The 126,187-nt window shown below is 40.1% G+C and overlaps 2 protein-coding genes, 2 long non-coding RNA genes and 1 pseudogene across 5 annotated transcripts; 2 read left to right on the top strand and 3 right to left on the bottom strand.

Moving 5' to 3' along the window:
• The first annotated feature begins 24,492 nt into the window (after nt 1-24,492).
• LOC145867089 (uncharacterized) lies at nt 24,493-55,689 on the top strand (annotated as a pseudogene).
• Nucleotides 31,432-44,929, bottom strand: LOC145867109 (uncharacterized). Its single transcript, XR_014383219.1, has 2 exons — nt 44,323-44,929; nt 31,432-33,819 (listed from the first exon to the last, which is right to left on the bottom strand). It is a non-coding gene; the product is annotated as an uncharacterized LOC145867109 (long non-coding RNA).
• On the bottom strand, nt 47,822-53,314 carry LOC123732914 (uncharacterized). The gene is made up of 2 exons (XM_082971155.1): nt 52,441-53,314; nt 47,822-49,053 (listed from the first exon to the last, which is right to left on the bottom strand). Exons 1-2 carry the CDS (start codon nt 52,727-52,729, stop codon nt 48,167-48,169), a joined length of 1,176 nt encoding a protein of 391 aa, XP_082827281.1. The 5' UTR covers nt 52,730-53,314; the 3' UTR covers nt 47,822-48,166.
• Nucleotides 55,690-75,864: 20,175 nt separating the features above from the next.
• LOC145867101 (uncharacterized) lies at nt 75,865-85,093 on the top strand. Of its 2 annotated transcripts, XR_014383216.1 has the most exons (4): nt 75,865-76,337; nt 84,403-84,521; nt 84,691-84,832; nt 84,969-85,093. It is a non-coding gene; the product is annotated as an uncharacterized LOC145867101 (long non-coding RNA). The 2 variants fall into 2 exon arrangements; XR_014383215.1 differs by having other exon boundaries at nt 84,403-84,832.
• A 7,044-nt stretch (nt 85,094-92,137) lies between these two features.
• Nucleotides 92,138-109,129, bottom strand: LOC145867088 (NLR family CARD domain-containing protein 3-like). The gene is made up of 3 exons (XM_082971134.1): nt 107,378-109,129; nt 94,495-94,591; nt 92,138-92,682 (listed from the first exon to the last, which is right to left on the bottom strand). Exons 1-3 carry the CDS (start codon nt 108,725-108,727, stop codon nt 92,159-92,161), a joined length of 1,971 nt encoding a protein of 656 aa, XP_082827260.1. The 5' UTR covers nt 108,728-109,129; the 3' UTR covers nt 92,138-92,158.
• Nucleotides 109,130-126,187: the final 17,058 nt, after the last annotated feature.

Here is a 126,187-nt window from a genome sequence, read left to right as displayed (position 1 = left end):
CTGGTGTAGTCTATAGCTGAGCTGGTTAAACTGTAGTAGGGTCCACATAGATACTAGTCATGCTGGTGTAGTCTATAGCTGAGCTGGTTAAACTGTAGTAGGGTCCACATAGATACTAGTCATGCTGGTGTAGTCTATAGCTGAGCTGGTTAAACTGTAGTAGGGTCCACATAGATACTAGTCATGCTGGTGTAGTCTATAGCTGAGCTGGTTAAACTGTAGTAGGGTCCACATAGATACTAGTCATGCTGGTGTAGTCTATATCTGAGCTGGTTAAACTGTAGTAGGGTCCACATAGATACTAGTCATGCTGGTGTAGTCTATAGCTGAGCTGGTTAAACTGTAGTAGGGTCCACATAGATACTAGTCATGCTGGTGTAGTCTATAGCTGAGCTGGTTAAACTGTAGTAGGGTCCACATAGATACTAGTCATGCTGGTGTAGTCTATAGCTGAGCTGGTTAAACTGTAGTAGGGTCCACATAGATACTAGTCATGCTGGTGTAGTCTATAGCTGAGCTGGTTAAACTGTAGTAGGGTCCACATAGATACTAGTCATGCTGGTGTAGTCTATAGCTGAGCTGGTTAAACTGTAGTAGGGTCCACATAGATACTAGTCATGCTGGTGTAGTCTATAGCTGAGCTGGTTAAACTGTAGTAGGGTCCACATAGATACTAGTCATGCTGGTGTAGTCTATAGCTGAGCTGGTTAAACTGTAGTAGGGTCCACATAGATACTAGTCATGCTGGTGTAGTCTATAGCTGAGCTGGTTAAACTGTAGTAGGGTCCACATAGATACTAGTCATGCTGGTGTAGTCTATAGCTGAGCTGGTTAAACTGTAGTAGGGTCCACATAGATACTAGTCATGCTGGTGTAGTCTATAGCTGAGCTGGTTAAACTGTAGTAGGGTCCACATAGATACTAGTCATGCTGGTGTAGTCTATAGCTGAGCTGGTTAAACTGTAGTAGGGTCCACATAGATACTAGTCATGCTGGTGTAGTCTATAGCTGAGCTGGTTAAACTGTAGTAGGGCCCACATAGATACTAGTCACGCCGGTGTAGTCTATAGCTGAGCTGGTTATACTGTAGTAGGGTCAGCATAGATACTAGTCACGCCGGTGTAGTCTATAGCTGAGCTGGTTAAACTGTAGTAGGGTCCGCATAGATACTAGTCACGCTGGTGTAGTCTATAGCTGAGCTGGTTAAACTGTAGTAGGGTCCACATAGATACTAGTCACGCTGGTGTAGTCTATAGCTGAGCTGGTTAAACTGTAGTAGGGTCCACATAGATACTAGTCATGCTGGTGTAGTCTATAGCTGAGCTGGTTAAACTGTAGTAGGGTCCACATAGATACTAGTCACGCTGGTGTAGTCTATAGCTGAGCTGGTTAAACTGTAGTAGGGTCCACATAGATACTAGTCACGCTGGTGTAGTCTATAGCTGAGCTGGTTAAACTGTAGTAGGGTCCACATAGATACTAGTCACGCTGGTCTAGTCTATAGCTGAGCTGGTTAAACTGTAGTAGGGTCCGCATAGATACTAGTCGTGCTGGTGTAGTCTATAGCTGAGCTGGTTAAACTGTAGTAGGGTCCACATAGATACTAGTCGTGCTGGTGTAGTCTATAGCTGAGCTGGTTAAACTGTCGTAGGGTCCACATAGATACTAGTCGTGCTGGTGTAGTCTATAGCTGAGCTGGTTAAACTGTAGTAGGGTCCACATAGATATTAGTCGTGCTGGTGTAGTCTATAGCTGAGCTGGTTAAACTGTAGTAGGGTCCACATAGATATTAGTCATGCTGGTGTAGTCTATAGCTGAGCTGGTTAAACTGTAGTAGGGTCCACATAGATACTAGTCATGCTGGTGTAGTCTATAGCTGAGCTGGTTAAACTGTAGTAGGGTCCACATAGATACTAGTCACGCTGGTGTAGTCTATAGCTGAGCTGGTTAAACTGTAGTAGGGTCCACATAGATACTAGTCATGCTGGTGTAGTCTATAGCTGAGCTGGTTAAACTGTAGTAGGGTCCACATAGATACTAGTCATGCTGGTGTAGTCTATAGCTGAGCTGGTTAAACTGTAGTAGTAGGGTCCACATAGATACTAGTCATGCTGGTGTAGTCTATAGCTGAGCTGGTTAAACTGTAGTAGGGTCCACATAGATACTAGTCATGCTGGTGTAGTCTATAGCTGAGCTGGTTAAACTGTAGTAGGGTCCACATAGATACTAGTCATGCTGGTGTAGTCTATAGCTGAGCTGGTTAAACTGTAGTAGGGTCCACATAGATACTAGTCATGCTGGTGTAGTCTATAGCTGAGCTGGTTAAACTGTAGTAGGGTCCACATAGATACTAGTCATGCTGGTGTAGTCTATAGCTGAGCTGGTTAAACTGTAGTAGGGTCCACATAGATACTAGTCGTACTGGTGTAGTCTATAGCTGAGCTGGTTAAACTGTAGTAGGGTCCACATAGATACTAGTCGTGCTGGTGTAGTCTATAGCTGAGCTGGTTAAACTGTAGTAGGGTCCACATAGATACTAGTCCTGCTGGTGTAGTCTATAGCTGAGCTGGTTAAACTGTAGTAGGGTCCACATAGATACTAGTCGTGCTGGTGTAGTCTATAGCTGAGCTGGTTAAACTGTAGTAGGGTCCACATAGATACTAGTCGTGCTGGTGTAGTCTATAGCTGAGCTGGTTAAACTGTAGTAGGGTCCACATAGATACTAGTCGTGCTGGTGTAGTCTATAGCTGAGCTGGTTAAACTGTAGTAGGGTCCACATAGATACTAGTCATGCTGGTGTAGTCTATAGCTGAGCTGGTTAAACTGTAGTAGTGTCCACATAGATACTAGTCCTGCTGGTGTAGTCTATAGCTGAGCTGGTTAAACTGTAGTAGGGTCCACATAGATACTAGTCATGCTGGTGTAGTCTATAGCTGAGCTGGTTAAACTGTAGTAGGGTCCACATAGATACTAGTCATGCTGGTGTAGTCTATAGCTGAGCTGGTTAAACTGTAGTAGGGTCCACATAGATACTAGTCACGCTGGTGTAGTCTATAGCTGAGCTGGTTAAACTGTAGTAGGGTCCACATAGATACTAGTCATGCTGGTGTAGTCTATAGCTGAGCTGGTTAAACTGTAGTAGGGTCCACATAGATACTAGTCATGCTGGTGTAGTCTATAGCTGAGCTGGTTAAACTGTAGTAGGGTCCACATAGATACTAGTCACGCTGGTGTAGTCTATAGCTGAGCTGGTTAAACTGTAGTAGGGTCCACATAGATACTAGTCATGCTGGTGTAGTCTATAGCTGAGCTGGTTAAACTGTAGTAGGGTCCACATAGATACTAGTCATGCTGGTGTAGTCTATAGCTGAGCTGGTTAAACTGTAGTAGGGTCCACATAGATACTAGTCATGCTGGTGTAGTCTATAGCTGAGCTGGTTAAACTGTAGTAGGGTCCACATAGATACTAGTCATGAAGTTAGGTCTGCTACTGTTCAGTGATTAAATATATATACTTCTGTGAATATATGAACCATTTCCTTCAAAAAATAAACTGCTCACATTCTGGAGATAAACTTTGTAAGGACAGTGTGTGTTTTTATGTAAATAGTTTCTGAAAAATGTGTGTCCAGCTCAAATGCTGATTGTTGTTGTAAATGAGCGTTCTAAATGAGGGTTCTAAAGGAACGTTCTAAATGAGGGTTCTAAATGAGCATTCTAAATGAGGGTTCTAAATGTGTGTTCTAAATTGAGAGGTAGCCTGACTGCCATTAGGTTCCGAGATGAGATCCTCAGACCCCTTGTGAGACCATATGCTGGTGCGGTTGGCCCTGGGTTCCTCCTAATGCAAGACAATGCTAGACCTCATGTGGCTGGAGTGTGTCAGCAGTTCCTGCAAGAGGAAGGCATTGATGCTATGGACTGGCCCGCCCGTTCCCCAGACCTGAATCCAATTGAGCACATCTGGGACATCATGTCTCGCTCCATCCACCAACGCCACGTTGCACCACAGACTGTCCAGGAGTTGGCGGATGCTTTAGTCCAGGTCTGGGAGGAGATCCCTCAGGAGACCATCTGCCACCTCATCAGGAGCATGCTCAGGCGTTGTAGGGAGGTCATTCAGGCACGTGGAGGCCACACACACTGCTGAGCCTCATTTTGACTTGTTTTAAGGACATTACATCAAAGTTGGATCCGCCTGTAGTGTGGTTTTCCACTTTAATTTTGAGTGTGACTCCAAATCCAGACCTCCATGGGTTGATAAATTGGATTTCCATTGATTATTTTTGTGTGATTTTGTTGTCAGCACATTCAACTATGTAAAGAAAAAAGTATTTAATAAGATTATTTCTTTCATTCAGATCTAGGATGTGTTGTTTAAGTGTTCCCTTTATTTTTTTGAGCAGTATATATACTACTTTATTCATCTCAATACCAGAACAATATAAATACTACTTTATTCATCTCAATACCAGTACAATATAAATACTACTTTATTCATCTCAATGCCAGTACAATATAAATACTACTTTATTCATCTCAATGCCAGTACAATATAAATACTACTTTATTCATCTCAATAACAGAACAATATAAATACTACTTTATTCATCTCAATACCAGTACAATATAAATACTACTTTATTCATCTCAATACCAGTACAATATAAATACTACTTTATTCATCTCAATAACAGAACAATATAAATACTACTTTATTCATCTCAATACCAGTACAATATAAATACTACTTTATTCATCTCAATAACAGAACAATATAAATACTACTTTATTCATCTCAATAACAGTAGCCCACCAAGTACAATATAAATACCGATTGTAAATATGGTATTGGAACTGACCCCGTATAAATTACACAGTGTCCTACACATTGTAAATATGGTATTGGAACTGACCCCGTATAAATACTGAACAAAAATATTAAATGCAACATGCTACAATTTCAAAGATTTTACTGAGTTACAGTTCATAGAAGGAAATCAGTCATTTAAATAAATAAATTAGGCCCTAATCTATGGATTAGACATGACTGGGAATACAGATATGCATCTGTTGGTCACAGATACCGTTAAAAGTTAGGGGTGTGGATCAGAACCAGTCAGTATCTGGTGTGACCACCATTTGCCTCATGCAGCGCGACACGTCTCCTTCACATAGAGTTGATCAGGCTGCTGATTGTGGCCTGTGGAATGTTGTCCGACTTCCTCTTCAATGGCTGTGTGAAGTTGCTGGATATTGGCGAGAACTGGAACACGCTGTCGTACACGTCTATCCAGAGCATCCCAAACATGCTCAATGAGTGACATGTCTGGTGAGTATGCAGGCCATGGAAGAACTGGGACATTTTCAGCTTCCAGGAATTGTGTACAGATCCTTGTTGACATTATCGTGCTGAAACATGAGGTGATGGAGGAGGAAGAACGGCACGACAACGGGGCCCCAGGATCTCGTCACGGTATCTCTGTGCATTCAAATTGCCATTGATAAAATGCAATTGTGTTCGTTGTCCGTATCTTACCATACGCAGCAGGTTAGGAGAAAAAAACGTATCAGGTTGTGATAATTAAGTTAAGGTTAGGAAAATGGTTAGGGTTAGCTAAAATGCCCCCCCAAAAATATTATATATACTTTTATGTTTCCACACCTCACAAGCTACAGACAACATGGAAAGCGGTAATATGTCTAGATGGGATACAGCTTTTGTCAAATTGACATCTAAGTATATTATATATTTTTGGTGTATTTTAGCTAAACTTAACCATTTTCCTAACCTTAACCTAATTATCATAACCTTTTTCTCCTAACCTGCTACGTACGTTCTCCTAAACTTACTGCGAAAAGTTTTTTTTTTGTTTGTTTGTTGACAAAAGCTGTATCCCATCTAGACTCAAAATCACAGTCCTCCCACAATCCTCTCCTTCCATTTTTAATCCCGACATCCACTGCGGTCTCCACCGGACAAGATGGCGGACAGAATAGGTACGTCGGTTGTCTGTAAAAAAATAAAATAAACGTTTACAGGTTTTAATTAATTTTTTTATTAATTAAACTGACATTTTCACTTCAGCATTTACATGCGAAACATTGTATTTTATTACATTTTAAAAAAGCAAGTTAGTTAATAATGTTTCTATGTTGTGTTTTTGAAGGCCGCGGTAAATCCATGGTTACGAGTCAAGTCAAGGAATTTACTGTCATGGTCATTAAAACGGACAAAATACAACTTTAAAAACAGCTTGGGTATATTACAAGGAGGAGAATAAGGGAAAAAAAACAAATAGAAATATATATATATTCCCTGACAGTTTCTCTAAACGGTTGTAAAAATATTCAACTAATTTTACAGCGTTTTGCGTCCAGACGATATGCTAGGTGGCTAGGTATTTAGCCAGGTAAGTTAGTTAGCTATATGTCTGTATTTGATTTGATATAATGTGGAATAGGTTCTGTTTTTTGTTTTCTCATTTCTTTGGGAATAACCTCTGGCTGTTATGTTTTATATGTTACTGTTAAAATAAAAAGTTAGCTAAGCTAAGCTAGTTAGCCTGCAGGACTAGCCTCTTGCAATGCAGTCGGAGTTAGCAACGTTATGTAGCTTGCTGGCTAATGACAGGCTAACTGGTTATGACAAACAGCCTTGTCTCAACATAACTCCCGTGACTTTGAACTAGCTAACTTTAGCTAACTATCATATATATTTCGATATGCTAGGTGGCTAGGTATGTAGCCATGTTGGAGGCGCTGGAAGATGGCGGCGAGTGTAGACGAGATTTCAGCTTGCTCCGAGTAACCTTAACTTTTATCCCTCTCAAACTTACTTAAATGTAACGGAACTTGGCTTATAGTAAACACAATAGAGAACAACACTTATTTGACCGATAATTTGATTCATAACTTTGAGAAATGGAAGGAAAAAATGTGCGAAAGAGCAAAGGGAGGAGAAGGCAGTTGCTAGCTGAGCACTCATACGTTGGAGAAAAACCGCCACCTGTCTCCTCTGGAGAAGAAATGGAGGATTCTGGACATTCGGTTGATTCTGAAAATGCAGTCAATAGTCCTGCACCCAAAAAGTCACAGAAAGAATTGTCTTTGCGCGAACTACAGATCAACATAATCGATGCTGTCTCTGCAAAGATAAACGAAAGAGCCGATGGTCTGGAGAAAATGATACGCGAAAACACATAAAAAATAGTTGACCTCGAGACCTCTCTGAATCATGCTTACAAGAGTATCGAAGAGCTTAAACTTGCAAACACTGCTACGTCTGAGAAATGCATTGCTCAGGGGAAGACCATCGCAGACATGCAAGAGCGCTTATCGGAAGCAGAGCGATACCAGAGAAGGTGGGGGCTACGGCTTTACGGTGTCCCCGAGGACCAGGATGAGAATGTGAAGCGCTTAGTAAGAGACATCTGTAACCGTGTGGCACCGGACTTTCCCGATGGATATATGGATATGGCTGTGGATGTCGCTCATCGTACTGGGAGAAACAAGATGCCATCGTCAGCCGATCGATCATCATCCAGTTTGCTTTTCGCACAGCGAGAGATGCAGTTTGGAAGAAAGCAAAGGAAAGCGCCTTTCTGAAAGAGAGAGAACTTAGATTCGGTGAGGACTTGACTGCAGCAGACAAGGCAGCAAAGGCAAAATTGTGGCCTCTCGTACAACAGGCCCGAAATCAAGGAAACGGTGGATACTACAGGGGAATCAGAGCTTTTTTCGCAAACGGTAAAGAAATACGACCGGGGTGATTTGATTTGTTCTGTCGGTAGGTTTACAAGGTAGTTCCTTCCCCACTGCAAACTGAACGTTCTACTTTTGAAACATGGTGTTACTATTTTACAAATTAAGAATTCTGTTAATACATATATGAAGCAACTTTTTATAGAGAGGGTAAAGTTGAGATTGCATAGGATTTTTCTTTCTATTCTATAGATATGGACTTGAAGTTTATGTCAATCAATGCCAGGGGGATACGTAACCTGTTGAAGAGAAAAGCTTTTTTTTTGTTTTGTAAGGACTGCAACGCAGATGTTCTATTCGTTCAAGAAACACATTCATGCAAAGAGGACTATAATTATTGGAAAAATCAGTGGGGCAGTGACATTTTTTTGGTCCACGGGACAAATCATTCAGCTGGGGTTGCAATTTTAGCACACAATTTCAAAGGGAAATTTTGTTTACTCAAATGGACTCCAATGGACATTGGCTAGTAGCGGTCATCAACCACATGGACAGATTATTTGTGTTGTGTAATGTATATGGATACTGTTCTAGTCCTCCAAATAACTTACTTCTAGAGGAAATTGAAGAAATTCTTAAAAATCTTCTGAGAAAATACCCATCCAGTCAGATAATAGTTGGTGGAGATTTTAATATGGTTTATTCTAATGAGACTGATAGATTGCCTCATAGGCCTAACATTGGTGTGAACAAGTTGGTGAATTTCTGCCTAAGCCTGGACTTAATTGACATATGGAGAGTAAAAAACCCTGGAGAGATACAATACACATGGAGTAATAGAGATCGTTTCTTACAATCAAGAATTGATTTGTGGGTGATAACCTCTAGTCTTGTGCCCAACACTGTAGAGGTAAAAATACTGCCTGCAGTCCTGACGGATCATAAAGTCATATGGTTGACTGTAAGAATATGCAGTAATGATGGTAAGAAATACTCTGGTGGTTACTGGAAACTAAATAACTCATTGTTATTGCATGATGATTTAAAAAATGTGATTAAGAATCTAATTTCTGTTTACTGGAGTTTAGCTACATCTAATGCAGAATATGGGAAATATTGGGAACTGCTGAAATTTAAAATCCGCTCAGCCTGTATTACTTATGGAAAACGGCTTGCATTAAGAAGGAGATGTGAGGTAGCTGAACTCTCTAAGACAATTGCCGTTATCACAGAGATTGAGCATCTTGATCTTAATGAGAAAGCTAAATTGAATGATTTACAGAATCAACTAGATACATTGTATGAGGAAAAGTCTAGAGGAGCTTTCATAAGATCTAGAAAACAATGGCTTGAAAAAGGTGAAAAGAACAGTAGATACTTTTTTAATTTGGACAAGAGGAGAGGGGAACTCAACACACTTCGGAAACTTAAAATTAATGGGGTTACCACTGAGGATAGAGAGTTGTTATCAGAATTTACCACTAAATTTTATGAGAATCTTTACTCCTTAGATAACAATTTGTGTGACTCTAAGGATCTCCTTGATTCTATAGAGAATGTTAATTCGATTAGTGAAGAACTCAATCAGTCTTGTTGCCAAGATTTATCCATTATGGACATCCAGTACGGGGTTGCTCAGTTAAAAAAGAACAAATCTCCAGGTTGTGATGGATTAACCTCTGAATTTTACAAAACCTTCTTTGAAGAAATAGCACCTTTTTTACTTGAAACCTTTAAGGAGGCTATAAAGAAGGGAGAACTACCTGCCTCTCTGAAGCAAGGGGTTATTACTCTTATACCTAAATCACACAAGGATCTCCTAAGTATTGATAATTGGCGTCCAATCACACTCCTAAATAACGACTACAAAATTATAGCCTTAATCTTTGCAAAAAGGTTAAAGTCTTGCTTAAATGATCTGATTGATGAATGTCAATCAGGGTTTATGAAAGGGCGCCATATATCTAATAATCTGAGGCTGATATTAGACTTGGTTGAGTATCGTGATCTATTAGATGACTTCCCTGTTATCCTATTTCTGGATTTTCAGAAAGCATTTGATACAGTAAGTCACAATTTTATCTTTGATTGTCTTAAGCATTTGAAATTTGGTTGTTTCTTTGTTGATGCTATTAGAACTCTGTATAATGGTGGCAATAGCTGTATCAAACACTGTCATGGAACATCCTCAAGATTTAACATTGACAAGGTTGTCCAATTTCACCTTTTTTATTTTTGTTAGTTTCTCAAATGTTATGCTCATTAGTTCATAAAAGTCCATTTGAAGGCATTACATTCCAGTCCAGAGAGATCAAGATATCCCAACTGGCGGATGACACCTCACTTTTTTTGAAAAATGTATCTCAAGCTAGATTAGCATTGGATATCGTGAAGCAGTTCTCCAAAATCTCAGGCTTGACTTTAAATCTTTCCAAATGTGAGTTGTTTGTTGTGAAAGGAGCTGTCAACCCAGCAGATTGTAACATCTCTGAAAAAGATACTGTAACCTACCTCGGTGTAAAGATCACCAAAAATCTTAAGGCTATGAATGATCTTAATTTGAACCCTGTAACTGAATCTGTCCAAAAAAAATTATCCTCAAGGTTAGGGAGGGATTTAAGTCTTCAAGGAAGGGTGCTTTTATCCAAAGCTGAGGGGCTATCTCGTGCATCCTATCTTTTTTCATCTATTGACATTCCCAAATCCACTTGCTGTACCTTAGATAGGCTTTTGTACAACTTCATATGGAAAAACAAGCCACATAAGATAAAAAGAGATGTTATCACCAACAGGGTTTGTGATGGCGGTCTAAATGTCTTAGATTTCACTCTCTTCAATCAGATATCAAAGGTCAACTGGATTAAAAGGTACATAAAAAATCCTCAGCTTCTGGAATATTATACCTCATTTTGTTTTTCAGAAGTTCGGCGGGCTTAATTTTTTACTACAATGTCCATATATTGTGGGTAAAATTCCTGAGAAACTGGCGGTTTTTCACAAGCAGGCTTTAATGTGCTGGGCTTTGTTGTATAAACACAACTTTTCACCTCATAAATGTTTTATTTGGAACAATGGGTCAATATTACATAGAAAAAAGATGTTATTTAACCATAAATGGTTCTCGAAAAACATTGTTCTTGTCAGCCAATTGGTTAATAACAGTGGGAATCTATTTACACGGAGAGAATTTATGGAAATATACAACTTTGAGGTTTCAAGCAAGGAATATGACACTGTTATTAAAGCTATACCTAGTGGGATAAAAACTTTACTTCAGAATAATGCATATTTTGGAATATCTCCGATTGTAAGCGATATTCAGTTGAATGGCATTGGTCTACTAGATACGAAATTCAACAATCGTTTAATAAGGGATATTTTCTACAGGAAGTCTATTCCCTCTGCGATATTTTGTTGGGCTTCATCGTTTGATGTAAACTGGCGCCGTGCTTGGCTCACTCCACACAGATTTATGGTGACCAATAAAGTAAAGGAGATCTCCTTTAAGATAATCCATAGATGCTATCCGTGTAATAGCTTGATTTCTAAATATATATTTGACGTTACCAGTGAATGCAATTTTTGTGAACTAGAAACTGAATCTATTGAACACTTATTCTGTAATTGTTTATATAGTGAAGTATTTTGGACTGATGTAAAACTATATCTTAGCCGCAAATTGCATACAACCATTGATATTACTAAGTTTGACATATTATTTTACTACACTGATTCCACAATTGAACGTGAGTATGTCATAAATCTCTTTATTTTATTAGGAAAATCTTTCATCCACAAATCAAAATTTATGAAGAAAAAGCCCCTTTTCTTAATTTTTTTATCTGATTTGGAACAGTACTTAGAATCTTTAAAACGTATACAAAACAATATGTCAAAAAAATTTATTCGATATATGTCTGTATTTGATTTGATATAATAGTTTTTTTTATTTTTCTCTAATTTCTTTGGATTCCCTCAGGCTGTTATGTTATGTTTATGTTTTGCATGTTACTGTTATTTACAACAAGTTAAATAAAGATCTGTGCAAAAAAAAAAGTGAATAACGCTAAAACACAACTGTTTGTACTTATAGATAACCAGATCGTGGCTACAACTAACTTACTAAGTCTTTAACCACACTGTATTGTTACACTGGTGGGTAAAAACGCATGCTTCCTACCCTTTAACTTGTTGTCTGACAATAAAATGTACATTTTACTGAACTGTGTCCAGTCAGCAGATGGACTAGATGCCTCTTAGGCCGCCCATTGTGACTCCGTCAAGAATTCAGCAGAGCAAGTTTGTATGAAGGTCTGGTTATTAAATGGGTACATAGTTCAATAGTAATATCCTCTAAAACGCTCTGGTGACAAACTTTGCTACCCTGTTTCCAATTGTCCACATGGCTGGGAGAACCTATTCAAGTAAGTAAGTAAATAGATTTTGAAAATGTAAAAAAACCGATGTATTATTAGATAACTAGCTACAGTGCAGGCTAACTCAAATGAGCTGCTAAAAGTGCTAGCTAGTTGGCTAGCTAGCTATCTAGCCAACTTCACACACTGTATAGATAGATAGCTAGCTGGTGATATTTAATTCACTTAGCTAGGTAGCTGGTGATATTTAATTCACTTAGCTGGCTAACTTCATATTAGCTAGCTAGCTATCTACTTATCACTGTAAAAAAACAAACTCCAAATGCATTTGTAGGTAGCTAGCTAACAGCCATGGAAGAGGATGAAAGGATAGCAGCCCCAACTGTCAGTGAGAGAGGAGGCTATTCTGGATAGGGCAGGTACTTTTGTGTAGTTCCTGTCCCTAGAAGTGAGGACGGAGATAATAGTAACAATATTCAGTGTGGTGTAATTTGACTATAATGAAGTCTGTTTCTTGTGAGGTTTTCTGTCCTCAGATAAAGAGCTCTATGAAAGCCAGTCTACATATGAAGAGGTCCCAATGAAGAGCAGTGGTTCTCAGTCCTGGGGACTCAAAGAGGGGCACATTTTTGTTTTTGCCTTAGCACTGCACAGCTGATTCAAATGATCAATTCATTATCAAGCTTCAAGTGGTATTTATGTATTCATTTGTGATGATGTCCTTGATATGATCCTGTTATTGTCACATGCTAAACATGTACATATGTGTGCCCATGCATCTATCAATCCAATGTTATCATGATTTGTTATCAGGGATATTATACTTTAGTAATCCACAATGACCTGGTGATGTAACAGTCTAATAATTACATTGTCTTCCATATTCTACATTGTCTTCCATATTCGTACAGAGACCTTGTAACTGGAGATTCCTTCAAAACGATTGCCTACAGTTAGTGTAGAGCACTGCAAGGTTGGGTGACCAGGGTCATCTGGGACTGCCTCCTGGAGGAATTTGGGTATGTGAAGGCTACCTGTGTCCTGCATAACTTCATGAGGATGGACACGAGGACCAGGAGGGGATCTGCAGCTCGCCGCCATGTCCCAGAGGAGAAGTCTGCTGCTCTGCAGGATGTTTCAAGGATGGGGTCCAACAACGCCGCAAGAGAGGCAATCCGTGTGCAGGAGATCACCTCCTACTTCTTCAAAGAGGGTGCTGTTCCCTGGCAACACCATAGACTACACTATGCACAACCAAAGGCTCTTTTAAGAGCCATTCACATTGCAATAAGAGTATTCTTCCATTTACTGAGCTATGTCAACTGCAGTTATTCAATTCAGTTTCTTTCCCTTTGATTTCTACTTCTCAGGTGAGGGTGCTGTTTAGGTAAGGGTGTGACGTCTGTGCAAAAACAAAACAGGCTATTTTAAATCACCCATATTGAAAAAATGTAGAACAATTAGACACCCTATAACCCACACCTACACACTCATGTATCTATCTGATTGATGGATTGTGTTGTGCAGTAAGAAGGCTCAGGTGTATAACTGTGGCTCCTTCCACCTTCAAAGAATAGGCAAGAGGGCCAACCATGGAGAATAGTAAGACACTTCATTATTTCTATAACTACGCTATATTGTTTGTCCTCGTGTGTCCGTTCATGTTTTTCAGCATAAAGTACTCTGCAGCCACTTAGTGTGGTGTGGACACCAGGTGAGGCCACACACAGATTCCTGTTGAACACTGTCGCTTTAACTACCTTATTTTCCCAATAACAGTCTCTCTCCTTCACTTCATCACTCTCTCCCCTTCTCCCTAAATCCTCTAGGTTATATCAGCTGTGTCGGTGAACCCCTCCTGCATCTGAACTGGCTACATAGAGGGCACAGCATGATCAGAGGTGAGAGGTCACTTGGTCAGGTCAACAGGAAGTATTATTAAAGAGATGCTTTACATTGAAATACAGATAGAGATGCAGTAGTCCCAGAGTTATTGATCCAAGGTCAGTTTTGCATTTCACCTCCTGATTGATGACTAACAATGTTAGAATAAAAACACAAGGTTTAAACATGCTCTCTCTATCCATCTGTCTCTCGTCTGCAGGTATGTTTTGATGTGAGAGGATGCCAACCCCCAGTCCCGTCATCGCCACCTCACCTGCTTTTAAGAACCTTTGGGCCGACGAGAGACATTATTATGTAATTGTGATGAACTGAGAGAATGTTTAGGTAGCACTGTGATTCATTAATCATGTGCTGCCTTCCCTGCTCCTATGTGCTTACCTCTTTCCCTTTCTGTCTTTTACACCTCTCCCGCCACCTCTTTCTTCCTCTGTTTTTATAATGCACAACAGATGTGCATTGAAGTACAGATTGAACTTGTATTTATAACACTTGGATAATGAGCTTTTCACTAAAGCGTTTCACATTCTCTACTGGTTGAAATGAAGTGTAATGTGATGAAATACTCCACCTATCCTGTGTTTACCAGATCAATGCAGATGAAGGGCATTAGATGTTGAGATGAACCAGTGTTAGAGTATTTACATGATGCATAGGAAGTGTAGTGTACTGTTTTTTAAAATCTATTTCAGTATATATGAATTAACTAGTTAAATCCTGTTTCTAGTCTATTAGTTACAATGTGTAACCATTGATGTCCCTGGACCAAGATTGGTTAACACTGTTGAAGTGTATAATTGTAATACATACATGCAGACACAGAGTCATTCAAAGATGGGAATTTGATACTCCTGGTATTGGATATGACTGAAAAATAATCTCAAAGACATTCATACCTAAACTGCACCTTTATTTGCCAAGGTAGAGTACATGATCAGTGAATATATTAAATGTACAGGCTACAATGTGGGGATCTCATGCATGGTAATAACTACATGTATATACGACTTGCATCCTTGGCACAAAGTGATATTATATTCTACTCGATCCATAGGCTTCATTAATGTCATTCAGACTGTTTTGAAGTTGATACAACTGGCAATGATAGCTGAGGTTCATAGCTAGGTTCTGAACTAATATGTATACCAAACGTTTGGATCCATACACAGATTGGCTAGATAGCTAGCTACACATCCATAGGCATACATGTATTTTAACCATCCACTGCACAATAAGCAAGAGTCCCTAAAACAACCAGAATTACAATTTCGTACTCATGTCACAACACCCATAAAGCTAGCCAGCTAGCTGGCTAATGTTAGCTAGTCAGCTAGCTGGCTAATGTTAGCTAGTCAGCTAGCTGGCTAATGTTAGCTAGTCAGCTAGCTGGCTAATGTTAGCTAGTCAGCTAGCCGGCTAATGTTAGCTAGTGAGCTAGCAGGCTAATGTTAGCTAGTCAGCTAGCCGGCTAATGTTAGCTAGTCAGCTAGCCGGTTAATGTTAGCTAGTCAGCTAGCCGGTTAATGTTAGCTAGTCAGCTAGCTTGCTAAATCAAGATAAAAAATGCATAATCGTTTGTATCTACATTAACTAACATTACTGTCAACTGTAAATGTTTTTGCATGATTCGTTATGATGTTATAATCCCTTACATTTGCTTCCATCCTAGTATTTCTGTCCGCCATCTTTGATCCAGTTCAGTTCTGTGTAGGGGTACCCCTCTCTCCTGGTATTTCTGTCCGCCATCTTTGATCCAGTTCAGTTCTGTGTAGGGGTACCCCTCTCTCCTAGTATTTCTGTCCGCCATCTTTGATTCAGTTCTGTGTAGGGGTACCCCTCTCTCCTAGTATTTCTGTCCGCCATCTTTGATCCAGTTCAGTTCTGTGTAGGGCTACCCCTCTCTGCTAGTATTTCTGTCCGCCATCTTTGATCCAGTTCAGTTCTCTGTAGGGGTACCCCTCTCTCCTAGTATTTCTGTCCGCCATCTTTGATCCAGTTCAGTTCTCTGTAGGGGTACCCCTCTCTCCTAGTATTTCTGTCCGCCATCTTTGATCCAGTTCAGTTCTGTGTAGGGGTACCCCTCTTTCCGAGTATTTCTGTCCGCCATCTTTAGATCCAGATCAGTTCTGTGTAGGGGTACCCCTCTCTCCTAGTATTTCTGTCCACCATCTTTGATCCAGATCAGTTCTGTGTAGGGGTACCCCTCTCTCCTAGTATTTCTGTCCGCCATCTTTGATCCAGTTCAGTTCTGTGTAGGGGTACCCCTCTCTCCTAGTATTTCTGTCCGCCATCTTTGATCCAGTTCAGTTCTGTGTAGGGGTATCCCTCTCTCCTAGTATTTCTGTCCGCCATCTTTAGATCCAGATCAGTTCTGTGTAGTGGTTCCCCTCTCTCCTGGGGAGGGCGCTGGAAGATGGCGGTGAGTGTAGACGAGATTTCAGCTTGCTCCGAGTAACCTTAACTTTTATCCCTCTCAAACTTACTTAAATGTAACGGAACTTGGCTTATAGTAAACACAATAGAGAACAACACTTAGTTGACCGATAATTTGATTCATAACTTTGAGAAATGGAAGGAAAAAATGTGCGAAAGAGCAAAGGGAGGAGAAGGCAGTTGCTAGCTGAGCACTCATACGTTGGAGAAAAACCGCCACCTGACTCCTCAGGAGAAGAAATGGAGGATTCTGGACATTCGGTTGATTCTGACAATGCAGTCAATAGTCCTGCACCCAAAAAGACACATAAAGAATTATCTTTGCGCGAACTACAGATCAACATAATCGATGCTGTAAACGAAAGAGCCGACGGTCTGGAGAAAATGATACGCGAAAACACATCAAAAATAGTTGACCTCGAGACCTCTCTGAATCATGCATACAAGAGTATCGAAGAGCTTAAACTTGCAAACACTGCTACGTCTGAGAAATGCATTGCTCAGGAGAAGACCATCGCAGACATGCAAGAGCGCTTATCGGAAGCAGAGCGATACCGGAGAAGGTGGGGGCTACGGCTTTACGGTGTCCCCGAGAACCAGGATGAGAATGTGAAGCGCTTAGTAAGAGACATCTGTAACCGTGTGGCACCGGACTTTCCCGATGGATATATGGATATGGCTGTGGATGTCGCTCATCGGATTGGGAAGAAACAAGATGCCATCGTCAGCCGATCGATCATCATCCAGTTTGCTTTTCGCACAGCGAGAGATGCAGTTTGGAAGAAAGCAAAGGAAAGCGCCTTTCTGAAAGAAAGAAAACTTAGATTCGGTGAGGACTTGACTGCAGCAGACAAGGCAGCAAAGGCAAAATTGTGGCCTCTCGTACAACAGGCCCGAAATCAAGGAAACGGTGGATACTACAGGGGAATCAGAGCTTTTTTCGCCAACGGTAAAGAAATACGACCGGGGTGATTTGATTTGTTCTGTCGGTAGGTTTACAAGGTAGTTCCTTCCCCACTGCAAACTGAACGTTCTACTTTTGAAACATGGTGTTACTATTTTACAAGTTAAGAATTCTGTTAATACATATATGAAGCAACTTTTTATAGAGAGGGTAAAGTTGAGATTGCATAGGATTTTTCTTTCTATTCTATAGATATGGACTTGAAGTTTATGTCAATCAATGCCAGGGGGATACGTAACCTGTTGAAGAGAAAAGCTTTTTTTTAGTTTTGTAAGGACTGCAACGCAGATCTTGTATTCGTTCAAGAAACACATTCATGCAAAGAGGACTATAATTATTGGAAAAATCAGTGGGGCAGTGACATTTTTTTGGCCCACGGGACAAATCATTCAGCTGGGGTTGCAATTTTAGCACACAATTTCAAAGGGACATTTTTGTTTACTCAAATGGACTCCAATGGACATTGGCTAGTAGCGGTCATCAACCACATGGACAGATTATTTGTGTTGTGTAATGTATATGGATACTGTTCTAGTCCTCCAAATAACTTACTTCTAGAGGAAATTGAAGAAATTGTTAAAAATCTTCTGAGAAAATATCCATCCAGTCAGATAATAGTTGTTGGAGATTTTAATATGGTTTATTCTAATGAGACTGATAGATTGCCTCATAGGCCTAACATTGGTGTGAACAAGTTGGTGAATTTCTGCCAAAGCCTGGACTTAATTGACATATGGAGAGTAAAAAACCCTGGAGAGATACAATACACATGGAGTAATAGAGATCGTTCCTTACAATCAAGAATTGATTTGTGGGTGATAACCTCTAGTCTTGTGCCCAACACTGTAGAGGTGAAAATACTGCCTGCAGTCCTGACGGATCATAAAGTCATATGGTTGACTGTAAGAATATGCAGTAATGATGCTAAGAAATACTCTGGTGGTTACTGGAAACTAAATAACTCATTGTTATTGCATGATGATTTAAAAAATGTGATTAAGAATCTAATCTCTGTTTACTGGAGTTTAGCTACATCTAATGCAGAATATGGGAAATATTGGGAACTGCTGAAATTTAAAATCCGCTCAGCCTGTATTACTTATGGAAAACGGCTTGCTTTAAGAAGGAGATGTGAGGTAGCTGAACTCTCTAAGACAATTGCCGATATCACAGAGATTGAGCATCTTCATCTTAATGAGAAAGCTAAATTGAATGATTTACAGAATCAACTAGATACATTGTATGAGGAAAAGGCTAGAGGAGCTTTCATAAGATCTAGAAAACAATGGCTTGAAAAAGGTGAAAAGAACAGTAGATACTTTTTTAATTTGGAGAAGAGGAGAGGGGAACTCAACACACTTCGGAAACTTAAAATTAATGGGGTTACCACTGAGGATAGAGAGTTGTTATCAGAATTTACCACTAAATTTTATGAGAATCTTTACTCCTTAGATAACAATTTGAGTGACTAAGGATCTCCTTGATTCTATAGAGAATGTTAATTCGATTAGTGAAGAACTCAATCAGTCTTGTTGCCAAGATTTATCCATTATGGACATCCAGTACGGGGTTGCTCAGTTAAAAAAGAACAAATCTCCAGGTTGTGATGGATTAACCTCTGAATTTTACAAAACCTTCTTTGAAGAAATAGCACCTTTTTTACTTGAAACCTTTAAGGAGGCTATAAAGAAGGGAGAACTACCTGCCTCTCTGAAGCAAGGGGTTATTACTCTTATACCTAAACCACACAAGGATCTCCTAAGTATTGATAATTGGCGTCCAATCACACTCCTAAATAACGACTACAAAATTATAGCCTTAATCTTTGCAAAAAGGTTAAAGTCTTGCTTAAATGATCTGATTGATGAATGTCAATCAGGGTTTATGAAAGGGCGCCATATATCTAATAATCTGAGGCTGATATTAGACTTGGTTGAGTATCGTGATCTATTAGATGACTTCCCTGTTATCCTATTTCTGGATTTTCAGAAAGCATTTGATACAGTAAGTCACAATTTTATCTTTGATTGTCTTAAGCATTTGAAATTTGGTCATTTCTTTGTTGATGCTATTAGAACTCTGTATAATGGTGGCAATAGCTGTATCAAACTCTGTCATGGAACATCCTCAAGATTTAACATTTACAAAGGAATACGACAAGGTTGTCCAATTTCATCTTTTTTATTTTTGTTAGTTTCTCAAATGTTATGCTCATTAGTTCATAAAAGTAAATTTGAAGGCATTACATTCCAGTCCAGAGAGATCAAGATATCCCAACTGGCAGATGACACCTCACTTTTTTTGAAAAATGTATCTCAAGCTAGATTAGCATTGGATATCGTGAAGCAGTTCTCCAAAATCCCAGGCTTGACTTTAAATCTTTCCAAATGTGAGTTGTTTGTTTTGAAAGGAGCTGTCAACAAAGCAGATTGTAACATCTCTGAAAAAGATACTGTAACCTACCTCGGTGTAAAGATCACCAAAAATCTTAAGGCTATGAATGATCTTAATTTGAACCCTGTAACTGAATCTATCAAAAAAAAATTATCCTCATGGTTAGGGAGGGATTTAAGTCTTCAAGGAAGGGTGCTTTTATCCAAAGCTGAGGGGCTATCTCATGCATCCTATCTTTTTTCATCTATTGACATTCCCAAATCCACTTGCTGTACCTTAGATAGGCTTTTGTACAACTTCATATGGAAAAACAAGCCACATAAGATAAAAAGAGATGTTATCACCAACAGGGTTTGTGATGGCGGTCTAAATGTCTTAGATTTCACTCTCTTCAATCAGATATCAAAGGTCAACTGGATTAAAAGGTACATAAAAAATCCTCATAGCTTCTGGAATATTATACCTCATTTTGTTTTTCAGAAGTTCGGCGGGCTTAATTTTTTACTACAATGTCCATATATTGTGGGTAAAATTCTTGTGAAACTGGCGGTTTTTCACAAGCAGGCTTTAATGTGCTGGGCTTTGTTGTATAAACACAACTTTTCACCTCATAAATGTTTTATTTGGAACTATGGGTCAATATTACATAGAAATAAGATGTTATTTAACCATAAATGGTTCTCGAAAAACATTGTTCTTGTCAGCCAATTGGTTAATAACGGTGGGAATCTATTTACACGGAGAGAATTTATGGAAATATACAACTTTGAGGTTTCAAGCAAGGAATATGACACTGTTATTAAAGCTATACCTAGTGGGATAAAAACTTTACTTCAGAATAATGCATATTTTGGAATATCTCCGATTGTAAGCGATATTCAGGTGAATGGCATTGGTCTACTAGATACGAAATTCAACAATCGTTTAATAAGGGATATTTTCTACAGGAAGTCTATTCCCTCTGCGATATTTTGTTGGGCTTCATTGTTTGATGTAAACTGGCGCCGTGCTTGGCTCACTCCACACAGATTTATGGTGACCAATAAAGTAAAGGAGATCTCCTTTAAGATAATCCATAGATGCTATCCGTGTAATAGCTTGATTTCTAAATATATATTTGACGTTACCAGTGAATGCAGTTTTTGTGAACTAGAAACTGAATCCATTGAACACTTATTCTGTAATTGTTTATATAGTGAAGTATTTTGGACTGATGTAAAACTATATCTTAGCCGCAAATTGCATACAACCATTGATATTACTAAGTTTGACATATTATTTTACTACACTGATTCCACAATTGAACGTGAGTATGTCATAAATCTCTTTATTTTATTAGGAAAATCTTTCATCCACAAATCAAAATTTTTGAAGAAAAAGCCCCTTTTCTTAATTTTTTTATCTGATGTGGAACAGTACGTAGAATCTTTAAATCGTATACAAAACAATATGTCAAAAAAATGGATTCGATATATGTCTGTATTTGATTTGATATAATAGTTTTTTTATTTTTCTCTAATTTCTTTGGATTCCCTCTGGCTGTTATGTTATGTTATGTTTTGCATGTTACTTTTTTGCATGTTACTGTTATTTACAACAAGTTAAATAAAGATCTGTGTAAACTAAAAAAATAAAAAAAATAATAGTTAGCGAATACATTACTGTAAACTAAAAAAAATTATAAAAATTAAATAATAAAAAAATTATGAATATGAAACTGCCTTAAATACAGATGTGAATGATAGTATGTTTTAAATTCTCACTTAAAATATGCAGTGCTCTATTTGAACGTCTCAATATAATATTATTATTTCATGAAAGGAATGAAAAATACATTTGTTTTAAAAAAAAAAAAAATCTCAACTGCGTTTCCCTCCAGTCAGCAGACGGCGATGTGCGTCTTTCAGGCGATGCTGCAGCGTGACGTATAATCTAGTGGACGGAACGGATCAACAACAACGAGTCAGCCACCTTGGTAGCCAACAGCCGAAACATTTAGACTGTTTCTGTGCATATTTGCCTCTGTGTTTTAAATATACTTCTGACATCTAGTTAATTGCCCCCATTTAAATGTTATAGGTACATTGTTAGTCAACTAGCTGGCTTGATAAGTTAGCCTAGCACTAAACTAGTCGCTCATGCTAACTAGCTAGCTAACATCCCCGACCATGAGCTCACTGATGTATTCCTCGCCTACTAAAGAAGGGGAGGTCTGCTGGACGGAGAAAGAAGCTCTGTGGCTGAACATTGTCATGAAAGAGGAGAAGGAAGACGCGTTCAGAGTGAAGGAGGAGGAGGATGTTACTGTAAAAGAAGAGGAGGAAGAGAAAGAAGAGGATGCAGTTTTTGGAGTGAAGAAAGGGAGAGATAACGGTCATATTGACAGAGGAGTCAGGAGATCTGATTACCATCAGTAAGTACTGTCTTAAAAACGGACTCTAACTGTCCAAAGGGTTTGAACGAATGTGTTGTTTTAAAGCAGCATACTGAAATTCTATACTTGAAAATGTTGTTCTGTACTCTAGGAATTTATGTTATAATATAATGTTAAAGCTACATTTTAAAATGGGTGATTAAAGCCCTGAATGCTGATTGGCTGACAGCCATGGTATATCAGGCCGTATACCACGGGTATGTCATGTATTTTTACTGTTCTAATTATGTTGGTAACATGTTTATAATAGCAATAAGACACCTCAGGGGTTTGTGATAGATGGCTAATATACCACGGCTAAGTTCTGTATCCGGGCACTCTGTGTTGAGTCGTGCTTAAGAACAGTCTTTAACCGTGCTATATTGGCCATATACCACACTTCCTCTGGCCTTATTACTTAACTGTAACATGTGTATACCATCAGAGTCCCCCCACCACAAAATCACAACTTAATTGTCTCACAGAATCGCAAACATGTTATAAATGAAATTTTTGACATGTGTCCATTGTAGGCCTTGCGTAGAGTGTGTATACCCACAAAAAGCAGATTTCTAAATAATGTTGGAGAAATACATAAAATAAGTGTCACGTCCTGACCATAGTAACTGGTTATTTTCTATGGTAGAGTAGGTCAGGGTGTGACAGGCGGTGTTTTGTGTTTTTCTATTTCTATGTGTTAGTTCTAGGTTTTCTCTTTCTATGTTTTTTTGGGGGGTTGATCTCCAATTGGAGGCAGCTGGTCCTCGTTGCCTCTGATTGGAGATCATATTTAAGTAGGGGTTTTTCTTCCTGGGTTTTTGTGGGCAGTTGCATTCTGTTTAGTCTCTGTACCTGACAGAACTGTAAGTTGATAATTTCCTTTTGTTATTTTGTCATTAGTGTTTTGAGTAAATAAATATAATAATGAACACTCAACACGCTGCGTTTTGGTCCCCTCTATACGACGCCCGTTACAATAAGAAGCATTATTGAAATGAAATGGACACGTGTTATGGGGAGACTGAAAATATTAGCAAAAGGACAAGTGTTTTGGGGAGACTGAACATAATAGCAAAAGGACAGTTTGTAAGTCTTCAAAATAACAATTTTGAAGGAAAGGTGTGGCTAAACAAAAAAATATAATTTAGAGAGATAGTAATGTCCATTATTACTTTAGAGATGAAGTGGGACACCAACAAAACGTTATTAACAATGGATCAACTGCAGCCTATAACACTGACTGGAATAGTAATATATATTATTATAGAGCTCTGATCAGCCTATAAACATGACATTATCTATTATTATAGAGCTCTGATCAGCCTATAAACATGACATTATCTATTATTATAGAGCTCTGATCAGCCTATAAACATGACATTCCCTGAGAGATTAGATTTGGAGCTCTTCATCATTTGTTTTTAAATCTCACCGTCACCAAGTTTATTATTAATGATGTAATGTTGTGAAAACTGACCTCAGGGTATTGAGGGATCTAGTCTAGATTAAACCTCATAGGAAGACATTTTTATTTAATGCAGGTTTCATTCAGGTCTCTGTTTAACTAGATACTCTGTTTGTCTTTGGCAGGAGAGAGACCAGACTCTGACAGCAGGAAGAGTTCCTCAGGGGAAACAGACCCAGAGACGCCTGACCAACACCACTGCTCCCACTGTGGAAAGAGTTTTAGGTGGTTAGGGAGCCTGAAAATGCATGAGAGAACACATACAGGAGAAAAGCCCTACCACTGTTCCCACTGTGGAAAGAATTTTACTCAGTTAGGATCCCTGGTTGGGCATGAGAGAACACACACGGGAGAGAAGCCTTACCACTGTTCTCACTGTGGAAACAGTTTTAGGTGGTTAGTGAGCCTGAAAACGCATGAGAGAATACACACAGGAGAAAAGCCTTTCCAATGTTCCCAGTGTGAAAAGAGTTTTAGGTGGTCGGGGAGCTTGAAAAAGCATGCGAGAAAACACACAGGAGAAAAGCCTTTCCAACATACTAATACACAGGAGGAGAAGACATACCACTGTTCTCATTGTGAAAAGACATTTTCCCAGTCAGAGGACCTGAAATCACACGAGAGAATAGAGAGGCTGTGTTCTGACTTGTGTTTCTGACTGAGAATTTGTCCACGGCCAGGATTCATAGGGCCAGGGTGTCCGCTATGGACGCCTGGAAAAAATCAGCAGTGGACATTTCTGAACGTTTATCCAACAGACCTGTACATCCATGAATGGATCTCTATAATGTGTAACTATTTCTGATGTATGTGTTGTGATGAATTGTTTAATAGATGTACTATGTTAGGTATATTTATCTGTGGTTTAATTTCAACAGATTTTACTGATGCTATTAGATTGCTGTGTGGGGGGAGTTTTATATATACAGTGCCTTCAGAAAGTATTCACACCCCTTGACTTGTCCCACATTTCGTTGTGTTACAGCCTAAATGTAAAAAATATTTTTATTTATTTTTATTTCACCTTTATTTAACCAGGTAGGCCAGTTGAGAACAAGTTCTCATTTGCAACTGCGACCTGGCCAAGATAAAGCATAGCAATTCGACACATACAACAACACAGAGTTACACATGGAGTAAAACAAACATACAATCAATTATACAGTAGAAAAATCTATATACAGCATGTGTAAATGAGGTAGGATAAGAGAGGTTAGGCAATAAATAGGCCATGGTGGCGAAGTAATTACAATATAGCAATTAAACACTGGAATGGTAGGATGTGCAGAAGATGAATGTGCAAGTAGAGATACTGGGGTTAAATGGATTCAATACCCCATAATGTCAAAGTGGAATTATGTTTTTGGAAATGTTTACACATTTAATTAAAAGCCTAAATAAGTTCAGGAGTAAAGATTTTGCTTAACAAGTCACATAAGTTGCATGGACTCACTGTGTGCAATAATAGTGTTTAACATGATATTTGAATGAATACCTCATCTCTGTTCCCCACACATACAATTATCTGTATTGTCTCTCAGTTGAGCAGTGAATTTCAAACACAGATTCAACCACAAAGGCCAGGGAGGTTTTCCAACGCCTCGCAAAGAAGGGCATGTATTGGTGGATGGGTAAAAAAAAGCAGACATTGAATATCCCTTTGAGCATGGTGAAGTTATTAATTACACTTTAGATGGTGTATCAATATACCCAGTCACTAACTCAGTTGCTGGAGAGGAAGGAAACCGCTCAGGGATTTCACCATGAGGCCAATGGTGACTTTAAAATAGTTAGTGTTTAATGATTGTGATATGAGAAAACTGCGGATGGATCAACAACATTGTAGTTACTCCACAATACTAACCTAAATGACAGAGTGAAAAGAAGGAAGCATTCCCAGTCAGAGGACCTGAAATCACATGAGAGAATAGAGAGGCTGTTGGCACTAAAGTAATACTACAAAAGAATGTGGCAAAGAAACAAACTTTATATCCTGAATACAAAGCGTTATGTTTGGGGAGGGTTTGGAGGGTTTGGCTGGCCGGGACGTCCTTGTCCCATTGTGCTCTAGCGACTCCTTGTGGTGGTCAGCATGCACGCTGACTTCGGTCGCCAGCTGGACAGTGTTTCCTCCGACGCATTGGTGTGGCTGTCTTCCGGGTTAAACGAGCAGTGTGTCAAGATGTGCAGTGCGGCTTGGCAGGGTCGTGTTTCAGAGGACACATGGCTCGACCTTCGCCTCTCCCCGGAGTCCGTAGGGGAGTTGCAATTGGATATCATGAAATTGGTGAGAAAAAGGTGTAAAAGTACAAAAAAAATATATATATATATACACTCGTACTGAAATTTGATTTTTCGATGATCTGGCAGATGTGAAAACCATGTAAACACCTGCAAGACTTCGGTTAGAAGTGAATCACCTGCCTGGACATCCTAAGAAGCACCAGAGACCTGCATTTTGAAGTGGGTTTAATAATACTTGTGAAAACTGACTTCAGGTGATTGAGGGATCTAGTCGAGATTAAACATCATAGGAAGTTTTATCATGTTTCATTCAGGTCTCTGTTTAATTAATTATATAATCTGTTTGTCTTTGACAGGAGAGAGACCAGACTCTCCTTCTGACAGCAGGAAGAGTCCTTCAGAGGAACCAGACCCTGAGATGTCCAAACCAGCAGGACAACATCACTGCTCCCAGTGTGGAAAGAGTTTTACTCAGTTAGGGAGCCTGAGAACACATAAGAGAATACACACTGGAGAGAAGCCTTACCACTGCGCCTTGTGCGGAAAGAGTTTTAGGTGGTTAGGGAGCGTGGAAAGGCATGAGAGAACACACACAGGAGAAAAGCCTTTCCAATGTTCCCATTGTGGAAAGAGTTGCACCCAGTTAGGGAGCCTGAAGGAGCATGAGAGAATACACACAGGAGAAAAGCCTTACCACTGCTCCCACAGTGGAAAGAGATTTACCCGGTTAAGGTACCTGAAAGAGCATGAAAGAATACATACACATACACAGGAGGAGAAGACATACCACTGCTCTCATTGTGGAAAGACATTTTCCCAGTCAGAGGACCTGAAATCACATGAGAGAATAGAGAGGCTGTGTTCTGACTTATGTTTTTGATTGAGAAATTGTGTTTTTGTTCATTCTACATTAAATAATATTGTATGAATGAAATCATACTGAAAAATAGGTCTACATGTTTTTTCCAGCTCAAGACATGATCATGTCGAAAATCGGATTAAAAGAGTAAAAAAAAGTGTTTTGATTATGAACTTAAGATTGATTGAATGCAGGTGTAAACCCCTAAATGTTGTTCACTATATCATTGGGATATTTCAAACATGTTAATTATTAAATAGATTGATATTAGTATTTCTTCATTCAGATTGTCATTGTAAATGCGTATTGGTTCTCAATTGACATATCTGATTAAATAAATGTGAAATAAAGTAAATGCCATATTGTTTTTGGGAAGTCTATTTGGTTCTATGTTGGGACTATAAGAATATTTTGAAGATAAATACACAAGGCAGAGTAAGAGAGAGACAGAGGACGAGAGGTCAGTACAGTACTAACAACCAATGGAAATAGTGTTTTTTCCTGTAATAGGGAGTTATTGATCAGTGGTTCAGCAACATGGGAGGATGTAGATGTACACTACCGTTCAACAGTTTGGGGTCACTTAGAAATAACCTTGTTTTTAAAAGAAAGCCATTTTTTGTCCATTAAAATAACATCAAATTGATCTGAAATACAGTGTAGACATTGTTAATGTTGTAAATGACTATTGTAGCTGGAAACAGATGATTATTAATGGAATATCTACATAGGCGTACAGAGGCCCATTATCAGCAACCATCACTCCTGTGTTCCTATGGCACGTTGTGTTAGTTAATCCAAGTTTATCATTTTAAAAGGCTAATTGATCATTAGAAAACCCTTTTGCAATTATGTTAGCACAGCTGAAAACTGTTGTTATGATTAAAGAAGCAATAAAACTGGTCTGCTTTAGACTAGTTGAGTATCTGGAGCATCAATGTAACCTCTCAAATTCATAGACAGGTGTCGCGTCTATTTTTACCCAAAAGTAGTTTTTTACCTGGAGACTGTAGTGCTACTTTCTCAAAATGAACATAAATGCTGTAGGAGGAGGGTTCTGGTGTTTTACCAGGAGACTGGGGCCGATCCCCATTTAGGAATGTATGTCTTGCTTACTCACACTCTGCATGTGTTGATACCTGGCTGAAAACCCTCACAGTTGTTGGCCAACAGATTTTGTCATGGAGTTTTCATTCAATAGGGTTTAGAGTCCATTTCATCTTAAGCCATTCTTTTAAATACGGTAATACCTTTAATTAGAATGTTGTGCCTTTAAATACCTTTTCATTCTAATTTTGTTGACGGACTCAATAGAATACACGGAGTCAGAAACTAGGGATCAATTCAAGAAAGTCATCATTCGTCTCTGTTTCAACACCAACTGGTAGATTTAAAAATACTCTGATCTTGTAGATTATTTAGGTACATTTTAGGGTTAGGAAAGTATGTATGAATCATAAAAACAATAGTCCTATAAATCTACCCTAATTCTTACTAATCATGGAAGTTTGATGACAACGGCCCAATCCTACATTTACATAAGTGTTCAGACCCTTAACTCAGTACTTTGTTGAAACACCTTTGGCAGCGATTACAGCCTTGAGTCTTCTTGGGTATGACACTACAAGCTTGGCACACCTGTATTTGGGTAGTTTCTTCCATTCTTCTCTGCAGATCCTCTCAAGCTCTGTCAGGTTGGATGGGGAGCATCGCTGCACAACTATTTTCAGGTCTCTCCAGAGATGTTTGATCGGGTTCAAGTCCGGGCTCTGGCTGGACCACTCAAGGACAACAGTGCAATAATATGTAACAACTTCACAACAAATACACACATCTAAAGTAAAGGAATGGAATTAAGAATATATAAATATTTGGACGAGCAATGTCAGAGTGGCATAGACTAAAATACAGTAGAATAGGATAGAATACAGTATATACATATGAGATGAGTAATACATAGACAGATACAGTAGAATAGGATAGAATACAGTATATACATATGAGATGAGTAATACATAGACAGATACAGTAGAATAGTGTAGAATACAGTATATACATATGAGATGAGTAATACATAGACAGATACAGTAGAATAGGATAGAATACAGTATATACATATGAGATGAGTAATGCATAGACAGATACAGTAGAATAGGATAGAATACAGTATATACATATGTGATGAGTAATACATAGACAGATACAGTAGAATAGGATAGAACCTAGTCTGTTCATTATATACATCTACATGATGTATTGTTACACCATGTAGGAGCAGTATAGACCTAGTCTGTTCATTATATACATCTACATGATGTATTGTTACACCATGTAGGAGCAGTATAGACCTAGTCTGTTCATTATATACATCTACATGATGTATTGTTACACCATGTAGGAGCAGTATAGACCTAGTCTGTTCATTATATACATCTACATGATGTATTGTTACACCATGTAGGAGCAGTATAGACCTAGTCTGTTCATTATATACATCTACATGATGTATTGTTACACCATGTAGGAGCAGTATAGACCTAGTCTGTTCATTATATACATCTACATGATGTATTGTTACACCATGTAGGAGCAGTATAGACCTAGTCTGTTCATTATATACATCTACATGATGTATTGTTACACCAACACAAAAAAAGGAAATTATATTATTTTATACAAATACAATTGCTCGGAGAAAGAGATTTAGTTTAAAATGTAATTCTCAAAAGGTTGGGGTCTGAATTATTGCCACCCATGTTTTCAATACTCCAGCACCCTCCCCTTGGGAGGATAACGACACTGAAATGTTTAATGAGATTAGAGAACACATTGGGTGGGATCTTAGACCAATCCTCCATACAGAATCTCTCCAGGTCCTTGTTTTATTTAGTCTGTCTTATGGACTGCCCTGTTCAATTCAAACCACAGGTTTTCAATGGAGTTCAAGTCCGAAGACTGAGATGGCCATTAAAAATGTTGATTTTTGTGCCCAATTAACCATTTCTTCTTGGATATTGATGTGTCTTGCTGGAAGATCCACTTATGGCCAAGTTTCAGCCTCCTAGCAGAGAGGTAACCAGGTTTTGGGCTAAAATATCCTGGTAGTGGGTAAAGTTTATTTATTTATTTCATACAGTAATTTTTGCTCATCATTATCAAGGGTACCAATAACTAGGTGCTTATTTTGATATCTAGTTATTTGACTGAATCAGAAATACAGATGTGGAGTAGATGTAGTTTGTTTTAAATTCTCATAAAAAAAATGAACTAATCAAACAACACTTGTTGCTCTTTGTACGTGTTGATATAATATTAATATTTAATGGAGAGGAAAAAAACGTTTCCCTAAACTGCTTTATAATATTATAATTCAATGAAGAATAAAAATAGTTTTCCCTCCTCAACTGCGTTTCCTCCCTCCAGACAAGCAGTTTAGGGAAACGTTTCCCTAAACTGCTTTATAATATTATAATTCAATGAAGAATAAAAATAGTTTTCCCTCCTCAACTGCGTTTCCTCCCTCCAGACAAGCAGTTTAGGGAAACGTTTTTTCCTCTCCAAATATGTGTCTTTCAGGCGATGTTTCTAGTGTGACGTATAATCTAGTGGACGGAACGCTTCTTCAACAACTGCAGCCACCTCGGTAGCTCGCTAGCCGACAAAGTCGGAACATTCAAGTTCTTTAGACAATTTCGTGGTTTATTTGCTACTATGATTTAAACATACTTATGTGGAAACAACTAGCTACCCCATTTAATTTAATATTTACGCTGTAAGTCAACTAGCTGGCTGGTTAAGTTAGCACTAGTCTAGTCGCTAATGCTAACTAGCTGTTATCCCCGACCATGAGTTCACTAAGCTACTCTTCTCCTGCTAAAGATGAGGTCTGCTGGACGGAGAAAGAAGGACTGTGGCTGAACGTTGTTGTGAAAGAGGAAGAGGAGGATGTCACACTACAAAGACAAGTACAGGGTGAAGCTGTTACCGTGAAAGAAGAAGAGAAAGACGTTTCAGTTAAAGAAGAGGAAGACGCGTTCAGAGTGAAAGAGGAGGAGGATGTTACAGTTAAAGAAGAGTAGGAAGATGCAGTCTTTGGAGTGGAGGATGAAGAGGGGGAGATGACTGTCACATTAGAGGAGGACGAAGAAGAGAAGACTGGAGAACTGATTAACACCAGTAAATACAGTGAGTACTATCTAATAAAACAGGGACATTGATCTGGTTAACACCAGTAAATACAGTGAGTACTATCTAATAAAACAGGGACATTGATCTGATTAACACCAGTAAATACAGTGAGCACTATCTAATAAAACATGGACATTGATCTGATTAACACCAGTAAATACAGTGAGTACTATCTAATAAAACAGGGACATTGATCTGATTAACACCAGTAAATACAGTGAGTACTATCTAATAAAACAGGGACATTGATCTGATTAACACCAGTAAATACAGTGAGTACTATCTTATAAAACAGGGACATTGATCTGATTAACACCAGTAAATACAGTGAGTACTATCTAATAAAACAGGGACACAAACTCTGCAGTTGTTGAACTAATGTGTGATTTTTAAAAGGGCATTCTACACTTGAATATGTTTTTGTACTGTATGAATTGTCCATGACGTCCTCCAGTGATTTTGTAAAAAACTTTTCCCGTTGAAAAGTGATATAATAATAAATGAAAACAACGTAACTTTATTGACAACACCCAAATGGATACTGTCATTAACGCGGTTCTTCAATAATTACACATAATACTTAATACTGTAGCTGTTTAGTTACAGTCACATGTTAAACTATCATCAGCTGATACAGGAAATCATTTTCTGAATGACAGTCACATGACAAACATCGCATTTACATTTTAGTCATTTAGCAGACGCTCTTATCCAGAGCGACTTACAGTAGTGAATGCATACATTTCATACATTTTTTTTTTCTTCCGTACTGGTCCCCCGTGGGAATCGAACCCACAACCCTGGCGTTGCAAACACCATGCTCTACCATCTGAGCCACACGGGACACACGGCATGCAACAACAACCAAAGTGCTTTTTCATTCATTACTCTGGTAAAGACAGTTATGCCGTGCTCCATGTTGGATCCAACATCCCTAACAAATTGATGTTTATAAAGTGTTATTGTCTGCTTGATTTCCAGTAGGGTCTCGTTAGTCTGTTTGACACAGAGATACTTACCTCATAATGTGTAGAGAACTGTTCCTTGATGGATAGGCTACTGTACAACACACAGAGCTATTTTCCTTTATTCAGGACATTTAGAATGACAACACATTACAGAGTAGCCTAGTGGGATTATTCACAAAATGATCTGGTGATCAGGTTATGAAATGTCATGACAAAGACATTTTAGTTTCCATGTTTCACCTGAGATATTTAATATATAGTCCTAGGTCTATGTTGTTGTTAGGTGAAGTTATGGGTCCTACAGTAGGTCTATGTTGTTGTTAGGTGAAGTTATGGGTCCTACAGTAGGTTTATGTTATTAGGTGAAGTTATGGGTCCTACAGTAGGTCTATGTTATTGTTAGGTGAAGTTATGGGTCCTACAGTAGGTCTATGTTGTTGTTAGGTGATGTTATGGGTCCTACAGTAGGTCTATGTTGTTGTTAGGTGATGTTATGGGTCCTACAGTAGGTCTATGTTGTTGTTAGGTGAAGTTATGGGTCCTACAGTAGGTCTATGTTGTTGTTAGGTGAAGTTATGGGTCCTACAGTAGGTCTATGTTGTTGTTAGGTGATGTTATGGGTCCTACAGTAGGTCTATGTTGTTGTTATGGGTCCTACAGTAGGTCTATATAAAGCCCTTCTTACATCAGCTGATATCTCAAAGTGCTGTACAGAAACCCAGCCTAAAACCCCAAACAGCAAGCAATGCAGGCGTAGAAGCACGGTGGCTAGGAAAAACTCCCTAGAAAGGCCAAAACCAAGGAAGAAACCAGGCTATGAGGGGTGGCCAGTCCTCTTCTGGCTGTGCCGGATGGAGATTATAACTGAACATGGCCAAGATGTTCAAATGTTCATAGATGACCAGCAGGGTCAAATAATAATAATCACAGTGGTTGTCGAGGGTGCAACAGGTCAGCACCTCAGGAGTAAATGTCAGTTGGCTTTTCATAGCCAATCATTCAGAGTATCTCTACAACTTCCATTTCACGTAATCATCTACAAAGCTTCACCTTCTACAATATAAACATGGTGTCTACTGGCTACACGTATTTCTAAATAATGATATACAATCATACTTTTTTATCCTTTCTCTTTCTATAGAATCCTAAAACTCACTAGCTTCTAGAACTCTCGTCCCCTTGGAACGAGCCCAAACAAAACTCATCTCCAATACATTTATTGTATATATACAATACAGTGTGTTCTCTGGTGTAATGTCAGCTGGCTAGATTGACCAAAACTCTTCCCACATTGATCACAGCTATAAGATTACTCCCCTGTGTGTGTTCTCTGGTGCACTGTCAGATTGCCAGATTGACAAAAACTATTCCCACACTGATCACAGCTGTAAGGTTTCTCTCCTGTGTGTATTCTCTGGTGTTGAGTCAGATGGCAAGATCGACCAAAACTCTTCCCACATTGATCACAGATATAAGATTTCTCTCCTGTGTGTGTTCTCTGGTGTAGATTCAGAGAGCCAGATGTAGTATAACTCATCCCACATTGATCACAGCTGTAAGGTTTCTCTCCTGTGTGTGTTCTCTGGTGCACTGTCAGCTGTCCAGAATGACCAAAACTCTTCCCACATTGACCACAGCTATAAGGTTTCTCTCCTGTGTGTATTCTCTGGTGCACTGTCAGCTCTCTAGATTGACCAAAACTCTTCCCACATTGATCACAGCTATAAGGTTTCTCTCCTGTGTGTGTTATCTGATGAATTTTAATGCCTGATGCAGTGAGTTCTCTTCCCTGTGGGTCTTTGCAGGTGTTTATTGAGGTGTTCTGATCTGGAGAGACTCTTCTCTGCCTCTTCAGCATCACGAGGTTGTTGAGGCTCCCCAGAGGATCCACGATAGTCACGTCTCTCTCCTGTGTGAACAACAAAGTCAGACAGATGATTAAAGGCCCACAACAGCGGAAATCCACTGTAAAAGGTGATGCCAACAGTGGAGCCATGATGTTGTACAACAATTGACGTCTGTAATGAATGTTAAAATTATTTGACAATTGTCTTAAAATGAGTAGGAATAGTCATATTTTGTCTTCTTTTCACATTAGTAGTAACATCGATGATTGTAGGCTAGAAATAAGTTATTCATGTTGTTGAAACTCTAAGCAGTGTGCCAGACGACTAATTGGTCTCCAATATAGGCCCCTTTCTGTGTTTGCTAAAATTGCAGCACGAGGGCAATTTGATTGCAGAAACTCCTCCCTGCTAATGAGGAAACCGATAGTTATGGATGTAGTATATCTGCCAGGAGCAAAAATGGTGAGCAAAGATTTTAGTTTTTCACAATGTATTCTGAATGTGAATGAGGGAAAACTCAGGGGAGTAACCTCCATTTCCAGGTTGCTTATGAGTACATTTCACACTACTTTGGATTATAATTGTAAGGCTCATTTGAATGTCCTGTTTAATATAATATTTGCTACAGTATTATGAATTGTGTGTAATTATTGAAGAACCGTGTTAATGACAGTATCCATTTGGGTGTTGTCAATAAAGTTAAGATTTTATTTTTTATTTCACCTTTATTTAACCAGGTAGGCCAGTCGAGAACAAGTTCTCATTTACAACTGCGACCTGGCCAAGATAAAGCAAAGCAGTGCGACAAAAACACAACAGAGTTACACATGGGATAAACAAACGAACAGTCAATAACACAATAGAAAAATCTGGAGTACGGAGGAAAAGCAATAAATAGGCCATAGTAGCGAAGTAATTACAATTTAACACTGAAGTGATGGATGTGCAGATGATGATGTGCAAGTAGAAATACTGGTGTGCAAAAGAGCAGAGAAAGTAAATAAAAACATGGGGATGAGGTAGGCAGTTGGATGGGCTATTTACAGATGGGCTATGTACAGCTGCAGCGATCGGTAAGCTGCTCAGATAGCTGATGCTTAAAGTTAGTGAGGGAGATATATGTCTCCAACTTCAGCGATTGTTGCAATTCGTTCCAGTGATTGGCAGCAGAGAACTGGAAAGAAATGTGTCCAAAGTAGGTGTTGGCTTTGGGGATGACCAGTGAGCTATACCTGCTGGAGCGCGTGCTATGGGTGGGTGTTGCTATGGTGACCAGTGAGCTGAGTTAAGGCGGCCTAGCAAAGACTTATAGATGACCTGGAGCCAGTGGGTTTGGCGACGAATATGTAGCGAGGGCCAGCCGACGAGAGCATACAGGTCCCAGTGGTGGGTGGTATATGGGGCTTTGGTGACAAAACGGATGGCACTGTGATAGACTGCATCCAGTTTGCTGAGTAGAGTGTTGGAGGCTATTTTGAAAATGACATCGCCAAAGTCAAGGATCGGTAGGATAGTCAGTTTTACGAGGGTATGTTTGGCAGCGTGAGTGAAAGAGGCTTTGTTGCGAAATAGGAAGCCGATTCTAGATTACATTTTGGATTGGAAATGCTTAATATTAGCCTGGAAGGAGAGTTTACAGTCTAGCAAGACACCTAGGTATTTATAGTTGTCCACATATTCTAAGTCAGAAACGTCCAGAGTAGTGATGCTGGATGGGCGGGTGCAGGCAGCGATCGGTTGAAGAGCATACATTTAGTTATACTAGCGTTTAAGAGCAGTTGGAGGCCATGGAAGGAGTGTTGTATGGCATTGAAGCTCGTTTGGAGGTTTGCAAACACAGTGTAAACAGAATGGGCCAGATGTAAACAGAATGGTGTCTTCTGCGTAGAGGTTGATCAAAGAATCACCCGCAGCAAGAGCAACATCATTGGTATATACAGAGAAAAGAGTCGGTCCGAGAATTGAACCCTGTGGTACTCCCATAGAGACTGCCAGAGGTCCGGACAACAGGCCCTCCGATTTGACACACTGAACTCTGTCTGAGAAGTAGCTGGTGAACCAGGGGAGTCAGTCATTTGAGAAACCAAGGCTATTGAGTCTGCCGATAAGAATACCGTGATTGACAGAGTCGAAAGCCTTGGCCAGGTTGATGAAGACGGCTGCACAGTACTGTCTTTTATCGATGGCGGTTATGATATCATTTAGTACCTTGAGCGTGGCTGAGGTGCACCTGTGACTAGCTCGGAAACTGGATTGCACAGCGGAGAAGGTACGATGGGATTCAAAATGGTCAGTGATCTGTTTGTTAACCTCTTATGGCTAGGGGGCAGTATTTTCACGGCTGGATAAAAAACGTACCCGATTTAATCTGATTATTAGTCCTGCCCAGAAACTAGAATATGCGTATAATTATTAGCTTTGGATAGAAAACACTCCAAAGTTTCTAAAACTGTTTGAATGGTGTCTGTGAGTATAACAGAACTCATTTGGCAGGCCAAAACGTGAGAAGATTCTGTACAGGAAGTACCCTGTCTGACCATTTCTTGAACTTGTTTGCCATCTCTATCCATTACAAATGATCTCTGCTCTAACGTGACACTTCCTACGGCTCACATGGTCTCTCAGAAGGCGGCAAAAAGCTGAATGACGTAATTCAAAGCCCTGGCTGAAACACACGAGCGCTTTTGCTAAGTGGTCTATCAGAGGACAAAGGGCTTAGGCGCGAGCACTGGCCGCCCCCGCCTTTCTGTTTTTCCCTCTGTTTACAGTCACGCAGATTCCCGGTCGGAATATTATCGCTTTTCTATGAGATAAATTGCATAAAAATTGATTTTAAACAGCGGTTGACATGCTTCGAAGTACGGTAATGGAATATTTAGAATTTTTTTGTCACGAAATGCGCCATGCGCACGACCCTGATTTACCATTCGGATAGTGTCTAGAACGCACAAACAAAACGCCGCTGTTGGACATAACGATGGATTATTTGGGACCAAACCAACATTTGTTATTGAAGTAGAAGTCCTGGGAGTGCATTCTGACGAAGAACAGGAAAGGTAAGACCATTTTTGTTATAGTAAATCTGATTTTGGTGAAGGCTAAACTTGCTGGGTGTCTAAATAGCTAGCCCTGTGATGGCCGGGCTATGTACTTAGAATATTGCAAAATGTGCTTTCACCAAAAAGCTATTTTAAAATCGGACATATCGAGTGCATAGAGGAGTTCTGTATCTATAATTCTTAAAATAATTGTAATGCTTTTTGTGAACGTTTATTGTGAGTAATTTAGTAAATTCCCCGGAAGTTTGCTAGTTTGCTAGTTCTGAACGTCACATGCTAATGTAAAAAGCTGTTTTTTGATATAAATATGAACTTGATTGAACAAAACATGCATGTATTGTATAACATAATGTCCTAGGTGTGTCATCTGATGAAGATCATCAAAGGTTAGTGCTGCATTTAGCTGTCTTCTGGGTTTTTGTGACATTATATGCTAGCTTGAAAAATGGGTGTCTGATTATTTCTGGCTGGGTACTCTGCTGACATAATCTAATGTTTTGCTTTCGCTGTAAAGCCTTTTTGAAATCGGACAGTGTGGTTAGATTAACGAGAGTCTTGTCTTTAAAAAGGTGTAAAATAGTCATATGTTTGAAAAATTGAAGTTTTCGGATTTTAGAGGAATTTGTATTTCGCGCCACGCCCATCATTGGATATTAGAGCAGGTGTTCCGCTAGCGGAACGTCTAGATGTAAGAGGTTAACTTGACTTTCGAAGACTTTAGAAAGGCAGGGCAGGATGGATATAGGTCAGTAACAGTTTGGGTCTAGAGTGTCACCCCCTTTGAAGAGGGGGATGACCGCGGAAGCGTTCCAATCTTTAGGAATCTCGGACGATACGAAAGAGAGGTTGAAAAGACTAGTAATAGGGGTTGCCACAATGGCGGCGGATAATTTTAGAAAGAGAGGGTCCAGATTATCAAGCCCAGCTGATTTGTACGGGTCCAAGTTTTGCAACTCTTTCAGAACATCAGCTATCTGAATTTCGGTGAAGGAGAAGCTGGGGAGGCTTGGGGAAGTAGCTGCGGGGGGTGGGGAGCTGTTAGTGCAGTACGCCACAGGATGTTTTTGTGCTGGTCGAGTGGCAGTCAGGTCTGGAGTGAACCAAGGGCTATATCTGTTCTTAGTTCTAAATTTTTTGAAAGGGGCATGCTTATTTAAGGTGGTGAGGAAATTATAATTAAAGAACAAGCAGGCATCCTCTACTGACGGGATGAGGTCAATATCCTTCCAGGAGACCAGGGCCAGGTTGATTAGGAAGGCCTGCTTGCAGAAGTGTTTTAGGGAGCGTTTGACAGTGATGAGGGGTGGTCGTTTGACTGCAAACCCATAACGGATGCAGCCAATGAGGCAGTAATCGCTGAGATCCTGACTGAAAACAGCAGAGGTGTATTTGGAGGGCAAGTTCGTCAGGATAATATCTATGAGGGTGCCCATGTTTATGGATTTAGGGTTGTACCTGGTAGGTTCTTTGATTATCTGTGTGAGATTGAGGGCATCTAGCTTGGATTGTAGGATGGCCAGGGGTGTTAAGGATATGCCAGTTTAGGTCACCTAACAGAACGAATGCTGAAGATAGATGGGGGGCAATCAATTCACATATGGTGTCCAGGGTACAGCTGGGTACAGCTGGGAGCTAATTTTTTTAATTAGAAGCTCGAACTGTTTGGACATAGACCTGGAAAGTATGATAGAACTCTGCAGGCCATCTCTGCAGTAGATTGCAACTCCTCCCCCTTTGGCAGTTCTATCTTGACGGAAAATGTTGTAGCTGGGGATGGAAATTTCAGAATTTTTGGTGGCCTTCCAAAGCCAGGATTCAGACACGGCAAAGACATCAAGGTTGGTGGAGTGTGCTAAAGCAGTGAGTAAAACAAACTTAGGGAGGAGGCTTCTGATGTTAACATGCATGAAAACAAGGCTTCTACGGTTACAGAAGTCAACAAATGAGAGCGCCTGGGGACACACAGGGCCTGGGTTAACCTCTACATCACCCGAGGAACAGAGGAGTAGGATGAGGGTACGGCTAAAGGCTATCAGAATTGGTCGAATAGTGTGTTGGGAACAGAGAATAAAAGGAGCAGATTTCTGGGCGTGGTAGGATAGATTCAAGGCATAATGTACAGACAGGGGTATGGTAGGGTGCGGGTACAGTGGAGGTAAACCTAGGCGTTGAGTGATGATAAGAGAGGTTGCATCTCTGGAGGCACCAGTTATGCTAGGTGAGGTCACCGCATGTGTGGGAGGTCGGACAAAAGAGCTCTCTGAGGCATGTTGAGTGGGACTAGGGGCTCCGCAGTAAAATAAAACAATGATAACTACCCTAAACAACAGTATACAAGGCATATTGACATTAGAGAGACAAAGCGAGGCATAAAGCAATCACAGGTGTTGATTGGGATAGCTAGCTAAGACAACAACGGGTAAGACAACAGTTAATCAGCTAAGACAACAACAACAGGTAAAGTGTCGATGAATGGGCAGAGAGGGTCAGTTAACTACACACAGGGCCTGAGTTCGAGGCTGGGGCCGACAGATAAACAAAACAGAGTACCGTGATTAATGAACAGTCCAGCAGGGATCAGCTATGTAGCCAAGTGATCATAGGGTCCAGTGAACAGCAATATATGAACCAGGGAAGCCGTTAGGTAGTCGTTACTATGCTAGCCGGGAGACGCGCCTGGCTTGAGGCTAACTGGTGCTAGCTTCGGGACAAGGGCGTCACCGACGTCTGGCAAAGGCCAGTTGAGGGCACATCGGACGGAATTACATTGGCAGACCAGTCGTGATGGATCGTTGGGGCTCTGTGTCGACAAAGGGTCCAGGCCAATTGGCAAAAGAGGTTTTGTAGCTGGAGTAATTTTGTTTGCTAGCCGGGAGATACACCCGGCTCAAGGCTAACTGGTGCTAGCTTCGGGACAAGGGTGTTAGCCACTATAGCCACTCCGGTGCAAAGGTCCAGAGCTTACGGCAGGAATCCGGTGATGTAGTGGCTTCTAGTTGTGTTAGTGAAGAGTCCAGGAGGCATCAGCTGTGTAGCCGAGTGATCATAGAGTCCACTGAGCAGGCCGGGAGATGGGCTGGGCCACTCGGTAGCAGCTAGCTAGCTGCGATTATCCGGTGTAATGGTCCGCTAGCAGTGGCTAACAAGGACTAAATAGCTAGTAGCTAATTAGCTGGTTAGCTTCTGATGGCTAGCTTCTGATGGAGGTTCTAGCTATAAGGTCTAAAAAAATTGCAGATCCGTATCACATTGGGTGAGGCGGGTTGCCAGAAGTAATATTTAATTTAAAAATGGAAAAAGAGATTGAAATATATTGCAATATACATTTGAAGTCGGAAGTTTTCATAAACCTTAGCCAAATACATTTAAACTACATCTTTCACAATTCCTGACATTTAATCCTAGTAAATATTCCCTGTCTTAGCTCAGTTAGGTTCACCACTTTATTTTAAGAATGTGTAATGTCAGAATAATAGTAGAGAATTATTTATTTCAGGTTTTATTTCTTTCATCACATTCCCAGTGGGTGAGAAGTAGGAAATACATTCAATTAGTATTTGGTAGCATTGCCTTTAAATTGTTTAACTTGGGTCAAACGTTTTGGGTAGCCTTCCACAAGCTTCCCACAATAAGTTGGGTGAATTTTGGCCCATTCCTCCTGACAGAGCTGGTGTAACTGAGTCAGAATGTAGGCCTTATAGCTCGCACACACTTTTTCAGTTCTGCCCACAAATTTTCTATAGGGTTGAGGTCAGGACTTTGTGATGGTCACTCCAATACCTTGACTTTGTTGTCCTTAAGCCATTTTGCCTCAACTTTGGAAGTATGCTTGGGGTCATTGTCCATCTGGATGAATCATTTTCGACCAAGATTTAACTTCCTGACTGATGTCTTGAGATGTTGCTTCAATATATCCACATGATTTTCCTCCCTCATGATGCCATCTATTTTGTGAAGTGCACCAGTCCCTCCTGCAGCAAAGCACCCCCACAAAATTGTTATACATTTTGTCAACGTTTATGAGTTCTTCTGTAAATTAATGTGCCCATTCACCGATAGTTATGGGGAGAAAACATTTTCTGAACGTCATGCGCCAATGTAAAAATTGGGTTTTTGGATATAAATATGAACTTGATCGAACAAAAAATGCATGTATTGTGTAACATGATGTCCTAGGAGTGTCATCTGATGAAGATTGTCAAAGGTTAGTGCTTAATTTTAGCTGTATATCTGGTTTTGTGATGGCTATCCGTGCTTGGAAAATGGCTTTTTTTTGTTGCTAAGGTGCTATCCTACAATAATCTAATGTTTTGCTTTCACCGTAAAGCCTTTTTGAAATCGAACAATGTGGTTGGATTAACGAGTAGAGTATCTTTAAAATGCCGTATAATACTTGAATGAAAATTTTGAGAATTTTTGGGGGGGAATTTCGCGCCGTGCTATCTCACTGGTTGTTGTCCAACCAATCCCGTTAAGCACCAGCTGTCAGAGCAGCTCACAGATCACTGCACCTGTACATAGCCCATCTATAATTTAGCCCAAACAACTACCGCTTCCCCTACTGTATTAATTTATTTATTTTGCTCCTTTGCACCCCATTATTTCTATTTCTACTTTGCACTTTCTTCTACTACAAATCTACCATTCCAGTGTTTTACTTGCTATATTGTATTTACTTTGCCACCATGGCCTTTTTTGCCTTTACCTCCCTTATCTCACCTCATTTGCTCACATTGTATATAGACTTCTTTTTCTACTGTATGTTTGTTTTACTCCATGTGTAACTCTGTGTTGTTGTATGTTGTCGAACTGCTTTGCTTTATCTTGGCCAGGTCGCAATTGTAAATGAGAACTTGTTCTCAACTTGCCTACCTGGTTAAAATAAAGGACTTGTTCTCAACTAGCCTACCTGGTTAAATAAATGACTTGTTCTCAACTGGCCTACCTGGTTAAATAAAGGACTTGTTCTCAACTAGCCAACATGGTTAATTAAAGGACTTGTTCTCAACTAGCCTACCTGGTTAAATAAAAGGTGAAATAAATATAAAGTCTCATCAGAGTAGGACCTCTGACCTAGGAACAGATCCCACCTGTCCATCTAAAACTGATCTGAGACCAGCCTTCCTACTGAGACGCTTGATAAGAGTAGGAGCTCTGACCTAGGAACAGATCCCACCTATACATCTAAAACTGATCTGAGACCAGCCTTCCTACTGAGACGCTTGATAAATACAGCCTTCGGATGGGATTCCTTCTTCTACATGTCAGATGTTCTACAACGATAGATTTATGTCTGGATGAACGGCCGTGTTTGAGAGCATCAAAACTGATGTACCATGGGTAAATTGCGACTGACTGATGTACAAATAATATCGAGCAGTTATACACACGATGCAAGGTGATCAGTCAGTTGACTCAACTTTAAAAAATAAAAAAGTCGGCCGCCATGTCGAACGAACCCAACGTTAATCAACACAGTATGGACCCAACAGACCCATCAGAACAGGGTTTCCTGACCCTCTACTCAGGGACCAGAACCCAACGTTAATCAACACAGTATGGACCCAACAGACCCATTAGAACAGGGTTTCCTGACCCTCTACTCAGGGACCAGAACCCAACGTTAATCAACACAGTATGGACCCAACAGACCCATCAGAACAGGGTTTCCTGACCCTCTACTCAGGGACCAGAACCCAACGTTAATCAACACAGTATGGACCCAACAGACCCATCAGAACAGGGTTTCCTGACCCTCTACTCAGGGACCAGAACCAAATGTTAATCAACACAGTATGGACCCAACAGACCCATCAGAACAGGGTTTCCTGACCCTCTACTCAGGGACCAGAACCCAACGTTAATCAACACAGTATGGACCCAACAGACCCATCAGAACAGGGTTTCCTGACCCTCTACTCAGGGACCAGAACCCAACGTTAATCAACACAGTATGGACCCAACAGACCCATCAGAACAGGGTTTCCTGACCCTCTACTCAGGGACCAGAACCCAACGTTAATCAACACAGTATGGACCCAACAGACCCATCAGAACAGGGTTTCCTGACCCTCTACTCAGGGACCAGAACCCAACGTTAATCAACACAGTATGGACCCAACAGACCCATCAGAACAGGGTTTCCTGACCCTCTACTCAGGGACCAGAACCCAACGTTAATCAACACAGTATGGACCCAACAGACCCATCAGAACAGGGTTTCCTGACCCTCTACTCAGGGACCAGAACCCAACGTTAATCAACACAGTATGGACCCAACAGACCCATCAGAACAGGGTTTCCTGACCCTCTACTCAGGGACCAGAACCCAACGTTAATCAACACAGTATGGACCCAACAGACCCATCAGAACAGGGTTTCCTGACCCTCTACTCAGGGACCAGAACCAAATGTTAATCAACACAGTATGGACCCAACAGACTGGTTAAATAAAGGTGAAATAAAAAATAAATAAAATAAAAGATCAATGTCCCTGTTTTATTAGATAGTACTCACTGTATTTACTGGTGTTAATCAGATCAATGTCCCTGTTTTATAAGATAGTACTCACTGTATTTACTGGTGTTAATCAGATCAATGTCCCTGTTTTATAAGATAGTACTCACTGTATTTACTGGTGTTAATCAGATCAATGTCCCTGTTTTATTAGATAGTACTCACTGTATTTACTGGTGTTAATCAGATCAATGTCCCTGTTTTATTAGATAGTCCTCACTGTATTTACTGGTGTTAATCAGATCAATGTCCCTGTTTTATTAGATAGTACTCACTGTATTTACTGGTGTTAATCAGATCAATGTCCCTGTTTTATTAGATAGTACTCACTGTATTTACTGGTGTTAATCAGATCAATGTCCCTGTTTTATTAGATAGTACTCACTGTATTTACTGGTGTTAATCAGATCAATGTCCCTGTTTTATTAGATAGTACTCACTGTATTTACTGGTGTTAATCAGATCAATGTCCCTGTTTTATTAGATAGTACTCACTGTATTTACTGGTGTTAATCAGATCAATGTCCCTGTTTTATTAGATAGTACTCACTGTATTTACTGGTGTTAATCAGATCAATGTCCCTGTTTTATTAGATAGTACTCACTGTATTTACTGGTGTTAATCAGATCAATGTCCCTGTTTTATAAGATAGTACTCACTGTATTTACTTGTGTTAATCAGATCAATGTTCCTGTTTTATTAGATAGTACTCACTGTATTTACTGGTGTTAATCAGATCAATGTCCCTGTTTTATTAGATAGTACTCACTGTATTTACTGGTGTTAATCAGATCAATGTCCCTGTTTTATTAGATAGTACTCACTGTATTTACTGGTGTTAATCAGATCAATGCCCCTGTTTTATAAGATAGTACTCACTGTATTTACTGGTGTTAATCAGATCAATGTCCCTGTTTTATAAGATAGTACTCACTGTATTTACTGGTGTTAATCAGATCAATGTCCCTGTTTTATTAGATAGTACTCACTGTATTTACTGGTGTTAATCAGATCTCCAGTCTTCTCTTCTTCGTCCTCCTCTAATGTGACAGTAATCTCCCCCTCTTCATACTTCATTCAAAAACGTCTTCATCTTCTTTCACTTCATCCTCCACTCCAAAAACTGCATCTTCCTCCTCTTCTTTCACAGTAACATCCTCCTCCTCTTTCACTCTGAACGCCTCTTCCTCTTCTTTCTCTGTAACGTCTTTCTCTTCTTCTTTCACTGTAACAGCCTCACCCTCTACTTGTTGTTGTATTGAAACAGCCTCCTCTTCCTTCTCCTCTTTCACGACAACGTTCAGCCCCAGAGCTTCTTTCTCCGTCCTGCAGACCTCATCTTTAGCAGGAGGAGAGTAGTTTAGTGAACTCATGGTCGGGGATAATAACTAGTTAGCATTAGCGACTAGACTAGTGCTAATTTAACCAGCCAGATAGTTGACTTACAACGTAAATATGAAATTAAATGGGGTAGCTAGTTGTTTCCACATAACTACGTTTAAAGTATAGTGGCAAATACAACACGAATTTGTCTAAAGAACTTGAATGTTCCGACTTTGTCGGCTAGCGAGCTACCGAGGTGGCTGCAGTTGTTGAAGAAGCGTTCCGTCCACTAGATTATACGTCACACTAGAAACATCGCCTGAAAGACACATATCGCCATCTGCTGTCTGGAGGGAGGAAACGCAGTTGAGGAGGGAAAACTATTTTTATTCTTCATTGAATTATAATATTATAAAGCAGTTTAGGGAAACGTTTTTTTTCCTCTCCATTAAATATGAATATTATATCAACAAGTACAAAGAGCAACAAGTGTTTGATTAGTTCAGATTTTTTATGAGAATTTAAAACAAACTCTACATCTACTCCACATCTGTATTTCTGATTCAGTCAAATAACTAGATATCAAAATAAGCACCTAGTTATTGGTACCCTTGATAATGATGAGCAAAAATTACTGTATGAAATAAATAAATTAACTTTACCCTCTACCAGGATATTTTAGCCCAAAACCTGGTTACCTCTCTGCTAGGAGGCTGAAACTTGGCCATAAGAGGATCTTCCAGCAAGACACATCAATATCCACAAAGAAATGGTTAATTGGGCACAAAAATCAACATTTTTAATGGCCATCTCAGTCTTCGGACTTGAACTCCATTGAAAACCTGTGGTTTGAATTGAACAGGGCAGTCCATAAGAGCAGACTAAATAAATCAAGGACCTGGAGAGATTCTGTAAGGAGGAAGGGTCTAAGATCCCACCCAATGTGTTCTCTAATCTCATTAAACATTTCAGTGTCGTTATCCTCCCAAGGGGAGGGTGCTGGAGTACTGAAAACATGGGTGGCAATAATTCAGACCCCAACCTTTTGAGAATTACATTTTAAACTAAATCTCTTTCTCTGAGCAATTGTATTAGTATAAAATAATATAATTTCCTTTTTTGTGTTGGTGTAACAATACATCATGTAGATGTATATAATGAACAGACTAGGTCTATACTGCTCCTACATGGTGTAACAATACATCATGTAGATGTATATAATGAACAGACTAGGTCTATACTGCTCCTACATGGTGTAACAATACATCATGTAGATGTATATAATGAACAGACTAGGTCTATACTGCTCCTACATGGTGTAACAATACATCATGTAGATGTATATAATGAACAGACTAGGTCTATACTGCTCCTACATGGTGTAACAATACATCATGTAGATGTATATAATGAACAGACTAGGTTCTATCCTATTCTACTGTATCTGTATTCTACTGTATTACTCATCTCATATGTATATACTGTATTCTATACTATTCTACTGTATCTGTCTATGTATTACTCATCTCATATGTATATACTGTATTCTATCATATTCTACTGTATCTGTCTATGTATTACTCATCTCATATATATATACTGTATTCTATACTATTCTACTGTATTTTAGTCTATGCCACTCTGACATTGCTCGTCCAAATATTTATATATTCTTAATTCCATTCCTTTACTTTAGATGTGTGTATTTGTTGTGAAGTTGTTACATATTATTGCACTGTTGTCCTTGAGTGGTCCAGCCAGAGCCCGGACTTGAACCCGATCAAACATCTCTGGAGAGACCTGAAAATAGTTGTGCAGCGATGCTCCCCATCCAACCTGACAGAGCTTGAGAGGATCTGCAGAGAAGAATGGAAGAAACTACCCAAATACAGGTGTGCCAAGCTTGTAGTGTCATACCCAAGAAGACTCAAGGCTGTAATCGCTGCCAAAGGTGTTTCAACAAAGTACTGAGTTAAGGGTCTGAACACTTATGTAAATGTAGGATTGGGCCGTTGTCATCAAACTTCCATGATTAGTAAGAATTAGGGTAGATTTATAGGACTATTGTTTTTATGATTCATACATACTTTCCTAACCCTAAAATGTACCTAAATAATCTACAAGATCAGAGTATTTTTAAATCTACCAGTTGGTTTTGAAACAGAGACGAATGATGACTTTCTTGAATTGATCCCTAGTTTCTGACTCCGTGTATTCTATTGAGTCCGTCAACAAAATGAGAATGAAAAGGTATTTAAAGGCACAACATTCTAATTAAAGGTATTACCGTATTTAAAAGAATGGCTTAAGATGAAATGTACTCTAAACCCTATTGAATGAAAACTCCATGACAAAATCTGTTGGCCAACAACTGTGAGGGTTTTCAGCCAGGTATCAACACATGCAGAGTGTGAGTAAGCAAGACATACATTCCTAAATGGGGATCGGCCCCAGTCTCCTGGTAAAACACCAGAACCCTCCCCCTACAGCATTTATGTTCATTTTGAGAAAGTAGCACTACAGTCTCCAGGTAAAAAACTACTTTTGGGTAAAAATAGACGCGACACCTGTCTATGAATTTGAGAGGTTACATTGATGCTCCAGATACTCAACTAGTCTAAAGCAGACCAGTTTTATTGCTTCTTTAATCATAACAACAGTTTTCAGCTGTGCTAACATAATTGCAAAAGGGTTTTCTAATGATCAATTAGCCTTTTAAAATGATAAACTTGGATTAACTAACACAACGTGCCATAGGAACACAGGAGTGATGGTTGCTGATAATGGGCCTCTGTACGCCTATGTAGATATTCCATTAATAATCATCTGTTTCCAGCTACAATAGTCATTTACAACATTAACAATGTCTACACTGTATTTCAGATCAATTTGATGTTATTTTAATGGACAAAAAATGGCTTTCTTTTAAAAACAAGGTTATTTCTAAGTGACCCCAAACTGTTGAACGGTAGTGTACATCTACATCCTCCCATGTTGCTGAACCACTGATCAATAACTCCCTATTACAGGAAAAAACACTATTTCCATTGGTTGTTAGTACTGTACTGACCTCTCGTCCTCTGTCTCTCTCGTACTCTGCCTTGTGTATTTATCTTCAAAATATTCTTATAGTCCCAACATAGAACCAAATAGACTTCCCAAAAATAATATGGCATTTACTTTATTTCACATTTATTTAATCAGATATGTCAATTGAGAACCAATACGCATTTACAATGACAATCTGAATGAAGAAATACTAATATCAATCTATTTAATAATTAACATGTTTGAAATATCCCAATGATATAGTGAACAACATTTAGGGGTTTACACCTGCATTCAATCAATCTTAAGTTCATAATCAAAACATTTTTTTTTTACTCTTTTAATCCGATTTTCGACATGATCATGTCTTGAGCTGGGAAAAACATGTAGACCTATTTTTCAGTATGATTTCATTCATACAATATTATTTAATGTAGAATGAACAAAAACACAATTTCTCAATCAAAAACATAAGTCAGAACACAGCCTCTCTATTCTCTCATGTGATTTCAGGTCCTCTGACTGGGAAAATGTCTTTCCACAATGAGAGCAGTGGTATGTCTTCTCCTCCTGTCTATTAGTATGTTGGAAAGGCTTTTCTCCTGTGTGTGTTCTCTCATGCTTTTTCAAGCTCCCTAACCGGGTAAAACTCTTTTCACATCGGGAACATTTGTAAGGCTTTTCTCCTGAGTGTATTCTCTCATGCGCTTTCAGGCTCCCTCGATGGGTAAAACTATTTTCACTATTGGAACAGTGGTAAGGCTTTTCTCCTGTGTGTATTCTCTCATGCTCCTTCAGGCTCGCATACCACCTAAAATTCCTTCCACAGTGGGAACAGTGATAAGGCTTCTCTCCAGTGTGTCCCCTCTCATGTGTTTTCAGGCTCCCTAACTGAGTAAAACTCTTTACACAGTGGGAACAGTGGTACGGCTTCTCTCCAGAGTGTCTTCTCATATGTATTTTCAGGTTCCCTAACCCAGTAAATATCTTTCCACACTGAGAGCAGTGGTAGGTCTTCCTATCTTCTGTGTGTATTTCTTCATGTTGTTTCAGGTACCGTAACTGGGTAAACCTCTTTCCACACTGGGAACATTGGAAACTCTTTTCTCTTGTGTGTGTCCTCTCATGCTCTTTTAGGTTCCCTAACTTGGTAAAACTCTTTCCACAGTGGGAGCATTCGTAAGGGTTTTCTCCTGTATGCGTTCTCTCATGTACTTTCAGGTTCCTTAACCACTTAAAACTCTTTCCACACTGGAAACAGTGGTGTTGTCTCGCTGGTTTGGGCGTCTCTGGGTCTGGTTCCCCTGAAGGAGTCTCCCCGCTGTCAGAGTGAGAGTCTGGTCCCTCTCCTACCAAAGACAGAGTATTTAGTTAAATATTAAACAGAGAACTGAATTAAACCTCCATAAAATAAAACTGTCTTCCTGTGAGGCTAGATTCCTCAAAAACCTGAAGTCAGTTTTCAGAACATTACATAATTTAATAAAAACTTGGTGGCCGCCCTAATAATAATAATAATGTAGAACATAAAATCTAATCCTTCTCTCATGTTTATAGGCTGAGCAGAGCTCTACAATAGGGAAAGGGGGATACCTAGTCAACTGAATGGATTCAACTGAAATGTGTGTCCCGTATTTAACCCAACCCCTCTGAATCAGAGATGTGTGGGGGGCTGCCTTAATAGACAGCCACGTCATCGGCAGCCAGGGAACAGTGGGTTAACTTCCTTGCTCAGGGGCAGAATGACAGCGTTTTTACCTTGTCAGCTCGGGGATTTGATCCAGCAACCTTTCGGTTACTGGCTCCTACCTGCCAGGCTACATAATGTCGTATTTTAGGCTGAGCAGAGCTCTATAATAATAGATAATGTCAAGTTTATAGGCTGAGCAGAGCTCTATAATAATAGATAATGTCATGTTTATAGGCTGAGCAGAGCTGTATAATAATAGATAATGTCAAGTTTATAGGCTGAGCAGAGCTCTATAATAATAATTAATGTCATGTTTATAGGCTGATCAGAGCTCTATAATAATAGATAATGTCATGTTTATAGGCTGATCAGAGCTCTATAATAATAGATAATGTCATGTTTATAGGCTGATCAGAGCTCTATAATAATAGATCATGTTTATAGGCTGAGCAGAGCTCTATAATAATAGATAATGTCATGTTTATAGGCTGATCAGAGCTCTATAATAATAGATAATGTCATGTTTATAGGCTGATCAGAGCTCTATAATAATAGATAATGTCATGTTTATAGGCTGATCAGAGCTCTATAATAATAGATCATGTTTATAGGCTGAGCAGAGCTCTATAATAATAGATAATGTCATGTTTATAGGCTGATCAGAGCTCTATAATAATAGATAATGTCATGTTATAGGCTGATCAGAGCTCTATAATAATAGATAATGTCATGTTATAGGCTGATCAGAGCTCTATAATAATAGATAATGTCATGTTATAGGCTGAACAGAGCTCTATAATAATAGATAATGTCATGTTTATAGGCTGATCAGAGCTCTATAATAATAGATAATGTCATGTTTATAGGCTGATCAGAGCTCTATAATAATAGATAATGTCATGTTATAGGCTGATCAGAGCTCTATAATAATAGATAATGTCATGTTTATAGGCTGATCAGAGCTCTATAATAATAGATAATGTCATGTTATAGGCTGATCAGAGCTCTTTAATAATAGATAATGTCATGTTATAGGCTGATCAGAGCTCTATAATAATAGATAATGTCATGTTATAGGCTGATCAGAGCTCTATAATAATAGATAATGTCATGTTTATAGGCTGATCAGAGCTCTATAATAATAGATAATGTCATGTTATAGGCTGAACAGAGCTCTATAATAATAGATAATGTCATGTTATAGGCTGATCAGAGCTCTATAATAATAGATAATGTCATGTTATAGGCTGATCAGAGCTCTTTAATAATAGATAATGTCATGTTTATAGGCTGATCAGAGCTCTATAATAATAGATAATGTCATGTTATAGGCTGAACAGAGCTCTATAATAATAGATAATGTCATGTTATAGGCTGATCAGACCTCAATAATAGATCATGTTTATAGGCTGAGCAGAGCTCTATAATAATAGATAATGTCATGTTTATAGGCTGATCAGAGCTCTATAATAATAGATAATGTCATGTTATAGGCTGATCAGAGCTCTATAATAATAGATAATGTCATGTTATAGGCTGAACAGAGCTCTATAATAATAGATAATGTCATGTTTATAGGCTGATCAGAGCTCTATAATAATAGATCATGTTTATAGGCTGAACAGAGCTCTATAATAATAGATCATGTCATGTTATAGGCTGATCTGAGCTCTATAATAATAGATAATGTCATGTTTATAGGCTGATCAGAGCTCTATAATAATAGATAATGTCATGTTATAGGCTGATCAGAGCTCTATAATAATAGATCATGTTTATAGGCTGATCAGAGCTCTATAATAATAGATAATGTCATGTTTATAGGCTGAACAGAGCTCTATAATAATAGATAATGTCATGTTTATAGGCTGAGCAGAGCTCTATAATAATAGATAATGTCATGTTTATAGGCTGATCAGAGCTCTATAATAATAGATAATGTCATGTTTATAGGCTGATCAGAGCTCTATAATAATAGATCATGTTATAGGCTGATCAGAGCTCTATAATAATAGATAATGTCATGTTATAGGCTGATCAGAGCTCTATAATAATAGATAATGTCATGTTATAGGCTGATCAGAGCTCTATAATAATAGATAATGTCATGTTATAGGCTGATCAGAGCTCTATAATAATAGATAATGTCATGTTATAGGCTGAACAGAGCTCTATAATAATAGATAATGTCATGTTATAGGCTGTATTTGATCCAATGTAAATAACATTTTGTTGGTGTCCCACTTCATCTCTAAAGTAATAATTACCATATTTTCTAAATGATAATTCTTTAGTTCAGCCTTTCCTTGAAATGGCTATTTTATTTTATGTTTTTTTGTAGACTTACAAACGTTTGCTAATATGTTCAGTCTCCCCAAAACGCTTGTCCTTTTGCTAATATGTTCAGTCTCCCCATAACACATGTCCATTTCATGTCAATAATGCATCTTATTTTATGTATTTCTCCAACATTATTTAGAAATCTGCTTTTTGTTGGTATACACACTCTACACAAGGCCTACAATAGACACACGTCAAAAGTTTCATTTATAACTTGTTTGCCATTCTGTGAGACAATTAAGTTGTGATTTTGTGGTGGGAGGGACTCTGATGGTATACACATGTTACAGTTAAGCAATAAGACCAGAGGAAGTGTGGTATATGGCCAATATAGCACGGTTAAAGACTGTCCTTATGCACGACGCAACACAGAGTACCTGGATACAGCCCTTAGCCGTGGTATATTGTCCATCTATCACTGAGGTGTCTTATTGCAATTATAAACTGGTTACCAACGTAATCAGAACAGTAAAAATACATGTTGTCATACCCATGGTATACGGCCTGATATACCACGGCTGTCAGCCAATCAGCATTCAGGGATTTAATCACCCATTTTAAAATGTAGCTTCAACATATTATAACATAAATTCCTAGAGTACAGAACAACATTTTCAAGTATAGAATTTCAGTAGCATGCTGCTTTAAAACAACACATTCGTTCAAAACCTTTGCAGTTAGAGCTCGTTTTTAAGACAGTACTTACTGGTGGTAATCAGATCTCCTGACTCCTCTGTCAATATGACAGTTCTCTCTCCCTGTTTCCCCTCCTTCACTTCAAAAACTACATCCTCCTCTTTCACCTCTTCCTCTTCTTTTACTGTAACATCCTCCTCTTCTTTCACTGTAACAGCCTCACCCTCTACTTCTTGTTTTACTGTGACATCCTCCTCTTCCTTCTCCTCTTTCACGACAATGTTCAGCCCCAGAGCTTCTTTCTCCGTCCAGCAGACCTCCTCTTCTTTAACAGGAGGGGAGTAGTTTAGGGAGCTCATGTTCGGGGATGTTAGCTAGCTAGCTAGTTAGCATGAGCGACTAGTTTAGTGCTAGGCTAATTTATCAAGCCAGCTAGTTGACTAACAATGTACCTATAACATTTAAATGGGGGCAATTAACTAGATGTCAGAAGTATATTTAAAAAACAGAGGCAAATATGCACAGAAACAGTCTAAATGTTTCGGCTGTTGGCTACCGAGGTGGCTGACTAGATGTTGTTGAAGAAGTGTTCCGTCCACTAGATTATACGTCACGCTGCAGCATCGCCTGAAAGACGCACATCGCCGTCTGCTGACTGGAGGGAAACGCAGTTGTTGTTGCACACAAATGTATTTTTCATTCCTTTCATTAAATAATAATATTATATTGAGACGTTCAAAAAGAGCAGTGCATATTTTGAGTGAGAATTTAAAACATACTGTCCTTCACATCTGTATTTAAGGCAGTTTCATATTCATTCATTTAAAGAAACCCACTGGTCACACTGGTTGAATTATCTGTCAAAATAGGAACTCTGCAGCCTAGTTGAACAGTGATCTATGTTCTATTAACGCTGCTGGGAGCAAACTGGAGAGTAGCTAGAGGAAAACAAACCTAACTGCATGTCCAGGCCCTGGTATATCATCAGACTGCATACAAACCTAACTGCATCCCCAGTCCCTGGTATATCACCAGACTGTACAAACCTAACGGCATCCCCAGTCCCTGGTATATCATCAGACTGTACAAACCTAACTACATCCCTAGTCCCTGGTATATCACCAGACTGTACAAACCTAACTGCATCCCCAGTCCCTGGTATATCACCAGACTGTACAAACCTAACTGCATCCCAGTCCCTGGTATATCACCAGACTGTACAAACCTAAGTGCATCCCCAGTCCCTGGTATATCACCAGACTGTACAAACCTAACTACATCCCCAGTCCCTGGTATATCACCAGACTGCATACAAACCTAACTGCATCCCCAGTCCCTGGTATATCACCAGACTGTACAAACCTAACTGCATCCCCAGTCCCTGGTATATCACCAGACTGTACAAACTTAACTACATCCCCAGTCCCTGGTATATCATCAGACTGCATACAAACCTAACTGCATCCCCAGTCCCTGGTATATCATCAGACTGCATACAAACCTAACTGCATCCCCAGTCCCTGGTATATCATCAGACTGCATACAAACCTAACTGCATCCCCAGTCCCTGGTATATCACCAGACTGTACAAACCTAACTGCATCCCCAGTCCCTGGTATATCATCAGACTGTACAAACCTAACTACATCCCCAGGCCATGGTATATCACCAGACTGCATACAAACCTAACTGCATCCCCAGTCCCTGGTATATCATCAGACTGCATACAAACCTAACTGCATCCCCAGTCCCTGGTATATCATCAGACTGCATACAAACCTAACTGCATCCCCAGTCCCTGGTATATCACCAGACTGCATACAAACCTAACTGCATCCCCAGTCCCTGGTATATCACCAGACTGTACAAACCTAACTGCATCCCCAGTCCCTGGTATATCACCAGACTGTATACAAACCTAACTGCATCCCCAGTCCCTGGTATATCACCAGACTGTATACAAACCTAACTGCATCCCCAGTCCCTGGTATATCACCAGACTGTATACAAACCTAACTACATCCCCAGTCCCTGGTATATCACCAGACTGCATACAAACCTAACTACATCCCCAGGCCCTGGTATATCACCAGACTGCTGTGACCATCCCACTCTGTCTGCTGAATTCTTTCTCTTTGCTCTTCCTTAATAGGATGTCGGTGGGCGGAGCCGGGAGGGTCGTCAGTGAAATGGGACACACCTGGGCTGGGGGGGGCGCTGGAAGATGGCGGCGAGTGTAGACGAGATTTCAGCTTGCTCCGAGTAACCTTAACTTTTATCCCTCTCAAACTTACTTAAATGTAACGGAACTTGGCTTATAGTAAACACAATAGAGAACAACACTTAGTTGACCGATAATTTGATTCATAACTTCGAGAAATGGAAGGAAAAAATGTGCGAAAGAGCAAAGGGAGGAGAAGGCAGTTGCTAGCTGAGCACTCATACGTTGGAGAAAAACCGCCACCTGACTCCTCAGGAGAAGAAATGGAGGATTCTGGACATTCGGTTGATTCTGAAAATGCAGTCAATAGTCCTGCACCCAAAAAGACACATAAAGAATTATCTTTGCGCGAATTACAGGTCAACATAATCGATGCTGTCTCTGCAAAGAGAAACGAAAGAGCCGATGGTCTGGAGAAAATGATACGCGAAAACACATCAAAAATAGTTGACCTTGAGACCTCTGCATTCTGACTGTACACCAGAGAAGACACACAGGAGAGAAAGCTTATATATGTGGTCAATGTGGGAAGAGTTTTGGTCAATCTGGAGAACTGACTTTACACCAGAGAATACACACAGGAGAGAAACCTTTTAGCTGTGATCAATGTGGGAAGAGTTTCACTACATCAAGCATTCTGACTGTACACCAGAGAAGACACACAGGAGAGAAATCTTATAGCTGTGGTCAATGTGGGAAGAGTTTTGGTCAATCTGGACATCTGACAGTGCACCAGAGAACACACACAGGAGAGAAACCTTATAGCTGTGATCAATGTGGGAAGAGTTTTACTACATCTGATAATCTGACAGTACACCAGAGAATACACACAGTAGACAACCTTATAGCTGTGGTAAATGTTGGAAGGGTTTTGGTCAATCTGGACATCTGACAGTGCACCAGAGAACACACACAGGAGAGAAACCTTATAGCTGTGGTAAATGTGGAAAGAGTTTTGGTCAATCTGGAGATCTGACTCAACACAAGAGAACACACACAGGAGAGAAACCTTATAGCTGTGGTCAATGTGACAAGAGATACTCTGATAAAAGATCTCTGATCAAACATCAGAAAATACATGAAGGAGTTGTTTCATGATATCAATGAAATAATGTCACAATGTAGAATGTTTTAACATTGTAGTTGGAGTATTTTAATGATGTCACAATGTAGAACCCTAAACGTTTGTCCCCTGTTCTATTGATTTCAACATGATATGGATATTAGCCTCAGGGGGAAAATCCAGGCTCTGAATTGAAAGAGTACTATTTATGTGATTTAACAAAAAGTACTAACAAAAAAAGAGTTGTGTTACACTTACCACGTTGGTGACCCACTTGAATCAAAATGCATCACTTCAAAATGTAGCTAGCTGTTTTCTACAAGTTGTCCTCTAACCAGGGATGTACACATTATTCCCAGATTCCGTGTGGTTTTTGAGCTGTTAGTTTTAACAGGATGTGCAACCTCATCTCCCTCCTCTCGGCACAATTGATTTTAGCATGATATTGATTAGTTATGACAAATAAGTGTTACTTATTTTAGGGACCCCTACATTTAAATGCATCACTCCAAAATGTAGCTGACTGTCTTCTGCAGGTTGTCCTCTAACCAGTGAGGTAAAATATGTCTCCATTTCCATGTGTTTTTTTAGTTGTGTTAGTTTCAACAGCACGTACAACCTGATTTCCCCCCTAATCGATATCAGTGATTTATTGCTACTTGTCAAAACAACAGCGTTTTTTGTGCTTGTGCAGTTTATAAGCTGCTTGTTTCAAAAAATACAAGTAATATGATTATTGTGGCAGATGTTTGTGTATATTGCACATGTTATGTTTAGGTTTTCAATTTATCCCAAACTGTTTCTGCATATTGGTTATTGATTTAGACACGTTAAAACTGTTTTAACGTGTCTTAATCAATTGAGGATATCCCAAGTGTGGTCTCCCTGAGATCCCAAGTTAGAGGGATCCCTCGTGCACCATTTACCCAGGTCATCAGGAGCGGTCACCAAGTCAAGATTCACATCCCCAAATGTGGTGGTTAATTTCTTTAAAATCAAATGAGGAGACCAACTTATCACACAAGTCAGAGTTATTCTTAAACTAAATCTTCATTCACTTAATAATGGAGCAGGGCAATACAACGTACACATACAAAATTAATCAAACGAGTGCTCTACGATAATGATGGCTGGTCAACAACTCCCCCCCAGATGATTCGTTGAGAGCCACAATACAAAAGTACAAAGGTATTTTACAGCCAAGATACACCCCTTTCAACCTACATGACTGGGACCTAAAAAGACACCCACCATGAGACCCACTAAATCTGCCCAAGAAGAGGCAAACAAAAGAAAATCCCACACCAAACTTAAAGACAGGAAGTAAACCAAAAAGGTGGAGCAACTAAAGGTGTTGACTCTCCACATGTATCAAGACAACTGGAGCACTGGGCCAGACACTCTTAAATAGAACCTGGACCAGCTCAGGTGAAACACCTTCCCACTAACGAGATGGACAAGCCAGCACAGGTGTAACACATACTGACTAACGAGGTGACACCAATCAGTGTGTCCTACGTGCTAACGAGCTAGACGGGCTAACGGGCTAGACGTGCTAACGAGCTAGACGGGCTAACGGGCTAACGAGCTATACGTGCTGACGGAACTAGACGTGCTGACGGAACTAGACGTGCTAACGAGCTAGACGTGCTATACATGCTAACGAGCTAGACGTGCTAACGGGCTAGACGTGCTGACGGAACTAGACGTGCTGACGGAACTAGACGTGCTATACATGCTAACGAGCTAGACGTGCTAAAGGGCTAGACGTGCTAACAAGCTAGACGTGCTAACGAGCTAGACGTGCTATACATGCTAACGAGCTAGACGTGCTAAAGGGCTAGACGTGCTAACAAGCTAGACGTGCTAACGAGCTAGACGTGCTAACGAGCTAAAGTTCAACCTCAAAACATAAATGGAAAAACCAAAGCCTGTAACACCTTCCCCCTTAAGACAACAAATATATCCTATATTTCTTTTGGACAAGTTTGCTCACCACCAACAGAAAACAACTTCCATTTCACATTATAATCAACTAAAATGATTCCCTTCTACAATATAAACATGGTGTCTACTGGCTGTCAACAATTAAAAACAAGAAAAAAAATGTCTAAATAATATACAGTATCTTTTCTCCTTCATCTTTCGTTCTATACAATCCTTCCTTAGCTTCTAGAACTCTCGTCCTCTTGGAACGAGCCCAAACAAAACTCATCTCCAATAGGTCACAGACATGTCTGATTTCAAGAGGAAACTCCTGCAATATCCGTAGTAACTTTCCACCTCACTGCAGAGTTTCTCTCTCTTTTCAGGGTTCACTAGATAGGCATGTTGTTGGATCGGGGCCCAGTCCCCAATGTCATGCTCTAGTACATTTGGGTTGGCACATCTGAGAATGAACTCTGATATTCTAAAAACAGGGCAACAATGTCAATATAATTGTACCAAAAAATTGTCAGTTGGTTGCATAAATAATTAGGATTACTAAATGTTACATAATTGTAAATATGAAATATCAAAACCAAATATACACCCCTTTGTTAATATGTATTGGCAATAATTAACTTAATGGTGAGACATGGAATGATAAAAAATGTATATTTTGTCAGGCTGGATGTTTGAAATATGAGGTGATTTGAGTCATTCTTCTTCAGTAGTGGAATAAAGACAATTAGCACTTGAATGTTGTAAATAAATACTGGAGTGATGTAAGATTGTTAATAAAATTGATTATAGGTGTATAGGCTGCAAGTATGTTGAAATTAAGTTGTTTTCAAGTCATTGAAAAAAACGACATCTTTTCAACTACAACCGAACATATATTGGACTTTTAGTCTTATTTTCAACGTCTTTTCAATTCCATTTTGCTAAATGAGAATAGTGCAATGTCAAAACACAGTTGCAACGTGTCCAAATCAATAACCAATATGCAGAAGAAGTTTGGGATGAATTGAAAACCTAAACATAAAATGTGCTATATACACAAAACATCTGCCACAATAATCATATTACTTGTAATTTTTTTAAACAAGCACCTTGTTTTGACAAGTAGCAATAAATCACTGATATCCATTAGGGGGGAAATCAGGTTGTACGTGCTGTTGAAACTAACACAACTAAAAAACACACATGGAAATGGGAGATATATTTCACCTCACTGGTTAGAGGACAACCTGCAGAAGACAGTCAGCTACATTTTGGAATGATACATTTACATTTAGGGGTCGCTAAACAAAGGAACACTTACTTGTCATAACTCATCGATGTCATAACTCATCGATATCATGTTGAAATCAATTGCGCGAGAGGAGGGAGATGAGGTTGCACGTCCTGTAAAAACTAACAGCTCCAAAACCACACGGAATCTGGGAATAATGTGTACATCACTGGTTAGAGGACAATTTGTAGAAAACAGCTATCTACATTTTGATTCAAGTGGGTCACCAATGCTGTAAATGTAACACAGCTCTTTTTTTGTTAGTCACTTTTTGTTAAATCACATAAATAGTACTCCTCCAATTCAGAGCCTGGATTTCCCCCCTGAGGCTAATATCCATATCATGTTGAAATCAATAGAACAGGGGACAAACGTTTCGGCTTCTACATTGTGACATCATTAAAATATATTGATATCATTTAACAACTCCTTCATGTATTTTCTGATATTTGATCAGAGGTCTTTTATCAGATTATCTCTGGTCACAGCTATAAGGTTTCTCTCCTGTCTGTGTTCTCTTGTGTACTGTCAGCTCTCCAGATCGACCAAAACTCTTCCCACATTGATTACAGTTATAAGGTTTCTCTCCTGTGTGTATTCTCTGGTGCACTGTCAGAGAGCCAGACCTACTAAAACTCTTCCCACATTGATCACAGCTATAAGATTTCTCTCCTGTGTGTATTCTCTGGTGTCGAGTCAGTGTGCTAGGTGCAGCAAAACTCTTCCCACATTGATCACAGCTATAAGGTTTCTCTCCTGTGTGTGTTCTCTGGTGCACTCAGATCTCCAGATTGACCAAAACGCTTCCCACATTGACCACAGCTATAAGGTTTCTCTCCTGTGTGTGTTCTCTGGTGTAGAGTAAGATTTCTATACGTAGTAACACTCTTCCCACATTGATCACAGCTAAAAAACTTCTCTCCTGTGTGTGTTCTCTGGTGTACTGTCAGACCAGTAGATGAAACAAAACTCTTCCCACATTGAGTACAGCTATAAGGTTTCTCTCCTGTGTGAATTATCTGATGAATTTTAATGCCTGATGAGGAGGTGAATCTCTTCCCACAGTCAGAGCAGCAGTGAGTTCTCTTCCCTGTGGATCTCTGCAGGTGTTTCTTGAGGTGTTCTGATCTGGAGAGACTCTTCTCTTCCTCGTCAGCATCATGAGGTTGTTGAGGCTCCCCAGAGGATCCACGATAGTCCCATATCTCTCCTGTGTGAACAACAAAGTCAGACAGATGATTTAAAGGCCCACAACAGCGGTAATCCACTGTAAAAGGTGATGCCAACAGCATAGCCATGATGTTATACAACAATTGATATCTGTAATGAATGTTAACATGATTTAACAATTGTCTTAAAATGAGCAAGAATAGTCATATTTTGTCTTGTTTTCACATTAGTAGTAACATCTAAGATTGTAGGCTAGAAATAAGTTATTCATGTTGTTGAAACTCGAAGCAGTGTGCCAGACGACTTTTGGTCTCCAATATAGGCCCCTTTCTGTGTTAGCTAAAATTGCGGCATGAGGGCGATGCACATGCAATTTGGTTGTAGAAACTCCTCCCTGCTAATGAGGAAACCACTAGTTATGGATGTAGTATGTCTGGTAATGAGGAAACCACTAGTTATGGATGTAGTATATCTGGTAATGAGGAAACCACTAGTTATGGATGTAGTATATCTGGTAATGAGGAAACCACTAGTTATGGATGTAGTATATCTGGTAATGAGGAAACCACTAGTTATGGATGTAGTATATCTGGTAATGAGGAAACCACTAGTTATGGATGTAGTATATCTGGTAATGAGGAAACCACTGGTTATGGATGTAGTATATCTGGTAATGAGGAAACAACTAGTTATGGATGTAATATATCTGGTAATGAGGAAACCACTAGTTATGGATGTAGTATATCTGAAATGGTGAGCAAAGATTTTAGTTTTTCACAATGTATTCTGAATGTGAATGGGGGAAACTCAGGGGAGTAACCTCCATTACCAGGTTGCTTATGAGTTCATTTCACACTACTTTGGATTATAATTGTAAGGCTTGTTTGAATTTCCTGCTTAATATAATGTTTGTGTCGTCATCGCAAATCAACCACTTTGTACTTAAAAAACACTTCAACCAGTAAAATGCTCTTTGGCTTTTCCATCAGCCTGACAATGAGGGTTTGTACACTGTTTGCCAAATTGGCCCATAACTTCACCTAACAACAATCATACCTATGTAATGAACGAAGAAGCACTTTGGTTGTTGTTGCATGACATACATAGTGTCCTCTAGGACCCATAACAATAACATAGACCTGCTGTAGGACCCATAACTTCACCTAACAACAACATAGACCTACTGTAGGACCCATAACTTCACCTAACAACAACATAGACCTACTGTAGGACCCATAACTTCACCTAACAACAACATAGACCTACTGTAGGACCCATAACTTCACCTAACAACAACATAGACCTACTGTAGGACCCATAACTTCACCTAACAACAACATAGACCTACTGTAGGGCCCATAACAACAAATATAGGAAAATAGCTCTGTGTGTTGAACAATAGCCTATCCATCAAGGAACAGTTCTCTACACATTATGAGCAAAGTAGGGATGTTGGATCCAACGTGGAGCGTATCTCTGTGTCCAAACAGACTAACGAGACCCTACTGTAAATCAACCAGACAATAACACATTATAAACATCCATTTGTTAGGGATGTTGGATCCAACATGGAGAACGGCATAACTGTCTTTACCAGAGTAATGAATGAAGAAGCACTTTGGTTGTTGTTGCATGTTGTGGCTTCTGTCATGTGACTGTCATTCAGAAAATGATTTCCTGGATCAGCTGATGATAGTTGAACATGTGACTGTAACTAAACAGCTACAGTATTAAGAATGATGTGTAATTATTGAAGAACTGCGTTAATGACAGTATCCATTTGGGTGTTGTCAATAAAGTTAAGGTGACTCTCGGTTAGAACCATTGGATTTAGTAAACTCTGAAATGATTTAGGATTTCTGTTCCCATGAAAACTGTTTTCCCAGCGTAACATAAGGAGACACTAAATGTTACGTAGGTAGAGAGCATTTCAGAGATCTGAATACAAAAAAACTGTCCTAACAGGACAATAACCTAAACCACAAGGCAAAATCTACACTGGAGGAGCTTACCAAGATGACATTGAATGTTCCTGAGTGGCCTAGTTACAGTTTGGACTTAAATCATCTTGAAAGTCTATAGCAAGACTTGAAAACGGCTTTCTAGCAATGATCAACAACCAACTTGACAGAACAGGAAGGATTTTAAAAAGAATAATGAATATTCACATGAAGATCAGTCTCCTATTGGATGACATCACGACTTCCCATCAAGCCAACTCCTTGGAGACCTTACTATGACATCACTCACTCCTTCTAGTTTGCAGTTGTCTAAAAAATCACTATTTTGCTCAAAACATTTATTTGTTTCCCATTAGTGTGTTTATACTTTACTGTATTTATATATCACTTTTCAACAGGAAAAGTTAAAAAATCCCTGGAGGACGTCATGAACAATTCATACAGTACAAAAACATATTTGAGTGTAGAATGCCCTTTTAAAAATCACACATTAGTTCAACAACTGCAGAGTTTGTGTCCCTGTTATATAAGATATTACTCACTGTATTTACTGGTGTTAATCAGATCAATGTCCCTGTTTTATTAGATAGTACTCACTGTATTTACTTGTGTTAATCAGATCAATGTCCCTGTTTTATTAGATAGTACTCACTGTATTTACTGGTGTTAATCAGATCAATGTCCCTGTTTTATTAGATAGTACTCACTGTATTTACTGGTGTTAATCAGATCAATGTCCCTGTTTTATAAGATATTACTCACTGTATTTACTGGTGTTAATCAGATCAATGTCCCTGTTTTATTAGATAGTACTCACTGTATTTACTGGTGTTAATCAGATCAATGTCCCTGTTTTAAACTGTTGGGGATAGGGGGCAGTATTTACACGGCCGGATAAAAAAACGTACCCAATTTAATCTGGTTACTACTCCTGCCCAGTAACTAGAATATGCATATAATTATTGGCTTTGGATAGAAAACACCCTAAAGTTTCTAAAACTGTTTGAATGGTGTCTGTGAGTATAACAGAACTCATATGGCAGGCAAAAATCTGAGAAGATTCTTACCAGGAAGTGGCCTGTCTGACAAGTTGTTGTCCATCTTGCCTCTGTTTATTGAAGACTGAGGATCTCTGCTGTAACGTGACACTTCCTATGGCTCCCATAGGCTCTCAGAACCCGGGAAAAAGCTGAATGACGTAATTCAAGGCCCAGGCTGAATCACATTATCGAATTGGGCAAGTGCTCTATCAGAGGGCCATTAGACGAGGCTCGTGCATGAGGGGATAGCATGCTTTTACTTTCTCTCTCGTTGAATGTAAACAGACTTTGCCGGTCGGAATATTATCGCTTTTTTATGAGAAAAGTGGCATAAAAATTGATTTTAAACAGCGGTTGACATGCTTCGAAGTACGGTAATGGAATATTTAGAATTTTTTTGTCACGAAATGCGCCATGCTCGTGACCCTTATTTACACTTCAGATAGTGTCTTGAACGCACGAACAAAACGCCGCTGTTTGAACATAACTATGGATTATTTGGGACCAAACCAACATTTGTTATTGAAGTAGAAGTCCTGGGAGTGCATTCTGACGAAGAACACCCAAGGTAATCAAACTTTTCTAATAGTAAATCGGAGTTTGGTGAATGCTAAACTTGCTGGGTGTCTAAATAGCTAGCCCTGTGATGCCGGGCTATCTACTTAGAATATTGCAAAATGTGCTTTCACCGAAAAGCTATTTTAAAATCGAGTGCATAGAGGAGTTCTGTATCTATAATTCTTAAAATAATTGTTATGTTTTTTGTGAACGTTTATCGTGAGTAATTTAGTAAATTCACTGGAAGTGTTCGGTGGGAAGGCTAGTCACATGCTAGTCACCTGCTAATGTAAAAAGCTGGTTTTTGATATAAATATGAACTTGATTGAACAGACATGCATGTATTGTATAACATAATGTCCTAAGATTGTCATCTGATGAAGATCATCAAAGGTTAGTGCTGCATTTTGCTGTGGTTTGGGTTTATGTGACATTATATGCTAGCTTGAAAAATGGGTGTCTGATTATTTCTGGCTGGGTACTCTGCTGACATAATCTAATGTTTTGCTTTCGTTGTAAAGCCTTTTTGAAATCGGACAGTGTGGTTAGATTAACGAGAGTCTTGTCTTTAAAATGGTGTAAAATAGTCATATGTTTGAGAAATTGAAGTAATAGCATTTCTAAGGTATTTGAAAAACGTGCCACGGGATTCAACTGGCTGTTGAGTAGGTGGGACGCAAGCGTCCCACCTAGCCCAGAGAGGTTAACACAGTGTCCAATGAAGGGCCAGATGTATACAAAATGGTGTCGTCTGCGTAGAGGTGGATCAAGGAATCACCCGCAGCAAGAGCAACATCGTTGGTATATACAGAGAAAAGAGTCGGTCTGAGAATTGAACCCTGTGGTACCCCCATAGAGACTGCCAAAGGTCCGGACAACAGGCCCTCCGATTTGACACAATGAACTCTGTCTGAGAAGTAGTTGGTGAACCAGGCGAGTCAGTCATTTGAGAAACCAAGGCTATTGAGTCTGCCGATAAGAATACAGTGATTGACAGAGTCGAAAGCCTTGGCCAGGTTGATGAAGACGGCTGCACAGTACTGTCTTTTATTGATGGCGGTTATGATATCGTTTAGTACCTTGAGCGTGGCTGAGGTGCACCCGTGACCAGCTCGGAAACTGGATTGCACAGCGGAGAAGGTATGGTGGGATTCAAAATGGTCAGTGATCTGTTTGTTAACTTGACTTTCAAAGACTTTAGAAAGGCAGGGCAGGATGGATATAGGTCTGTAACAGTTTGGGTCTAGAGTGTCACCCCCTTTAAAGAGGGGGATGACCACGGAAGCTTTCCAATCTTTAGGAATCTCGAGAAGATGGAAGAAGAAGGAGATTTTGTGGAGGCTTGGGGAAGTAGCTGCGGGGGGTGGGGAGCTGTTAGTGCAGTACGCCACAGGATGTTTTTGTGCTGGTTGAGGGCAGTCAGGTCTGGAGTGAACCAAGGGCTATATCTGTTCTTAGATCTATATTTTTTGAAAGGGGCATGCTTATTTAAGGTGGTGAGGAAATTATAATTAAAAAAACAACCAGGCATCCTCTACTGACGGGATGAGGTCAATATCCTTCCAGGAGACCCGGGCCAGGTCGATTAGAAAGTCGTGCTTGCAGAAGTGTTTTAGGGAGCGTTTGACAGTGATGAGGGGTGATCGTTCGACCGAGAACCCATAACAGATGCAGGCAATGAGGGAGAGATTGCTGAGATTCTGATTGAAAACAGCAGAGGTGTATTTGGAGGGCAAGTTGGTCAGGATAATATCTATGAGGGTGCCAATGTTTACGGATTTAGGGTTGTACCTGGTGGGTTCCTTGATAATTTGTGTGAGATTGAGGGCATCTAGCTTGGATTGTAGGACGGCCGGGGTGTTAACCTGTTGGGGCTAGGGGGCAGTATTTTCACGGCTGGATAAAAAAACGTACCCGATTTAATCTGGTTACTAATCCTACCCAGTAACTAGAATATGCATATACTTATTATATATGGATAGAAAACACCCTAAAGTTTCTAAAACTGTTTGAATGGTGTCTGTGAGTATAACAGAACTCATTTGGCAGGCAAAACCCTGAGACATTTTCTGACAGGAAGTGGATACCTGATGTGTTGAATCTCCTTTAAGCCTATGCCATTGAAACACACAGGGGTTGATTAATGTTTTGGCACTTCCTATTGCTTCCACTAGATGTCACCAGCCTTTACAAAGTGTTTTGAGTCTTTTACTGTGAGATCTGACCGAACAAGTGCCATGGAACGGTGATGGCCGATTAGACTCTGGCGCGCGAGTTCATGTTGGGTACCCTCGTTCCAATACGTTATAAAAGAGAATGCATTCGTCCACCTTGAATATTATTCATGTTCTGGTTAAAAAAGGCCCTAATGATTTATGCTATACAACGTTTGACATGTTTGAACGAACGTAAATATATTTTTTCCCCTCGTTCATGAAGTGAAGTCCGGCGGGCTTAGATCATGTGCTAACAAGACGGAGATTTTTGGACATAAATGATGAGCTTTTTTGAACAAAACTACATTCGTTATGGACCTGTGATACCTGGAAGTGACATCTGATGAAGAGAATCAAAGGTAATGGATTATTTACATAGTATTTTCGATTTTAGATCTCCCCAACATGGCGGCTAGTCTGTATCGCAACGCGTATTTTTCTGGGCGCAGTGCTCAGATTATTGCAAAGTGTGATTTCCCAGTAAGGTTATTTTTAAATCTGGCAAGTTGATTGCGTTCAAGAGATGTAAATCTATAATTCTTTAAATGACAATATAATATTTTACCAATGTTTTCTAATTTTAATTATTTAATTTGTGGTGCTGACTTGACTGCCGGTTATTGGAGGGAAACGATTTCCTCAACATCAATGCCATAGTAAAACGCTGTTTTTGGATATAAATATGAACTTGATAGAACTAAAAATGCATGCATTGTCTAACATAATGTCCTAGGAGTGTCATCTGATGGAGATTGTAAAAGGTTAGTGCATCATTTTAGCTGGTTTTATGGTTTTGGTGACCCTGTCTTTGAATTGACAAAACATTACACACAGCTATTGTCAATGTACTCTCCTAACATAATCTAACTTTATGCTTTCGCCGTAAAACCTTTTTGAAATCGGACAACGTGGTTAGATTAAGGAGATGTTTATCTTTCAAAGGGTGTAAGATAGTTGTATGTTTGAAAAATTTGAATTTTGACATTTATTTGTTTTCAAATTTGCCGCTCTTGAAATGCACCTGCTGTTGATGGAGTGCACCACGGGGGGGACGCTAGCGTCCCACCTAGCCCATAGAGGTTAAGCATATCCCAGTTTAGGTCACCTAACAGAACAAACTCTGAAGATATATGGGGGCAATCGATTCACATATGGTGTCCAGGGCACAGCTGGGAGCTGAGGGGGGTCTGTAACAGGCGGCAACAGTGAGAGACTTATTTCTGGAGAGATTCTTTTTTTTAATTAGAAGCTTGAACTGTTTGGGCATGGACCTGGAAAGTATGACAGAACTTTGCAGGCCATCTCTGCAGTAGATAGCAACTCCTCCCCCTTTGGCAGTTCTATCTTGACAGATAATGTTGTAGTTGGGAACGGAAATTTCAGAATTTTTGGTGGCCTTCCAAAGCCAGGATTCAGACATGGCTAGGACATCAGGGTTGGCGGAGTGTGCTAAAGCAGTGAATAAAATAAACTTAGGGAGGAGGCTTCTGATGTTAACATGCATGAAACCAAGGCTTTTACGGTTACAGAAGTTAACAAATGAGAGCGCCTGGAGACACACAGGGCCTGGGTTAACCTCTACATTACCCTAGGAACAGAGGAGAATGATGAGAGTAAGGCTAAAGGCTATCAGAACTGGTCTTCTAGTGCGTTGGGAACAGAGAATAAAAGGAGCAGATTTCTGGGCGTGGTAGGATAGATTCAAGGCATAATGTACAGACAGGGGTATGGTAGGGTGCGGGTACAGTGGAGGTAAACCTAGGCATTGAGTGATGATAAGAGAGGTTGGATCTCTGGAGGCACCAGTTATGAGGTCACCGCATGTGTGGGAGGTGGGACAAAAGAGTTCTCTGAGGCATGTTCAGTGGGACTAGGGGCTCCGCAGTAAAATAAAACAATGATAACTACCCTAAACAACAGTATACAAGGCATATTGACATTAGAGAGAGACATAAAGCGAGGCATAAAGCAATCACAGGTGTTGATTGGGATAGCTAGCTAAGACAACAACGGGTAAGACAACAACAGTTAATCAGCTAAGATAATAACTGGTAAAGTGGCGATGAATGAGCAGAGAGGGTCAGTTAACTACATACGGGGCCTGAGTTCGAGGCTGTGGCCGACAGATAAACAAAACAAACAAAATGGAGTACCGTGATATTTTTACATAGTTGACAATGGCAATAAAAAAAAAATCCCTCCCTCTAGTCAGGTTATAGTGATGACTGGCTCCCTCCCTCTAGTCAGGTTATAGTGATGACTGGCTCCCTCTAGTCAGGTTATAGTGATGACTGGCTCCCTCCCTCTAGTCAGGTTATAGTGATGACTGGCTCCCTCTAGTCAGGTTATAGTGATGACTGGCTCCCTCTAGTCAGGTTATAGTGATGACTGGCTCCCTCCCTCTAGTCAGGTTATAGTGATGACTGGCTCCCTCCCTCTAGTCAGGTTATAGTGATGACTGGCTCCCTCTAGTCAGGTTATAGTGATGACTGGCTCCCTCCCTCTAGTCAGGTTATAGTGATGACTGGCTCCCTCTAGTCAGGTTATAGTGATGACTGGCTCCCTCTAGTCAGGTTATAGTGATGACTGGCTCCCTCCCTCTAGTCAGGTTATAGTGATGACTGGCTCCCTCCCTCTAGTCAGGTTATAGTGATGACTGGCTCCCTCCCTCTAGTCAGGTTATAGTGATGACTGGCTCCCTCCCTCTAGTCAGGTTATAGTGATGACTGGCGCCCTCCCTCTAGTCAGGTTATAGTGATGACTGGCTCCCTCCCTCTAGTCAGGTTATAGTGATGACTGGCTCCCTCCCTCTAGTCAGGTTATAGTGACGACTGGCTCCCTCCCTCTAGTCAGGTTATAGTGACGACTGGCTCCCTCCCTCTAGTCAGGTTATAGTGATGACTGGCTCCCTCCCTCTAGTCAGGTTATAGTGACGACTCCCTCCCTCTAGTCAGGTTATAGTGATGACTGGCTCCCTCCCTCTAGTCAGGTTATAGTGACGACTGGCTCCCTCCCTCTAGTCAGGTTATAGTGACGACTGGCTCCCTCTAGTCAGGTTATATTGATGACTGGCTCCCTCCCTCTAGTCAGGTTATAGTGATGACTGGCTCCCTCCCTCTAGTCAGGTTATAGTGATGACTGGCTCCCTCCCTCTAGTCAGGTTATAGTGATGACTGGCTCCCTCTAGTCAGGTTATAGTGATGACTGGCTCCCTCCCTCTAGTCAGGTTATAGTGATGACTGGCTCCCTCTAGTCAGGTTATAGTGATGACTGGCTCCCTCCCTCTAGTCAGGTTATAGTGATGACTGGCTCCCTCCCTCTAGTCAGGTTATAGTGATGACTGGCTCCCTCCCTCTAGTCAGGTTATAGTGATGACGGGCTCCCTCTAGTCAGGTTATAGTGATGACTGGCTCCCTCCCTCTAGTCAGGTTATATTGATGACTGGCTCCCTCCCTCTAGTCAGGTTATATTGATGACTGGCTCCCTCCCTCTAGTCAGGTTATAGTGATGACTGGCTCCCTCCCTCTAGTCAGGTTATAGTGATGACTGGCTCCCTCCCTCTAGTCAGGTTATATTGATGACTGGCTCCCTCCCTCTAGTCAGGTTATAGTGATGACTGGCTCCCTCCCTCTAGTCAGGTTATAGTGATGACTGGCTCCCTCCCTCTAGTCAGGTTATAGTGATGACTGGCTCCCTCCCTCTAGTCAGGTTATAGTGATGACTGGCTCCCTCCCTCTAGTCAGGTTATAGTGATGACTGGCTCCCTCTAGTCAGGTTATAGTGACGACTGGCTCCCTCCCTCTAGTCAGGTTATAGTGACGACTGGCTCCCTCCCTCTAGTCAGGTTATAGTGATGACTGGCTCCCTCCCTCTAGTCAGGTTATAGTGATGACTGGCTCCCTCCCTCTAGTCAGGTTATAGTGATGACTCCCTCCCTCTAGTCAGGTTATAGTGACGACTGGCTCCCTCCCTCTAGTCAGGTTATAGTGATGACTGGCTCCCTCCCTCTAGTCAGGTTATAGTGACGACTGGCTCCCTCCCTCTAGTCAGGTTATAGTGATGACTGGCTCCCTCTAGTCAGGTTATAGTGATGACTGGCTCCCTCCCTCTAGTCAGGTTATAGTGATGACTGCCTCCCTCCCTCTAGTCAGGTTATAGTGATGACTGGCTCCCTCCCTCTAGTCAGGTTATAGTGATGACTGGCTCCCTCTAGTCAGGTTATAGTGATGACTGGCTCCCTCCCTCTAGTCAGGTTATATTGATGACTGGCTCCCTCTAGTCAGGTTATAGTGATGACTGGCTCCCTCTAGTCAGGTTATAGTGATGACTGGCTCCCTCCCTCTAGTCAGGTTATAGTGACGACTGGCTCCCTCCCTCTAGTCAGGTTATAGTGACGACTGGCTCCCTCCCTCTAGTCAGGTTATAGTGACGACTGGCTCCCTCCCTCTAGTCAGGTTATAGTGACGACTGGCTCCCTCCCTCTAGTCAGGTTATAGTGACGACTGGCTCACTCCCTCTAGTCAGGTTATAGTGACGACTGGCTCCCTCCATCTAGTCAGGTTATAGTGACGACTGGCTCCCTCCCTCTAGTCAGGTTATAGTGATGACTGGCTCCCTCCCTCTAGTCAGGTTATAGTGATGACTGGCTCCCTCCCTCTAGTCAGGTTATAGTGATGACTGGCTCCCTCTAGTCAGGTTATAGTGATGACTGGCTCCCTCTAGTCAGGTTATGTTGACGACTGGCTCCCTCCCTCTAGTCAGGTTATAGTGATGACTGGCTCCCTCCCTCTAGTCAGGTTATAGTGATGACTGGCTCCCTCCCTCTAGGTCAGGTTATAGTGATTACTGGCTCCCTCCCTCTAGTCAGGTTATAGTGATGACTGGCTCCCTCTAGTCAGGTTATAGTGATGACTGGCTCCCTCTAGTCAGGTTATGTTGACGACTGGCTCCCTCCCTCTAGTCAGGTTATAGTGATGACTGGCTCCCTCCCTCTAGTCAGGTTATAGTGATGACTGGCTCCCTCCCTCTAGGTCAGGTTATAGTGATGACTGGCTCCCTCCCTCTAGTCAGGTTATAGTGATGACTGGCTCCCTCTAGTCAGGTTATGTTGATGACTGGCTCCCTCCCTCTAGTCAGGTTATAGTGATGACTGGCTCCCTCCCTCTAGTCAGGTTATAGTGATGACTGGCTCCCTCCAGTCAGGTTATAGTGATGACTGGCTCCCTCCCTCTAGTCAGGTTATAGTGATGACTGGCTCCCTCCCTCTAGTCAGGTTATAGTGATGACTGGCTCCCTCCCTCTAGTCAGGTTATAGTGATGACTGGCTCCCTCCCTCTAGTCAGGTTATAGTGATGACTGGCGCCCTCCCTCTAGTCAGGTTATAGTGATGACTGGCTCCCTCCCTCTAGTCAGGTTATAGTGATGACTGGCTCCCTCCCTCTAGTCAGGTTATAGTGATGACTGGCTCCCTCCCTCCCTCTAGTCAGGTTATAGTGACGACTGGCTCCCTCTAGTCAGGTTATGTTGACGACTGGCTCCCTCCAGTCATTTGTGTGTTTTAATTATTTAATCAAACAGCGTGCTTAAAGCATCAGACAAGTTCAGTACATATAGTTGATTTTATTAAAACACATGGGGTGATTGGTAGAAAGAACAGATGACTCTTGGTTGACCAAGATTTATTTTAGTTGGGGACAGCACTAGAACATGATGTTGGGGCTCCAGAGTGGCGCAGCGGACACTGCATCTCAGTGCTTGAGGCTTCACTACAGACACCCTGGTTCAAATCCAGGCTGTATCACAACCGGCCGTGATTTGGAGTCCCATAGGGCGGCGCACAATTGGCCCAGCGTTTTCCGGGGTAGGCAGTCATAGTAAATAAGAATTTGTTCTTATCCTGTTGGGTCTAGGGGGCAGCATTTGCACGTCTGGATAAAAAAAATGTACCCGATTTAATCTGGTTACTAATCCTACCCAGTAACTAGAATATGCATATACTTATTATATATGGATAGAAAACACTCTAAAGTTTCCAAAACTGTTTGAATGGTGTCTGTGAGTATAACAGAACTCATTTGGCAGGCAAAACCCTGAGACATTTTCTGACAGGAAGTGGATACCTGATGTGTTGTATTGACTTTAAACCTATCCCATTGAAACACACAGGGGTTTAGGAATATTTTGGCACTTCCTATTGCTTCCACTAGATGTCACCAGCCTTTACAAAGTGTTTTGAGTCTTCTGGAGGGAGATCTGACCGAACAAGAGCCATGGAACGGTGATGTCCCATTAGACACCTGGCGCGCTACTTCATGTTGGGTACCCTCGTTCCAATACGTTATAAAAGGCTATGCATTCGTCCACCTTGAATATTATTCATGTTCTGGTTAAAAAAGGCCCTAATGATTTATGCTATACAACGTTTGACATGTTTGAACGAACGGAAATATATTTTTTCCCCTCGTTCATGACGAGAAGTCCGGCTGGCTTACATCATGTGCTAACGAGACGGAGATTTTTGGACATAAATGATGAGCTTTTTTGAACAAAACTACATTCGTTATGGACCTGTGATACCTGGAAGTGACATCTGATGAAGAGAATCAAAGGTAATGGATTATTTACATAGTATTTTCGATTTTAGATCTCCCCAACATGACGTCTAGTCTGTATCGCAACGCGTATTTTTCTGGGCACAGTGCTCAGATTATTGCAAAGTGTGATTTCCCAGTAAGGTTATTTTTAAATCTGGCAAGTTGATTGCGTTCAAAAGATGTAAATCTATAATTCTTTAAATGACAATATAATATTTTACCAATGTTTTCTAATTTTAATTATTTAATTTGTGACGCTGACTTGACTGCCGGTTATTGGAGGGAAACGATTTCCTCAACATCAATGCCATAGTAAAACGCTGTTTTTGTATATAAATATGAACTTGATAGAACTAAAAATGCATGCATTGTCTAACATAATGTCCTAGGAGTGTCATCTGATGGAGATTGTAAAAGGTTAGTGTATCATTTTAGCTGGTTTTATGGTTTTGGTGACCCTGTCTTTGACTTGACAAAACATTACACACAACTCTTGTAAATGTACTGTCCTAACATACTCTAAATTTATGCTTTCGCCGTAAAACCTTTTTGAAATCGTAAAACGTGGTTAGATTAAGGAGATGTTTATCTTTCAAATGGTGTAACATAGTTGTATTTTTGAAAAATTTGAATTTTGACATTTATTTGGATTCAAATTTGCCGCTCTTGAAATGCACCTGCTGTTGATGGAGTGCACCACAGGTGGCACGCTAGCGTCCCACCTAGCCCCAAGAGGTTAACTGACTTGCCTAGTTAAAGAAAGGTTACATTTAAATACATTTAAAAAATAGAGTTTCATGACAAACCATTTTTTACAAATCCGGCAAGGCACCAATTTTGAGAAGGGTTTAAAACAAAGGTTTCAAACCAATTCATGAATGTAATTGAATCTAGGTATGTCTTGGTAGCTTTTCGGTGAAAGCACATTTTGCAATATTTTGAGTAGATAGCCCAGCATCACAGGGCTAGCTATTTAGACACCCACCAAGTTTAGCCCTCACCAAAGTCAGATTTACTATACAAAAAATGTTATTACCTTTGCTGTTCTTCGTCAGAATACACTCCCAGGACTTCTACTTCAATAACAAATGTTGGTTTGGTTCAAAATAATCCATAGTTATGTTCAAATATCCTCTGTTTTGTTCGTGCGTTCAAGACACTATCCGAAGGGTAAATAAGGGTGACGCGCCCGACGCGTTTCGTGACAAAACATTTCTAAATATTCCATTACCGTACTTCGAAGCATGTCAACCGCTGTTTAAAATCAATTTTGATGCCATTTTTCTCGTAAAAAAGCGATAATATTCCGACCGGGAAACCGTGTTTTAGTTCAAAGACAGAGAAAATAAAAACATGGGGTCGCCTCGTGCACGCGCCTCAGTCTCATTGTCCTCTGATAGACCACTTACCAAAGGCGCTAATGTTTTTCAGCCAGGGGCTGCAAAGACATCATTCAGCTTTTTCCCGAGTTCTGAGAGCCTATGGGAGCCGTAGGAAGTGTCACGTTACAGCAAAGATCCTAAGTTTTCAATAAAGAGAGTCAAGAAGCCCAAGGAATGGTCAGAGAGGGCACTGTCTGTACAGAATCTTCTCAGGTTTTTGCCTGCTTTGGATAGAAAACACCCTAAAGTTTCTAAAACTGTTTGAATGGTGTCTGTGAGTATAACAGAACTCATATGGCAGGCAAAAACCTGAGAAGATTTCATGCAGGAAGTGGCCTGTCTGACAAGGTGTCGTTCATCTTGCCTCTGTTTATTGAAGACTGAGGATCTCTGCTATAACGTGACACTTCCTACGGCTCCCATAGGCTCTCAGAAGGCGGCAAAAATCTGAATCGTGGCAACAACAGAAAAGCAGATGCGGAAACGAAAAAGGCAGGTCTTAAACCGCAGCCGTCGACACAGCAGTTCTTAAAATTGGAAGTAAACATAGACAAAGCTATATTAAAATTGTCAGTCTAGAGCACCAGTGAAAGGGATTTCAAAATGGGAGAAGTTAGGAGCAATTTATATAAGGACGGTATTTGGTATCATGATAAGTTACCAATACTACCTAAGTCATTGTTTAGAAATGCGGCAAGATTGACACAAGGGCAGAGCCATGTGTCAACAGGGGGATAGTATAGCAGGTTCGGAAAAACTTTGTAGCCTATTGGATAACAAACTACTTAAAAAAAACATTTTTTTATAATAGATAAGTATATTAAATGGGAAGAAGCGGTCCCAACTTACTGGGTGGACACGATTAGGGTAGTTGGGATATAGATATATATATAGAAACAGATGGAGTATAATGAAGGCCAGGGTTTTTGACTGTAATCCAGAGCAAGGGAAGTATTGCTTGAAGATAGGAATGACCATTAAAAGCATAAAGAAAGAGGATTTAGGGTTAGGGTATGTTGGCCTTGACCAGATCATAGTCGACACTGCAGTACCATTCCGAGTAGTAGAGGTTAGGACAGGAGATAGTTCTACCGCCAGCCAGAATACCAGTAGTACCCCTGATAAAACGGACATTACCCGTGTAGTCATCCAGAGCCAAGGACCGGTGAGGATAGTTCAGACAAAAGATCTTAAGGAAGTGATTGAGGTGGAGACTTGGTTTGGGGATTCCAACCTATGGCTGGAATGGATTCAGTATACAGCTAGATCAGTAGCTAAAGAAGAAGGTTATGCCTGCGCAACAGCCAAACTTCAGTTGACAACCATCCCCTTTCTACTCGATGGAATTAATTTACCAAGGGGAATGGCCTGAATGGTAAAGCTGTTCATGAAGGCAAGGAAGCCAGACAGTTGCACTGATCTGCATTATCTGTATCCTATGCGCCCATTAGATCCAGACTTCCCCCTTTCACAGTCGCAGGAGGAGACTATTATTGTGTGGCTCGACACAACACACACGGATGGAACGTAGGGGAAGTAAGAACATGCAATAGGACAGAGAATGTTACAACTGACGAGACAATGAGGGACCTGACTGGGTGGTTGAGTTCCGAGGACTTTAGTAAGATAAAAAGGCAGAGAGCGAATGTCTGGTGGTTGTGTGGAGGTATGAAGCTGTGGCCAAACCTGCCTGCAAATTGGACTGGTATTTGTGCATTGGTACAGTTAGGCATGCCCTTCACCCTTATACAACACAAAGACCTAGTGCCAGGTGAAAGAGAGGGGAGGAGTGCTCCGTCAGGGTCCTTTGATGATATAATTTACATTGATAGGATTGGGGTTCCAAGGGGGGTGCCTGATGAGTTTAAAGCTAGGAATCAGATATGGGCTGGATTGGTATCAAGTCTTTTTTGGTGGTCGACTCTCAATAAAAATGTGGATTGGATAAATTACATTTATTATAACCAACAGCGTTTCATCAACTATACCAGAAAGGCAATTAAAGGGTTAGCAGAACAGACAGCTGTGACCACTTTGATGGTATTGCAGAATAGAATAGCTTCGGATATGCTTCTGGCTGAAAAGGGTGGTGTGTGTGTGATGTTCGGATCTGAATGCTGTACTTTCATTCCTGAGAACACAGCTCCAGATGGATCAGTGACCAAGGCCCTGGCCGGTCTAAACAATTTAGCTCAGGAGTTAGCAGAATATTCCGGGGTGGACACGGCACTCACGGGATGGTTTGATAGTACGTTCGGAAAATGGAAAAAGGTTGTAATCACTGTGTTGTGGGCTGCTTTCACCTGTATGACTGTGTTGATATTATGTGGTTGTTGTTTGGTCCCTTGTGCGAGAGGTCTCATTTCCAGGGCTCTGGAGAGATCGATGACGGAGCAGATGGTGAGATACGGACCGATTCCAAGTTCAGACCAGTGGGATGACAAATACCTAACGCCGAGCCTGGTGGAGGATTCATTCAATTACGAGGAGCCCATGTTAGACGAGACCATCTTTAATGTTTAGGAAGACTGTTTCTCTAAATGAAGGTCATAGCAAAAATCCTAATCCGAAGAGTTATGACTGGACATAGGCTTAGAACAGTCATTGATAAGTATGTAATGAAATACATGTATTTGTTTTTTTTTATTTAGTTTGATTTTGTGTGACATTTCTGAATCCAATAAAATTAGATGTGTTATAGTGTATGTGAAATATTTAGCCAATAGGGTGGATTGTAGTGGAAATAATATGATTAAAGGTTTGACTAAAGGATTTCACCCTGAAAAGGTATAACCGAGTGATTATAAGATGAATGTACTAATGTGTGTGTGTCGGAAAAGTTGAAGCTTAATGATTTAGCAATGTAAGCAACCAGACAGCAGACAACTTGTGACCACTGTGAAACTGATAACAGGAAGAAGGTCTCCCCACCCAGGGAGGGGAGAAACCTTTAGGCTTGCAGTAGATTATGTAACATGGGGCAGGATATGATAAGCAATGTATGAGATGGAGAAGACTTGTAAATAAGCATTGACAGTGTTAATAACCTCTTGGGGCTAGGTGGGACGCTAGCGTGCCACCTGTGGTGCACTCCATCAACAGCAGGTGCATTTCAAGAGCGGCAAATTTGAATCCAAATAAATGTCAAAATTCAAATTTTTCAAAAATACAACTATGTTACACCATTTGAAAGATAAACATCTCCTTAATCTAACCACGTTTTACGATTTCAAAAAGGTTTTACGGCGAAAGCATAAATTTAGAGTATGTTAGGACAGTACATTTACAAGAGTTGTGTGTAATGTTTTGTCAAGTCAAAGACAGGGTCACCAAAACCATAAAACCAGCTAAAATGATACACTAACCTTTTACAATCTCCATCAGATGACACTCCTAGGACATTATGTTAGACAATGCATGCATTTTTAGTTCTATCAAGTTCATATTTATATACAAAAACAGCGTTTTACTATGGCATTGATGTTGAGGAAATCGTTTCCCTCCAATAACCGGCAGTCAAGTCAGCGTCACAAATTAAATAATTAAAATTAGAAAACATTGGTAAAATATTATATTGTCATTTAAAGAATTATAGATTTACATCTTTTGAACGCAATCAACTTGCCAGATTTAAAAATAACCTTACTGGGAAATCACACTTTGCAATAATCTGAGCACTGTGCCCAGAAAAATACGCGTTGCGATACAGACTAGACGTCATGTTGGGGAGATCTAAAATCGAAAATACTATGTAAATAATCCATTACCTTTGATTCTCTTCATCAGATGTCACTTCCAGGTATCACAGGTCCATAACGAATGTAGTTTTGTTCAAAAAAGCTCATCATTTATGTCCAAAAATCTCCGTCTCGTTAGCACATGATGTAAGCCAGCCGGACTTCTCGTCATGAACGAGGGGAAAAAATATATTTCCGTTCGTTCAAACATGTCAAACGTTGTATAGCATAAATCATTAGGGCCTTTTTTAACCAGAACATGAATAATATTCAAGGTGGACGAATGCATAGCCTTTTATAACGTATTGGAACGAGGGTACCCAACATGAAGTAGCGCGCCAGGTGTCTAATGGGACATCACCGTTCCATGGCTCTTGTTCGGTCAGATCTCCCTCCAGAAGACTCAAAACACTTTGTAAAGGCTGGTGACATCTAGTGGAAGCAATAGGAAGTGCCAAAATATTCCTAAACCCCTGTGTTTTTCAATGGGATAGCTTTAAAGTCAATACAACACATCAGGTATCCACTTCCTGTCAGAAAATGTCTCAGGGTTTTGCCTGCCAAATGAGTTCTGTTATACTCACAGACACCATTCAAACAGTTTTGGAAACTTTAGAGTGTTTTCTATCCATATATAATAAGTATATGCATATTCTAGTTACTGGGTAGGATTAGTAACCAGATTAAATCGGGTACATTTTTTTTATCCAGACGTGCAAATGCTGCCCCCTAGACCCAACAGGTTAAAGAAGAGGAGGGGCATTTGTAAGGGGTATGACATATGGTATGACCAAATGTCAGGTATAAAAGGCTGTGTACATTGTATGATATTCAGAGCTCTCATAAATAAACATTCTGACCAATTGTAGGCTGGCTCTCCGTCTGCTTCATCCAACCAGAATCTTACACCCTCTGGGGGGCAGACTGAGTAGTTTAATTGAAGTTCGGTTTATGAACATTGGGAACAGAATTCCCATGACAATTTGGTCCTTCGAGCCGGATTCCAACATCTGTCCCTGTCTTCCTAAGGTAACACGCCGAAAACCGTGTACGGGCGGGTGATTGACTCGTAAATTGTCCTGTCCCCTGAAATTGGGGTTCCATATCAGGCCGGTAAATATCTAAGGTCGACAGGGACGGTGACGGAATCCAACCTACATTGCCTTTCCCAGCCTACAAGACAAAGGTCAGTAAATCTTTATTTACGCGGATTTGGGGGAATAATACCTGTATGATTGCATGTAGTGGATAAGGGAGTTAGTGTAGTCTAGGTGTTAAACGCCAAAATATCCGTTGGGGCATACTAACCTGGTGACCTGTCTTTAGAATATTGTGTGGAGAACCCTGATATAGGTAGTATTCTATGCAATTGGAAGAGAGGAATTGGGTGTAGAGCCATCCTAGGCAAGGTGTGGGGGGGTCCGTGATGACCCTAGGTATCTGTGGCCACTACCAATGTAAACTATCTAATGTTGAGACCTAAAGGTTAAACTGGTCGATATACATTAGGCAAGCTAATGCGCTTAGATCTAAAGGATAACTGATCTAGAGTATATTAGCGGGGAGGGTAGTCGAGATCTAACAGGGCGCAAAAATTGGTCTGACTATTCTATGGAAGGAGGAAGCACACACACATAGATTGTGAAAAGCACATACACAGAGATCGTGTGCATAGAGTGTGAGCACCCACACAGAGAGGAGTGATAAACACATAGATTGTGATACACATAGAAGGTTTAAATGGAAACAGAGTAAAAGTATATATACATAGATTAAAGATAATAACAGATTATAGAAACACACGCATAGATTGTGCAGCCTAATAATAAATAGTTATTGAATAACCATGGGTGGCAAACCCTCAAAGGAGGTGCAGGAATTAACTGGAGATGAGCAGTATATGGAGTTAAATGTTATAAAATAAATATTTATTTCAGTTTAATGTGGAGAAGGAAGTATGAATTTGATGGAAGTTTGGACATAGAAAAGTCGGGACTAATGATAAGAAAGATACATAAGGTATGTGGGGACAAGACAGGGAAACAGCAGGTCGAGGGTTAGACATAGCCAGGGTGTGGCTGTCTGAAGCCTGGAGAAGAAGGTGAGAAGGCAAGTCTAGAGAAAGAGAGAGAGAAAGTTGAAGAAGGATATCAGCAGCGAAAAAATTATGTCCGTTTGAGATAGGTTTACTGACCAGTTAAAAGTAACTTGTGTATGTGTGAGACCTAATAACTTATCAAAAGTCACAATAGTAATTATTCCTAAATTCTGAGAAGGGGAAAAAGAGACAGAAACAACGAGGAAGAGAGCAGAGGGTGAAAAGAAAAAGGAAGTTACTAAGAAAGTTGAAAAGTTGGTTTGGCAATTTACATGTTACTTTTAAGTCTTGGACATTTCATAATTGTGAAGTCGAAAGAGAAGAGAAAGTTGAGAAGTTGGTTTTACTCTTACGATAGAGGAAAGGCAGAACGTTGTTGGAGTAGAGGTTATATATTTTTTAGATTGTTTAGTTAACCTGTTTAGGATAGGGGGCAGTATTGACACGGCTGGATAAAAAACATACCCGATTTAATCTGGTTACCACTCCTACCCAGTAACTAGAATATGCATATACTTATTACATATGGATAGAAAACACCCTAAATTTTCTAAAACTGTTTGAATGGTGTCTGTGAGTATAACAGAACTCATTTGGCAGGCAAAACCCTGAGACATTTTCTGACAGGAAGTGGATACCTGATGTGTTGTATTACCTTTAAACCTATCCCATTGAAAAACACAGGGGCTGAGGAATATTTTGGCACTTCCTATTGCTTCCACTAGATGTCACCAGCCTTTACAAAGTGTTTTGAGTCTTCTGGAGGGAGATCTGACCGAACAAGAGCCATGGAACGATGATGTCCCATTAGACACCTGGCGCGCGAGTTCATGTTGGGTACCCTCGTTCCAATACGTTATAAAAGAGTATGCATTCGTCCACCTTGAATATTATTCATGTTCTGGTTAAAAAAGGCCCTAATGATTTATGCTATACAACGTTTGACATGTTTGAACGAACGTAAATATATTTTTTCCCCTCGTTCATGACGAGAAGTCCGGCTGGCTTAGATCATGTGCTAACAAGACGGAGATTTTTGGACATAAATGATGAGCTTTTTTGAACAAAACTACATTCGTTATGGACCTGTGATACCTGGAAGTGACATCTGATGAAGAGAATCAAAGGTAATGGATTATTTACATAGTATTTTTGATTTTAGATCTCCCCAACATGACGTCTAGTCTGTATCGCAACGCGTATTTTTCTGGGCGCAGTGCTCAGATTATTGCAAAGTGTGATTTCCCAGTAAGGTTATTTTTAAATCTGGCAAGTTGATTGCGTTCAAGAGATGTAAATCTATAATTCTTTAAATGACAATATAATATTTTACCAATGTTTTCTAATTTTAATTATTTAATTTGTGACGCTGACTTGACTGCCGGTTATTGGAGGGAAACGATTTCCTCAACATCAATGCCATAGTAAAACGCTGTTTTTGGATATAAATATGAACTTGATAGAACTAAAAATGCATGCATTGTCTAACATAATGTCCTAGGAGTGTCATCTGATGGAGATTGTAAAAGGTTAGTGCATCATTTTAGCTGGTTTTATGGTTTTGGTGACCCTGTCTTTGAATTGACAAAACATTACACACAACTATTGTAAATGTACTGTCCTAACATACTCTAAATTTATGCTTTCGCCGTAAAACCTTTTTGAAATCGTAAAACGTGGTTAGATTAAGGAGATGTTTATCTTTCAAAGGGTGTAAAATAGTTGTATGTTTGAAAAATTTGAATTTTGACATTTATTTGGATTCAAATGTGCCGCTCTTGAAATGCACCTGCTGTTGATGGAGTGCACCACGGGTGGCACGCTAGCGTCCCACCTAGCCCATAGAGGTTAAGAAGGGGAGGTTCATAGATTTGAAGTACAGTGAAATTATCATCATTATTAGGTTTTGTTTGTAGTGAACTTTTTGGTTATACACACACATGGAATCGTTGAAGTTTTATTTTCTGAGTTTTAATTAAATATGTGATAAGGGAATGTCTGGGAACCTGGGATCCAACATGTATAAAATGTCTGATGGTTTTTCTTTAATTTGTCTAATATAATAAGAAACACCATTTTGAAAGGGTGGTATGACTTTTGACCTCTTTCATGGCACCCCTTTGTGGTCTGATCAGCCTCATGGGAGGGCCATTTGGATGATGAATTTAAGGTCATTTGTAATATTGGTTTTAAGGAAATTTGTATAATTGATAATGATGATGGAGTTTAAAGTTCTTAGACACATTGGTAATTTGAACCAATGAGAAGACAGAATGACGATAAGGGTACAATAATTTTTCTTTGTGGAGTAGTTCAGATTAGTGAATTTGATCTGATTATGTTATTTGAATATCTTTTGACCAGTAGTGGTATTTTTATACATTATAAAGCTACGTTTATCTGTGGTTGGAAGCAGTGTAAGGAATTTAACACAACAAGGTTGTGAAATTGCCATAATATTATTATTATATTTAGCCAGAATAAGCGTAATAACGGTAGACTTAGGTTAACCTCTTACATCTAGACGTTCCGCTAGCGGAACACCTGCTCCAATATCCAATGATAGGCGTGGCGCGAATTACAAATTCCTCAAAAATACAAAAACTTCAATTTTTCAAACATATGACTATTTCACAGCATTTTAAAGATAAGACTCTCCTTTATCTAACCACACTGTCCGATTTCAAAAAGGCTTTACAGCGAAAGCAAAACATTAGATTATGTCAGCAGAGTACCAAGCCAGAAATAATCAGACACCCATTTTTCAAGATAGCATATAATGTCACAAAAACCCAGAAGACAGCTAAATGCAGCACTAACCTTTGATGATCTTCATCAGATGACACACCTAGGACATTATGTTATACAATACATGCATGTTTTGTTCAATCAAGTTCATATTTATATCAAAAAACAGCTTTTTACATTAGCATGTGACGTTCAGAACTAGCATACAAACTTCCGGAGGAATTTGCTAACATTTTACTAAATTACTCACGATAAACGTTCACAAAAAGCATAACAATTATTTTAAGAATTATAGATACAGAACTCCTCTATGCACTCGATATGTCCGATTTTAAAATAGCTTTTTGGTGAAAGCACTTTTTGCAATATTCTAAGTACATAGCCCAGCCATCACGGGCTAGCTATTTAGACACCCGGCAAGTTTAGCCTTCACCAAAATCAGATTTACTATCATAAAACTTTGATTACCTTTTGTTGTCTTCGTCAGAATGCACTCCCAGGACTGCTACTTCAATAACAAATGTTGGTTTGGTCCAAAATAATCCATCGTTATATCCGAATAGCGGCGTTTTGTTCGTGCGTCCCAGACACTATCCGAAATGGTAAATCAGGGTTGCGCGCATGGCGCAATTCGTGACAAAAAATGTCTAAATATTCCATTACCGTACTTCGAAGCATGTCAACCGCTGTTTAAAATCAATTTTTATGCAATTTATCTCGTAAAAAAGCGATAATATTCCGACCGGGAATCTCCTTTTCGGCAAACAGAGGAAAAATCACAAAGACGGGGGCGGCCAGGTCACGCGCCTAAACCCACAGTCCCTTGATCGGCCACTTGAGAAAGGCGATAATGTGTTTCAGCCTGGGGCTGGGATGACGACATTCTGTTTTTTCCCGGGCTCTGAGCGCCTATGGACGACGTAGGAAGTGTCACGTTAGAGCAGAGATCCTTAGTAAAAGATAGAGATGGAAAAGAAGTTCAAGAAATGGTCAGACAGGCCACTTCCTGTAAAGGAATCTCTCAGGTTTTGACCTGCCATTTGAGTTCTGTTATACTCACAGACACCATTCAAACAGTTTTAGAAACTTTGGAGTGTTTTCTATCCAAAGACAATAATTATATGCATATTCTAGTTAATGGGCAGGAGTAGTAACCAGATTAAATCAGATATGTTTTTTATCCAGCCGTGAAAATACTGCCCCCTAGCCATAACAGGTTAAGAAGGTAGAGCAGGGCTTTATTATGGACAGACTTCTCCCCATCTTAGCTACTGTCGTATCAATATGTTTTGACCATGGCAGTTTACAATCCAGGGTTACTCCAAGCAGTTTAGTCACCTCAACTTGCTCAATTTCCACATTATTCATTACGAGATGAACAGGTGAGCAGTACGCGTCTATGAAATGAGAGCATGAACAGTGTGAGGACCGTTAAAACGTCTTAGGGCTAGGGGGCAGTTTTCGGAAGTTCAGAGATTCTGGCGAGCCCAAAGTAAAATGCCTGTTACTCAGGCCCAGAAGCTATGCATAGAATTGGTAGATTTGGAAAGAAAACACTCTGACGTTTCCAAAATTGTTCAAATAATGTCTGTGAGTATAACAGAACAGATATGGCAGGCGAAAACCCGAAGAAAATCCGACCAGAAAATAAATAAATAAAATCACAGGCTCATAGTTTGTAAAGCTATTGAAAACTCCTATGTCCGTCACCCAGATTGCAATTCATAATAGCTTCCACTAGATGTCAACAGTATTTATTCATGGTTTTGAGGCTTCTATTTTTAAAAATAAATAAATATTTACACTTTCAGTGAGCTGACTGCTTGGGTCACATCAGTGTTTTTGTGCGCGATGGAGAGGGTGCACACTTGCGTATTTGTCATTCCTATTGAACACAGTACTTTCCGTATGAAATATTATAGTTTATTTACATTTTAGACAACCTGAGGATGATATAGACACATTATTTGACTTGTTTGGACGAAATTTACTGGTAGCTTTTAGAACTTCTTTGTCTGCATGTTGAAGGAGTGGATTTCTGAAGTCACGGCGCCTGGGCTCTGGGCCCCAGGGCAAAATTATTGCCCCCCCCCACTCTGGGACCTATGGTTGCCACCAGTCTGCTTGCCGTTCTCAGTTATCGTCAGGTACTGTATGTGGATGATCAGGGCTTTATTCAGAAAAAGTTTCTTGGGCTACCTTGATTTGCCAAGTGGGCGAGATTTGAATTCCGTGTTTATCTTCATGGACAAACTTGTTGTTCAAACCTACGATGGCTCAGCTTCAAGGGAACGTATCTGCTGTTTGTATTTCCAGCTGAGTCCTCTCCTGTTCCATGATTTAACAAGCGATGACCACTCCACTACCATTGTCAACTACCTCCTCACATGAACTGGAAGCCACGTCTCATGTGGCCCACTCATCCACTGGCACATTGAATGTTTCCTCTCCAAGCACTGTGAGGGAACCCCTGTCAATTTTCTCTCATTACTTTATGTAGAGTCAATCACAAACACAATCACATTATTACACGTCTATGATTTTACTCCTTGCTTGGACTAACTCATTCTTAGCTCTTTTGTCTCACTGTGTAGTGTTTTTGTGTTATTGTCTTCCCAATCCTGTCCTGCACTGGTCAAGCCTCTGAACACCTCAACTCATGCCTCATACCCTCATTCAATCACTGCTGTGATCCCTTCCCAAAATGGTGTAAGTAGCCCTCTCATTCCTATTCCCCATAATATTGTACTATAAGTGTCTTTATTAAATGCTTTAGGTTAAAATAATTACTCTTTGACAATTTTAGAAACACATTTTGACGTCTCTGTGGGTCTCCCATCCTCCTCAACAACAGAAATGTCTAATAACGTCTAATACAATTCATCATTAATAATTCTGCAAGTTTTCTGTGTTCAGAAGCCTGATTCTACTCACTGTGGTAGTGTGGAAGTGTTGAGCTGTATTATTTGACCTGTGGTCCTGTTGTCCCCAGTTCCAGTGGTGAAGATAATGTCTTAATTGAGCTTCTTGTCTGTGACTGAGATACGTAATCTGCACATTTACTAAAACGTCAGCTCTCATCTCTCCCAATGTTCTCAATGTCAAACCATGAAGGCCGGGTAGTTTTTTTTCATGATTGCAACCCAGGTCGTTTTAGTCGGCTGGCCCTCGCTAAATATTCGTCGCCAGACCCACTGGCTCCAGGTCATCTACAAGTCTATGCTAGGTAAAGCTCCGCCTTATCTCAGCTCACTGGTCACGATAACAACACCCAACCGTAGCACGCGCTCCAGCAGGTACATCTCACTGGTCATCCCCAAAGCCAACACCTCCATTGGCCGCCTTTCCTTCCAGTTTTCTGCTGCCAGTGACTGGAACGAATTGCAAAAATCGCTGAAGCCGGAGACTTATTGCTCCCTCACTAACTTTAAACATCAGCTATCTGAGCAGCTAACCGATCGCTGCAGCTGTACACAGCCCATCTGTAAATAGCCCATCCAATCTACCTACCTCATCCCCATATTGTTTTTATTTACTTTTCTGCTCTTCTGCACACCAGTATCACTACTTACACATCATCATCTGCTCATCTATCACTCCAGTGTTAATCTGCTAAATTGTCATTACTTTGCTACTACGGCCTATTTATTGCCTTACCTCCTCACTCCATTTCCACACACTGTATATAGACTTTCTTTTTTCTTTTGTGTTGACTGTACGCTTGTTTATTCCATGTAACTCTGTGTTGTTGTTTCTGTCGCACTGCTTTGCTTTATTCTTGGCCAGGTCGCAGTTGTAAATGAGAACTTGTTCTCAACTGGCCTACCTAGTTAAATAAAGGACTTGTTCTCAACTAGCCTACCTGGTTAAATAAAGGTGAAATAATAAAAATAAAAAGATCCTATATCATAATGAATCAGATTGCATGGAGAGGGGGGACCTGATCCTAGATCGTAATGAATCAGATTACATGGAGAGGGGGGACCTGATCCTAGATCATAATGAATCAGATTACATGGAGAGGGGGGACCTGATCCTAGATCATAATGAATCAGATTACATGGAGAGGGGGGACCTGATCCTATATTATAATGAGTCAGATTACATGGAGAGGGGGGGACCTAATCCTATATCATAATGAATCAGATTACATGGAGAGGGGGGACCTGATCCTAGATCATAATGAATCAGATTACATGGAGAGGGGGGGACCTAATCCTAGATCATAATGAATCAGATTACATGGAGAGGGGGGGACCTGATCCTATATCATAATGAATCAGATTACATGGACAAAGGGGACCTGATCCTAGATCATAATGAATCAGATTACATGGAGAGGGGGGACCTGATCCTAGATCATAGTGAATCAGATTACATGGAGAGGGGAGACCTGATCCTAGATCATAATGACTCAGATTACATGGAGAGGGGGACCTGATCCTAGATCATAATGAATCAGATTACATGGAGAGGAGGGACCTGACCCTAGATCATAATGAATCAGATTACATGGAGAGGGGGGGGACCTGATCCTATATCATAATGAATCAGATTACATGGAGAGGGGGGACCTGATCCTAGATCATAATGAATCAGATTACATGGAGAGGGGGGACCTGATCCTAGATGATAATGAATCAGATTACATGGAGAGGGGGGACCTGATCCTATATCATAATGAATCAGATTACATGGAGAGGGTGGATCTGATCCTAGATCATAATGAATCAGATTACATGGAAAGGGGGGGACCTGATCCTATATCACCTTCCCTATACCCCCTCCTCTCCCCTACCTTCCCTATACCCCCTCCTCTCCCCTACCTTCCCTATACCCCCCCCTCCCCTATTATGTTGCATTATCATGTTTATTTGTTTGAATCTTGTCTTTGTTTGTGATCAGGTTAGACGAGAATGACTCCTCAACCCAAGAGGCCCTGGAGCAGCTGTGATCAGGTTAGAAGAGAATGACTCCTCAACCCAAGAGGCCCTGGAGAATCTGTGAGAGAGCATCAGTGTTGAAGCATTTGGGGAAATTTAAAGAAGGTTTCCTGGAAAAGAGGTTTGACTGTTACGTAAACGGTCAGAGCCACTGAGTGGACAAAATATTAAGGATACCTTCCTAATATTGAGGTACGCCTGGTCAGTTTGTCATGGAAAGAAAGGTGTCCTTAATGTTTTGTGTAAATTACATAATAATTATACATTTATGGATTGTTTTATGTTGCCTTTTGTTTTCTCTTTATTCAACCTGCCATCTACCCACCTGGGGACTGAGGGTTATGAGAGAACCCCCACCTCACTAGCTTCTCTTTATTCAACCTGCCATCTACCCACCTGGGGACTGAGGGTTATGAGAGAACCCCCACATCACTAGCTTCTCTTTATACAACCTGCCATCTACCCACCTGGGGACTGAGGGTTATGAGAGAACCCCCACATCACTAGCTTCTCTTTATTCAACCTGCCATCTACCCACCTGGGGACTGAGGGTTATGAGAGAACCCCCACATCACTAGCTTCTCTTTATTCAACCTGCCATCTACCCACCTGGGGACTGAGTGTTATGAGAGAACCCCCACATCACTAGCTTCTCTTTATTCAACCTGCCATCTACCCACCTGGGGACTGAGGGTTATGAGAGAACCCCCACATCACTAGCTTCTCTTTATTCAACCTGCCATCTACCCACCTGGGGACTGAGGGTTATGAGAGAACCCCCACATCACTAGCTTCTCTTTATTCAACCTGCCATCTACCCACCTGGGGACTGAGGGTTATGAGAGAACCCCCACATCACTAGCTTCTCTTTATTCAACCTGCCATCTACCCACCTGGGGACTGAGGGTTATGAGAGAACCCCCACATCACTATCTTGCATGTTCTGCAGCCTTGTAAAGATAAGGAGGGGACGACTGGGAGGCAGGTTGGCATGTATTGTCATGAATCTTGCCCTGGAGGCAGGTTGGCATTTATTGTCATGAATCTTGCCCTGGAGGCAGGTTGGCATTTATTGTCATGAATCTTGCCCTGGAGGCAGGTTAGCATTTATTGTCATGAATCTTGCCCTGGAGGCAGTTCAGCAAAGTATTCCCTAGCTGGCACAGGCACAAAGTAATACAATCAGATTTTAATCCTAACCTCAACCCTAACCACACTGCTAATCCTTCCCTTAAATTAAGACCATAAAACAACATTATTTTCAACAGCCATTTCTGACTTTGCAGCTGACATATCTAGAAGAAAAATCTCACAGTTCTGCCTCCAGGTCAAGATTCATGCCAAACGTCAACATGAGACAGGGAGAAGCAATGTAAAAATCAATAACGAAATTGTTTTCACAATTAACATGCTTTTTCTTGTTTCAAGTATGTTTTATTATGAAAAGTACAATATAACCATGTATACTTGTACAACTATGAAGCGTATGTCCACATATAATTGTACAATTGGTTTTTCCAACATAAAAGACAAGAAATGATCACATTGGTATTTTAACAGTGTTATTGTAAGAGTTTAAATGTTTAAACAGAGGATACATCTAAAACAGGATAAAACAAGTGCAGTATGTTGTGAGAATGTTACTTTAACGTCGACTCATAACGTCACACTATAACTTCATGGGAGTCTTGTGGAAAGACTGCATGTTGTTTTGGGTGGATTGAGTGACGTCTTCATCAACATTTTGCAGAATATTCCGGTAGTATTTTCACCTCTTGTTGGCTGCAGACATTCATAAGGAGTTCCAGTAGTTTATTTGCCATTTGCAGGTATTAAAAGTAATACATACACTGTAATTCCTTGTTGGATCTCTCTCACATACAGGACAGTAAATACCAGAGGAGGCTGCTGAGGGGAGGACGGCTCATAATAATGTCTGGAACAGAGTGAATGAAATGGAACACATGGAAACCACGTGTTTGATACCATTCCACTTATTCCACTCCAGCCATTACAAGCCTGTCCTCCCTAAATAAGGTCCCACCAACCTCCAGTGGTACAAACACAAACAGTAAAATATATCATAAAAAATGCAAAGTGGTAAAAGATCAGAAAAGGAACCCAAAAGGTTCAGTCATGTTGTAATAGTCTGATGACAACAGTTTAGGTTGATGATTTAACAGGCAGATAGAACTGGGATAGAAGCTGTTCTAGAACCTGTGGTCCAGAAACTGATTTAACAGGCAGATAGAACTGGGATAGAAGCTGTTCTAGAACCTGTGGTCCACAAACTGATTTAACAGGCAGATAGAACTGGGATAGAAGCTGTTCTAGAACCTGTGGTCCAGAAACTGATTTAACAGGCAGATAGAACTGGGATAGAAGCTGTTCTAGAACCTGTGGTCCAGAAACTGATTTAACAGGCAGATAGAACTGGGATAGAAGCTGTTCTAGAACCTGTGGTCCAGAAACTGATTTAACAGGCAGATAGAACTGGGATAGAAGCTGTTCTAGAACCTGTGGTCCAGAAACTGATTTAACAGGCAGATAGAACTGGGATAGAAGCTGTTCTAGAACCTGTGGTCCAGAAACTGATTTAACAGGCAGATAGAACTGGGATAGAAGCTGTTCTAGAACCTGTGGTCCAGAAACTGATTTAACAGGCAGATAGAACTGGGATAGAAGCTGTTCTAGAACCTGTGGTCCAGAAACTGATTTAACAGGCAGATAGAACTGGGATAGAAGCTGTTCTAGAACCTGTGGTCCAGAAACTGATTTAACAGGAAGATAGAACTGGGATAGAAGCTGTTCTAGAACCTGTGGTCCAGAAACTGATTTAACAGGCAGATAGAACTGGGATAGAAGCTGTTCTAGAACCTGTGGTCCACAAACTGATTTAACAGGCAGATAGAACTGGGATAGAAGCTGTTCTAGAACCTGTGGTCCACAAACTGATTTAACAGGCAGATAGAACTGGGATAGAAGCTGTTCTAGAACCTGTGGTCCACAAACTGATTTAACAGGCAGATAGAACTGGGATAGAAGCTGTTCTAGAACCTGTGGTCCAGAAACTGATTTAACAGGCAGATAGAACTGGGATAGAAGCTGTTCTAGAACCTGTGGTCCAGAAACTGATTTAACAGGCAGATAGAACTGGGATAGAAGCTGTTCTAGAACCTGTGGTCCAGAAACTGATTTAACATGCAGATAGAGCTGGGATAGAAGCTGTTCTAGAACCTGTGGTCCAGAAACTGATTTAACAGGCAGATAGAACTGGGATAGAAGCTGTTCTAGAACCTGTGGTCCAGAAACTGATTTAACAGGCAGATAGAACTGGGATAGAAGCTGTTCTAGAACCTGTGGTCCACAAACTGATTTAACAGGCAGATAGAACTGGGATAGAAGCTGTTCTAGAACCTGTGGTCCAGAAACTGATTTAACAGGCAGATAGAACTGGGATAGAAGCTGTTCTAGAACCTGTGGTCCAGAAACTGATTTAACAGGCAGATAGAACTGGGATAGAAGCTGTTCTAGAACCTGTGGTCCAGAAACTGATTTAACAGGCAGATAGAACTGGGATAGAAGCTGTTCTAGAACCTGTGGTCCAGAAACTGATTTAACAGGCAGATAGAACTGGGATAGAAGCTGTTCTAGAACCTGTGGTCCAGAAACTGATTTAACAGGCAGATAGAACTGGGATAGAAGCTGTTCTAGAACCTGTGGTCCAGAAACTGATTTAACAGGCAGATAGAACTGGGATAGAAGCTGTTCTAGAACCTGTGGTCCAGAACCTGATTTAACAGGCAGATAGAACTGGGATAGAAGCTGTTCTAGAACCTGTGGTCCAGAAACTGATTTAACACGTGTGAGTGTCCAGTGTGTGTTTGTCAATTGTGTGTGTTTCAGTGTTTATGTGTGTCAGTGTGTGTGTGTTCAGTGTGTTTGTGTGTGTGTATCCAGTGTGTTTGTGTGTGTGTGTGTGTGTGTGTGTGTATCCAGTGTGTTTGTGTGTGTGTGTGTGTGTGTGTCCAGTGTGTGTGTGTGTGTGTATCCAGTGTGTTTGTGTGTGTGTGTATCCAGTGTGTGTGTGTGTGTGTGTATCCAGTGTGTGTGTGTGTGTGTGTGTGTGTGTATCCAGTGTGTTTGTGTGTGTGTATCCAGTGTGTGTGTCAAGCGTGTGTGTCCAGTGTGTGTGTGTGTGTCCAGTGAGTGTGTGTGTGTCCAGTGAGTGTGTGTGTCCAGTGTGTGTGTGTTTATCCAGTGTGTGTGTGTTTATCCAGTGGGTCCAGTGTGTGTGTGTGTGTGTGTGTGTCCAGTGTGTTTGTGTGTGTCCAGTGTGTGTGTGTGTCCAGTGTGTTTCCAGTGCGTTTGTATGTCCGTTTGAGTGAGTGTGTGTATGTCATTCCAGTGTTTGTGTTTGTCCAGTTTAAGTGGGTGGCCAGTGTGTGTGTGTTTCAGTGTGTGTGTGTGTGTGTGTCCAGTGAGTGTGTGTGTGTGTGTCCAGTGAGTGTGTGTGTGTATGTGTGTCCAGTGAGTGTGTGTGTGTATGTGTGTCCAGTGAGTGTGTGTGTGTGTGTGTTTCAGTGTGTGTGTGTGTGTGTGTGTGTGTGTGTTCAGTGTGTGTGTGTGTGTGTGTGTGTGTGTGTCCAGTGTGTATGTGTGTGTGTGTGTCCAGTGTGTGTGTGTTGAGTGTGTGTGTCCAGTGTGTATTTATGTGTGTGTCCAGTGTGTGTGTGTCCAGTGTGTGTCCAGTGTGTGTGTGTGTGTGTGTGTGTGTGTGTGTGTGTGTGTGTGTGTGTGTGTGTGTGTGTGTGTGTGTGTGTGTGTGTGTGTGCCAGTTATTATTTCAGGGACACTGAGGAGTCAACATGAACTCTAAATCCTGGATAGAGTGGCTCAGTGAATGTGGAGGTGAATGTGATCAGGTGGGTCAGTGTGTCAGAGGAGGCTCTATAGAAGGACAGAGTGCCGGCTGACCAGTCCAGATACACTCCTACTCTGTGGGGGCTGGAGGAGGGGACGTCTATGGTAGTGAGATGATTATTATGCCTGACAGAGTATCTGTTGTCAGAGCAGAACAGACTCCAGGACTTGTCATTGTATCCAAGCCAACAGTCATTATCCCTTCCTCTCCTGCTGATTCCTTTATATGTCACTCCTATATCAGCCCCCCCACTCCACTCTGCCTCCCAGTAACAGCGCCCAGTCAGACCCTCTCTACACAGCACCTGTCTGCAGTCCTCAAATCTCTCTGGGTGATCAGGATACGGCTGCTCCTCTGTCCTCCATGTCACCTTTCTGTTCTCCTCAGACAGAGAGAGGCGTCTGTGTACTGTGTTTGGGTCCAGTGTGAGATCACAGACATCTGATGGATGAAACCAGACACAATATTAGAAATCATCATCATTCACATTAGAATGTTAACTCACTTTTCACTAATTCATTTAACCTGTTAGGGCTAGGGGGCAGTATTGACACGGCTGGATAAAAAAACATACCCGATTTAATCTGGTTACCACTCCTACCCAGTAACTAGAATATGCATATTCTTATTACATATGGATAGAAAACACCCTAAATTTTCTAAAACTGTTTGAATGGTGTCTGTGAGTATAACAGAACTCATTTGGCAGGCAAAACCCTGAGACATTTTCTGACAGGAAGTGGATACCTGATGTGTTGTATTACCTTTAAACCTATCCCATTGAAAAACACAGGGGCTGAGGAATATTTTGGCACTTCCTATTGCTTCCACTAGATGTCACCAGCCTTTACAAAGTGTTTTGAGTCTTCTGGAGGGAGATCTGACCGAACAAGAGCCATGGAACGATGATGGCCCATTAGACACCTGGCGCGCGAGTTCATGTTGGGTACCCTCGTTCCAATACGTTATAAAAGAGTATGCATTCGTCCACCTTGAATATTATTCATGTTCTGGTTAAAAAAGGCCCTAATGATTTATGCTATACAACGTTTGACATGTTTGAACGAACGTAAATATATTTTTTCCCCTCGTTCATGACGAGAAGTCCGGCTGGCTTAGATCATGTGCTAACAAGACGGAGATTTTTGGACATAAATGATGAGCTTTTTTGAACAAAACTACATTCGTTATGGACCTGTGATACCTGGAAGTGACATCTGATGAAGAGAATCAAAGGTAATGGATTATTTACATAGTATTTTCGATTTTAGATCTCCCCAACATGACGTCTAGTCTGTATCGCAACGCGTATTTTTCTGGGCGCAGTGCTCAGATTATTGCAAAGTGTGATTTCCCAGTAAGGTTATTTTTAAATCTGGCAAGTTGATTGCGTTCAAGAGATGTAAATCTATAATTCTTTAAATGACAATATAATATTTTACCAATGTTTTCTAATTTTAATTATTTAATTTGTGACGCTGACTTGACTGCCGGTTATTGGAGGGAAACGATTTCCTCAACATCAATGCCATAGTAAAACGCTGTTTTTGGATATAAATATGAACTTGATAGAACTAAAAATGCATGCATTGTCTAACATAATGTCCTAGGAGTGTCATCTGATGGAGATTGTAAAAGGTTAGTGCATCATTTTAGCTGGTTTTATGGTTTTGGTGACCCTGTCTTTGAATTGACAAAACATTACACACAACTCTTGTAAATGTACTGTCCTAACATACTCTAAATTTATGATTTCGCCGTAAAACCTTTTTGAAATCGTAAAACGTGGTTAGATTAAGGAGATGTTTATCTTTCAAAGGGTGTAAAATAGTTGTATGTTTGAAAAATTTGAATTTTGACATTTATTTGGATTCAAATTTGCCGCTCTTGAAATGCACCTGCTGTTGATGGAGTGCACCACGGGTGGCACGCTAGCGTCCCACCTAGCCCATAGAGGTTAATGTAGATGTTTCTAGGTATCAAAAGGAGAAGTTAAGGTAACTTGAGACTTGTTGAATGATCATATGTTATACTGAATGGTAATATAAAACACACCTATTCACATTAATTACACACACACACACACACACATTGTCAAAGCAACTCTTTGTAAACTTTGGTGTCCCTGATTTCTGCTTCTGTAGAACTACAGATGATGTTTAATATGACCAAGTCAGTAATGATGGTGGTCTTTGACTTAACTTGAATTAAGACTTATTCTTAGTCATATTCTTCACAGCAGTCAACACTCACATTTTCTAAGTCCAGGTTTCATTCTGTTCTCTCCACCATGTTCCACACTGTAGCGGTAAGCAGAAAAACAGACAGTCATTGAGGGATACACCTGAACTCACACACACACACACACACACACACACACACACACACACACACACACACACACACACACACACACACACACACACACACACACACACACACACACACACACACACACACACGGTCAGCATATAACTTCAAGCAAATGTTTGTCTGTGTGTGTGTGTCCAGTGTGGGTGTTTGTCTTAACTAGCCTGAAAAGTCAAACATGTCTGATATGAACATTGACATAAACCCTCCACATACTTGAGTTTCTCCAGTCTGCAGTGTGGATCCTCCAGTCCAGCAGAGAGCAGTCTGACTCCTGAGTCTCCTGGGTGATTGTAGCTCAGGTCCAGCTCTCTCAGGTGTGAGGGGTTTGACCTCAGAGCTGAGACCAGAGAAGCACAGCCTTCCTCTGTGACTAGACAGCCTGACAGCCTGCAAAGAGTCAAATCATATTAAAACCACACTGCTATTCTTTGGTGGTGAAAATAGTGGCAGTATATTTCTTCAACATATTCAGATACATCAGTGTCATGAAACCTGCCATATCTATTCATAAATTAATGTATCATATTATAAATTACAAATTATCAAAGTTTTGCCTGCAGATAGAAACATGTATAATACAAATATTTGAGTAGACTGACCAGACCAGTTTAAATGCAGTATCAGTCAGAAGACAGACAGTGAGGTATCAGATTTAGATTGTATTGAGTATACAGTCCACACCATATCTATTTTGACAGTGAAGATAACATTTTAAATGTGGCTCTAAACTCCAACATTTTGGATTTCAGATCAAATGTTTCATATGAGGTGACAGTATATAATGTCACCTTTTATTTGAGGATATTTTACATACAGTTGAAGTCAGAAGTTTACATATACCTTAGCCAAATGCATTTAAACTCAATTTTTACAATTCCTGACATTTAATCCTAGTAAAAATGGAGGTAACATTGACGCATTTGCAGTTTGTTTTGGTTGTGTTTTGCCCAATAATAAAATGGTGGATGATGACTGGATAATTTTCTGTCTAAGTGAGTAGATAACATGTTTCTAAACACTACTAAATGAATCCTGATAACATGATTAATACAAATCATGAATGAATCATGAATAATAATGTGTGAGAAAGTTACAGAAGCTACAACAAAACATGCTAACCTCTCACCATTACCAATAACAGAGACTACAACAAAACATGCTAACCTCTCACCATTACCAATAACAGAGGTTACAACAAAACATGCTCACCTCTCACCATTACCAATAACAGAGGATACAACAAAACATGCTAACCTCTCACCATTACCAATAACAGAGGATACAACAAAACATGCTAACCTCTCACCATTACCAATAACAGAGGCTACAACAAAACATGCTAACCTCTCACCATTACCAATAACAGAGGCTACAACAAAACATGCCAACCTCTCACCATTACCAATAACAGAGGCTACAACAAAACATGCTAACCTCTCACCATTACCAATAACAGAGGCTACAACAACACATGCTAACCTCTCACCATTACCAATAACAGAGGCTACAACAAAACATGCTAACCTCTCACCATTACCAATAACAGAGGCTACAACAAAACATGCTAACCTCTCACCATTACCAATAACAGAGGTTACAACAAAACATGCTAACCTCTCACCATTACCAATAACAGAGGATACAACAAAACATGCTAACCTCTCACCATTACCAATAACAGAGGCTACAACAAAACATGCTAACCTCTCACCATTACCAATAACAGAGCCTACAACAAAACACTTGTTGACCAATTACAGGAATACTGACCTAAGAGTCTCCAGTCTGCAGTGTGGATCCTCCAGTCCAGCAGAGAGCAGCTTCACTCCTGAATCCTTCAGGTCATTGCTACTCAGGTCCAGCTCTCTCAGGTGTGAGGGGTTTGAACTGAGAACTGAGGCCAACACTTTACAGGATGTGTCTGTGAGTTTACAGCCAGTGAGTCTGCCAACACAGAAGAAATACAATGACAGACATTTTGTATTAAAATGATACGCTTAGCTTTCTGTGTTTACGCTGTTACCCGTTTATAAATAATGTGTTGGGTTTGACCACAGAGCTGAGACCAGAGAAGCACAGCCTTCCTCTGTGACTAGACAGCCTGACAGCCTGCAAAGAGTCAAATCATATTAAAACCACACTGCTATTCTTTGGTGGTGAAAATAGTGGCGGTATATTTCTTCAACATATTCAGATACATCAGTGTCATGAAACCTGCCATATCTACTCATAAATTAAAGTATCATATTATAAATTACAAATTATCAAAGTTTTGCCTGCAGATAGAAACATGTATAGTACAAATATTTGAGTAGACTGACCAGACCAGTTTAAAAGCAGTATCAGTCAAAAGACAGACAGTGAGGTATCAGATTTAGATTGTATTGAGTATACAGTCCACACCATATCTATTTTGACAGTGAAGATAACATTTTAAATGTGGCTCTAAACTCCAACATTTTGGATTTCAGATCAAATGTTTCATATGAGGTGACAGTATATAATCCTCCTGTGAATGATAGTTTTTGCCTGCCTCACTAATGATGCCTTTTGCCGTTTCCCTGCCTGTACTATTGCCTTTTTGGACCCCCTGTGTATGACCTTCTGCCTGCCCCTGGACCCAGCTACCTGCCTCCTCCTGTGGTCCTTTACAATAAACACCTGCTGAGCCCTGCGCTTGAAACCAGCTCTCTGTCTCCCATCGTGTTCATTACAGATGGTGACTGGAGTCATTTTATTTACAAGTGAGTAGATAACATGTTTCTAAACACTACTAAAAGCATCCTGATGATGCCATGATTAAGAAAAATCATGAATGAATCATGAATAATAGTGAGAAAGTTACAGAAGCTACAACAAAATATGCTAACCTCTCACCATTACCAATAACAGAGGCTACAACAAAACATGCTAACCTCTCACCATTACCAATAACAGAGGCTACAACAAAACATGCTAACCTCTCACCATTACCAATAACAGAGGATACAACAAAACATGCTAACCTCTCACCATTACCAATAACAGATGCTACAACAAAACATGCTAACCTCTCACCATTACCAATAACAGAGGCTACAACAAAACATGCTAACCTCTCACCATTACCAATAACAGAGGCTACAACAAAACATGCTAACCTCTCACCATTACCAATAACAGAGGCTACAACAAAACATGCTAACCTCTCACCATTACCAATAACAGAGGCTACAACAAAACATGCTAACCTCTCACCATTACCAATAACAGAGGCTACAACAAAACATGCTAACCTCTCACCATTACCAATAACAGAGGCTACAACAAAACATGCTAACCTCTCACCATTACCAATAACAGAGGCTACAACAAAACACGCTAACCTCTCACCATCACCTATTTATTTATTTCACCTTTATTTTAAAAGAAATTAAAAAAAGAATAAACCCCAATGAGTCGTGCACAACCCGTGTCCAAATTAAGCACCTCACATTGTGGTTACTCACTACATGGTAGATATTCCCTCAGCGAAGTATGTCAGTTCCATGCAGGTTTCCTCACCAAGTCCAAGGCAGCACAGCTACCCATGCAGACAGTACTCCTTAGTAACCGATATCCCCATGGCAACACAGCTACCCATGCAGACAGTACTCCTTAGTAACCGATATCCCCATGGCAACACAGCTACCCATGCAGACAGTACTCCTTAGCCATAACCGATATCCCCATGGCAACACGAACTCGTTAACTTCCCAAGCAATTATCTCCCGGTGTCACACGATGCTAGGCTAACCTCTAGCTGGCTAATACCTCCACAACGAGACGGTAGCTTCAGTCTTTACTAAGTTTTAACTAAATTTTAACAACTATTTTATTAAATAAAACATGTATTTCCCTTCATGTCTTAGTAGCTATGGGTTTTGTTGTAGTTCTGTCGTCTTCTTTTATAATTTTTCTTCACCAACCGTCCTGAGGTAAAACGTCCATCCTTTCATCAACGTCTTTTTCCCTCCTGTTAACCAGGTCAACTCACATTGGCCACAACTTAACAAGCGACCTTATTGGTCAAAACGTAAACTTCAAAGTAAAACAAACTATTCACTTATACATTTAAATAAATATTTCTTCAAAAAGCATAATGCATTAACAACATTACAGTTTAGGAGCAATTCAATCATCTTTTAAATATAATACCAATTAATTATAACAAATAAACTCAATACTTGGTTCAAACAAGGGTATTACACAAACATACAGTCAATAATACAGTAGAAAAATAAGTCTATATACAATGTGAGCAAATGAGGTGAGATAAGGGAGGTAAAGGCAAAAAAAGGCCATGGTGGCAAAGTAAATACAATATAGCAAGTAAAACACTGGAATGGTAGATATGCAGTGGAAGAAAGTGCAAAGTAGAAATAATGGGGAGAAAAGGAGCTAAATAAATAAATACAGTAGGGGAAGAGGTAGTTGGGGTAAATTATAGATGGGCAATGTACAGGTGCAGTGATCTGTGAGCTGCTCCTACAGCTGGTGCTTAAAGCTAGTGAGGGAGATAAGTGTTTCCAGTTTTAGAGATTTTTGTAGTTCGTTCCAGTCATTGGCAGCAGAGAACAGGAAGAAGAGGCGGCCGAAGGAGGAATTGGCTTTGGGGGTGACCAGGGAGATATACCTGCTGGAGCGCGTGCTACAGGTGGGTGCTGCTATGGTGACCAGCGAGCTGAGATAAGGGGGGACTTTACCTAGCAGGGTCTTGTAGATGACCTGGAGCCAGGGGGTTTGGCGACGAGTATGAAGCGAGGGCCAGACCACGAGACCGTACAGGTCGCAGTGGTGGGTAGTACAGTGGGGAGAAAAAGTATTTCATCCCCTGCTGATTTTGTACGTTTGCCCACTTACAAAGAAATGATCAGACTATAATTTTAATGGTAGGTTTATTTGAACAGTGAGAGACAGAATAACAGCAAAAAAATCCAGAAAAACACATGTCAAAAATGTTATACAATTATTTGCATTTTAATGAGGGAAATAAGTATTTGACCCCTCTGCAAAACATGACTTAGTACTTGGTGGCAAAACCCTTGTTGGCAATCACAGAGATCAGACGTTTCTTGTAGTTGGCCACCAGGTTTGCACACATCTCAGGAGGGATTTTGTCCCACTCCTCTTTGCAGATCTTCTCCAAGTCATTAAGGTTTCAAGGCTGACGTTTGGCAACTTGAACCTTCATCTCCCTCCACAGATTTTCTATGGGATTAAGGTCTGGAGACTGGCTAGGCCACTCCAGGACCTTAATGTGCTTCTTCTTGAGCCACTCCTTTGTTGCCTTGGCCGTTTGTTTTGGGTCATTGTCATGCTGGAATACCCATCCACAACCCATTTTCAATGCCCTGGCTGAGGGAAGGAGGTTCTCACCCAAGATTTGACGTACATGGCCCCGTCCTTCGTCCCTTTGATGCAGTGAAGTTGTCCTGTACCCTTAGCAGAAAAACACCCCCAAAGCATAATGTTTCCACCTCCATGTTTGACGGTGGAGATGGTGTTCTTGGGGTCATAGGCAGCATTCCTCCTCCTCTAAAACACGGCGAGTTGAGTTGATGTCAAAGAGCTCCATTTTGGTCTCATCTGACCACAACACTTTCACCAGTTGTCCTCTGAGTCATTCAGATGTTCATTGGCAAACTTCAGACGGGCATGTATATTTATTCTTGAACAGGGGGACCTTGCGGGCGCTGCAGGATTTCAGTCCTTCACGGTGTAGTGTGTTACCAATTGTTTTCTTGGTGACTATGGTCCCAGCTGCCTTGAGATCATTGACAAGATCTTCCCGTGTAGTTCTGGGCTGATTCCTCACCGTTCTCATGATCATTGCAACTCCACGAGGTGAGATCTTGCATGGAGCCCCAGGCCGAGAGATATTGACAGTTCTTTTGTGTTTCTTCCATTTGCGAATAATCGCACCAAATGTTGTCACCTCCTCACCAAGCTGCTTGGCGATGGTCGTGTAGCCCATTCCAGCCTTGTGTAGGTCTACAATCTTGTCCCTGACATCCTTGGAGAGCTCTTTGGTCTTGGCCATGGTGGAGAGTTTGGAATCTGATTGATTGATTGCTTCTGTGGACAGGTGTCTTTTTTACAGGTAACAAGTTGCGGTTAGGAGCACTCCCTTTAAGAGTGTGCTCCTAATCTCAGCTCGTTACCTGTATAAAAGACACCTGGGAGCCAGAAATCTTTCTGATTGAGAGGGGGTCAAATACCTATTTCCCTCATTAAAATGCAAATCAATTTATAACATTTCTGACATGAGTTTTTCTGGATGTTTTTGTTGTTATTCTGTCTCTCACTGTTCAAATAAACCATTAAAATTATAGACTGATCCTTTCTTTGTCAGTGGGCAAACGTACAAAATCAGCAGGGGATCAAATACTTTTTTCCCCCACTGTATATGGGGCTTTGGTGACAAAACGGATGGCACTGTGATAGACTGCATCCAATTTATTGAGTAGGGTATTGGAGGCTATTTTGTAAATGACATCGCCGAAGTCGAGGATCGGTAGGATGGTCAGTTTTATAAGGGTATGTTTGGCAGCATGAGTGAAGGATGCTATGTTGCGAAATAGGAAGCCAATTCTAGATTTAACTTTGGAGTGGAGATGCTTATAGTGAGTCTGGAAGGAGAGTTTACAGTCTAACGAGATACCTAGGTATTTGTAGTTGTCCACATATTCTAAGTCAGAACTGTCCAGAGTAGTGATGCTGGATGGGAGGGCAGGTGCAGGCAGCGATCGGTTGAAGAGCATGCATTTAGTTTTACTTGTATTTAAGAGCAGTTGGAGGCCACGGAAGGAGAGCTGTATGGCATTGAAGCTCGTCTGGAGGTTAGTTAACACAGTGTCCAAAGAAGGGCCAGAAGTATACAGAATAACACCAATAACAAAGGGGGTCTGATCTTTGTGCCTCTGTAACTTTCTCATTCATCATCATTCACGATTCATTCATGATTATTCATAATCATGGTAGCATCCACATGAATGTAGAAGTGTTCAGAAACATCTTCTATTCTTACTGACAATACAAGTGAAGTGACTCCAAAATGACAGGACATTATTCACCATTCAGTTTCTATTAGGAAAAACATCATCCAAAACACAACCAAAACAAACTGAAAAATGAATTCAACAAGTTTGTAGAATCACAAGCTTGATGTAATCACTGCAGGCATGGAATATGGGACTAAATACTAAACTTATGACTACTTTAATACAATATAAGTCAATTTGTCCAAATAATTAAGACTTCTTCAAATGGGAGAACGACGTACAGAAAGTGCTTTAATTTCTAAATGGTAAAACAGATATGTATGAAAATACCCTCAAATAAAAGTTGACATTCTGTAAGGTCACCTAATATGAAACATCTCAAATCCAAAATGCTGGAGCATAGCACCAAATGTAAAACTGTAAGCTTCACTGTCCAAACACATATGGTGTGGACTATGTGTGCCTGGTAAACACATGTGGATCTGGTGAACAGTTATCACTTGTTGACCAACTACAGGAATACTGACCTCAGAGTCTCCAGTTTACAGTGGGGATCCTCCAGTCCAGTAGAGAGCAGCTTCACTCCTGAATCCTTCAGGTCATTGTTACTCAGATCCAGCTCTCTCAGGTGTGAGGGGTTTGACCTCAGAGCTGAGACCAGAGAATCACAGCCTTCCTCTGTGACTCCACAGCCTGGCAGCCTGCAAAGAGTCAAATCATATTAAAATCACACTGCTATGCTTTGGTGGTGAAAATAGTGGCAGTATATTTTTTCAACATATTCAGATATCAGTGTCCTGAAACCTTCCATATCTATTCGTAAATTAATGTATCATCATTAAAAATGACAAATGATCAAAGTATTGCCTTTCAGATAGAAACATATATAGTACAAATTTGAGTACACTCACCAGACCAGTTTAAAAAGCAGTATCAGTCAAAAGACAGACAGTGAGGTATCAGATTTAGATTGTATTGAGTATACAGTCCACATCATATCTATTTTGACAGTGAAGCAAACATTTTAAATGTGGCTCTATACTCCAACATTTTGGATTTTAGATCAAATGTTTCATATGAGGTGAGAGTATATAATGTCACCTTTTATTTGAGGGTATTTTAATACATACAGTTGAAGTCAGAAGTTTACATACAGTGCGGCAAAAAAGTATTTAGTCAGCCACCAATTGTGCAAGTTCTCCCACTTAAAAAGATGAGAGAGGCCTGTAAGTTTCATCATAGGTACACTTCAACTATGATAGACAAAATGAGATTTTTTTTCTCCAGAAAATCACATTGTAGGATTTTTTATGAATTTATTTGCAAATTATGGTGGAAAATAAGTATTTGGTCAATAACAAAAGTTTATCTCAATACTTTGTTATACACCCTTTGTTGGCAATGACACAGGTCAACTGTTTTCTGTAAGTCTTCACAAGGTTTTCGCACACTGTTGCTGGTATTTTGGCCCATTCCTCCATGCAGATCTCCTCTAGAGCAGTGATGTTTTGGGGCTGTCGCTGGGCAACACGGACTTTCAACACCCTCCAAAGATTTTCTATGGGGTTGAGATCTGGAGACTGGCTAGGCCACTCCAGGACCTTGAAATGCTTCTTACGAAGCCACTCCTTCGTTGCCCGGGCGGTGTGTTTGGGATCATTGTCATGCTGAAAGACCCAGCCACGTTTCATCTTCAATGCCCTTGCTGATGGAAGGAGGTTTTCACTCAAAATCTCACGATACATGGCCCCATTCATTCTTTCCTTTACACGGATCAGTCGTCCTGGTCCCTTTGCAGAAAAACAGCCCCAAAGCATGATGTTTCCACCCCCATGCTTCACAGTAGGTATGGTGTTCTTTGGATGCAACTCAGCATTCTTTGTCCTCCAAACACGACAAGTTGAGTTTTTACCAAAAAGTTCTATTTTGGTTTCATCTGACCATATGACATTCTCCCAATCCTCTTCTGGATCATCCAAATGCTCTCTAGCAAACTTCAGACGGGCCTGGACATGTACTGGCTTAAGCAGGGGGACATGTCTGGCACTGCAGGATTTGAGTCCCTGGCGGCATAGTGTGTTACTGATGGTAGGCTTTGTTACTTTGGTCCCAGCTCTCTGCAGGTCATTCACTAGGTCCCCCCGTGTGGTTCTGGGATTTTTGCTCACCGTTCTTGTGATCATTTTGACCCCACGGGGTGAGATCTTGCGTGGAGCCCCAGATCGAGGGAGATTATCAGTGGTCTTGTATGTCTTCCATTTCCTAATAATTGCTCCCACAGTTGATTTCTTCAAACCAAGCTGCTTACCTATTGCAGATTCAGTCTTCCCAGCCTGGTGCAGGTCTACAATTTTGTTTCTGGTGTCCTTTGACAGCTCTTTGGTCTTGGCCATAGTGGAGTTTGGAGTGTGACTGTTTGAGGTTGTGGACAGGTGTATTTTATACTGATAACAAGTTCAAACAGGTGCCATTAATACAGTTAACGAGTGGAGGACAGAGGAGCCTCTTAAAGAAGAAGTTACAGGTCTGTGAGAGCCAGAAATCTTGCTTGTTTGTAGGTGACCAAATACTTATTTTCCACCATAATTTGCAAATAAATTCATTAAAAATCCTACAATGTGATTTTCTGGATTTTTTTTCTCATTTTGTCTGTCATAGTTGACGTATACCTATGATGAAAATTACAGGCCTCTCTCATCTTTTTAAGTGGGAGAACTTGCACAATTGGTGGCTGACTAAATACTTTTTTGCCCCACTGTACACCTTAGCCAAATACATTTAAACTACATTTTTACAATTCCTGACATTTAATCCTCGTAAAAATCCCTTGTTTTAGGTCAGTTAGGATCACCACTTCATTTTAAGAATGTGAAATGTCAGAATAATAGTAGAGAGAATGATTCATTTCAGCTTTTATTTCTTTCATCACATTTCCAGTGGGTCAGAAGTTTACATACACTCAATTAGTATTTGGTAGCATTGCCTTTAAATGGTTTAACTTGGGTTAAACGTTTCGGGTAGCCTTCCACAAGCTTCCCACAATAAGTTGGGTGAATTTTGGCCCATTCCTCCTGACAGAGCTGGTGTAACTGAGTCAGGTTTGTAGGCCTCTTGCTCAAACACGCTTTTTCAGTTCTGCCCACAAATTTTCTATAGGATTGAGGTCAGGGCTTTGTGATGGCCATTCCAATACCTTGACTTTGTTGTCCTTAAGCCATTTTGCCACAACTTTGGAAGTATCGTTGGGGTCATTGTCCATTTGGAAGACCCATTTGTGACCAAGCTTTAACTTCCTGACTGATGTCTTGAGATGTTGCATCAATATATCCACCTACTTTTCCTCCCTCATGATGCCATCTATTTTGTGAAGTGCACCAGTCCCTCCTGCAGCAAAACACCCCCACAACATGATGCTGCCACTCCCGGGCTTCACGGTTGGGATGGTGTTCTTTGGCATGCAAGCCTCCCCCGTTTTCCTCCAAACATAACGATGGTCATTATGGCCAAACAGTTCTTGTATTGTTTCATCTGACCAGAGGACATTTCTCCAAAAAGTACGATCTTTGTCCCCATGTGCAGTTGCAAACTGTAGCCTGGCTTTTTTTATGGTGGTTTTGGAGCAGTGGCTTCTTCCTTGCTGAGCAACCTTTCAGATTATGTCGATATAGGACTCGTTTTACTGTGGATATAGATACTTTTGTACCTGTTTCCTCCAACATCTTCACAAGGTCCTTTGCTGTTGTTCTGGGATTGATTTGCACCAAAGTAAGTTCATCTCTAGGAGACAGAACGCGTCTCCTTCCTGAGCGGAATGGCGGCTGTGTGGTCCCGTGGTGTTTAGACTTGCGTACTATTGTTTGAACAGATGAACATGTTACATTCAGGCGTTTGGAAATTGTTCCCAAGGATGAACCATACTTGTGGAGGTCTACAATTTTTTTTCTGAGATCTTGGCTGATTTCTTTTCATTTTCCCATGATGTCAAGCAAAGAGGCACTGAGTTTGAAGGTAGACCTTGAAATACATCCAAATGATGTCAATTAGCCTACCAGATGCTTCTAAAGCCATAACATAATTTTCTGGAATTTTCCATGCTGTTTAAAGGCACAGTCAACTTAGTGTATGTAAACTTCTGACCCACTGGAATTGTGATACAGTGAATTATAAGTGAAATAATCTGTCTGTAAACAATTGTTTCAAAAATTACATCTGTCATGCACAAAGTAGATGTCCTAACCGACTTGCCAAAACTATAGTTTGTTAACAAGAAATTTGTGGAGAGGTTCAAAAATACGTTTTAATGACTCCAACCTAAGTGTATGTACACTTCCGACTTCAACTGTATGTGTTTCACGATTAAAAATTAAATTCTGATGATGCCATGATTAAGAAAAATCATGAATGAATAATGAATCAGAATGAGTGAGAAAGTTACGGAGGCCACAACAAAACATGCTAACCTCTCACCATTACCAATAAGAGAGGCTACAACAAAACATGCTAACCTCTCACCATTACCAATAACAGAGGCTACAACAAAACATGCTAACCTCTCACCATTACCAATAACAGAGGCTACAACAAAACATGCTAACCTCTCACCATTACCAATAACAGAGGCTACAACAAAACATGCTAACCTCTCACCATTACCAATAACAGAGGCTACAACAAAACATGCTAACCTCTCACCATTACCAATACCAGTGGGGGTATGATCCTTGTGCCTCTGTAACTTTCTCATTCATCATCATTCTCGATTCATTCTTATTCTTACTGACAATACAAGTAAAGTGACTCCAAAATGACAGGACATTATTCACCAATCAGTTTCCATTAGGAAAAACATCATCCAAAACACAACCAAGACAAACTGCAAATGAATTCAACAAGTTTGTAGAATCACAAGCTTGATGTAATCACTGCAGGCATGGAATATGGGACCAAATACTAAACTTATGACTACTTTAATACAATATAAGTGAATTTGTCCGAATATGTACAACTTTTTCAAATGGGAGAACTAAATACATAAAGTGCTTTCCTTTCTTAACAGTAACACAGCTATGTATGAAAATACCCTCAAATAAAAGTGACATTCTGTAAGGTCACCTAATATGAAACATTCTATCTCAAATCCAAAATGCTGGAGCATAGCACCACATTTAAAACTGTAAGCTTCACTGTCCAAACACATATGGTGTGTACTATGTGTGCCTGGTAAACACATGTGAATCTAGTGAACAGTTATCACTTGTTGACCAACTACAGGAATACTGACCTCAGAGTCTCCAGTTTACAGTGGGGATCCTCCAGTCCAGCAGAGAGCAGCTTCACTCCTGAATCCTTCAGGTCATTGTTACTCAGATCCAGCTCTCTCAGGTGTGAGGGGTTTGACCTCAGAGCTGAGACCAGAGAAGCACAGCCTTCCTCTGTGACTCCACAGCCTGACAGCCTGACAAAGAGATCATCATGAATTCACAAACACACTGTTCATTTAACGAGTAGTGTAGAAGGACAATGGCATTTGGTTTATTGTCTCAAACAACATATAGATTCATCTTCCGTCTCCTAGAATTGTATGGTCATTTTGTAATTATACGAATGTGAAAATCAACGCATTTATTCAATATGTTATTCAATATAAAATGATATACATATTATAATACATATTTTTCTCTAAACTGAATATTTCTTCCTGATGATTAGATATTATGTGTAATTTCATCTACTCACAGAGCAGCTCTGGAGGCTTTGACCACTGGCAGCAGCCTCAGAAGACCTTCCTCTGATCTGGAGTATTTCTTCAGGTCAAACACATCCAGCTCCTTTTCTGAAGTCAGCAACACAAAGACCAGAGCTGACCACTGTGCAGGTGACAGGTTGGGTTTTGAGAGACTTCCTGAGCTCAGGTAGCTTTGGATCTCCTCCACTAGAGAATGGTCATTCAGTTCATTCAGACAGTGGAACAGATTGATGCTCCTCTCTGGAGATGGATTCTCCCTGATCTTCTCCTTGATGTACTTGACTGTTTCTTCATGGCTCTGTGAGGTGCTTCTTGTCTTTGTCAGTAGACCTCGTAAGTGCTTCTGATTGGACTCCAGTGAGAGGCCCAGAAGGATGCGGAGGAACAGGTCCAGGTTTCCTGTCTCACTTTGTAAGGCTTTATCCACAGCACTCTTGTAGAAAGTAACTTCAGGCTCGTCTTTTGTTTTCAGTTTGTCCATTAGATTCTCATTGTTGTTGATGAATGAGAGGAACACATATACAGCAGCCAGAAACTCCTGAATGCTCAGATGAACAAAGCAGTACACCTTGTCTTGGTACAGAACACATTCCTCTTTAAAGAGCTGTGTGCACAATCCTGAGTACACCGAGGCTTCATTGACATCAATGCCAGCCTCTTTCAGGTCTTCTTCATAGAAAATCAGATTGCCATTCACAAGCTGTTGAAAAGCCAGTTTTCCCAGTGACAGAATGCTCTCTTTATTCCAGTGTGGACCTGTCTCTTCTTCCCCAAGATACTTTTCATCCTTCTGTTTGGTATAAAACTCCACAAGGTGTGTGTACATCTCAGTCAGAGTCTTGGGCATCTCTTCTCTCTTATGTTTCAGCATGTGTTCGAGGACTGTTGCAGAAATCCAACAGAAGACTGGAATGTGGCACATGATGTGGAGGCTCCTTGATGTCTTTATGTGTGAGATGATTCTGCTGCCCAGCTCCTCATCACTGAATCTCTTTCTGAAGTACTCCTCCTTCTGTGGGTCATTGAACCCTCGTACCTCTGTCACCTGGTCAACACACCCTGAAGGGATCTTATTGGCTGCTGCAGGTCGGGTAGTTATCCAGATGAGAGCAGAGGGAAGCAGATTTCCCTTGATGAGATTTGTCAGCAGAACATCCACTGAGGTTGACTCTGTGACGTCCCAACAGATCTTGTTCTTCTGGAAGTCTAGGGGCAGTCGGCACTCATCCAGACCATCAAAGATGAACAGAACTTTGTACTTGTCGTAGTTGGAGATTCTTGATTGTTTGGTTTCCATTGAGAAGTGATTGACAAGTTCAATCAAAGTGTGTTTGTCCCCTTTCATCAAATTCAGCTCCCGAAAAGGGAATGAAAACACAAATTGAACATCCTGATTGGCTTTTCCTTCAGCCCAGTCCAGAATGAACTTCTGCACAGAGACTGTTTTTCCAATGCCAGCGACTCCCTTTGTCAGCACAGTTCTGATGAGTTTGTCTTGTCCAGTTAAGGGTTTGAAGATGTCGTTACATTTGATTGCAGTCTCTGGTCTTGCTTGTTTCCTGGTTGTTGTCTCAATCTGTCTCAGCTCATGTTCATTATTGACCTGTCCTGTTCCACCCTCTGTGATGTAGAGCTCTGTGTAGATCTTATTGAGAAGTGTTGGGTTTCCTTGTTTAGCGATCCCCTCAAATACACATTGAAACTTCTTCTTTAGATTAGATTTGAGTTCACGTTGGCAAATCACAGCAAGTTCATCTGAATGAAGAAATAACACAGAGGATATTAATATTACGTCTGATTTAATGCCTACAGTATTGTAGGACTGTTATAACATTTTAAATTATAATAATTTATTCTCTTATCTGACTGTATAAATGTGTAAATGTTTTCATAATGCATTACAGACTGGTGTGACTGATTGTATTATTATTGGTGTTATTGATGGTATTATTAATGTTGTCTCTCTCTCTCTCTCTCTCTAAATGAATCACCACAACACATCCCTGCTGCTACTTGATGAGGCCACTAGGTGTTGTGTTAAGGCTGCTACAATATCATTGAGTTACACAGCTACTTTAGCTGTACTTTAGCTACAGCTTTTAAATGTTATAAAACAGCATTCAGCATGAGGCAGACAGATCTTACATTTCTCCAGTGTGTCAGCAAGCTCCTTCTGGTTCATTTTCCTCAGGACGTGCAGTGTGATCTTCAGAGCTCCCTCTCTGGCACTGCTCTCCTGCTTCTCATCTTCAGCATCCACCACTTCCTCATCCTGCTTCTGACTCTCAAAGCCTTCTGGGAGTTCTGGACTAAGAATCCTCTTGAACATCTTCAGCTCGTTCTTCAGAAATGTCATAATTTTCTCTTCAAGCAACTAAAATAAATCAAGTAAATAAGTTAATCAAGAGAAGAAATGCTTTCTCATTAACACATTAATGAATGATTGACAGATCAACTTTACTTGAGGTAAACAAAAAAAAAAATGTTCATAACAGGACCACATACACTGAATATAGAGTCCAGGTCTGTTTGATGACTCTGGGAAGACTGACCACTGAGAATCTCTGACTCTGATCTCTCCTGTTGGTTTCTGTGGACAAAACATGAGATTACATCTCCTCATCCAGGGAGTACACACACACACACACACACACACACACACACACACACACACACACACACACACACACACACACACCACACACACACACACACACACACACACACACACACACACACACACACACACACACACACACACACACTGTTTTAGGACTATGAAAATGGACTAAAGGATTAGCCTATGGATTATGAAAACAACAAAAAGATATGGGAAAATGGGAGAGGAGAAATGACTAGAGACAGTGTTGTTTAACTCACTGACCATGACCCATGAGTTCTTCTTACCTTTGTTCAGTAGAAAAGTCTCCCTCTCTAAAGTCTATAAGAGGATCAATAGACTGGTCACTCTTCATGGACACACAGCTGGGTACAGAGGAGGCTGGTCTCTCCTGCTTGATTGGTCTTCAACACAACAGAGACAAACATTACATCTCTCATCTACTCTGAGCTCAGATGGGAAACATAAGAAGAGTTCCAAAACGCAACATATCACTTTACAGAAATTAGCTTTTATTGTTTAAAGAAATTATGAAAGAGATTGGTGTGTTGTTTCACTATCTAATCATGGCAAGGTGTCTCTCAGGAGTTAAAACACTCAGGTCAGGGAGAGATGGAGAGGCAGGTTTATGGTTCCCCCCCTAGACTCTCAGGAGTTAACACACTCAGGTCAGGGAGAGTTGGAGAGGCAGGTTTATGGTTCCCCCCTAGACTCTCAGGAGTTAACACACTCAGGTCAGGGAGAGTTGGAGAGGCAGGTTTATGGTTCCCCCCTAGACTCTCAGGAGTTAACACACTCAGGTCAGGGAGAGTTGGAGAGGCAGGTTTATGGTTCCCCCCCTAGACTCTCAGGAGTTAACACACTCAGGTCAGGGAGAGATGGAGAGGCAGGTTTATGGTTCCCCCCTAGACTCTCAGGAGTTAACACACTCAGGTCAGGGAGAGATGGAGAGGCAGGTTTATGGTTCCCCCCCTAGACTCTCAGGAGTTAACACACTCAGGTCAGGGAGAGTTGGAGAGGCAGGTTTATGGTTCCCCTAGACTCTCAGGAGTTAAAACACTCAGGTCAGGGAGAGATGGAGAGGCAGGTTTATGGTTCCCCCCCTAGACTCTCAGGAGTTAACACACTCAGGTCAGGGAGAGTTGGAGAGGCAGGTTTATGGTTCCCCCCCTAGACTCTCAGGAGTTAACACACTCAGGTCAGGGAGAGTTGGAGAGGCAGGTTTATGGTTCCCCCCTAGACTCTCAGGAGTTAACACACTCAGGTCAGGGAGAGATGGAGAGGCAGGTTTATGGTTCACCCCCCTAGACTCTCAGGAGTAAAAACACTCAGGTCAGGGAGAGATGGAGAGGCAGGTTTATGGTTCCCCCCCTAGACTCTCAGGAGTTAACACACTCAGGTCAGGGAGAGTTGGAGAGGCAGGTTTATGGTTCCCCCCTAGACTCTCAGGAGTTAAAACACTCAGGTCAGGGAGAGATGGAGAGGCAGGTTTATGGTTCCCCCCCTAGACTCTCAGGAGTTAAAACACTCAGGTCAGGGAGAGATGGAGAGGCAGGTTTATGGTTCCCCCCCTAGACTCTCAGGAGTTAACACACTCAGGTCAGGGAGAGATGGAGAGGCAGGTTTATGGTTCACCCCCCTAGACTCTCAGGAGTAAAAACACTCAGGTCAGGGAGAGATGGAGAGGCAGGTTTATGGTTCCCCCCCTAGACTCTCAGGAGTTAACACACTCAGGTCAGGGAGAGTTGGAGAGGCAGGTTTATGGTTCACCCCCCTAGACTCTCAGGAGTTAAAACACTCAGGTCAGGGAGAGATGGAGAGGCAGGTTTATGGTTCCCCCCCTAGACTCTCAGGAGTTAACACACTCAGGTCAGGGAGAGTTGGAGAGGCAGGTTTATGGTTCCCCCCTAGACTCTCAGGAGTTAACACACTCAGGTCAGGGAGAGATGGAGAGGCAGGTTTATGGTTCCCCCCCTAGACTCTCAGGAGTTAACACACTCAGGTCAGGGAGAGTTGGAGAGGCAGGTTTATGGTTCCCCCCTAGACTCTCAGGAGTTAACACACTCAGGTCAGGGAGAGTTGGAGAGGCAGGTTTATGGTTCCCCCCTAGACTCTCAGGAGTTAAAACACTCAGGTCAGGGAGAGTTGGAGAGGCAGGTTTATGGTTCCCCCCTAGACTCTCAGGAGTTAACACACTCAGGTCAGGGAGAGATGGAGAGGCAGGTTTATGGTTCCCCCTAGACTCTCAGGAGTTAACACACTCAGGTCAGGGAGAGTTGGAGAGGCAGGTTTATGGTTCCCCCCCTAGACTCTCAGGAGTTAACACACTCAGGTCAGGGAGAGTTGGAGAGGCAGGTTTATGGTTCCCCCCTAGACTCTCAGGAGTTAAAACACTCAGGTCAGGGAGAGATGGAGAGGCAGGTTTATGGTTCCCCCCTAGACTCTCAGGAGTTAACACACTCAGGTCATATAGTATGTCTATAACATAAACATACTATAGTCCTTCTATAGGTTAAGACCTCTGTGACTAAACACACTATAGTCCTTCTGTAGGTTAAGACCTCTGGGACTAAACATACTATAGTCCTACTATAGGTTAAGACCTCTGGGACTAAACATACTATAGTCCTTCTATAGGTTAAGACCTCTGGGGACTAAACATACTATAGTCCTTCTATAGGTTAAGACCTCTGGGACTAAACATACTATAGTCCTTCTATAGGTTAAGACCTCTGGGACTAAACATACTATAGCCCTTCTATAGGTTAAGACCTCTGGGGACTGAAGTATCTATAACATACTATAGTCATTCTATAGGTTAAGACCTCTGGGACTAAACATACTATAGTCCTTCTGTAGGTTAAGATCTCTGGGGACTAAACATACTATAGTTCTTCTGTAGGTTAAGACCTCTGGGACTAAACATACTATAGTCCTTCTGTAGGTTAAGATCTCTGGGGACTAAACATACTATAGTCCTTCTATAGGTTAAGACCTCTGGGACTAAACATACTATAGTCCTTCTAGGTTAAGACCTCTGGACACACACACACACACACACACACACACACACACACACACACACACACACACACACACACACACACACACACACACACACACACACACGTGGAGGGAACGTTGTGTTTGTTTAATATTGTTTTAGGACTATGAAAATGGACTAAAGGATTAGTCTGTGGATTATGAAAACAACAAAAAGAAATGTGAAAATGGGAGAGGAGAAATGACTAGAGACAGTGTTGTTTAACTCACTGACCATGACCCATGAGTTCTTCTTACCTTTGTTCAGTAGAAAAGTCTCCCTCTCTAAACACTATAGGACGATCAATAGACTGGTCACTCTTCATGGACACACAGCTGGGAACAGGGGAGGCAGGTCTCTCCTGCTTGATTGGTCTTCAACACAACAGAGACAAACATTACATCTCTCATCTACTCTGATCTCAGATGGGGAAACATAAGAAGACTTACATTACAAAACGCTATATATCACTTTCAGAAACGTTCATAAGTTAACTTTTATTGTTTAAAGAAATTATAAATGAGATAGGTGTTTTTTAACTCCCTAATTCAATGACCGACATGTATATGTTTATAATGTATCATTTGATGTTTTCATTTCAGAGTCAAATGTTTTTTTTTTCAAAATGCTTTACGTATATCTGCCTCACTCTCAGAGAAATCAGTAGTACTGCTAGGTTTAACACAGTAATAATATATATCTGCCTCACTCTCAGAGAAATCAGTATTACTGCTAGGTTTAACACAGTAATAATATATATCTGCCTCTCAGAGAAATCAGTAGTACTGCTAGGTTTAATACAGTAATAATATATATCTGCCTCACTCTCAGAGAAATCAGTAGTACTACTAGGTTATATACAGTAATAATATATATCTGCCTCACTCTCAGAGAAATCAGTAGTACTGCTATGTTTAACACAGTAATAATATATATCTGCCTCTCAGAGAAATCAGTAGTACTGCTAGGTTTAACACAGTAATAATATATATCTGCCTCTCAGAGAAATCAGTAGTACTGCTAGGTTTAACACAGTAATAATATATATCTGCCTCTCAGAGAAATCAGTAGTACTGCTAGGTTTAACACAGTAATAATATATATCTGCCTCTCAGAGAAATCAGTAGTACTGCTAGGTTTAACACAGTAATAATATATATCTGCCTCTCAGAGAAATCAGTAGTACTGCTAGGTTTAATACAGTAATAATATATATCTGCCTCACTCTCAGAGAAATCAGTAGTACTGCTAGGTTTAACACAGTAATAATATATATCTGCCTCACTCTCAGAGAAATCAGTAGTACTGCTAGGTTTAACACAGTAATAATATATATCTGCCTCACTCTCAGAGAAATCAGTAGTACTGCTAGGTTTAACACAGTAATAATATATATCTGCCTCTCAGAGAAATCAGTAGTACTGCTAGGTTTAACACAGTAATAATATATATCTGCCTCTCAGAGAAATCAGTAGTACTGCTAGGTTTAACACAGTAATAATATATATCTGCCTCTCAGAGAAATCAGTAGTACTGCTAGGTTTAATACAGTAATAATATATATCTGCCTCACTCTCAGAGAAATCAGTAGTACTGCTAGGTTTAACACAGTAATAATATATATCTGCCTCACTCTCAGAGAAATCAGTAGTACTGCTAGGTTTAACACAGTAATAATATATATCTGCCTCACTCTCAGAGAAATCAGTAGTACTGCTAGGTTTAACACAGTAATAATATATATCTGCCTCACTCTCAGAGAAATCAGTAGTACTGCTAGGTTTAACACAGTAATAATATATATCTGCCTCTCAGAGAAATCAGTAGTACTGCTAGGTTTAACACAGTAATAATATATATCTGCCTCTCAGAGAAATCAGTAGTACTGCTAGGTTTAACACAGTAATAATATATATCTGCCTCTCAGAGAAATCAGTAGTACTGCTAGGTTTAATACAGTAATAATATATATCTGCCTCACTCTCAGAGAAATCAGTAGTACTGCTAGGTTTAACACAGTAATAATATATATCTGCCTCACTCTCAGAGAAATCAGTAGTACTGCTAGGTTTAACACAGTAATAATATATATCTGCCTCTCAGAGAAATCAGTAGTACTGCTAGGTTTAACACAGTAATAATATATATCTGCCTCACTCTCAGAGAAATCAGTAGTACTGCTAGGTTTAACACAGTAATAATATATATCTGCCTCACTCTCAGAGAAATCAGTAGTACTGCTAGGTTTTATACAGTAATAATATATATCTGTCTCACTCTCAGAGAAATCAGTAGTACTGCTAGGTTTAATACAGTAATAATATATATCTGCCTCACTCTCAGAGAAATCAGCAGTACTGCTAGGTTTAATACAGTAATAATATATATCTGCCTCTCAGAGAAATCAGTAGTACTGCTAGGTTTAACACAGTAATAATATATATCTGCCTCTCAGAGAAATCAGTAGTACTGCTAGGTTTAATACAGTAATAATATATATCTGTCTAACTCTCAGATAAATCAGTAGTACTGCTAGGTTTAATACAGTAATAATATATATCTGCCTCTCAGAGAAATCAGTAGTACTGCTAGGTTTAACACAGTAATAATATATATCTGCCTCTCAGAGAAATCAGTAGTACTGCTAGGTTTAACACAGTAATAATATATATCTGCCTCTCAGAGAAATCAGTAGTACTGCTAGGTTTAACACAGTAATAATATATATCTGCCTCTCAGAGAAATCAGTAGTACTGCTAGGTTTAACACAGTAATAATATATATCTGACTCTCAGTGAAATCAGCAGTACTGCTAGGTTTAATACAGTAATAATATATATCTGTCTCACTCTCAGAGAAATCAGTAGTACTGCTAGGTTTAATACAGTAATAATATATATCTGCCTCTCAGAGAAATCAGTAGTACTGCTAGGTTTAACACAGTAATAATATATATCTGCCTCTCAGAGAAATCAGTAGTACTGCTAGGTTTAATACAGTAATAATATATATCTGCCTCACTCTCAGAGAAATCAGTAGTACTGCTAGGTTTAATACAGTAATAATATATATCTGTCTCACTCTCAGAGAAATCAGTAGTACTGCTAGGTTTAATACAGTAATAATATATATCTGCCTCTCAGAGAAATCAGTAGTACTGCTAGGTTTAACACAGTAATAATATATATCTGCCTCTCAGAGAAATCAGTAGTACTGCTAGGTTTAACACAGTAATAATATATATCTGCCTCTCAGAGAAATCAGTAGTACTGCTAGGTTTAACACAGTAATAATATATATCTGCCTCTCAGAGAAATCAGTAGTACTGCTAGGTTTAACACAGTAATAATATATATCTGCCTCTCAGAGAAATCAGTAGTACTGCTAGGTTTAACACAGTAATAATATATATCTGCCTCTCAGAGAAATCAGTAGTACTGCTAGGTTTAACACAGTAATAATATATATCTGCCTCTCAGAGAAATCAGTAGTACTGCTAGGTTTAATACAGTAATAATATATATCTGCCTCACTCTCAGAGAAATCAGTAGTACTGCTAGGTTTAACACAGTAATAATATATATCTGCCTCACTCTCAGAGAAATCAGTAGTACTGCTAGGTTTAACACAGTAATAATATATATCTGCCTCACTCTCAGAGAAATCAGTAGTACTGCTAGGTTTAACACAGTAATAATATATATCTGCCTCTCAGAGAAATCAGTAGTACTGCTAGGTTTAACACAGTAATAATATATATCTGCCTCTCAGAGAAATCAGTAGTACTGCTAGGTTTAACACAGTAATAATATATATCTGCCTCTCAGAGAAATCAGTAGTACTGCTAGGTTTAACACAGTAATAATATATATCTGCCTCTCAGAGAAATCAGTAGTACTGCTAGGTTTAATACAGTAATAATATATATCTGCCTCACTCTCAGAGAAATCAGTAGTACTGCTAGGTTTAACACAGTAATAATATATATCTGCCTCACTCTCAGAGAAATCAGTAGTACTGCTAGGTTTAACACAGTAATAATATATATCTGCCTCTCAGAGAAATCAGTAGTACTGCTAGGTTTAACACAGTAATAATATATATCTGCCTCACTCTCAGAGAAATCAGTAGTACTGCTAGGTTTAACACAGTAATAATATATATCTGCCTCACTCTCAGAGAAATCAGTAGTACTGCTAGGTTTTATACAGTAATAATATATATCTGTCTCACTCTCAGAGAAATCAGTAGTACTGCTAGGTTTAATACAGTAATAATATATATATCTGCCTCACTCTCAGAGAAATCAGCAGTACTGCTAGGTTTAATACAGTAATAATATATATCTGCCTCTCAGAGAAATCAGTAGTACTGCTAGGTTTAACACAGTAATAATATATATCTGCCTCTCAGAGAAATCAGTAGTACTGCTAGGTTTAATACAGTAATAATATATATCTGTCTAACTCTCAGATAAATCAGTAGTACTGCTAGGTTTAATACAGTAATAATATATATCTGCCTCTCAGAGAAATCAGTAGTACTGCTAGGTTTAACACAGTAATAATATATATCTGCCTCTCAGAGAAATCAGTAGTACTGCTAGGTTTAACACAGTAATAATATATATCTGCCTCTCAGAGAAATCAGTAGTACTGCTAGGTTTAACACAGTAATAATATATATCTGCCTCTCAGAGAAATCAGTAGTACTGCTAGGTTTAACACAGTAATAATATATATCTGACTCTCAGTGAAATCAGCAGTACTGCTAGGTTTAATACAGTAATAATATATATCTGTCTCACTCTCAGAGAAATCAGTAGTACTGCTAGGTTTAATACAGTAATAATATATATCTGCCTCTCAGAGAAATCAGTAGTACTGCTAGGTTTAACACAGTAATAATATATATCTGCCTCTCAGAGAAATCAGTAGTACTGCTAGGTTTAATACAGTAATAATATATATCTGCCTCACTCTCAGAGAAATCAGTAGTACTGCTAGGTTTAATACAGTAATAATATATATCTGTCTCACTCTCAGAGAAATCAGTAGTACTGCTAGGTTTAATACAGTAATAATATATATCTGCCTCTCAGAGAAATCAGTAGTACTGCTAGGTTTAACACAGTAATAATATATATCTGCCTCTCAGAGAAATCAGTAGTACTGCTAGGTTTAACACAGTAATAATATATATCTGCCTCTCAGAGAAATCAGTAGTACTGCTAGGTTTAACACAGTAATAATATATATCTGCCTCTCAGAGAAATCAGTAGTACTGCTAGGTTTAACACAGTAATAGTATATATCTGCCTCTCAGAGAAATCAGTAGTACTGCTAGGTTTAACACAGTAATAATATATATCTGCCTCTCAGAGAAATCAGTAGTACTGCTAGGTTTAACACAGTAATAATATATATCTGCCTCTCAGAGAAATCAGTAGTACTGCTAGGTTTAACACAGTAATAATATATATCTGCCTCTCAGAGAAATCAGTAGTACTGCTAGGTTTAACACAGTAATAATATATATCTGCCTCTCAGAGAAATCAGTAGTACTGCTAGGTTTAATACAGTAATAATATATATCTGCCTCACTCTCAGAGAAATCAGTAGTACTGCTAGGTTTAACACAGTAATAATATATATCTGCCTCTCAGAGAAATCAGTAGTACTGCTAGGTTTAACACAGTAATAATATATATCTGCCTCACTCTCAGAGAAATCAGTAGTACTGCTAGGTTTAACACAGTAATAATATATATCTGCCTCTCAGAGAAATCAGTAGTACTGCTAGGTTTAACGCAGTAATAATATATATCTGCCTCACTCTCAGAGAAATCAGTAGTACTGCTAGGTTTAACACAGTAATAATATATATCTGCCTCTCAGAGAAATCAGTAGTACTGCTAGGTTTAACACAGTAATAATATATATCTGCCTCTCAGAGAAATCAGTAGTACTGCTAGGTTTAACACAGTAATAATATATATCTGCCTCTCAGAGAAATCAGTAGTACTGCTAGGTTTAACACAGTAATAATATATATCTGCCTCTCAGAGAAATCAGTAGTACTGCTAGGTTTAATACAGTAATAATATATATCTGCCTCACTCTCAGAGAAATCAGTAGTACTGCTAGGTTTAACACAGTAATAATATATATCTGCCTCACTCTCAGAGAAATCAGTAGTACTGCTAGGTTTAACACAGTAATAATATATATCTGCCTCACTCTCAGAGAAATCAGTAGTACTGCTAGGTTTAACACAGTAATAATATATATCTGCCTCTCAGAGAAATCAGTAGTACTGCTAGGTTTAACACAGTAATAATATATATCTGCCTCTCAGAGAAATCAGTAGTACTGCTAGGTTTAACACAGTAATAATATATATCTGCCTCTCAGAGAAATCAGTAGTACTGCTAGGTTTAACACAGTAATAATATATATCTGCCTCTCAGAGAAATCAGTAGTACTGCTAGGTTTAATACAGTAATAATATATATCTGCCTCACTCTCAGAGAAATCAGTAGTACTGCTAGGTTTAACACAGTAATAATATATATCTGCCTCACTCTCAGAGAAATCAGTAGTACTGCTAGGTTTAACACAGTAATAATATATATCTGCCTCTCAGAGAAATCAGTAGTACTGCTAGGTTTAACACAGTAATAATATATATCTGCCTCACTCTCAGAGAAATCAGTAGTACTGCTAGGTTTAACACAGTAATAATATATATCTGCCTCACTCTCAGAGAAATCAGTAGTACTGCTAGGTTTTATACAGTAATAATATATATCTGTCTCACTCTCAGAGAAATCATTAGTACTGCTAGGTTTAATACAGTAATAATATATATCTGCCTCACTCTCAGAGAAATCAGCAGTACTGCTAGGTTTAATACAGTAATAATATATATCTGCCTCTCAGAGAAATCAGTAGTACTGCTAGGTTTAACACAGTAATAATATATATCTGCCTCTCAGAGAAATCAGTAGTACTGCTAGGTTTAATACAGTAATAATATATATCTGTCTAACTCTCAGATAAATCAGTAGTACTGCTAGGTTTAATACAGTAATAATATATATCTGCCTCTCAGAGAAATCAGTAGTACTGCTAGGTTTAACACAGTAATAATATATATCTGCCTCTCAGAGAAATCAGTAGTACTGCTAGGTTTAACACAGTAATAATATATATCTGCCTCTCAGAGAAATCAGTAGTACTGCTAGGTTTAACACAGTAATAATATATATCTGCCTCTCAGAGAAATCAGTAGTACTGCTAGGTTTAACACAGTAATAATATATATCTGACTCTCAGTGAAATCAGCAGTACTGCTAGGTTTAATACAGTAATAATATATATCTGTCTCACTCTCAGAGAAATCAGTAGTACTGCTAGGTTTAATACAGTAATAATATATATCTGCCTCTCAGAGAAATCAGTAGTACTGCTAGGTTTAACACAGTAATAATATATATCTGCCTCTCAGAGAAATCAGTAGTACTGCTAGGTTTAATACAGTAATAATATATATCTGCCTCACTCTCAGAGAAATCAGTAGTACTGCTAGGTTTAATACAGTAATAATATATATCTGTCTCACTCTCAGAGAAATCAGTAGTACTGCTAGGTTTAATACAGTAATAATATATATCTGCCTCTCAGAGAAATCAGTAGTACTGCTAGGTTTAACACAGTAATAATATATATCTGCCTCTCAGAGAAATCAGTAGTACTGCTAGGTTTAACACAGTAATAATATATATCTGCCTCTCAGAGAAATCAGTAGTACTGCTAGGTTTAACACAGTAATAATATATATCTGCCTCTCAGAGAAATCAGTAGTACTGCTAGGTTTAACACAGTAATAATATATATCTGCCTCTAAGAGAAATCAGTAGTACTGCTAGGTTTAACACAGTAATAATATATATCTGCCTCTCAGAGAAATCAGTAGTACTGCTAGGTTTAACACAGTAATAATATATATCTGCCTCTCAGAGAAATCAGTAGAACTGCTAGGTTTAACACAGTAATAATATATATCTGCCTCACTCTCAGAGAAATCAGTAGCACTGCTAGGTTTAATACAGTAATAATATATATCTGTCTCTCAGAGAAATCAGTAGTACTGCTAGGTTTAACAAAGTAATAATATATATCTGCCTCTCAGAGAAATCAGTAGTACTGCTAGGTTTAACACAGTAATAATATATATCTGCCTCATTCTCAGAGAAATCAGTAGTACTGCTAGGTTTAATACAGTAATAATATATATCTGCCTCTCAGAGAAATCAGTAGTACTGCTAGGTTTAATACAGTAATAATATATATCTGCCTCTCAGAGAAATCAGTAGTACTGCTAGGTTTAATACAGTAATAATATATATCTGTCTCACTCTCAGAGAAATCAGTAGTACTGCTAGGTTTAACACAGTAATAATATATATCTGCCTCTCAGAGAAATCAGTAGTACTGCTAGGTTTAATACAGTAATAATATATACCTGTCTCACTCTCAGAGAAATCAGTAGTACTGCTAGGTTTAATACAGTAATAATATATATCTGCCTCACTCTCAGAGAAATCAGTAGTACTGCTAGGTTTAACACAGTAATAATATATATCTGTCTCACTCTCAGAGAAATCAGTAGTACTGCTAGGTTTAACACAGTAATAATATATATCTGCCTCTCAGAGAAATCAGTAGTACTGCTAGGTTTAACACAGTAAGAGTATATTTCTGTCTCACTCTCAGAGATCAGGCTATACGGAGTACCAGTACCGAGTCAATGTGCAGGGGTACCAGGTAGTTGAGGTAATAATGAGACTATAAGGAGTACCAGTACCGAGTCAATGTGCAGGGGTACTAGGTAGTTGAGGTAATAATGAGACTATAAGGAGTACCAGTACCGAGTCAATGTGCAGGGGTACCAGGTAGTTGAGGTAATAATGAGACTATAAGGAGTACCAGTACTGAGTCAATGTGCAGGGGTACCAGGTAGTTGAGGTAATAATGAGACTATAAGGAGTACCAGTACTGAGTCAATGTGCAGGGGTACCAGGTAGTTGAGGTAATAATGAAGCTATAAGGAGTACCAGTACTGAGTCAATGTGCAGGGGTACCAGGTAGTTGAGGTAATAATGAGAATATAAGGAGTACCAGTACTGAGTCAATATGCAGGGGTGCCAGGTAGTTGAGGTAATAATGAGACTATAAGGAGTACCAGTACTGAGTCAATGTGCAGGGGTACCAGGTAGTTGAGGTAATAATGAGACTATAAGGAGTACCAGTACTGAGTCAATGTGCAGGGGTACCAGGTAGTTGAGGTAATAATGAGACTATAAGGAGTACCAGTACTGAGTCAAGTGCAGGGGTACCAGGTAGTTGAGGTAATAATGAGACTATAAGGAGTACCAGTACTGAGTCAATGTCCAGGGGTACCAGGTAGTTTAGGTAATTGAGGTAATATGTACATGTAGGTAGGGATAAAAGTGACTAGGCAATCAGGATAGAGATTATATCTCCTCATCCAGGGAGTGCACACACACACACACACACACACACACACACACACACACACACACACACACACACACACACACGTGGAGGGAACGTTGTGTTTGTTTAATATTGTTTTAGGACTATGAAAATGGACTAAAGGATGAGCCTATGGATTATGAAAACAACCAAAAGAAATGTGAAAATGGGAGAGGAGAAATGACTACAGACAGTGTTGTTTAACTCACTGACCATGACCCATGAGTTCTTCTTACCTTTGTTCAGTAGAAAAGTCTCCCTCTCTAAAGGATATAGGACGATCCATAGACCGGTCACTCTTCATGGACACACAGCTGGGTACAGGGGAGGCTGGTCTCTCCGGCTTGATTGGTCTTCAGCACAACAGAGACAAACATTACATCTCTCATCTACTCTGATCTCAGATGGGAAACATAAGAAGAGTTCCAACATGCAACATATCACTTTACAGAAATGTTCGGAAATTTGCCTTTATGGTTTAAAGAAATTATGGAAGAGATTGGTGTGTTATTTCACTATCTAATCATGGCATGGCGTTGTTCAGTGACAGACATGTATTTCTTTAAAATCTATCACTTGATGGTTTCATTTCAGAGAGAGAAATAATGTTTTTTTGCTAAATGCTATATATCTGCCTCACTCTCAGAGAAATCAGTAGTACTGCTAGGTTTAACACAGTAATAATACATATCTGCCTCTCAGAGAAATCAGTAGTACTGCTAGGTTTAATACAGTAATAATATATATCTGCCTCACTCTCAGGGAAATCAGTAGTACTGCTAGGTTTAATACAGTAATAATATATATCTGCCTCTCAGAGAAATCAGTAGTACTGCTAGGTTTAATACAGTAATAATATATATCTGCCTCTCAGTGAAATCAGTAGTACTGCTAGGTTTAACACAGTAATAATATATATCTGCCTCTAAGAGAAATCAGTAGTACTGCTAGGTTTAATACAGTAATAATATATATCTGCCTCACTCTCAGAGAAATCAGTAGTACTGCTAGGTTTAATACAGTAATAATATATATCTGCCTCACTCTCAGAGAAATCAGTAGTACTGCTAGGTTTAATACAGTAATAATATATATCTGCCTCACTCTCAGGGAAATCAGTAGTACTGCTAGGTTTAACACAGTAATAATATATATCTGCCTCTCAGAGAAATCAGTAGTACTGCTAGGTTTAACACAGTAATAATATATATCTGCCTCTCAGTGAAATCAGTAGTACTGCTAGGTTTAACACAGTAATAATATATATCTGCCTCACTCTCAGAGAAATCAGTAGTACTGCTAGGTTTAACACAGTAATAGTATATTTCTGTCTCACTCTCAGAGATCAGGCTATACGGAGTACCAGTACTGAGTCAATGTGCAGGGGTACCAGGTAGTTGAGGTAATAATGAGACTATAAGGAGTACCAGTACTGAGTCAATGTGCAGGGGTACCAGGTAGTTGAGGTAATAATGAGACTATAAGGAGTACCAGTACTGAGTCAATGTGCAGGGGTACCAGGTAGTTGAGGTAATAATGAGACTATAAGGAGTACCAGTACTGAGTCAATGTGCAGGGGTACCAGGTAGTTGAGGTAATAATGAGACTATAAGGAGTACCAGTACTGAGTCAATGTGCAGGGGTACCAGGTAGTTGAGGTAATAATGAGACTATAAGGAGTACCAGTACTGAGTCAATGTGCAGGGGTACCAGGTAGTTTAGGTAATTGAGGTAATATGTATATGTAGGTAGGGATAAAAGTGACTAGGCAATCAGGATAGAGATTATATCTCTTCATCCAGGGAGAGCACACACACACACACACACACACACACACACACACACACACACACACACACACACACACACACACACACACACACACACACACACAAACAGGGAGGGAATGTTGTGTTTGTTTAATATTGTTTAAAGACTATGAAAATTGAAAAAATAAATGTGAAAATGGGAGAGGAGAAATGACTAGAGACAGTGTTGTTTAACTCACTGACCATGACCCATGAGTTCTTCTTACCTTTGTTCAGTAGAAAAGTCTCCCTCTCTAAAGGATATAGGAAGATTCATAGACAGGTCACTCTTCATGGACACACAGCTGGGAACAGGGGAGGCTGGTCTCTCCTGCTTGATTGGACTTCAACACAACAGAGACAAACATTACATCTCTCATCTACTCTGATCTCAGATGGGAAACATAAGAAGAGTTCCAAAACGCAACATATCACTTTACAGAAATGAGCTTTTATTGTTTAAAGAAATTATGTATTAATTATTACATCTCTCACAGACAAGGATTTGTTTAAAATCTATCACTTGATGGTTTCATTTCAGAGACAGAAATCATGTTTTTTTATGCAAAATGCTATATATCTGCCTCACTCTCAAATGTGACCGACCGGCTCAATTTGGTAATTAACTAAATAACTACATATATAGTGTTTTTGGTTTATGTCAGTTTAATTGTTTGTTATGGTATAAGTTGTTATTTTATGATTGTAAGTGATACAATTAACTAGTAATTCTCAGTAATTACTACTTTAGTAAGGAATAACACATTTTTTCAGCACTACTGCAGTTGCTAAATAATTCCAATAGATGGGAACATAAGACCACAATGACATTTCAGAATATTAGTTTAGTTTTCTCCCTGGATACACCACCACTCCCCACACTTCCTGCAGAACCCCTGCAGTACCTCCGCAGACCCTGGATTGAGAACCCCTGATTTAGCAGATGCTCTTATCCAGAGAGATGTACAGTAAGTGCATTCACCTTAAGATAGCTAATTATTTAGGAAATAAACTTAATAAATTATTCATAAAATTGTTATCTCACCTCTTAGCTTTGGTGTCATGTCCCCCAGAGAGATTCATTTTAGAGGCAGGGCCCCCCTCCTCTCTCTCCCCAGAGAGACTCATTTTAGAGCACTGACCCCTGTAAACAGAGATCCAGCATGTTGATTGTGGTCAACACAGTGACAACTAAACAGAGATCCAGCATGTTGGTTGTGGTCAACACAGTGACAACTAAACAGAGATCCAGCATGTTGATTGTGGTCAACACAGTGACAACTAAACAGAGATCCATCATGTTGGTTGTGGTCAACACAGTGACAACTAAACAGAGATCCAGCATGTTGGTTGTGGTTAACACAGGGACAACTAAACAGAGATCCAGCATGTTGGTTGTGGTTAACACAGTAACAACTAAACAGAGATCCAGCATGTTGGTTGTGGTTAACACAGGGACAACTAAACAGAGATCCAGCATGTTGGTTGTGGTTAACACAGTAACAACTAAACAGAGATCCAGCGTGTTGGTTGTAGTTAACACAGTGACAACTAAACAGAGATCCAGCATGTTGGTTGTGGTTAACACAGTGACAACTAAACAGAGATCCAGCAGGTTGATTGTGGTTAACACAGTGACAACTAAACAGAGATCCAACATGTTGGTTGTGGTCAACACAGTAACAACTAAACAGAGATCCAGCATGTTGGTTGTGGTTAACAGTGACAACTAAACAGAGATCCAGCATGTTGGTTGTGGTTAACACAGTGACAA

The sequence above is a fragment of the Salmo salar genome, unplaced genomic scaffold, assembly GCF_965601325.2.
Source record: "Salmo salar unplaced genomic scaffold, fSalSal1 ptg000206l, whole genome shotgun sequence".
Taxonomy (NCBI): domain Eukaryota; kingdom Metazoa; phylum Chordata; class Actinopteri; order Salmoniformes; family Salmonidae; genus Salmo; species Salmo salar.
Note: the sequence above shows the minus strand (reverse complement) of the source record. Positions and strands in the feature narration are given on the sequence as shown.

Excerpts from the sequence above, each read along its gene's own strand:
- LOC123732914 (XM_082971155.1), bottom strand. The coding sequence starts at position 52,729 with ATGAGCTCCCTAAACTACTCCCCTCCTGTTAAAGAAGAGGAGGTCTGC. Across the intron at positions 49,054-52,440 it reads AGGAGATCTGATTACCACCA|GAGAGGGACCAGACTCTCAC; the intron begins GTAAGTACTGTC and ends TGTCTTTGGTAG.
- LOC145867088 (XM_082971134.1), bottom strand. The coding sequence starts at position 108,727 with ATGAAAGGGGACAAACACACTTTGATTGAACTTGTCAATCACTTCTCA. Across the intron at positions 94,592-107,377 it reads TGGTCAAAGCCTCCAGAGCT|GTTCAGGTGTATCCCTCAAT; the intron begins GCTCTGTGAGTA and ends GTGTGTGTGTGA. Across the intron at positions 92,683-94,494 it reads GAAACCTGGACTTAGAAAAT|ATGTCTGTGATCTCACACTG; the intron begins GTGAGTGTTGAC and ends TTCATCCATCAG.